Below are 144179 nucleotides of genomic sequence, written 5' to 3'. Positions count from 1 at the left end.
TATTTTTCTTTTTGAAAGGAGACCTTATTTTTTTTCTTTTAAATGTAGAGCTACTGCACTTCTCTGTCTCTCTGCTTTCTCAAGGAGAGACTACTGTAAAAGGTTTTCTATGAGCGGTGCAGTCCAGACATTTGGTGAGAGCAGCAGTTTACAAATGGAAGAGCTTATCCTTTGATAACCTGAAATACACCAGGGCAAGTGTAAAAGTTCTGCATTTCTTCTCATAGAGTCCTAATAGGAATGTCCTGATCTTTGACCTTTCTCCCCCAGTTATGTAGCAGCAGAGGAGGTTCTCTGAGGCATGTGAGTCAAGAGGCTGTTGCTGAACTTTAATTTGTTCAGGTACCGCCAGAGTATTTTGAGATGCATGCATCTTTCCAAGCTGTTTTGTAGAAACACGAATGGGGAAGACTGTCTTGGGTAAAGAGAGGTAATTGAGGTCTGAAGGTGTCTTTACCTTTGTCAGGTTGGGCTGTTGTCTTATGTTGTCATTTACAAGGAAGTGCTCAGAAGAGTCATCCACATGAGAAAAAATAAAAATACTACATTTTAAGTAAAAGATAATGTCAGTCCGTGGTGCTCAACACAGTTCAGTTTGAATCAGTGTTTATAAGGTCATTTGGAAATGAGTACCTTTCCTCAATTCTTCTTGGCCTGGACAGCAGAACCACTAGCCTCTTGCTTTTCATCTTTATGGCTAGGTGGCTTTCTGCAGACCATCACTTATGTGAATTAAGTGCTTCTTGCAGACACTTTCCTTCAGCTCTTGTACTGGAGTGGGAAAAAAATTACTCTTGGTCAGTACAAACTTTTGTGAAACCTCTGGCCCTAAGGTGAGGCTGGCACTAAGCCTAATAAGAAGAAATACATGGCAGACCTGAAGTGTTCTATTAGCACCTCTTGTAGTAGGCTTTCCACTGGCAGAGAGCACACTTCAATTTTAAAGAATGTAAATGCTAACAAAAGATCAGGCAGTGTATTACTCAAGTTGGGCAGGGCAAGACATATCAGAATAAAGGGTCACTAAGTCATTTTCAAAATAAGGATGTGACTCTCATTGTTATTGCAGCAGGCAAAATTGCTTTTGTGTTTCAATAGAGATAAAGAAATCTTATAAAAAAAACCCAGAGAATCTCACTGAAAGTATGTTCTTTAGATGTATTCTTTTTTCAGATGGTTCATTTGTATGGGAGGCTAAAGTCTACAGTAAAATCAACATACGGATTTTAGTTGTGTGAAATCATGACCAAGAAAACCCGGTAAAAATAAAATGTATTGAATTTCCCATTAAGCTGCTGCCCTATAATCAGTTTATAGAAGTTATTCAGTGGGAGAAATGTATTTTGCTTTATTAAACTTCTGTAAAACCCTTTTACAGTACAATTGAATGTTCTTGGAGTGCTGATCTGATGCAATTAAACTGTCAGAAATATTAATTTCAATGCAGATGAGAATCTGGGGTTCTACTGATTTATGCAGCTAGTCAGAACAGTGCTAACACGAATCCAGCACTGTTAGAAAGCTGCTCAGTAGCTGCACTCAAAACAGCAATTTCTTTTTCCATTAATAGAATAAGAGAAGCTGAAACAACAAGTGTCATTTACGGAGCTAAATGTTCCTAGCAGACATTTTACCCCACTTCTTTTTCCAGAGTAGGTTATTTCCTAAGTCCCTTTTTAATGAATTAAATCATTTTTAATGTATTAAAGTCGGTGTTAATTGTTTAAAATTCATTGTTGAATTTCACTTAGATCTTAAAAAGAGAGAGAAATATAACAGTCAACAAAATTCACCATTAAAATTTTTTATTGTATTCAAAGCAGAAAATGTGTTTAAGTGAAGACAAGACCTTGGCTTCACGAGGGACACACTCAATAGCAAACTGTTAGGAAATGGTTTTATGGTGTCTCTGATGCAGTGCTGTGGATTTGCTTTCCAGGCGAGGATGAGCTGCTCAGCCCTCCCCAGGACACAAGCACAGGTTTGGAGGAAGTGATGGAGCAGCTGAACAACTCCTTCCCCAGCTCCAGAGGTGAGCGTTACTGCCTGCGGCAGATGAGAGAAAAGAAGATGAAAGTGCTTTCTGTTCCTTGATGTTTTCAGGGGCTTGTGTTTTGGTTTCACGGTTTTTTCTGCTCTTCGTTTTTGGTTCAACAATAGCTGTAGAGAAGCCTGTCTTATTTAGAGCAGAGAAGCAGCCTGCTCTTCCTTTACCTTAAGCTACCTCAACAGGTAGCCCTTGCAAGATACGTGGATTAAACAAGGTCTGTCTGAGACTCTATTCCTGAGCATTTTCTTCTCCCTTTTGCCACGTTCCTTTTCTCACAGCTTCTCTCCTTTTCAGTCAGTCCCCTTGCTGATTTCTTTTTAATACATCTTAGCTCATTTTTCTTCTGTCCTTACCTTCTGTCCCAAGAAGAATATGTTTTGAAATAATATTAAATTTCTGAGTCAAAGTTCTTGACCTTGTAGCACTTGGATCCAGAGAGAGAAAAAAAAAGTGGGCTGCTTGTTTGTGCAGCATAGGCTGCACTCTTGTGTACAGCCACAGCTGGGTTTTTTTCAGTGTTTCCATTTTGCTCAGTCCTGTTGTTTGCTAAACGTAAGCATTTATATTATTGAGGTTTATTTTTGCAACCTTTTTTCATTTAAGAAGGTCTTTTCTGAGCCCAAAGAAAATACTGTCAAGAAAAATGGCTCAGATTCCTAGCAGGAAATGGGAAGTTTGGGCTGTTAGGCGTTGCTGTGAAAGAAGGTTCAGATATAAACCTCTTGGCAAAAGAAAGTCCCAGTATCTATTGACAGCCTGTTAAGTGGATTTCAGTAGGGGCATAGGCTTACTTCAAGGCCCCTTGCATAGGTTTCACACCAGGGGTTCTTCTTTAGTAGATAAATGCTTTAACCGTCATGCTAGATTTTCAGTGGAGTCAGGTTTTCTCCATCCTTTGACTGCAAAGCAAGCTCGGTGCTTCCCATCATCTTTGAGCTGTGGGAAGACAGAAGGCAGAATAAACTGCATAAGATCTCCTGGTATAGATCAAAAGATGAAATTTTTAAAAAATATTATTGTTGAAAATCTAATAAAATATATTGTTAACTACATTCATCTCCACCTCAACATCATCTGACAAGTCCCATGTCCAGCCCTCATATGGCCTAGATATTAATTATCAGAGGCAACAGATGAAAAATCTTTCAAATACTGGTATGTAGATAAGAACTGACTTATTTTTAAAATAACTTACTGTGTACACAAGGTTGCAACAGACAGTGCTTCCTTATCAGCAACCATCATTTGGGTAAATATGATGTATTTAACGGGTCTTGCATAATCATATATGTCTAGATATAGATACCCTTTGTGTTAAAATATTAATCAAATGTGGTATCTAATTTTCAGTAATAGCTGATGACACTAATTGAGTGTTTCTTTTTAAAAACAAGCTTAAATAAAATAGGAGCAATTTACAAAACAACAGTTAGAGATACTTGAAATAGTGGTTCATTTCCTGTGTATAAATAGGTAGAGATCAGTCTATTAGATATCACTCCCTACTGACTGAGGATAGAAAAGGGTTTTAATTCTATTTTCTCAGTGAAAATTACAAAGCTTCATGAATCAAACTGACAGAATATAATGTTTAGTGGGAAGAAAAAAAACACATTTGAAATGGGCACTATTTTAATTCTGTAAATTAAGCTGTAACTTCACATTTTTCATTCAGTTGATGCAAAACTTGGTCATTTAAATGCAGAGAGAGAACATGTTCCCTTATTTTGTTTCTCCATTCAGTAGCTATGCTAAAAGGGTAGTATGAGATCACAAGCCATCCCTAAAACAGATTGCAGCTTATTTACTTTCCTCCCTGACCACCAGCCCTAGAGGACAAAAATACTGTTGAGTTGCATGGAGAGCTGTGAGCAAGGAGGAGCCACAGTCTTTGTTTTGACATGTCTTCTCTGTCCTCCTCAGGTAAGCTGGGAGAGGAGCTCCTGGTGCAGCAGAGCAGCCAGAAGCAAGCACCTGCCTTCAGGCAGAGTCAGCTCATTTGCCACAGCCTCATGTAGAGCTTCATTATGAGATGAAGGGTGCTGTGGTCAGTCAGATTCCGCAGGCATCAGGGTTATGGCTTATGACTTGTGAGGAAGGAGAAGAGGAAGCAGGCTTGAACTGATCTCAACAAACCACTGAACTGAGAGCCTTTTTGCTGTGGAGAGGTGCAAATTTGTATCTCAGACTTCTAATCTATAACAAAAGATCAATGTGTAATTGCAAAGCTGTGAAAGCGATTTGGCAAAGAAGCCAGGGGGCATAGTGCAAGGATCCAGATCTGGTGCAGGTCAGATTTTATTTCTTTGCATTACAGGTTGCATTGAATCTCAAGCTATTTGTAGGTATTCAGGGAAGAAGCCATGAGGACAGATTTGCAAAGAATACGTTTTCTTATATTAATTCTTATTAAGTAGAATTTTAAAACTGTGAGATGCTAGAATCTTGGTCATCCCACTCTGGCATGCAGAAATGTGTTATGATACAGGAGCTTATGAAGTATTATTTGAAAGGTGAATTCAAACTACTGGGGTACAGTGGCACTGCATGTGATGCATACTGTCTTTAGGAATTAGAGCTAAAAGGAAGATGGATTAAATATCCAAGATGGACTAATACTAGCAGTAGCTTAGTTCAGTTCTATACTAATTCATAGTTATACAACTTCAGAAGACACAGGGCACTCATCAAAACCTACCTAGATTAAAAGGGAGAACAGCAAAATTAAATCCAGGAAGGCACAAACATCCACAAAGATAACCTGAAATTTATACATGGAATTGTTTGAGGACATCTAGGGATATATTAAAATGCCTGGGAAGTTACTGTCAGGACACTAAATGTGTGTTTGCTTTGTGGCCTGTAAAAATAAGCATGTTAAGTTTCAAGCTGAATGTCCAGCACAGGGAGCAATATGCCTTTTGAATTAAAGACATAATTCTAGCTATCCTATTGCCTTTAGGATAATGACAACTTGGAGGAATGCAGAACAGTATGACAGGCGCAAGCTAGACTCGAGTTCAATGCTCAATAAACAATGAAGAAAGAAAAGGACTGAATTTCTGTGCTTGAGTACACAGATGTATAGTTGAACATCACAGGATATAAATTAAAACCAAAACATTTAGTCTAAATACCATCAAAAGCATCAGAAGAGTAACATTTGCTCATCTTGGGAAATAGTTTCCTAAAGCAAGTAGTAGCTCTTATTTTGGATTTGTGAAACAAAGCAGAAAAATGTAGTTGTAATTAATTACCACTCACCTGGAGATAGATTTGTTTTGATTGTCGTATTTTCAAAGCTTTTGCTGCATAAAGTTGTTTTTAAAAGGGCATCAAGGCTTCATAACACCATTTTTAATGTATTTAAGAGAAGCATGTGTGCTAAATCTTCTCATAGACTTTCATAAGCAGATCTCAGATGCAACAACTGGTGTTACCATACACCCTTTATAAGTTATTTTTGTTTCTTCAGTTTAATGTTTTAGCAGTTCTTGGCACTTCCTGAGGAGCAGAGGACCTCCATGCTCCTTGCACAGCTGACTGTTGGTGCCGAAAGCTGTTTCATTTCAGGAGAGGGAAATTCTGCTGAATACCTGATGATTGCTGTCCTTAAGGAATTTTTCTTTCTTTTTAATCTACAAGGTTTCCCATCCATGCCTCTTTTACTTTGCTGCTTCCAGCAAATTCACAACTGCTACAGCTGCTGCAAGCAGCTGCTGTGCTAACTCAAAACAGATGTCAAAGCCAGAGGTCTGACATTTAGTAGAAATCTACCATTAAATACCACCTCAGCGGTTTATTTGACCCTACTTGATAATAGGCCACAAAGGAAAACATTTTCACGCTGTATTTGTGCCCAAGCTACTAAATCTCCAGGGAATTGGTTCACGGTTAGGAAATAAGATTGGCAGGCCAGTATTTAGAGCCAGCATCTTCTCCAACACTGAAGACAATTAAGTTGCACCGCTTCAGGTGGATCTCATGGTGCAGCAGGCTGTGTTTTGTGGTTATGGTTTTGTGCAAAATGCTATGTATGAATGAAGCTCAGAGAGCAATTTAAGGGCAGAGCTAACCAAATATGGTGAGAGAGTTTTCTAGGCTTTCAATGCAGAGCCCTTGCTGGTGAATAATGAGGAAGAGGGAGCCAAGAAGTGGTTAGAAATGAGATCGTGGTGGTTTAAAAGACCTAAGAGGCCATGACATCAGGTGAAAACATTTGGAAAGGGGTCAGTACTCACTGTTACTACTTAACATAGTGTTGCTCAATACAGATGTTGACTTGTGCAGTGAAACAGCAATAAACAAAAGGCACTAAGAATAGCACCATCTTTTGCAAGTTTTGTTTTATTTTTATCTCAGCCAGGTAAAAACAGGCCAGATGCGTTCTCTTCTCTCACTTTTGCATCAGCCAGGCTCTGTCATGAATGGGACTAATGTCCTAAGTGGAACTAGCAACTTTGAGTGCTGCAAATGCAGTTTCTTTTTTTCTGACAGCAAAACACCTTACGATGCACACTTTTCTTACCAGACTTCACTGAATCAGTGGAGTAGTACCCTGGAGTTGCTATACTATAGGGTATTCTGGAAATACTCTTCCAGTTGAGCTACCCTGGCCTCTTCTGGACTGTATCTCCTTCTCTGTGCTGTGGAGAGTAAGCTGAATGAAAACTCTTAACACTCCTCTGTTACACAGCAGCAGTGAAGTGATTAAGCTGTTCTGCAGCTCTCTGCTGAGACAGTGATGGGGAGGATTAGATCTTCTCTGATTTATAGTGCTCAACCCTGATGTAAACTGAGAGTACATTAATGAATAAAATTTCAATGAACTTTTTTAGAGGAAAAAAACCCTCTTTGGAGATCCAAATCTCTCCCTTCTGCAGTCTGTCCCTCTCCTGAGTGCAGTGAGAGAGGCAGTGCAGCAGGTGCTTTGTGCTCTCTGCTTCAATCTGAATGTACATAGATGCATGAAGTTTTTATTGATGTGTCTGCTTTCAGGTTTGATTTGATCACTCTCTGTGTACCTGTACCTGTGATATAATGTCATAGGTTTCCAAAAAAATGGCAGAGAAAGAGCACTCTTGTACTTTGTAAGAACAGGAAGTCTTGGTTTGAGCAGGCATAATAGATAATTAGGCACCCATAGATGGTGTATTTTGATGCCTTCTAGAATACAATTTTTCAGAACTCCATCAATAGAGACAGTCTTCTTCCTCTGCAATTTATGCCAAATGGTACTCCTTGCCTTAAAACTTGGAGGTACACATTAATTCATATGCAAAGAAGAAAAGAAAGTAAAACCCTTCAAATCCTTTTTAATCTTCCTCCAAAAGAAATTAGCTGTGCTGTAGTAGTGCTACCCTCTGTTGCATTTAAATTCTAGGGCTGATTATTCACCACAGACTTTCCTCACCAGCTGTTTTGTGTGATGCAGAGCTATCCCAGTTACCGTTAAATGCATTTATTTTCAAGCAGATTCCAATCTGTCTCATGTAGTTATTTAAATTAGACATATGTAGGTGCAATTTTAGGTTCCTGTGCAGATGGGTATTATCTTAAGACCCTCAAAAGGCTACAGTACTTTACACGTAGGCAGTTCCTTTCTTTCCTCTTGACCCAGCTAAACTGTGTTCTGCTGGATCTCACTCATGCCCCAGGACCCTTACACACCCAACTATCCCAACTGTACCATGCTGAAGTTTCTAGAGGCCTTAGATTGACCACTTACTCACCTAAATATAGGATCTCTTCCTCAGAAGACCAAAGTAGGCAGTGGATTTGGTATCTTTGTTGCCAAGGATTTTCTGTTTCGTGATTTATATTGGTGAAAGGTTCTCATTCTCCCACCTGGGATACATTATTTAGGGAATTCATGACTCCTGATAAAAGCAGTGCTCATATAAATCCTAGAGAGTTAGGTGGGCCTGCATGGTGAAATCCTTAGGGCTGAAGTGACATCTCTTCTGGCCATCAGGCTCACTCTGGTACCTCTGTGCACCACCAGCACATGTGGTACCGATGTAACCTGAGTCAGGGCTACTCTTGGGTGCAGAATGAAAACCCACATGCAGAGCATGACTTCAGACCTATTATTATGATAATTTCCAATAGTAGGTATGCTGTTGGGGAGAGGGAGAAGGGAAGGAAGGGAATGAAACTTCCTCTGGTCAATAAATGGTTATCTTTGCTTCCCCAGCCATTCCCATTGCCTGGAGTTTGTAGCCGAGCAGTAGCTCTGACCTGCAGTGGTCAGGGATGTCATTCACTTCCCCAGCCCTCTCCTCCTCTCATTTACCACCTCTGCTCAGCTTTTGGTCTGCTGCTGGCACTTGTTCTAATCCTTGTAAAATACCTGCCAAGCTGTTTATTGCCTTCCTTCCCTTCTCCTGCAGGCTGCCATACCTAGAAAAGAACTCTACAACAATTAGCTTACTGTTAACGCTGACTGGTGCATTCTCCCGTTTATGCCCATCTCTCTCCCTATTGTCCCATACATCATTTACAATTAACATCATTTACAGCAGCTCTGGGGCAAAGATCATCTTTCTTGAAGAGCACATATCACACTGATGTCCTCTCCTGAGACTACCAGTCTGGCGGTACCAGTGCCGGCAGCAGTCTGTTGGTGGGATACTGCCTCTGGAGACAACCAGCTTCTTGTTGTCACCAGCAGCAGGAGGGCAAGGGGGGCGAAAGGGTGTTTCTGATGTTGATTGACACCTGGCTTTCCTTTTTAAAAAACAAGTATGCTGTGATAAGTGTTTGAGAAGAATCAGGATGATCAAAGTGTGGTTTCTGTGAAAGTCTGTCAGGAGCATCTTTTCAGCTAAAACCCATTACCGACTCCTCCATTTTGGCAGTACAACTCGAAAGTAACAAGATACTTATTTTTTTCCCATTTTTCTCTCTTTCTCCTTCTGCCCCCTCAGTTTTAGCACGCTTGCAGATCAGCTTGTCGGAAACATCTTTCGGAACGTATTTATTTTGAGTGTTAGGCTCTTCAGCTTGGAGGAGACTGAGGGGTGATCTCATTAATGTTTACAAATATGTAAAGGGTGGGTGTCAGGAGGATAAGTATAAGCTGGAACATAAGAGGCTCCAAAGAAATACAAGGAAGAATTTCTTCACTGTGAGGGTGACGGAGCACTGGAACAGGCTGCCCAGATGCATTGTGGAATCTCCTTCTCTGGAGACATTCAAAACCCACCTGGACCAGTTCCTGTGTGACCTACTCTAGGTGGTCCTGCTCTGGCAGGGGGTTGGACTAGATGATCTTTCAAGGTCCCTTTCAACCCTTAAGATTTTGTGATTCTGTGATTATATTCCAGTGTACAACTCTAGATGGAAAATATGTGTGTATGTGTGTACACATACATGTGTATATAGATGTACACCTGTATATAACTATGTGGCCTGTAATAAAATGTAAATGGTCTGGATTAATTAATTCAACGTTGGGGAAACACAACTTTGCCACTAACAGTGATTAATAGGATACTCAGAAAGTGAATTCAGATCTTCTCTGCCATCTTTACCCTCAACTGAAGGGCCCATAAGTTGGTTTCAGTGGTCTTCTCGAGTGTTTTTGATAGGTTAAAATGAAAAGGCAAGTTACAGAACTGTTCTTTAATAACTGAGCTCAGAATCATCAGTGGATTTCAGTGCACCTTCAGTCTTTCTTTAAAGTGGAAACACTGTTGTTTTATATTAAAATTCCTAAATGAAAATTGAAGTGTCTCTTACAATGTGAAATATATATTCATGTGTGGTTTTTTTCCCTTTCTTTTCTGATCTTTCTTCCACTTCCTCTCTCTGTTCCTAAAGGAAGAAATGCCCCTGGAAAGCCAGTGAGAGAGGTTAGTGAGATGCAGGCTCACTGCCATGGCTTCTGTTTGTCACAGCTTGCTTCCTGTGCCCAGCATGCGAGTGACAGCAGCACGGGTTTGCTTGGGGTTGAGGAGGGGTGGGGAGGGTGTAAGGTGTTACTTTGCTTTGGGTTTTGTTTGATTTTGCTGAGTGCATTCCCCGTGTGTGCTCTTAACAGTGGCGTACCTCTCAACTTTCAATGGAGCCAACGTCACCTCAGGGATCTGTATTTTATTACATCCTCCCATGTGGAAACTGAGAAATGGGGAGGAGAAGATAATACATTGAAATTAAGCCTCTGTATGATAAATGTGACCAGCAAATATGCTGCAGTCATTGACTTGTGTTCTGTTACTCTTATATGTAAGCACAACAGAGAGGTCCATGTTTCTTGCTGTTCTGCTTACGTGCTCACAATTGTATTTGCATCTCTGCGCCAATGTACCAACTATCATCTCCAGTAATTAAATAGGGGGTTTTTTTCTTTTTCTTTAGAACAGTGAGAGTTGAGAGGTATAAGAGATTCTGGTGGTTTAATTTCCTGATGTACCATTGCAGAATGAAGAGTGCTACTAACATTCACCAGCTCCACAGTGTTGTGTTCAGCAATGCAAATGGGTGATCTTTTTCACTGTGCACCTTGAACTTGGTTGGTTGGATGCAAAACTGATTTTAGAGTTTTTAAGTCACAGCTTGTTAATGGAAGAAAACATTTTGCTCTATGTTGTCATAGCACCTTTGAAAGTATTTCCAGAGAGCCTTGATTTTTTCCTCTGTGAAGCTGCTCTTCACTCGCCAACCAGATATAACATTTGAAAGATGAATTCCTAGCAAAAATTGTTATTAAAGATAAAATATTCAGAGACTGCCTGAGTGCAATTGCAAGTAGCTGTGAAATGACCTTCCCTGCACAGAAGATGTTCGGTATGGCTGAGGCAGAAATTGGAGGGTAACTCGGTTTGCAAACTTCTGCTGGTGCAGAGAGAGGGTGCTCATGGAAACACTACGCTGGGGGTTTTTGCAGAGCTGTTGTGAGCCCCCAGTCGCAGACAGGCTCCCATGGGTAAGCCAGGATTCGTTCTGAAGTACAGTACACATCGGCTGTAGGAGCTGGCACAGCTCCAGTTGCTTTGAAGTGGAAGATCCTGGGTGCAGGTTAAAAGTCTGTCCTCAAATGCCAGGTCTTCTCATAGGGATGAAAAAAGGGTGCTTAGGATGTTATCAACAGACTTCACCAGGCAAGAAATTTTATGGCAATTATTTCAAATTCAATCCTTCATGTTCTTGGCTCACACAGTCTGAGAATTGCTCTGCAGTCCAGCAAAACAGGTTGTTGATTTCCAGTATCCTCATTCATATTTATTCATATTATTCAGGAAAAGTTTCTGCTGCTGAGGGCGTATTTGATACAATTAATACAATAAAGTGAATATTAGAAAAATGGGTATGTCCTACCTGATCAGATTCCAGCAGCTTAGCCATAAAAAAGTTTACTTCAATGAAAAAACTATTTTACTGTGAGGGTGAGGGAGCCCTGGCACAAGCTGCCCAGGGAGGGTGTGGAGTCTCCTCCCTTGGAGGTCTTCAAGACCCGCCTGGACATGTTCCTATGCAACCTGATCTAGATGAACCTGCTTCTACAGGGGGGTTGGACTAGATGATCTCTAAAGGTCCCTTCCAACCCCTACCATTCTATGATTCTGTGAATCATTCATGGCTCTCCAGTTATGTTTCTGGTCGATGGCAGTTCCAGAGGGACCTTGGTAACTTGCAGAGCTGAATATAAACCACAATTCTCCACCAGCTTATGAAGAGTGAAGAGTTCAAATCCATTTGCACCAAGGCAGATCATGTGGTTTTAAACCCTCCCAGCTAGGTTTTGATCCCATTACTCATGTTAAGTATTGTCTTTGTGTGTAATCCCATGGATTTTGTGGCATTACTCAATATTAATAAGGGTATCAAAATCCAAGCCACAACAGGAAGGATTTTTCTTTTGCTGGGGAAGGGTTAGAAATCTGTGCTGCTAAAAAAAGCACTGCATTGTGTTGGGGTTTCTTAATTTACTTTCTATCCTCTCTTTCAAGTCTTGAGTGCGCCACATTTATTTCTCTGACAAGCCGTAGTATAAGATTGGCGTTCAGTTACTGTGCGCTCACCCAAGGGTATTAATTCCAGTAGAGCCTCTGAAACAAATTTAGCAGATGTGAAACATGTCGTTCTATATGTGACCAGAAGTGATGTAGTTAGTGTCTGCAGATAGAGGTGTCTTCTACTTTCAAAGCAAATGCACCTGTGTTAATATTCCTTCCATTTTTTAAGTCTATGTTAACACTCTTCATGTCCATTTTGAGCTTTATTGATATATTTCAAAGTGTGTGTTACTTTTTTTCTTAAACAGTAGCATCGTTCAACCTTTCAGTGCCTCAAGCATGGAGAAGACTTCCAGTTTTAATTTCTTTTTTTTAAAAAAAAAAGGAATGAATGGAATTAATGTCTTCTTTGGTGGTGTAACTTAAAAAATAGGAATAAAAATGAGTGGACAGCTATGATTACTGTTTTTATAAGTACTTTTGAGACAGTATTTTTCTCACTGGCTTCTTAATTAAAAATGTCAGTGTGCTGCATTTCAGTCTTAGGGCAAGGAAGCACATACTCAGTAGAAGCAGCAGAGCTGTATGGAAACAGTCAGTGAATTTGAGCACTTATTTAGGTAACAGACATTATAGTACAGGGTGCATTCATCCCACACACAGTACCAGGAAATTATTGCTTGTGTTGTTCTCGAACTATTTGCTGTCTTGATTGCTCCAGCTGTCACATGCAAAAGAGGCAAAAAACCTGATGGCCATGAAGTGACATCCAGCTGAGGGTTCACCAGTGCTCCAGAGTGGCTGGAGCACAACTATATTGCCTGCTCTTCTGGCCCGTCCTCCCATCTCCTGACTGTCCTGGAGACTGCAGTCCGCAAGCTGTTGCACTTTACAGCTCAGCTATTAACATAAACTGCAATCAGTGGTTTATGGACGTGCTCTAAGCTGTAAACTCAGGTGGCTTGGGAGGAGACACACTGGTGCTCATTTAGTTTCTGCAGAGGAAATTAAGACCTGTGCTAGAGAGAGAGGTGGTGTGGATGCTGTGGGTGAGAGGGAGTTATAGCTCCTTAATCGCCCCAGCACACCTCTGTGTAGCTTTTGTGGAGGAAGATCTGATTGGAAGCATGATTATTTAAAAAATGTGACAGCAATTAACAGAGAAAAGATAGAGACTAGCAGACGTTCCTGTAATTTTTATGCATTAAAAGGATGCCTAGGCATCCCTGGATGCATAAGGTCTTCCTGGCCCGTGTTTTAGTTGCCTGAACAATTTAGCAGTTTGTACTTATTGTGGCATACTTCTGAAAGTCTTTTTTCCTGTATTTTAGATTGAAATTATTCTTTCTAGACCTAGCCTCTTTCTGTAAAGCCAGCTTGCCTTTCTTACCTTTATAGCTCTGTATCTGACAGAACAAAATAATATTAACAACATTAATAACGTTTTTTCTGAAGGTGGGGTTTAGTTTGAGTTGCTGTATGTCCACGGAAGGACAATCACTCTTCCCAAGCTGGGAGTGAGTGGTGTTGGAGTCCCCAAAGAGCCCTGAAGTCCCATCGTTGTTTCTAGAAACAACAGATGACAAGGAATGTGAAGGAGAGGCCACGACTCCACAGGCCTTAGCAGTGCCTCTGATGGCTGCTGGCCAGTTACTGTGCTCACCACCACCCTGACTCCTCTCTCTAGGGTGCTGCAGGTGAGGAAGAAGAGGAGCATTTAAAGCATAGAGGTTTTTGGAAAGTAGTGTGCAGGGTCAGGATGTTTGTAGGGTTGGACTAGATGATCTTTCAAGGTCTCTTCCAACCCTGAAGATTCTGTGATTCTATGATGATGCAGGTAATCATCTGGTTATTCCCAGAATGATTCTGGTAAAGCCTTGATAGCACAGGCCCCAAACACAGCTCAGCCACGCCAGAGTTTCAGCTATGCAGAGCACACCAGGGGCAGTTACCTTTCCCTCTGCTTAAACATCTCCCATCTAAAATTCATTCTTGCTTTCAGAAGGCTCTGTCAAATTGTCACATTCCATGGTGTAGTTTGCTGGATTGATCTCAGCTTGCGTGGTGCCAGTAAGAGACAGTATCCCTTTAATCTGAAATAAACGTAGCATACATTTGCCTTAAGCCATGTTTTGTCCAAAACTCGGCACGAGTTTTTCAGGCGCCGTTACTTGATGTGCTGACGAGCAAATTACAAGTGTTTTACTTAGGATGAATAGGACAGCTATACATTAAGGATGTAAGGATGAAATTGCTCTTTGATGCAACCGTTTCTCTGTGCATTAGTGCAGTTAGAAGAGTCACACCGGGTTAGAGCCAGGTACTTTGTATCCATAGGTGACTAACTGCCACGCACAGCAGAGCTCACTACCCAATGGGCAGCTTGTTGAGTGGCTGTCATTTAGATACAGCCCAGTTTTTTGTATTGGATGACACATAAAAACAACTTCTAAAAACTAATATTTGAATGTAAAACGTGGTAGTAGTTCTCCAGAGAAGCAAATTTCTCTGGATATTTCTCGAGTCATTTTCTTCCATTCCGTAAATGCTGATGAATATTAACTGGTGTCACTCCAAGTCCCTCTGTACTGTAGAAATGTCATGAGTGCACAACTGCAGCGATATTTGAACATTTGGAAGAGGGCAGCGAGTTTGATTTGCCTCACAGGGCAGGTTCATTCCTCTTGTTAAAAGACAGTTGTGCTGGGATGGACACCCACTATGTAGGTGTGCAATGGAAGCAGTCAGGCTCCAGCACATTACTGGCAAGGACTGCATAAAAGGTATATCCTGTATACCCTGGCCATGTCCTTTCTTCGTTCGAGTGCTCCTTTCTCAAGGGCCATGTCAAGGACTCAGTATCCGGGCTAATGCAAGGTGTTCCTGGGGAGCAGGAGCTATCTGTTGTGGGCAGATAGCATTGCACCTCTCATATTTTTCCAGGCAAATCTATCACAGGTACTCTCAGGTAGTAAATCAAGTCTCTCAGGCCATAGCAACACTCAGTGTTACAGAGTAATGCATCCCCTGTTACGTACTTCCAGTTGCCAGCACTCTGGGGAGTTCTTCCGTTGGGGGTCATGTGCACTTTGCATCTAAATAAATCTTTTTTCAGTGATTATTTTCTAACCCCTTTTTTAACTCATTTATGTGTTTGGCCTCAACATCGGCCTGTGGTGAGGAGTTCAGTAATACAATTATGTGCTGTGTGGAGTATAATTTCCTTCTGCTTAAGACCTTCTGTCTGCTCGTTCCTCCGTGTCCTTGCAAGAAATCTTGAACACTCAGTCCTTGGATGTTCATCTTTTAGGATGCCTAGATCTCTGTCACATTCCCTCTTCAGTCATATTTTTTTTCAGGAGACAGATTCCAGATGGGATTCAGCTGTTTAAACTCTGATGTCTCTGTTGTTTTTCATGCCAGGGGGTGTTTGAGACAGTCATAGAGAGCTACCAGTCTGACACAGGACTTGCAGGAGATGCACCCTGTCCTATACAGCAGCTGGAGACCAGGCAGGGTATGCCAAGGGCCTAGAATAGCAACTTTTGACAATTTTATCCCTCTTGTCTTCAAGGCTGTTTAGTCTCTAATTATGATGAAATCATTTTATACTGCTGATCAGCGTGCTAGCTTTCCTTTCCACTTGCAGCAGTGGTAAAATGAGCGTGAGAAGTGACAGGTTTCATCTCCAGAACTGTACTCTGTGTTATCACTTTTGTATAGGAGGACACACATGTTGTGGGTTATACCCTCATAGGTCTTTACAGTGGTTATGGAGGAAGAGAAACACGCAAGTGAACCACTGTTGTAGTAGTTACTTGATAATGGTGACATCTCTGTTTTTTGCTGGATTGCTGTCTGAAAAGCAAAAGATCTTTTAAAAACAACTGAATAAACTATAGCCGTTTAGTCTGATCGTCCTTTTAGCTATCTGTGCAGGTATCCTGCTGGGACCTCTTGTGTTTAATGATTTAGTTAATTACTACTGATCTGTTTGTTTCTGGTTTTCTCCTTGATAGAACACTGAATGGTCAAACACTTGCAGCACCAGTCAGAAACTTTTCTGTGATGCCAATGGATCTAACCGTTGCTCTTGGTGAACACCTGTAACAGTGAAGCTTCGTCTTCTTGGAACACACACACACAGACACACATGCCTGGCTTATTGTCAGCATCATTTACCCTAACTATCCAAGCCAGTATTGCTGCTAAGTGTTCTGCAAAACTGGCAGCTTTTGCTGACAATGACGTATTAGACTCATCCAGGAGACTTTTGGAAAGAGGGCTCTCTCTCCAGTGCACGCCACCCAGGGAAGGTGGAGAGTGGGACCTGGAGAGCGATGGATCTGTGTTCCTCCGGTTCCCCAGGATGCATGTTCCCGCCAACGTGCTGCCACGCCACCCCTGTTTAATTTCCTCTTCTTTGACTTTCTTTTTCAGGCCACAATGTAGGGAGCCTTTTCCACATGGCAGATGACTTGGGAAGAGCGATGGAGACCTTAGTGACGGTGATGACTGACGACAAGGTGTTAGAATAGCAAGATGTGTTTTGCAACTTCAGGCGTCCCCGCATGGTTTTTATAATATTCATACTACAAAGAGGATTAGACTGTAAGAGTTTACAAGAAAACAAATCTATATTTTTGTGAAGGGTAGTGGTACTATACTGTAGATTTCAGTAGTTTCCTAAGTCTGTTACCGTTTTGTTAACAATGGCAGGTTTTACACGTCTATGCAATTGTACAAAAATTATAAGAAAACTACATGTAAAATCTTGATAGCTAAATAACTTGCCATTTCTTTATATGGAACGCATTTTGGGTTGTTTAAAAAAAATTTATAACAGTTACAATGAAAGATTGTAAACTAAAGTGTGCTTTATAAAAATAATTGTTTATAGAAACCCCCTTAAAAAAAACCCACACAAAAAAATACTGAGGCAGTGCATTTGTTTAGTTTCATTTCAGCTCTGTAACTGCATCAGAGAGATTCATGTCCTGTGTTCTTTTCCTTGCCTATTGAACAGAAAAAGAAAAACAAAAAAAAAAGGGTATTTCCTGCAGCAACACCAAAATGGCCAACTTCACATTTGTGATTGGTTTTGTCTGACTAGGGCTGGCTGGGAAAAAAAAATGACAACATCTGAACTTCCAACAAAGGCAGTTATGTCACTTCTTTCCAATAGTATTAAGAGTTAACGTGAATCACGCAGCTAGTTTGCAATAATTAAATGGAAGAGCACATTGCATGACAGAGCCTGCAAAAAAGTTAATTAAGAAAAGAAAAGAAAAACCTCACAAGAAAGGGAAGAATTTAATGACCGTCCTATGTGCCAGCATTTCCTCTGCTGACTGAATTCCTGAATGCTGTTAGTAAAGGAAGGTAGCATTTGCCTTACCAGATTGAACCTTTGGACCTTAGCGTCCTGGGTGGCCACGGCCAGGGGCCAGTGCTTCAGCAGGAGCTGGGTACAGCTTTCCCCCACCCGCAGCCACAACTCACCTCACCTTTGCTGCAGAGGAGAAAGGGAGAATTTCCCTCCTGACCTGCTGTGGGATCAGCTTCTGGCCTGAAGCACAAGTAGGTTACTCACAGAGGATCTTCGCTTGTCCAGCCCCTGCTGCTGTTCACGAGCACGAAGCTCCTTGGTGCTCTGGAAAAAGACACCAGAGCTTTCCCCAACAACCCATGTCTTAGCCTGCTGTGGCAGCCGGCCCCAAGGAGCTGCAACGCTGTGAGCGACCTTTGGGAAAGGCTGTGGAAGAGTTACTGCTGTTCTCATGCACGTACGGTGATCAGGTGAAGGTAGCCACACTGCTCCCTGGGATATTTATCACCAAAACAAAGGCCCTGATCCTTTCTCCCTCCCCACTTCTCCCCAAGTAATCCCGCACAGTTAAGAGTAACATGAGGGAGAGAGGAACTGAGAGCGAACCAGATTAGCCATCATGGCTGCAGCTCACGAGAGGGAGGTTTGGCTATGAGGTGCTGTCAACAAAAGCTTTGCCACTTCATTTTCTTAACCAGCTTTTAATTTTACCTTAGAATAAGTAGAAACACACCACCTGACTTTATATTGCAAAAGTAAAAAAAAAAGAAAAAATCTGTTACCTCTTCTTGTATGAAGTGTAATTAAACTTGGGAAAGATTTTATTTTGAATGCTAGTTAACATTGAACATGGCTAGTCATGCTATTTCTACCTCACTTTGGTTTTTGTGGTGTTCCTGACAATTACGTACAGATAATGTTACATCACCACCACGTGTCCATCGTGTGACCAGGTCTCATCGTTGAAATAATACCGACAATGACAAATCATTTACAAAAGTAGGTACAATTCCCCCTAACCTCCGCTTTCCTAAGAAAGAGCTTTTGTAACACTTTATTACAACAGGAACCCTTGGTATTTCTCACGGTCTTTTTTTTTTATCAGAAGGTTTAAACTGAGACCCGAGAGAAAGATGGGTTTCTTTTTGTTTTTTTCTCCCTTTATACCATTAAACCTTTTCTTCAGAAGAAAAAAAAAAGGAAGAAATAGGGATTGCACGGTTGTTTTCATCAGGGTTTTGTTTTGTTTGCATTACTTTCTAGATCTTAGTTTTGGAGTGAGTCTGTCTGAAAAATATTTAAAAAGTTGAAAGCTTTATCGCTGCTTTTTTAAGCATAATTTGGGATTTATTTCATGTTCCTTATAATGACAAAAGTATTAAACTGTAAAACATAATCAGTGTAGCTGAATCACTTAAATACCATATGGCATGTTATTTCATTGTTACTCAGTACCGGTTTATTACTTGAGTATCATAATATATTGTGTTTTAACACCAACACTGTAACATTTACTAATTATTTTTATAAACTTCTGTTTTACTGCATTTTTTTTTCACAACATACCAAATTTCACCAAATATATGCCTTACTATTGTATTATATACTGCTTTACTGTGTATATCAATAAAGCACGCAGTTATGTTATAAGCAGTGCTGTATTTGCTACAGTGGTTCTGGAGCTGCCCGCTGCCTCTCCCTTCCCACAGCCCTCACCTTAGGAGCATGCCCAGCACCCCGTGCTGCCCATCGCCTGGCCCCCTTGTTAAACGGACACGTCTTGGTGCCTCATCTGCCTCCCCAGTTGCTCCCCAAACTTTTTGGAAATTGCCAGCCCCATGCTTTCTGCCTCATTGCAGAAATGAGCCTCAGAGCAGATCAGTCTTCATTGACATTCACAGGGTCCTTCACAGGCCAGCCAGCCAGCCCTGCACTAGCCACTCCAGTGTGCATTCATCCCAAGGACTGCAGCTCTTCTTTGCCTCCTCTGGCATGAGATCCACAATGCTCACCCCCGCTGGCACAGGATCCACAACAATCACACCCTTGGGCACACGATCGTCCTCGAGCTGCTGGTGGCTCTCAGTCCTGCCATTGCTCTCCATAGGTTGCAGGGGTACAGCCTGCGTTCTCACCACGGCTTGCAGAGAGGTCTCCAGTCTGGTGCTCCTCCTCCCTCCCTTGCTAACTGTGGGTTCTGCATGGTTGCCTCCATCTTGCCCTGTTCTCCTTCCACACTACAAATTTGAGTTGTTATATAGTCATCACAGAGGTGCCAGATTGTCTCAGCTGGGTCAGAGGTGGGTTCAACTCAAAGCTGGGAGACATTTCGTGACCTGCTAGTGAATGGTAGTACTAAATACCAGAATTAACAGGAGTGGCACAAAAAGGCATGTGAGCAGGTCAGGGAAGCAGTAGCATGCTGCCACATCCCTTCAGTGTGCTGAAAGGGGCAGAGAAGGGAAAAACCACATACACATGCTCCAGCCCGACTCCACGAAGCCAGAGCTGTGACAGGCAAATCCACCCTGGTCATGCAGGTAATGAGTTACAGGCTGCCCATCATCTCACAAAAGCTTTGCACCAGTGCTAATAGGCTGACACGCCAGCTTCACATATTTCCCCACTCCTGCAGCCCCATTGTTTACAGCTCCTAACATCCCATCAGTAATATCTGATATTTCTGTCTGGCTCTTAAAAATGTTTTCCTTATGTGTGTTGAGGGTAAATATCCTCCTTATTTTAAGGACAAGGCTATTAACTGCTCAGTGTGTTTACTTTGCTCACTGGGCAGAGAGGAAGAGTTCTCTTTAATTGACTTCTGTGGTTTAACGTGCTGCCATTTACCCATAGACTTCACAGTCTTTACCTGAGAGAGAGGGAGAGATGGATGGATGGAAAAACTGAGTCCCTACTAGCCAAATCAGCAGTACTGGGGGGATGGGAGGCTCCCTCAAATTTCCCCTTTGAGCCACATGTCTCCTGCAGTGGTTCATGCTGACTGTCACAGTGGCAGACATTCATGACTGATGGTGGCATGTGCTAATTATCATCTACCACACAGCCCTCTCTGCTCGCTTCCTCTCAGCCCAGAACGTGCCACCCAGCTCAGGGCTCACTTAGCACCATTTAAGAGCCCAGCATGCCCACCGCCTGCCCTGTGTGACTGTGTGGGCAGCAACACCTGCTCTGCTGTAGTGATAGGGCAGGAGAAATTGGGAAGGGAAGCAGCTAACAATCACATATAGACATGCACACATACCCTCCCATCTTTTTAGATCGCATAAAGAAAAAGAAGGAAAGCAGTGACATGCAAGATGCTCTGCAGCTGCAATTATATGTAGCTCACATAGCGGCTGTGCTTGCTGCAGAGCAGCCCTAGCTCCACTTGGCCTGGCTCAGCAGAGGCAGTGCTGCAGCGTGCAGCACGGAGTACACATTTCCAGGCCTTCCTGCGTGCAGCCAGTAGTACTTGCTTGCAGTTCCTTCCCAGTAGCAGCTTTGAAGTAAACTGTGACTTTACACACAATGTCACTGTTATGTCGGGGTGCCCTGCAATTACAAACAAGTACCAGCTTTGCATGAATCAGGCTGAGGAGGCTGAGCAGAGACATGATCATGCTCTGCAACTACCTGACAGGAGGCTGTGGTGAGGTGGAGGTTGGTCTCTTCTCCCACATAACAAGTGATAGGACAAGAGGAAATGGGCTCAAGTAATGGCAGGGAGGTTTAGACTGGAGATTAGGAAGGACGTTTTTCACTGGCACAGGCTGCTCAGGGAGGGAGTGGTGTCACCATCTATGAAGATACTTGAAAGTTGTGTAGATGTGTTGAGAGACATGGTTTAGTGGTGGGCTTGGCTGTGTTAGGCTAGTGGTTAGACTCAACAATCTTAAAGGTCTTTTCCAACCAAACATTTCTATGGATCTGTGAATCTAGGGACTGCAGTATCAACCCCCCTGCATAGACATGTTTTATTCCTCCTTGCAAATGCACGAAGCAGCAGGCCCATGCTGCTAAGTTAGCAGGGCCTTTGTTTCATGCAAGGAAGAACTGTGCTTCTTGCTTTCCTCCAATGTGGTGCTCACCTCAGCAAGACTAAAGCTCTTGCTCTTCAGGCTGTGAAGCAGATAACAAACTGATGAGCAGTTGAGCTGTGAGGCAGTGTGATACAGCTGGAGAGTGCAGCAGTGGCAAAAGCTCTGTGCAAGGCTAAGGACCATAACAGACCAGGCCTTATCTGGTCATGAGGGGTACAAGAGAGGCACAGATGAATCCCCAAAGCATTTTATGGGAACAGAAGTCAAGTGCTGAGTACGCAGGAAGGTTTGCACAGGTGTGTATTTATACACTGGCAGTCTAATGACATACCAGGAGGTCAGAGCAACCTCAGAACACATAGTATGTCCCAAAATAAGATTAAAACTGCTCAATATCTAAAATACCTTCCTGTTAAGTTTGCACTACTTTGAGATGCCCTGTTTGATGATCTATGGCAGGGATAGTAGATAATTAAAAAATACCATCATGAGAAGATTTGTACTTCTGCGGCAGGCTAATTTTTAGTTGTGCCTCATTCACCAGACAAATGGTTTTATTCCAACACTGATGGAGGAGATACTTCTTTTGCACAGAAGATTAATGGCAGATGCCAGTATAATTCCCCACTGCATCCCACGGCAAGTGTTTAGATAAAGGCTGCAACCAGCTGCAGTTGATAAGACCTGAGACTACTGTGGTTTTTTTTCCTACCAACCACACACAAATATGCATATACACACACACACACACAGGCATTAAACACCCTGGTCTTCCCATCATGTGTGAATGCTTGCATGCACATTCATGCATGTCCACACACGTGCACACAGAAGCCCTGTGCTGTGCTCAGCTTGTTAACCATTCAGTTAAAAAAAAAGAACTGGAATCAGTTGTGTCAAAATATATAAAGCCTGACAACCTGCATGAATTCATCTTTGTTTTAAATTGTAACAGCCCATGCATTGCAGCACCAGAGCAGTATTTTATTCAGCAGTTTTTGAAGTTTCTTCAGGAATTTTGATTCCTAAGGAAAGTGGCCTTAAGCATGTTCTCTCCAAAAAAAGCACACCCATTTTTGTTGTTCCTCCAAAACACCTGGCAGAGCTGGCATGGTCTTCCAGCCTTGGCAGAAAGTAATAAAGACTTCAAGCCTATAACTTAGCTTCTTTCATCTTTTTTTTCCCCCTCCTTCTTCATTTTAATCTCATTGGCAAGCTCAAAGCTTTCCTTCAGCAAGATCTTGCGGGCAGACAGATGCTGCTAAGCTTTTCAATGACTTGTATTTTATTCTACCTGTTATTGCTGACTTTGTCTTCTGCGGTAAAGAAATTTTTAAGACAAAACAATGCATGAAGGGAAAAGACTAGTTGCATCTTTAAGTCTTAAAATGGCAGGTACCCACATCAAGCCCAAGAGTTTTCTTACTGCAAAGTCCCAATACTGTTAACATCTGCATACTTTTATCAGTTGTACGTAGGAGTCTCTATCCTCCCCTTTTTCAGGATGTAAAGATTTCTTAAAAGTTCGTTAATACTTAGGATGGTCTTCCTCTCTCAGCAAAAAGTCCAGTTTAAAATCCACTTGGTGGTCCATCACCAGTGTTGTTCCCCAGGGCTCAGTGTTTATCAATGATCTGGATGGGCGGATCGAGTGCACTCAGTAAATTCACAGATGACATCAAGCTGGTCAGGTGCATAGACCTGCTTGAGGACAGGAAGGCTCTTCAGAGGGATCTGGACAGGTTGGAACAATGGACTGAGGCCAATTGTATGATGTTCAACAAGGCCAAGGAGCAGGTCCTGCATTTGAGCCACAACAACCCCAGGCAATGCTACAGGCTTGGGGCAGAGTGGCTGGAAAGCTGTCCTGCAGAAAAGGACCTAGGTGTGTTGGTCGACAGCAGGCTGAATATGAACTAGCGGTGTGACCAGGTGGCCAAGAAGGCCAATGACATCTGGCCTGTATCAGAAATAGTGTGGCCAGCAGGAACAAGGAAGTGACTGTCCCCCTGTACTTGGTGCTGCTGAGGCCACACCTTGAATACTATGTTGAGTTCTGGGCCCCTTACTACAGGAACGACTTTGAGGTGCTGGAGTGTGTCCTGGAGTGTGTCCAGAGATAGAAAACGAAGCTGGTGAAGGGTCTTGAGCACAAGTCTAATGAGGAGCAGTTGAGGGAGCTGGGATTATTTAGCCTGGAGAAGAGGAGATTTGACCTGAAAGGAGGTTGTGGCAAAGTGGGGATTGGTCTCTTCTCCTGTGTAAGAAGCCATAGGACAAGAGGAAGTGACATCAAGTTGTTCCAGGGGAGGTTTAGGCTGGACATTAAGAAGAAATGTTTCACTGAGAGGGCTATTAAGCACTGGAACAGGCTGCCCAGGGAGGTGGTGGAATCACCAGAACTGGAGATACTTAAAAGATGTCTAGATGAGGTGCTGAGGGATATGGTTTAGTGGTGGGCTTGGGCAGTGTGAGATTAGTGGTTGGACTTGATGATTTTAAAGGTCTTTTCCAAATGAAACTATCTTATGAGTCTATGAAAATATCTTGATGTCCTGGCCTCATTCCTCATAGTGTCCACCAGCAGGGATGGTCCATTCCCAATCTGCCCCTGCATAGGCTGCTGCCAAAATCACCTGTTCCTGAAGCCAGCCTGAGTACCCCGTCATGCAGCCAGCAGGGTGGAGCTGCACACACCACAGCTTCACTACCTCTCTTTCCCTTGTGCTGAGGTCTTTCACAGAAAAACCACTGGCCGCAAACCCTGTCTGCGGAGTGCTCCCTGCCAGCACAAGGCATGTACTTAATACTGTTGTCTTTCCTTCAATGTGCTCCGAGTTTTTTCCCCTTCCACTAATTTCCCTACTGAGCCTCATTTTTTCGTGCTTCATTAACATCTTCCTTTGTGCCATTTCTAATGCATATCTTTACTTACAGAGCAGGCTCTCACCCCACAGCCCCTCACTTCCATTCCTATTGATCTCTCTGCTTGTTCTCTTTATGCTTAGGAATGTACCTGTGGACATGTCATTTAAGTCTGGAGTCCCATGTATGTTCTTCTTTGTTCCTTAGCATCTCAAACTGGAGTTTCTGACTTTTCGTATTCTAAATGTCTCCAGCCCTAAGGGAATCAAAGTTTTCCCTTTCATGAATGAGAGATTCCCTTCTTTTAAAGCACTGATGCAGAAGAGGATTAAAATCCCTGTAGGCATACTAGTTATCTTGTTTGTTTAGGCGAGGAGTTTTTTGCCTTGTTTTGAAGGAATTGTGTGGGTTTTTTAAGAACAGAGTTTGCCACCTTGCTTACTGCTGGAATTTGTGGTGAGGATGGAGGTTAGTCCATATGTCTACCAAGACCTCCATGGTCTGTGACTGCCAAAGGCAGTCCAAGGGACTCTGCTTTCAAAGGGTTCTGCAGACATCTGGGCTTATATCCTATGAAGGCAATTCACTAAAGTGGGCTATTTTTTAATACACTTTTAAAGAGATAATGTCATGGTTTGACATGACAGACTTTTCTGGTAAGGGGGAAGGGGCTGTAAAGATGGCTCCTGTAAGAAGTTGCAACTCTCCCCAGCTCTGAGCCAGACCCACTTCTGGGGCTGAGCCAATTAGATGCCTCCACGATCACTTTTTAAGAAGAAGCTGAAAGAGGAGGTTTCTTCCTCCATCTTCTTCCTTCTTCTGCCCCTTCTTCTTCTTCTTCTGGCCAGTGGTGGTGCAAGGAGTAGGAACAGTGAGAGAAACAACCATGCGGACTCCAAAGTCAGTGATGAAAGAGAGGAGGAGGTGTGCTGGAGCAGAGACTCCCCTGCATTCTGTGGAGAGAACTGGTGAAGCTGAGATTTATTTTCATTTCTTTAAAGACCCTGCATCAGCGGTGGAGACTCATTTTGATAATGAGCCCGTATCAGGGGCAGAGACTCATTTTGCTAAAGCTGACCCCAGACCAGGGGCAGCGATTCACTTCATTAAAGGCCCTGAGCCAGGGACAGTGACTATGGCCGGAGGAGGCCGTGTCCCATGGGGGGGACCCAATCACTTCACTGCAGACCCCAAGCTGGGGGCAGTGATTTTCTTCTTTAAAACTATGTCTGGAAGAGGCTGTGTCCGGAGGAAGGGACCCGATATCCACAGCTGTAACTGTGGGGAGGAACCCACGACAAAGCAGCTCATTAAACTTATGCCCAGAAGAGGCCTTGTCCTGAGAGAGGGACCCTGTAACTGCAGAAACTGCAACTGTGGCAAAGAATCCACGCCAGAGATATTCACCAAGGACTGTGTCCCGTGTGAGGAACCCTGTATTGCCAGAAGCTGCAGCTGCTGGGAACAACCCACACCAGAGAAGTTCGTTAAGGACTGTGTCCTGGGGGAGGAACCCCATGTTGGAGCAGGGGAAGAATGCCAGGAGTCGTCCTCATCTGAGAAGACAGAAGCGGCAGAGCCCATCCGTGAGAGACTGACCACATTCCCCACTCCCTGCCCCCCTGAGCCATTGAGGGGGGAGGAGGTAGAGACATCTGGAGCAGTGAGCTGGGCCCGGGAAGAAAGGAGGGATGGGGGAGGGAGATCTTAAAGTGCTGGTTGTAATTTTCTCATCATCCTACTCCCTTTTTGCTTTTATTCTGTTCTGTTTCTTGTAGAATAAACTTTCCTACTTTCCTCTCTAAGTCGAGTACTGGCGTCTGTTTTGCCCAGAACTGTAATTGGCAGCGAGCCCTCCCTGCCCTTGTCTCAATCCACAACAACCTTGCTTATCTTTTTGCTCCCATTTTGCTGGGGCCTCTGCCATCCTAACGTGGGTGGGGGTGAATGGGGGCACTGAGCAAGAGACTGTTGTGGTGCTACTGTGCTAGCTGGGCCAAACCACGACAGATAAACACTCAAAGTCATTATCCAGTGTGCTTATGGATATCTGCACCTCACAGAATAAGACCTCCAATACTTATGTGACTTACTGTGGATCTAGCAAACAAACTTCAAGCATGTTACTTAGGAAACTGGGCACTAAATGCACTCCTTTTTTGCTGCTCGCTTATATCTACCCCTCAGCACTGAGGAAGCCAGGGAGGCTGTGATCCCCCAGCAGGCAAAGCCTGCAGTGAGAAGCCCAAGCTGGCTAAATGTCAGGCATTAGCAGCACTGGCTGTCTCACTGTCTCAGAGCCGGACGGCAGCAACTGTTGCTATGGGCACCAGAGCTGCAAACGGTAATAATATCAAGGCAGACTAAGAGGGAAAGGGTAAAATAGGATATTTCCATTTCACTTTGAATATGGCATAAAATTAACTGTGGTGAGTAATTACCTATGAAAATGCAATAGTGATGATTCCTTAGTTTAGGAGGAAATCCCTTTATCAGTGGGCTGTGAGAGGCAGCTTTGATTTTGCCTCCCCTAAAAGGGCATTTTTTCTTTTGTACAAGATCATGGCCATGAAGTAACTCACATCAGTTATTGCTAAGGCAACTGTTTCATTGTGGTGTGCACTACATGGTATTACTGTTTTTCAGACTGTTGCTGTAGTGCACGAGTGGCCTTCCCACTCGTTTCCCCAACCCCAGCGGAAGATTTCCATTTGCATGGGTCTGGAGACTTTTGCTCAGCTCCACTGCACATAGTTTTTCTCCTGCTTGCCTCTGTGCATGATCCCAGCACTTTGATCCTTGCCTTGCATCCGCAGGATCACTTTCCTGACTTCCATCTGATTTATATAAATTATTTGACCTTTTTTCTTTTGCCTTCAGCCACAAAGCACTCAGTGGCCGCAAAACAAGCTGAGTGTGGCACGGGCTGCCAGCATCCCACGGAAGCAAAAGAGCATTAGTTTGGCTGTTGAGGCAGGGTTTGCATTAACAAAGACATTCATTGCCCTACTGCTTGCTGGCCGCAAATGAGTGATGATAGTATTGCTGGTTGGGATCTTGCCCTTCTTTCACTTTCCTACAGCTTTTTTTCTGCCCAGGGAGTTACGACTGTGACCTGGCTGCAGATGCCACTCACACAGCAAGGGCCACAATTGTGCTTTACCCCTCAGGAGCCTGTATACCAGACAAGCCCTCTCCTGTCGGGTCAGGGTTGTTCAAGAGCCAGAGTCTTTTTCCTCACCTCTTTTGCACTGCTTCGAGTTATTTTAAAAAAAGAACAGCATGTAAGTGAGTCATCCCAAAAGGCCCTGCAGGCTAGTGGAGGCTCAGTGAAAGGCCCCTTGCTTCTTTCACTGAGCCTGGTAATGTATCCTGGAGACAAGGCTTTGTACCTGCCCTGGGCTCTCCTGCTCTCTCCTGTAACACTTTAAAGGGTAGTCTGTGTAGGACTGTACAGAGAATGACGGTGGGAACTATAGTCTTCGTTAAGTGTGAGGCCTCTGGCATTAAGAAGCTTTGGTCCTTCTTTCTGGGGAAGGAGTTTTAACCTAACTTGTTACCGAAATTTGTCATTTCCTAAGTCTGGCCATCTAACAGTCTCACTTACATAAAGAAGGCTATTCAAGTTAAGGCTTCTGGTTTTACTCCTTTCTCCTTTTCCTTCCCTTCCCCCATTACCCCCTTCACTTCTCCCTGGAGCTGTAAGAACGGTGGTCCTGAGCTGGCAACAGAGCCAGCATCACACACCACATCCCTGATCACTCTCCCTGGCTTTCTTGGCACTGACAGAACAAGCATGTGACACTGAGACAGCTCAGCTTCATCAAATTTGTAGTGTGTGCACAAAGTGCTGCTGTGAGAAAGCTGTGCCTCTACCAGGTAGCAGAGCAAAGGGCACCAGAGCACACAGACAGCCACAGTCTCAAATAGAGTGCAGAGAAGCAGTGTCTGTATGTCTGTCCTGATATTCTGCAGCTCCCATTTATGATTCAACGTGGCTCTGCTCAGCACTGTAATGGACCATCTGGGTGTAACAAACACTTAGGGAAGTGCTGGATGCCATAAACTAGACAGTCACTTAAAAAGCCCTAAGATCCTGAAAGACAGAGAGTTGTGTGGTGTGCTTTTCTGCATTTTTACCACACAAGAAATTGAGAAATCCTGCGGGTGGGATTCATTATGTGCAGTACATTATCCTGTGACATGGAGAAGAGACACGGGATCCTTCCCAAAATATCCTTCCCCCTTGATAAATTGCAGGAAGCAGGACTGAAGCTGCACAGCATGAAGGATAACCTACTTAAGATGAACACGTGCACGATGCTATCAGCAATATTGATGCAGTTACCAGACCTCACGACGTGTTTGAGGAAAGGGTACAGAAGCACATGAGAGCCAGTAGCTTCAATGCAAAACCACCTCACATTTCCCCCAGGCTGGGTTTTTCCCTCAGCTCCAGGATGTTTGCTTACTGCAGCATTACTCCTCCCACGTAGTGTGAATACAAATGTAGGAAACAGAAAACGGGGGGAATATTTTGTGTGCAAATGGGTGCCAGAGGACGCCTGGTGTGTACATGTGCTAGCACACACTCAACTTTGGATAGCCCCACAAAGGTGCTTCCAGGTAATCAGCTGCCTTGCAGGGAGATGGCACAGCAAGGTTGGGGCTGCTTCTTGGGGGATGAGACTTGGAGCCTCTCTGGAGACAGATGGGGGACTGACCTCCAGCCAGGCCAGGCCTTTGCAGGGTGGAATTCAAATCCATTCATCTCACCAGTGGCAGGCACAGGTAGGGGGAGAGGAGGATGCACAGAGGGATAGCAAAACAGCAAGAGGGCAGCTCGTCAGATGGGGTGGTTTGATTTACACGTCGTGCAGGTGCTTCAGAAGATAATTTGGTGGCCAGGCACCTTATTCAGCAGTGAACTTGCAGCAGTGGCTTCTTATTTCTTAAGGCAGAAATAGTTTAATTTATGAAAGGCTCATGTGGGTCTTTCCTGGCTGAGGCAGGAGCACCAGCGGACTGATGTTCTCCAAGGCAGTCATCCGTTAACGGGCAATTTCCCCATCCTTCCCTGAACTCCACGGCCTTCTGCTAAGCTTTGGTATGCATCGTTTCTGTAAGCATAAACCAGCATTCAAATTTTAAGTGCTTGTCAGAGTCATGGGTTTCACTTCAGTTGTTCTTACAAGCTACAAAACCCCAGGTTGTACACTGCACTCAGATAAAGGCAGAAAACAGTGCAAGGAGCAAACCACTTGATGATTGAAATTTCTCCTGAGGAAGGAAGGAAGGAAGGAAGGAAGGAAGGAAGGAAGGAAGGAAGGAAGGAAGAAAAATAGAGAAAGAAAGAAAGAAAGAAAGAAAGAAAGAAGGAAAAAAAGAAAGAGGGAAAGAAAGAAAGAAAAAAAGAAAGAGGGAAAGAAAGAGGGAAAGAAAGAAAGAAAGAAAGAGGGAAAGAAAGAAAGAAAGAAAGAAAGAAAGAAAGAAAGAAAGAAAGAAAGAAAGAAAGAAAGAAAAGAAAGAAAGAAAGAAAGAAAGAAAAAGCCCTAAAACTGCAGGAGCTAAGAAAATAGCTGTAAAACATGTCTGCTCCTTCTCCCTCAGGAAATACTTAATATGATGTGTAGTTACTATGCCATACTGGTCTAGTGTGTGAATCCACATCTGATCACACTAAATACAGCCATACACAAGAACCAAACCTACCTGCACATTGGGAATATTCTCTTCAGTCATAGCTAAGCAAACAACAAATCTTTCTCCTTTGCAGCCAGCCCAATGCCTTTACCACTCTTTGGTGATTGCACTGCAGTCTGCAAAGCGGTTGGTGGCACATATGTGTGTGGAAGCAGCAGGGGTTATATAGAAATATATATAGCTAATCAATGTTTTATTAACCCATGGCCTCCCAGCTCTAAAGGACGCAGCCAAACCAGTGATTATTTATAATGGCTGCAGTCTCCTGTCTGAGTTAGAAAATTATTTGCAAACTGCTTCTGATTTTCTGTGAGGGTTTTCATGACGTGCCAGTGTTTGACAGGAGCCCTTGGGCAGCTTTGCAGCCTGTGCTGAGCACACAGCCATTTGCGGTTGGCTGCCCAGAGGAGATGCCCAGGGGTGATAATGGGACTGGGTGCTTGGGGCACCTTCACTACCCACACATGGGCTCATGCTGCCTGGGGAGGAGAGTGCCTCTCACGAAGAGTGGCAGAGGTGATACCAGCTGGGAAGTCCTCATTTTGGGTTGCTTGGGAGGCTTTTTGTTACATATTGGCATGGCGAGGAATCAGGCAGTGGGGTGGATGACCTCAAACACCTTGCTGTCCACAGTACTTTCACGCTGGCTTGTAATGGGAATGTCCTCTGAAAGCGAGGCTTAGTGCTCCTGCTGCCAGGCTGGATTGCTGGAACACACATCACAGTGGAGAGAAGAGCATTAGAAAAGCCTTTTATTTCTTCAACAAGCAAGTAACAAGTAACTCTGTGTCCCAAATATTAGTCAGCTGTACAAAAATCCTGAGACATTCAGATTTCCAAAGTGTTTCTATTCCTTATTTAACAGTTCAGAATCAAGAGCTATCCCAAGTGCTTTGTCTAACATTTGCAAACAATTCCTCATTAACCCTGTCCCCGCCCAGTCTCACCTGCCTGAGGGGCTGCTTCTTATTCAGCCCCCAGCCCACCTTCTCCTGGGATTTCCAGGGCATTTCCCCCACTCCATCACTCCATTCCTGTCTGCCAGCACCACAGGGCAGCAGCCTCCTCATCCTCTCCTGGGGTGCATACACAGCAGGTCTGCTGCTGGAGGAGTGATGGCTTCTGGAACTGGCAGCTGCCCGCAGTGTCTATGGCGCAAGGGTAGAGCCAGAACCAAGCTGCCACAGCCATGGTAGAAGGTCGTGGAGGACCTGAGGACCAGGAGGACCACAGGGAGGTTTCTTCCAAGGAGGTAGGAGCAGAGGGAAAGACCAAGCACCTGGAGGCGTGAAGACCTCCTCAGCTGTCCTGGTCATAGCAGCAACAAGCCTCGTTATCTGTGAAGTAGCAAAACCAGAATGGGGCAGGAAGGAAAAATGAAAGCTTTGCTTGATTTTAACCTTGCATAGAGGCAAGCATGACACTAAGAACCACATGGTCTCACACTTTTGCCTCAAGTGGTGGCTCACACAGGTGCAGAAAGTTTTCTGCTGCAGACATTGTTTTAGCTACAGCCCAGCACCTTCAGTCACTGTTGATTGCCACAATTTCTGTCACGCTCCTTCTGACTACGTGACTTTCTCACAAAGCTTTTATCTTTCTCTCTGGTTGCCTTATTCCCTCTCCATCTGTTTTGTCAGCAGCCCCTTTCCTCTTTTTCGTCTTCATAAAGGTGCTAGAGACTCTGCCTCCTGCCTGCCCACCTCCTCCTGTCCCCACACACCTTTCACTGGCACACACTGTACTTGGAAAAGAGAAATTTCCCTGCCAAGCCCTGCCAGCTCTCAGCCATTCTCTCCCCAACACCTATTGCTGTCAATTCAATAGGAAAGTAGCTCTTGTTCTGTTTTCCACCCCATAAACTTCACACGATGTGACTTGGCAGTGTGCTCCAGTGGACAGTGCTGGCAAAGAGCTAACACAGCTTGGACGTGAAACCCAAGCCCCTTGACCCATCTGCCAGTGGAGTGCAGCACAAGGTCCCACAGGCCCTGGTGCAGTGCTTGCACTACCTGGGTTTCCCAGCAAGTGACTCCTGTGGACATACATGGAGTTGGATGAACTGATTACAGCCTCTGCAGTTCAAAAAAGGAATGGGCAGAAATGTCAGCCAGATTTCACCTTCTTCAGGAAGGCAGAGCTGAGGCTGTTGGTGCACGGCAGGTGGATGTATCAAACACGAATGCTTTTCTATTACTGCTGGATGAAGGTAAGTGCAAACAATCAAATGTCCTTTCCTATTTTCTATGTCTCCCTCTGCGACGCTGATAGAGGGAATCCAAATGTTTCCAAGCAGGCAGTGCCTATCTGCAGCAGGCAGGCAATTTCTAAATGTATTAGCAGCACAGAGTCAATAGAGAAATACCAGTCCAGCATATCATCCAATTTTCAAATGTAAATAACTAGTCCACTTTTAATTTGAAGGACTCCAGCAGGGAATAAAACCAACCCTGGAAAATACACACAGCAATGACCGGTGGTCATAACACATTACTTTCAGGCGTGCCTGTTATTCTTCTCCACTGCTGCTGCTGTGACACAATGCAGGGACAAACGAATGGTCCCATGAGTGAAAAGATTGCTGAGCTCCCCTTCCCTCTGACAGCCCTGCCAGGTGATGAGAGGGCAGCAATGCCCCTGCCTGCTTGCAGGGTGCTCCCAGGGTCTCGTCTCACTGCTCCTGCTCCGGCACTGCTGGAGGTGAGAGGACCGTGCAGAGAGGTGTTGGCAGAGCAGCACGTCACTGGCAGCAATGCTTTATCTGTCTTCAGATACCCTTTTTGCTCTATAGCTTTGGCCTCAGAAGCAGCAATACCTCAATGTCCCAGCCCATAGCCAGCACTGGTAGGGCAGTCATGGGCAGTGTAAGATACAGGATGAAGCATCCACCTCCTTTCACAGTGACTGTGGAAGCAAGGAACCTCAAGGAGATCCTGGAGAGGAGGGTTAGGAACAATGTTTTCAGGAAAAACCCTCTTGGAGTTTGCTGGTGTATCCAAGAGAAAAATTGTTCCCATATCTACGCCGCTGTTGTACGACTGCTGAAGGGAGGCCTCTTGCAGCTTTACCTCAAATGGAAGCTGCTGGCTAACAACAAAGTCTCGAGAGGAGAGGATGTGCCGCAGCTGCAGCCCAGCCATGGCAGAAGGCTGGGCTGTGAAGCCATCTTCACCCTCACTGGGCACTGTGCTGCTCCTGCCAGCCATGGGTCCCGAGGGAATTGCCGATGGCTCTCCTGCCAAGATGGAAAGATGCGTCTTACACAGAGACAGGCACTGACAAAATCAGTCTGTTCAAAGCAGACCAACCGGGCAGATTGTATCTTGTGTAAATCTGCCGGTCTCCACTGAACAGTGGGAACTGGCAGGTTTAGCCCAGCTGAGCAAGTTCATCCCAGGGCTCCTCATCCTACTTTACGCTTTCCTCACTCCCCTTCTGAACCATCACTGGATGTTTGCACATGAGGGAGGATATGCTGGAGTTGCTAAGTCTGCCAGATTGGAAAGGTCACCTTCTCAACACTCATCAGCCCACTAAAAATATAACAGCTTTGGATATGCAAGATTAACATCTGCTTTAAAGCCCACCATTTATCGAGGTGAATCTCATGAGTTGGTGTAGGTGGAATATTGCTGGTGAGGAGATGCTGCTTTGAGAAGCCACTGGTGATGTCATGAGGGCTGGCTGAGATCCTCCCAAATGTGAACCTCTGCAGCTGGGCTGTGGGAAAAGGCTGGGTTTGCTTTCTCTAAGAACCACGTCACAGTAGGTTATATGGAGCAAGAGAGGGCGCAGGCCTAGCAGGGAGCTGTGAAAGCCCGCAGTGGTGACATTACTTGTGGACTGACAGGAGTGATGTTGTAGAAAAGATGATCCAAGCATGTGAACAAGGCAAGGTTTGTAATAATTACCATTAGAGGGGATCACAGCATCACAGAATCTTAAGGGTTGGAAGGATCATCTTGAAAGATCATCTAGTCCAACCCCCCTGCCAGAGCAGGACCACCTAGAGTAGGTCACACAGGAACTCATCCAGGTGGGGTTTGAATGTCCCCAGAGAAGGACACTCCACAACCCATCTGGAGGATGACCTAGTTGCAAAAAAAATGCACAAGATTTCAGGCACACATAACTTTCAGGTTTGTTTACCTAAAAGCTAGTCTCTGCTTGTTGTCAAGTTTTATTCCCCAGACTCAGGTAAAACACACTGGAGATAAAAAGTGAAATGTCAGACAGAAATGACAGACATCTAAGAGTTTCATATACTTGATGTTGGTGTGAAAAGGAGGTCCTCTGTTCTTATGGGGGAACCCAAGTCTTCTGATGCTATTTCAGTAGTGCCGGGGCCCTTTGATAGCTGCTGCATGGTGTTGCGGTGCAAAACCATGACAAAGCTGCAGCTCTGGCACTGGAACATGGGAAAGATGGGGGGGAGGACCCCAGGCTGGCACTCACTTGTGAAGTGGATGTTTTCTTAGTTGAGAAAAATAGAAAAAAAGCAGCATCCAGAGCTGGAAACTGTTAAAAGATTTTTATTTCCCATCTAGACGAGTGGATGTTTGGCCCCACATGATTTGGCGTGGTCTCGATGGCCTATGCTGAGGTCCAGCCAAGACTGGCTTTTTTGTATAGTGTTGTACTACCTTGCAGATACTGAGTCACTGCAGAGGAAATGATAGATGTTTTATAGGAGGAAGAGAAGAGGGGAAAGAAATTTATGAAGCCCACCGGTACTTAAAACAGTGGATGTGCTCCATCTACTGGCTAGCAACAGCCAAGTGAGCCGTGACAAAAGGCAGCATCCTCACAAAGAGCCAAACCAGCGCTTGATGTTGCCGTCCTCTTGACTTTTTACATTTGGAGGGGAGCCAGGGGAAAGAAAAAAGAAAAGAAGGATGTGAAGAAGAAAGGAAAGTCAGAGAAGATGAGGGCTGCATGTCAGGAGAAAAAGAAATAAAAAGAAAAGAAGACACAGCTCTTTTGATTTAAAAAAAGAGATGCTTCAAGCATACGTAAGCTTGCAGCAACCTTGGCTATGTAAAGCCATTTTGATTTATTTCAAGACTCCCAAAGGAGAGTTCTTTGAATGCTACGTCCTGTTTTTGATTGATGACAACAGACTTTATAGCTAAGGCAGCCAAGGACACATCCTGGGTTTCCGCCTGCTTCCTTCAGCTGCAGCTGCCTTCCTCTCCAAGGCTTTGGGGCTGGGCAGGACAGAGGGAGAAACTTCCCAGGGCTCTTGTCTCCCCTGCATCCTCTGCACCTTCTGTCTCAGTAAGCATAGCTTCTTCCACTACCATTACAATGTGGAGTGGTAATATGTTTGTCTCCCACTCCTGGTCCTTGACAGCAAACCAAACCTTGTTTTTGAACATCCTCCTTTCCCAGTCCAGGACTCTTTTTCCATTCAGGTCAATGGAGATCGTGAGCAGTCCCTGTCTACGTAGGATGTAGCTCATCTCAGATGATCTTCAGTCCTCACAATGTCTCCTGTGAAAAACAAACATTTTTTCATCGTTTGCCAGAAAGGAGGCAGTGACACAAAGCAGACTGAAGGTAATGTTCAAAAGAACACAGTGTCGGAGTCTCTGTGATGACTTAAAAGTAGACCTAACTTAGACTTTTAAGTGTCATTAGGCTGTTTGAAAATGGAACTTGATATGATCATCTGGGAACTTCTTGCATTAACCAGTGCAAGGACCAGGTCTAGCAGTTTGTCAAGTCCAGGCTGGAGTTGATGTTCAGATTTGGACAGGGAGCCAAGATATTGCTAGTCCCTGCATCAGCTAAAATGTTTGTGCTTAGGACACAAGGGAGGAGAAAAAGGGTGAGCTGTGATCATCACTCTAAATCTAAACCAGTATCTAAAACATTTGCAAAATAACATTTCTACAGTGGTCTGAGGTGTGAAAGGGACATTTTACTCATGGGTTCCTTTTTCTTAAGAAAAAAACAACCAAAAAATCCTCAATCTTTAGAAGGGCTGCCCTGGACTAGAATTTTTTTAACGTTTGAATTTATGAGGGTTTTTTTACATATTTCATACGTGTGTCTATATATACACACATATATTTTGAACTTATATCTATGCATACACATACACATCCCCCGAGATATATATACTCACATATATATACACAGATGCCCTCACAAAGGGGTCTGGAAGTTCATTTCTGCCAAGATCTATTTATAAAATGTTTAGGCACACGGCTGCATACACGTAGTCAGATATTCCTGGACTTACGCTGTTCAGTTCTTATTCCCTCTGCTATAATGTCATCCTAATGAGGATACACAGCCCTGGACTTGCTGTTGTTCTGCCCAAACAACACTGAATATGGCCAGAACGAGCACAGGTTGATCTATATCCAGTCATATAGATCTGTCTGAAGTTGTTCAGATCCCCACCATTGCTGAAAGCCTCGTGCAAAGCAGTTGTTCAAGACAATGCAGTGCTCTTGAGACACGGCAGTAGCTAACCATAGGTTAATGTAATAACAATGCCATTTAATATCTCATGGGACAGCATCTGGGGATATTTCAGACCTGTCCTGAATACAGATATTACCAGTGGGTTTCAATTTATCTGTTCCTTTGCCTGCACCTGCTCCTTTCTATTATTCTAGTAAATACTGCAGAAATGCATAAAGCTGAGGAAGAATGGTAGGTTTATGAAGTGCACTCCTGCTACCATTTCCTTGTCCTTCTCATTAATCTACTCTATTTTTTCACCATGCTGTATGAAGACTGTCTCCTACTTAAAAAAAAAAAAGATGCTTCCTTTTTCACTTTGCAATTCAGCCCTGTCTGCTGGCTTTGTCAGAGCTATGCTAATTTGTAGCCGTGCTGAGGCTATGGACACTGTTCAAGTGCCGTAAAATATGAAGGGTATAGGGGAAAGAAAGAAGAGGGGAGAAAGAGGGAAAGGGTATATAAGCAAAGCTGCTGTTTCTGATGTTACATTTTACTTCGTGCATTAATGCACAAAGGGACACAGGGAAAGATATTTGCTTGGGGAGACACCGGTTTCCAGCCAAACTGCTCTGCTATACCTCAGTGTATTGCCACAGTAGTGCAGGTAGAGGGGAGAAAGAGATGACAAGGTCAGACAGGGAATGAAAGTAGAGCTAGCAGGGACCAAGGGCACAGCTGATGGCAGAGAGACAGATGATGGAGGTGCTGGCTGCAGCTGCAGCTTAGGTAGGCAGGAGGCAGCGCTGGGAACACTTGCCATCCCCAAAGTGTGCCCAGGACCAGGAGCTACCCAAAATGAAGCTGCAGCACCCTGAGCTCCTTCCTTGTCCTGTAATCTGGCAGAACCTGAGTAAAAATAGATAAAGTTTTTGCTTTTGCTATAGCACTACTCTGCTAAAACCACCTCATCCTTCTTCTTGGAAGCTGGGGATATCCCAGTCCCCCTCCTCCTCACTTCTTCTATGTAGGAGGACTTCTTACTGGTGTCTATCCCAACAGTTTCTAACATACCCTTTGCTACACAGGGATTATTTTATATGCATTTCGTTTTATTCTCTCCTCTCTTTATCGAAGTTGCAAACTCTGGTGGCCTTTTTTGCATGACAAATCTCCAAGACTACCACATGATGTCTATTTTCTTTCAACTCCCTTGAGGGGAAATACCTCCCTGTTCTGCTGTGCATGTGAAACAGCTGATTACACATGAGTTAGTATGCCCAGCACCCAGGCATACTGTACTCAAATTGTAATCCAAGGGCACAGAGATTGAGCGTTACAGACTATTAATGACTTTTTCTCATGGTCTGTATCCAAAAATGTGATCTTTATTATTTGTCACGTAAAGGGACTTAAAGGCAGAAATAGAATTCAAAGCTATTGATTGCAAACGCTTTTTTTTCTACAAAGAAAGACAATATGAAACACTGAGCAATAGCAGGCTGACTTATGTTATGACTTCTTCCCTTTTTTCTCCCTTGCAAGAGGTTTCAACAGGGATTACAGCTTTACACTGCAGAGCTATGTTTTTCCAGGTGAGCTGAGGCAGGATTTATTTGAGGTTTGACAGTCTGTATCAAAGTCTTCCTCTGGTTTAGACAGCATGTGCAGAGATTTGAGATCTCTCAGCATCAGCTCAGCTCTGCTCCCTTCACATGGATGTTCAAAGGAAGAGTCACAATGGTGCTCAGCCTTTGCACAGCCCCTACCTGTAAGGGGTTGTTGCACACCCCTGGATCCAAACACATGGGTGCTGCTGGCATGTGCACACACACAAACCAGCCTCTCAGGTGATCTCCAGAATCTACCATCACCTTTGTCATTGTCTTGGATCTCCTGGCCCTTACAGTAGCCAACTGTTAGACTCTCTGGTCCCTCCCTTTGACCGGTCCAGCCTTATGCTTTCTAGTGACAAGTGCTGACATGTGCACCTTTACACGCTCCAGCAGTGGTCCACAGGCACGTGGGCACTCAGACCTGGGGGGCTACTCCAGCTGCTGTCACTTAGATGTGCTCACATCCACATGTATGAAGGAGATTTGTCAGAAATGGAGTTTAAGGAGAAAGTAAGGATGCACTGCAGTGACCACATGCAGGGCAAGGCCAGACAAGTGTGTATATATGCAATATATGTATACAACTGTTCTCTTTTATCCCTTTTACCTTCTGTTTTCTCACACTTGTTCCTCCCTAAACTGATCCTCCTCCTTCCCTATCTCACATTCCTTCTGCACTCTAAAACAGCCTGTAAGTCACCTACAGTTCCAAAATGCTCTACCCTGCATCCCATAAAGAATCCTGTCCCCTCTACTGGGCTGATGGGAGGGAAGTCAAAGGTGTCAGCGTTTTGCTGACTTCATCTCAATGGAGGTTGCCCCTGGCCATGGGACTGGTCACCTCCTGTGGCAATCTGGAGAGAGGCAGAAGCAGAGTGAGGTCATGTCCCCACCATGCGCCTCTATCTTCTTTCATGTATGGGGATACCAGTCCTTCATCTAACACTACCAAGCTGTTGACCTTCATTCAACATAACCCAACGCTACCCAACTGGTCTGGAGTTTGCAGATTTTTGAACTGTTATAAGTGATAAGAAAAATGGTGCTCTAATGGAAGGAGAGGTGATATATTGAGACGAGATGGCAACACTTTCAGCAGCTGCCACTATGTTCCATCAGTGTGTCATGCAGGCAGACACACACACAGCTCAGAAAAGGGCAAGTAAAGATTTCTAAAGCAAAAGACGAAGGATGCAAGAGGTGTGAGGAGAGAGAATATAAGCAGAAGGCAGAGGCAAGCTGAGAGGCAGCCCCGTCTTTACCTGCTGCTTTCAGAAAGGAGGTAGAGAATGAGGAAGAGGCAGAGAAAAGACAGAGAAGCAAACAGGAGCAGAATAAATCTTCTGACAAGGAGAGTGACATAGTCTGCAGGGCTAATTTTTCATCTGCTGATACCTGAAAACACACGATGAAGAATGTAAAAAATATATAAGTGGAAAAAGAAGTTCATAGAATCATAGAATGGTAGGGGTTGGAAGGGACCTTTAGAGATCATCTAGTCCAACCTCCCTGCAGAAGCAGGTTCACCTAGATCAGGTCGCATAGGAACATGTCCAGGTGGGTCTTGAAGACCTCCAAGGAAGGAGACTCCACAACCCCTCTGGGCAGCCTGTGCCACTGCTCCGTCACCCTCACAGTGAAATAGGCTTTTCTTATGTTTAAGTGGAACTTTTTGTGTTCCAGCTTCATCACATTACTCCTTGTCCTGTTGCTAGCTACTATACAAAAAAGGGATGTCCCAACCTCCTTACACACAACCTTTAGATATTTGTAAATGTTAATAAGATCACCCCACAATCTCCTCCAGACTAAACAGCCCCAGTTCCCGCAGCCTTTCCTCATATGAAAGATGCTCCAGTCCCCTGATCATCTTGGTGGCCCTGCACTGGACTCTCTCCAGCACTTCCCTGTCCCTCTTGAGCTGAGGAGCCCAGAACTGGACACAGGACTCCAGATGAGGCCTCACCAGGGCAGAGTAGAGGGGGAGAAGAACCTCCCTTGGCCACACTCTTGATGCATCCCAGGATGCCATTGGCCTTATTGGCCACCAGGGCACATTGCTGGCTCATATTTAGCTTATTATGAATCAGGACTCCCAGGTCTCTCTCTGCAGAGCTGCTCTTCAGCAGTTTGACCCCCAGCCTGTACTGGTGCATGGGGTTGTTCCTTCCCAGATGCAGGACTCTGCACTTGTCCTTGTTGAACCTCATGAGGTTCCTCTCTGCCCAACTCTCCAGCCGGTTGAGATCCCGCTGAATGGCAGCACAGCCTTCTGGGGAATCAGCCAGTCCTCTCAGTTTGGTGTCACCAGCCAACTTGCTGAGAGAACACTCTGTCCCCTCATCCAGGTCATTGATGAAGATGTTGAACAAGACTGGCCCCAGAAACGATCCCTGTGGAACCCCACTGGCCACAGGCCTCCAACTCGATTTTGTGCCATTGATCACCACCCTCTGGGCTCTGTCATTCAGCCAGCTCTCGATCCACCTCACTGTCCACTCATCCACACCACACTGCTTGAGCTTTCTGATGAGGATGTTATGGGAGACAGTGTCAAAAGCCTTGCTGAAATCAAGGTAGATGACATCCACTGCTCTCATTCATATTAAATGAGGCAGTGCATTCAGGTGTGGAAATACATCAGCACAGAACTGAGGGGACCTGTGTCAAATAATCTGATTACACTTAAGTAAATTTTCCACGAATTCAGAGACAGAGAGAACTGTACCTAAAAAGGCACAATTTACAAAAAACTCAGTGTGACTCTAGTTTGCTGAGTGTGAAGTGAAAAGTAGCCTTCTTTTGATAAGCCCTGTAGTTGGAAAATTTTCCACTAGAGGTACAGTATTACAGCCACACTGCAGGGTTTGGTAGAAATACCTGCAGAAATATCCATGCTAGCGCAGCCAGGAGCTCTGCCACTGCTCAGCAGGGACAATTACTTTCCCAAGGCTCTGCTCCCATTTCAAAGAAGTGCAGGGGGTGACCAGTATGGAAAGAGAGACAAGTGGCCAGAGGAATCAGGTGAGAAAGCCTGTGTCCTTTCTGCCTGCTCTGCCACAGCAGTATCAGTGAGGCACCTTCAGCTCCCACTAAGGTCACTTAAATACTAGTATGAAATATGTTCATGAGACTCCTGTAATCACCAGGAGTCACAGGATGGTTTGGATCAGAAGGGACCTTTGGTGTCTGGTGAGCCCAACCCCTCTGCCATGGGCAGGGACATCTTCCAACAGATCAGGTTGCTCAAGCACCATCCAACGTGACTTTTAACACTTTCAGGGGCAGGATATTGCTCTTTCTGCTCTGAAACATTATTTCTTTATCCACTTTAATCTTTGACAGCTATTAAAATGAAGAGCTGGTAAATAACCATTCTCTTCATTTCTTACCCTGGATTCCAGCATTTCAATTTTTTCGTAAATAGCATGATTTTTTTACCTTTTTTATATTTTCATTCTTCCAGCTCCACTCTTGCAAATAATTCTCTCATCTTCTCCTTCATGTATCACTAGAAAAAGGAGAGAAGCTCTACTTATAACTGAATAATTTTCACAACAAACAGACTTTGAGAGGGAAAAAGCAGAGCATGATAGACTAGAAGATAATACTCCTGCTGCGAGAGAATCTAGGAGACCTATTAGAGAAATACTAACAGTTGCGTTATAAGAATACGTTTTTAGGATAGACAATAAGAGTTAGATGATAAAGGATCCACATGAGAAATTTATATAAGTAACGTTAAAACAGTTGAAATTCATAGAGTGGTGCAATTACATATGGGACTGATTTATGTTAATTTCTCCCTTAGAAATGCAGAACACTATAAAAATGAATTATTAGTGTTTATAGGCCGCACACTTTTTTCACGCAAAACATCCCTGTGACTAAGCAAAACTGTTTGAAAACACTAAGATTGCACTGAAGGCTGATGGAAGAATAATTTACTTTCTTTAGAGTAAGCAAAGAACTGCACTGCAATTGATCCTTTAAAAACACTCTATGAAATGCTGTCTTAATGGTTTCAGTTCCCACACTTCATTTCTTTCTGGCTAGCTACCTGCAGCCACGTCTTATTCGGTGTGACTTAAAGGCTCTCCTTGTATACTTCGTACACAGCTCCATCTGTGCCCAGGTGTCCTGGTTTTGGCCCATCAGGGAACAAAGGCCACGATTAGCCTCAAGTACCAAAGAGGCTGAGAATTGCTCAAGGGCAGGGAGAGCTTAATTGCCGGTTAAGGTTCAGGACAAAACAGACCAGGCCACTCGGTTTGGGGAAGAAAACAGAAAATAATTTAATGCAACATCAACTAAAACATACCCCCAAAACCCAAAACATAACCAAAACGAAACAACACAGAGTAATACATCAATGAAGAGTCCAACCAGCCTTTTTAAGAACACCTTCTTGCCACACCTCCCCTCTTCCCGGGCTCAGAGCCCCGATCCCGGTGGTTTTACCTCCTCCCTCCTTGAACGGCTCGGGGTGGGGTGGGGGGGGGGCGGTGCCGGGAGTGGGAGTTTCAGTCAGTCTATTCCTGATAGCTTCTGCCGTTTGTCCCTCCTCAGGACGGGTGAACTCCACACCCGTCCTCCCTGCAAGTCCGTGGGGTAACTCACACACACGGCAGCCCTGCACGGGCTGCTCCGACGTGCATTTATCCCGAAGGCTGCAGCTCCTCTCTGCCTCTCTGCTCACTCACACGGAGCTGCTGGTAACTCTCAGTCCTGCCATGGCCCTGCATGGATTGCAGAGGTACTGCCTGCACTCTCGCTACGGCTTGCAGAGGGGTCTCTGGTCTATTGCTTCTTCTTCCTTCCTTCTCTGGCTGAAGGGTCCGCATGGCCGCCTCCATCTTGTATCACTCTTACACCTTCTGCCAGCACTTCGAATTCCCGTCCCCTAAATAGTGATGGCAGAGGCGCCAGATTGGCCCAGCCGGGCCGGAGGTGGGTGTGAACCCAGGAGCCAAGGGAGAGTCCAAAAACTCTTTACTAGGTCTTCACTGCAACCCGCTCCCCCTGTTACCAAGCAAAAGCTGCTCGTTGCTAAACTAGGACACCAGGTCTTTGCAACACCAGCCCTCCATGAGTCTGTCTACATCCAGAGTCACAATCACTGCTTCTCTAATCCTTGCTTTTGCCTGCTTTCTCTGGCACCTTTGTACATTTTTCAGCAGCTTTAGCTCATTTTCTTTGGCTGGCTTTGTCCTAAAACTTGTAAACACTGCCTGCTCTGGTATTAGCTCATCAGTTTATCTGCAACAAAACCATATGGAAAGCATTGTCTTTTTATCTTTGTCGAGTGCTACCTCAATGACCTTACAGTCTGACTCCCTCAAGTGCTTCCAGAGAGCTTTTGAAATCACCAATGTATTTTGTCTTAGTAATATCCTAGAAGTAAATCCAGAGCTCCTGTGAATTAATGAAAGGTTTAGAGAAAGAGCACGCTAACTATATTCGTACTCACACACACACATACAGAAATGCTCTTGATAATAGAGTAAAAATAAGAGAGGTAAATGGGGGGAGACTGGAAAGATGCTAGGAGGTCAGGAGGGATAAAGCAGCTTAGGGAAAGAGTGAGGTTTGGAATTAAATTGGAGAGGCTTTTGAAAAGAAAATGATACTTGAGGAGAGGTTAGGGCTTACTGGAGAAAATTTCTGAGGTGAGAATATAGCAGAACAATTAGGATCAAGTGAAGGGGAACATAATGAGTTTGGACGGTGAGAAATGCCGTTTCCTTGCTGTGACTGAAGGAGTTAGTGTTATAGAAAGTTCCTTGCTATGGACAAGCCAGCCTCATAGATAAATTATCCCCCTTCCTCCTCAGCACAGAGATGTGCTAACACAATTTTGTGGTTCAACAACAACAGTTTCAGATGGGCTGTAAAGAAAATCCACAACTTAAGAAAAAGCAATTCACAAACACCTTTCAGCACCCTCTGAAGACAGGCATATCTGTGGCTTGATTTTGCTGATTGTGTTGCTTTGGACAGTATGACCTTGAGCATCTCTAGCAGATAGTTCCTTCACTTCCTTGATAGTGCCTTTTTTTTTTCCATTCAAAAACTTTATCCCAGCATTAAAGAGGATGCAGTCATCCAGGGTTTCAGGCCATCTGAAAGCTCGCCTGGGGCAGCAGTTCTTGCCCAAAAACCGATAGACCCCAAGACATAGTACGTGCTGTGTATGGAAGGAGCATTGACTCCCATATGCTCAGCATCAGGTTGGACTCTGCATGCTGAGTAGTGTTTCAAGAAGACTGGCAAAGCTGTGGGTGTTCAGAACACACTGAATTTTATTGTATAGGCACTGCATAAGCATGCAGACATACATCTCCTAGGATTTCCCTGTGGAAAATACGGAAATCCTCCTACTGAAAGTAATTTTTCTTGCACAAGCTGTTATGGTCTGGTTTTCTGTATATTAATTACATTTTAACTGCATTTGCTGAAGCCTTGCTTTGCTGTGCTTACTAAGTTATTGCCAAGAAGATACTCGTTACAGGCAATGGAGTGTAAAAATTATTGAGGTCCAGAATATGGTTTTGTTCATTTGAAGCATATGTATTGGCTAGATAATACAAACCCCCAAGGTTTCAGCAATTGCAGAGCTAATGCTTCACAGGAACAGCACAATCTCTTTGTGAAACTACTGCAGATGTGGAACAGTACTTTTTGCCTTTAGCGCTTATTTAGCACCTTAAAAATGCAGACACCATTGCCTGATTTCCCTTGTGTGCCGATTTGATCCCCACCTGGGATAGTGCTCATCTAGTGACTGCAAGCAGATCTTTAACCCCTACTATCATTGCCAGAGCTGTGATGGCCCAAGTGCTGCAGTATGGGCCACCCTCTGCCACCTACTCTGTGCTCTTTGGTTAGCACTCAGCCATAAGAAAAGGGCACTGCTGGAGAGGTTGAAAGTATGGGACTCCTTCCAAGACCTTGCTCATGTCAGCTTGTGAAACACACATCCAGAAATAAGCGGAGCCTTCTTACTGTGACATGTCATAGTCAAGACTAATTAATGGCTAATTGCATTTCCTAATACTTTCCAGATGTATGTCAGCTGTAGAAACAGAGACTGCTATCATGAATTTGCTTGGAGAAAGATTGAATATGACAAGAAGGCAACGTCAGAACTGGTGTATTTGCATTTCCTAGTTCCCACTACTCAAGCTCACTACGTTTCCTTCTACCATCAGACCATGAGACACGTGCTGTCTGCAGCACTGATTTACTACACTCGCTCTCCAGAAGGCACAGGGCATGGCAGGTATTTCCAAGTTCCCAAGTGTGCTGATTTGAGATCAAATAGGCCAGTGTTAATAGAAGCTGAATCCAGAAAAGAAAAGCATTGTTCACTCTGCCACACATTTTTATATGCCTTGGTAACGTGTCACGCACATATGTATAGATTTTGATGCCGCCTGGTAGTCTTCAGTATTTCCTAAGCAAGAATAGACAGTGTCATTTTGTTGCTGGCAAATAATATTGCAAATAAGATTAACATTTAATACTAACAAGGCTACTAATACTAGAGCCAGGATGTTAGTGTAGGCAGCTCACTGGAAATATTTGCTCAAGTGAGGGAAAATGCAAACAGTTTCAGACACACAAGAGCATTTTTCTTGTAATAACACTGGTTTGCCTCCTGTATCTCCTTGAGCCTTTGCTTTCTACTGGCATCTCTGAATGGGGCCAAATATCACTTACCCAGACTTGCAGCATGCTGCTTAGCTGACCTGTTAAACATGTTGTAATGTCACCACCTGTCAATTTGCATCGCCCTTGTCAGACTTCTAACGTGGTAATTTAATAAAGGAAGGTGATATGAATCATCAACAAACAATTTGAATTATCATCTGTATATAATTTATTATGCACACATTTCTTGTGAGATCCTTAAATCAGCAGGGCATCTCAATCAGAGCCTTTAAAATTTGGCCTGAAACAGCTAGAGACTTGACCCATAAATCAGCAGCCAGGCCAGCAAGTCCAATTCACGCTTCACATTCTTTCCCCGTGAGAACAAGACATTTCATTACCACCGAGGTCACAGAAAAGGGGAAAATCCCTGTAACGTAGAGTTAGTTTTGACAGTGTCAGTTCTGGCAGTGCTTTCTGAAAGCCGAGGGGTTTGCAAGCAGAAGACAAAATCATGGCCTGCAACACTGCTGCAATATGGCTGTCTTAACAGGATGATCCAAATGAGTGCTGATACCTTTAGAGTCAACACAATTTTGCTTCCTCTGTCAATGGTAGATAGCATTTGCCCAAAAGACACAGCCATACTGTCAGAATTTATTAGCAAAAATAATTAGTTATTCTGAAACAGTCTCATTTCTCATTCTTCAGTGAAGAAAACATATTTTGCATGCTTTCCTTTGGGGGAGAGGAAGTGATTTATGCAATTTGCAGGAAGAATCAGATCATGACTGACATCACACCACCATGATGCATGGTGACCCAGGGCTGGGCTAGAAGCCAAGTGCTCACCAATGGCTTCCTGGGATACATCAAGACGAGTGTGGGCAGCAGGTCGAGGGAGGGTCTCCTTCCCCTCTACTCTGCCCTGGTGAGGCCTCATCTGGAGTACTGTGTCCAGTTCTGGGCTCCTCAGCTCAAGAGGGACAGGGAACTGCTGGAGAGTCCAGCACAGGGCCACCAAGAAGATCAGGGGACTGGAACATCTTTTGTATGAGGAAAGGCTGCAGAAACTGGGGATGTTCATCCTGGAGAAGAGGAGACTGAGGGGGAACCTCATTAATACTTACAAGTATTTAAATGATGAATGTCAAGAGGATGTGGCAACACTTTTTCCTGTAGTGTCCAGTGATAGGGGTAATGGACAAAAGATGGTACACAAGAAGTTCCACTGAAACTTAAGGTAAAATCTTTACTGTGAGAGTGAGGGAGCCCTGGCACAGGCTGCCCGGGGAGGGTGTGGAGTCTCCTTCTCTGGAGATTTTCAAAATCTGCCTGGATGTGTTCCTGTGTGACCTGATCTAGGTGGACCTACTTTGGCAGGGGTATTGGACTAGATGATCTTTAGAGGTCTGTTCCAACTCCTACCATTCTGTGATTCTATGATTCTCTGATGTTAAGGACAGCTCTCTAAAGTGCACTAGCCTACTTGATGATTTCAGTCACTTAATTTCATGAAATGATGTGGATTTAGTCGTCATACAAACCCCTGCAATTTGAAAAGGAAATAGAGGTTTATCAATTCCCACTTATCCAGATAAATAAATGTCCTGAATTTCAAAAGTCCTTAGCTGCTACCAGATTACCCTGAGGTGAACAGCAGTGACTATTGAGTGCCTCTGAAAGCCAGGTGATAAATTTCTGAGTTTTGCAAACTCTGGGCCTAGGGTTTTGCTAATCAATAGACATCGCTCAGATATAATGAGCTGTCTAATAGCACCTAGTTCTGATGATGGATGCTTCTCTGATCCTGGAACAAAGATATTAAACAGCTTGACACATTTATTTGATTGAATTCAGAAAATCAGAAACAACTAATGAGTTCTGTTAGTACTAATGTGAAATAGAGTTAGTAGTTTGTGAAGGGCTGTTTTTCCTTTGTTTTTCTTTTTTCTGCCTCTGTTAGTGTGGGTTATACTGTTCATTAGGGTTGGGAAGTGCCTGAATTCTGGTTCAACTTTTGGAATGAATGGCTAATCAGAGCAAAGCCCCAAGGAGAGAGGAGGGAATCGGCTCTGCCTTCCAGGAAAAGAATATTTCAGTGAAAAGTGACCCCACTGAGACATCTTGGTGACCACCACATACACTAGGAGTAGGTGTCCAAAACTTTCAAGGGTTTGGCAGGTTTGAGTCCTCTTGAACTTGCACTGGAGGAGATGGTGTGTCCTTTTTTGTTTTATACAACAAAGAACATACTTCTGTTTGTCTACAAGTAAGAATACTAGTGATTATTTGTATTGATAGGAATCATCAACTAAATTACTAATATATGGCCGGATTTCAAACATGATTAGTTAAATATATTTTCACTGGTGGCAAAGCCATCTCCAAAAAAACATTTGGGCTGTTGAATATATGTAAGGTCAGCCTATCCATGTAACTAACACCATTTTCACTCTGGAATTTGTTGCAGGTAGTTCTCCAAGGTATCCTTGGGTAAAAGATTTTTACTTACATTAAGGGTACACCATAGAAAAGGAGATTGTAAACTGGCTGTGCTCCAGCTCCAGAATGAGACAGGACCGTCTTGCTATTTTAGTTTTTTTTCTGGTTGCTATATGGTAATTTTATCATGTTATTTTATCTCAGCGTGCAATTCTGCCTATTCTTCCCAAACTCCAACATGGGAGATGTAAAGAGATGAGAGATTTATTTTGGGGTTCAGTCAGTTTTGAACATGACATGCTCAGTAAATGAGTGCATTCTCTGCCAGAAAGCAGATAGGATTCATCTCCCTGTCAGATAATGGAGAAAAGAGGTTTGGTATTTTCCAAGATAAGCTCAGATTGCTCCAGCATTCACAGACTCAAGAAGACACAAACCTATCATGTGTCTTCCTTACCTCTATGGCTGTGGTCAGCTAGAAGCCTCTTACCCAAAAGCAAGGGCTTGAAAGATTACATGAAGCACCATAAACTGATGATACCTCGATCTGAGCTCTTCCAGCTTAAGTAGCTATTTTTTACTAGCAAAGATACATTTTTTAAAACACTGCTTTATCTGCTTTTATTAGCTGCCAGGAGATCGTGTCAAATGCTCTACAGCGTCTCCACATCAGGTAAAACAGAAAAACAAGTACTAAGTTGATTGATGTAATTATTTCTAGGTATCTTTGAAGGGTAAAACCAGGCTGGCTTTGTTTGTTTGTGTTATTACTACTGACAGGTGTTGCTCTTCAGGCAAGACGCTGGCAAAAAGGAGCCCTTACCTGGAAGCCCTGCTGTACAGCACAACAGCACTTGAAGCCCACAAAGGCCCAGTGTGAGACTCTGGATTTGCCCAAAGCAGTATGGCATGTCTCTCACTCTCAGCCCCTGGGGAGGGGGGATGTTAATCTGCTCCTTGTCTGCTGCAGGGAATGTTTCCCACACTCCTCCTTCTCTGGTCCTTTGCAGTAAATCTGGAAATTTTCCAGTCACAATGCCTCTGAACACTTCCCAAAAATGCCCCGGAGACATCTGCCAGCCCCGGGTATCTGGACAAAGTCTACCATCTTTGCTCATTTTAACTTGTTTATGGACGTTTTCAGTTCTAGGGAGGCACAACAGTAAAACAAAGCAGAGTGCAAGGTGACCTATTTTTTTGATGAGGCTTTTCAAACAAACAAACATTTGAAGAAAAATCACATGAAATGGAATTTTAAGGGTACAAATCTGATGCTTTTCTGATTGCTTAACTTACCTGAATGAGAGGACTGTGAAATTAACAGCCCCAAGTGAGTCTGACCAAGGGCTCTGGAGCTGGCATGGGGCCATATGAGCAATTCCAGGATAGAAGGGACTCATTCTCCTCTCACTGCTGTGTATACACCTGGAATTATTCCTTTTCCTTTCAAAAACCCTGCCTTTCTGGGGTAAATAGCATTTGTTATTACCAGAAGTAGATGCTGACACTCCTTTTTTGCTTACAGCTGGCATCACTCATGTATGTGCAGTTGGACTATCAGACCGAGCAGACGGGCTAGCTTGCAGAAGTAGTATCAGCACATTTGACAGGATAACACATTTTTTATCATTAAATAAGTAAGCCTCCTAAAAAATCCTGCTTCAGCAAAATACTTTACCTACTTACAAACAATCACACATTGCTGCTGTACAGCATTCAGAAAGCATTAGGTCAGACCATTAGAATTCATTAAATTTTCTTTAAGATCACAATGGTCATATTATCACATAGGCACACACACTTATACACACACACACACACACACATTGTTCTCTGCCTAGGGAACGCTGCCTGCCACCTTTCTCAGCAATCACGCACACCAGGAGTGTCTTTGATTTTAATGAACTCAAGATTTTCCCATAACTACCCGTCTCCAGGGCTCTGAGAAAACAAACACTCAGGAACGGAGGCTACATTGTCACAGGCTGTATCGGCTACTACAAGCCCGGTTCTTAACAATACACACTTAATAGCACTGGGGAGCTTTGCTGCTATGTCATGCATAGATCAAAAGAGGTTCAAAAGCCTTCCACAAGTTTTAAGGCTTAGTCCTACTGGTAATAACATCAATGTTGAAATTGCAGTTATATTTGATGGGAGCCACAGCGGGCACCTTGGATCTTATTCTGGCAAATGCTGAGCTGCTGCAGCCCCAGTAAATCCAAGGAGAGTAGTTCAGCACCAATCAAAAGCACATCCTTATTTATTAACAATATGTTTACCACATAGTCCAATTAAACTTGACAGCCTGTTTATAGAGGCTTTCTGCCCAGTAGCAGCTATCCAGGTATCAGTCAACAAACTGTAACACAGCATAAAAGTGGGCAAAAGATGCTGGTGCTGGTCTCTTCATCATTTGAGCTGTACATTGCTCACAAACGTTGATATGAGTCCAATAGAGGTTGAAGCACATTTATATCTAGCTTTAGGTGAAAGAAAACCAAAGCCTTTTTATGCTGACAATGCTTACCAAAATTTATTGTGACCTTCAAGAACCTGAAAATATTCTGCACCATCATCATCTCAGGGTCAGTATACATTCAATATTCATTAAAAAAAAAAGGAACTGCAGGGGAGACAGGAATCTGATGGTATAGATTAGCTGCTGAGATTTCTGAATTCCCAAATCATCTGACGGGGAAGCATCCAGGGGAGAGGAGAAGGGGGAGCAGAGCACTTTGGCAATTATTTTGTCTGTTATGCCTCCAGTTACAGTACACACACAACCACAGGAACTTCAATAAGCTATTAGATCTCATTTTATCTGTTCCCTCCTCCCCAGCACCATGTTTTTGAAATCAAAACCAGACTAGAAAATCTTCACTGTCTCATGTCCTTAGACCATTCATTACTTCACTTAAGCTTCACTCCTGTCTCCTCTTTGATACCTGAAAGCCCCCTATAGAGTTTGACCTGGTGAAATGCTGAGCAACTCCAGTATGATGCTCAGCAGAGCTGGAGATGAAGCTTCCCCATATGGAGAGGACTCTACACCTCCAGAGTGGTGACCTGAAGCTGAATTATTTAAAGCTATTCTTTTCTATCTTCTTTTTTTTTGTTCCATCACCCTTCAAACAGTACTGTGTTCTGGTTCCCATCATTTCCCTTCCAGTCATTTCTCCAGTGTATTTTATGTCTAGCCATTTGATTTTTAAGGTCAATAACTTGCCAATTACATTATCTGCGTGGCATGATTTAGATCCTACCTACTTTATTATTTCACTAAAGATGGAGATCATGACTACTGGTGCTAATTATATCAAAGTAAGTCACTTGTTCATATTAATGTATAATGTTCTTAGTTGTTTAATTGGAGGGAGTGGTGTTTTTAACATACATTTAGAAAACATGCTTAGGTTAAATCTATTTAAATCAAACAAATACTGATGTGAGACAAATCTAGAGGTTTCTAGGCTGAGTCAGAATGATCTAGGATTGAGCTGCTTCCGTAATAGCACAAAAGCACACCCAAATTTTCCTAGTCTGTGTATTTTTTGTGCATTTTTTCATAGAATCATGGAATGGTAGGGGTTGGAAAGGAACTTTAGAGATTAACTAGTCCAACCCCTCTGCCAAAGCAGATCCACCTAAATCAGGTTGCACAGGAACATGTCCAGGCAGGTTTAGAAGACCTCCAAGGAAGGAGACTCCACACCCTCCCAGGGCAGCCTGTGCCAGGGCTCCCTCACCCTCACGGTGAAATAGGCTTTTCTTATGCTTAAATGGAGCTTTTTGTGTTCCAACTTCATCCCATTACCCTTTGTCCTGTAGCTAGATACCATCGAAAAAAGAGATGCCTCAACCTCCTGATATCCACCATTTATATACTTATAAATATTAATGAGATCCCCCCTCAGTCTTCTCTTTTCTAAACAGCCCCAGTTCCCACAGCCTTTCCTCATACAAAAGATGCTCCAGTCCCCTGATCATCTTGGTGACTCTGCACTGGACTCTCTCTGGATGTTCTCTGTCCCTCTTGAGCTGAGGAGCCCAGAACTGGACACAGGACTCCAGATGAGGCCTCATCAGGGCAGAGTAGAGGGGGAGCAGAACCTCCCTTGACCTGTTGGCCACACTCTTCTTGATGCATCCCAGGATGCCATTGGCCTTCTTGGCCACGAGGGCACATTGCTGGCTCATCATTAGTTTATTGTCAACCAGGACTCCCAGGTCTCTCTCCACAAAGCTGCTCTCCCCAGGTCAATATATTGGTCCTATTAGTCTGAGTTCTTATTTTGCACTTTTATATGAGAGAAACTCTATCACTTTGTTAAATGCATTTATCACTAGAACTTTTTATTTTAAAATACGTGAAGTCTATCCACTTATTTGTGGATAATAAACAAAACATCAACCAGGGTTGTATAGAGAGTACAAACAGGTAAATCACACTGCTGGAAAGGTAAACAGAGACAAGTACAGAAAAAAGAACAACAACAATAGTGTAGTAGCATGTTTTAAGAGAAGTAAAGTAGCTAGTAAATGAATGAAGTCTAGTTATCACACACTTTCTTTACTCTCTGTGTGACATTTTCTTCATAGCACACTGCATGGTTCATTCTGCACTGCTCTTTTTCAGTGAATTGAGTGTCATTTCAAAAGCCTTAATTTTGAGAAGATGACACTTCTTTTTAGTTGATTTGCATATTGCTTTCTGGACTAAATACTTATCTGTCTGTTACAGTTCCTGAATTCTGATGTTGCTTTGTCTTGGAATCAGCAAGATACCACTAAGAATTTACAATGTGAGAACATGCAGGCTAAGGAGAAGAATTTAACCCTTCACCATATTTTGCTATAACTTAGAGATGGCTTCTTGAATCTTATTGAATATAAACCTAAATTCAGCTCTCAAAAACTATAAAATAGAGTTCACCGTAGCTGTAGCTTTAAGCATTTTCTATCCTTTTCCAGATAGAATTTCAAGAAATCTCTGGACCTGATTTATATACCACAGCCCAATTATCTTTCAGTAGAATCTAGAAACTAGGGGCAAAAGCCTTAAGATGTTGCATAAGGCTTAATTCAAGTGGCCTAGAGACAGATAATGAAGAATGGACTTTGCCAGGCTCTCAAGCATGCAACGTCTTCTCCCGCCTTCCCAAGGAAAGCCTGTGTCTCTTAGTGCTGTCACTAACCTCACTTGTGGCTGATGGCTGGCAGTAGTCAACAGGCTCTGTCAAGGCTCCCTGAACCAGGAACCTGGTCCTACTGGATGTAAATGGACCTTGGTGAAAACTGAATTGAGTAGTCCTGTGAAGCACCCTGTGTTTGCAGCCAGATTTTCAAAAACGCTCAGGAAAAGCCAGTAAGCAAAAGCAAATATACAGTAACAAAACATTGTCTAACAAATTAGTGGGCAGCTTGCACATGTTTTAACACATAAGGTACTAATGAAAATGATATCTGTAGTCCATGAGAGAGTTAACAAACATCTGTACAAGAGTATTCTGGTATTTTATGATGCGGACATGCAGACTAGGACATTTACAAATACAGAACTCAAGGGTACACCATGTACCCTCAGCCAATAGCACAGCTCTGTGTGGGGTTAACAGCCTTAGCTTGTCAAATAGCTTCCTGATGGATCTCAAAAGTGCTGTTTGACTACTGCTTCTTATACCCGCCTTATGAAGACTTGTCTCCATCAGAAAGACAAATTTTGTGCCCAAGGCTGGGTAAAATAAACTTGATCTCAAACAGATAGAATTACAGACAAATCAGAGCGGTCACATTAAGTCAGCAGTAATCAACCTCATCCTGGAGTGGCAATATTGGGTCAGGGTCCCTGGACAGAATGGCTACTGTTGTCATTCCTATGTCAGTTCTGATTGATGTGAAAAATGACACTGGGACAGGCAGTTCCTGGAAGAAGTTTCCAAGATGACCTGTATTTGGTAAGACTGAATTTGATGGGATCTTTGCTTGGTAATGATGCTCAAACTGACGTGACTCAGTGACTGGCTTTTGTTAACATGTCTTTGAAGATTTACAGATTCAAAACAACAAATAAAGCAGCCGATGAACATTCTGGACACAGTTTTGACCTTACCCAAACTATTTTATATCCTGGCATATTTCTAACTCATATTACATTAAAAATGTTTACTCTTATGTTCATCACCATGTCATTCATTGGAATTACTGTTTGAGATATGGAGAGATGATCCACGTAAACATTTTTTTCCATCATGTGCCACATTATTTAGTCCATTATTGTATTTTAATGGAAGATACTATAGCACATTCAGTACTTTGATGTGAGTTAGAGATAGCTTGTTAGTAACACTGTTACTAAAAAACTAAAAGCTGTGTTTCTATTCCGATTGATGTTGAAGCTTTCAAACCTGTGCTCATTCTGTCACGTAGCTAGGGATCACAAATCTTGCATTATCCTACTGTCTTGTACAGTGCTACCGACTTCTCTAATAATCTGCTATTTCAACAATGCCCCAATGTATCACAGAACCAGAGGTGACACAGAACAATACATCATGTTTGATTACAGTCATTGTCTGTGTCAAACAAAATTTTACCCTACCCAGAAAGTCTGAATGACTTCAGCTTTGATATTTAAATGAGTATCAACAGAATAGCTCTCAAGATATTTATAAAACTTACTCTTAGGAAATTGTGAAGCTTATTTACAGTCTGTTCTGTTTGGGGTTTTTTTTACAATATTTGTTTCAAATGCCTTTGTGGCTCCTACATCCTCAGCAGAACTGTGAACACCTTTATCATTACCAAACTTTTTGTGCAACACCACTCTGCATGAATTGACAGATTTAATTTGTCAGCCACAATATTTCTTTCTAATCATGGACAAATTTGCGGTTTTCTATTCTGTGTCACATTCCAGATTAAACAGAATTAAAGAATATAAAACCCCACATGTACATTCTCTTGTTGAAAAACAAAGCAAGTTGGCTTACAGTGAAATATAGTAAATGGGAAGCCTCTGATTAATACGTGGGCTAGGCTTTGTTTCAAGAGAGGATTTTACTCCAAAAAAGCTAAGGTAAAACATCTAGCAAGAGTTTCCATCAGTATAAGGTAAAAAAAGGGATCATCTAAGCTGGTATTCAATACTTATGCTTGAGTCTCAAACAGACAGAGGTTATATCGTAGAATCATAGTTGTTTGGTTGGAAAAGACCTTTAAGATCAAAAGATGTTTAAGATCATTGAGTCCAACCACTAACCTAACACTGCCAAGCCCATTGCTAAACTTGACCATATCCTTCAGCACCTCATCTATGTATCTTTTGAATATCTCTAGGGGTGGTGACTCCACCACCTTCCTGAGCAGCCGGTGTCAGTGTCTAACAACTCTCTCGGTGAAAAAGTTCTTCCTAATCTCCATTTTAAACATCTCTTTGAAAAAACTTTAGGTTATTTCCTCTTGTCCTATTGCTTCTTACTTGGGAGAAGAGATCAACCTCCAGCTCACCACGACCCTATTTCAGGTAGATGTAGAGAGTGATCATTGTCTCCTCTCAGCCTTCTTTTCTGTAGACTAAACATCCCCAGCTCCCTCAGCCACTCCTTTTCAGACTTGTGCTCCAAGTCCTTCACCAGCTTTGTTGTCCAGCTCTGGACACACTCCAGCACCAAAATGTCCTTCTTGTAGTGAGGGACCCAAAACCAAGCACAGTATTTGCAGTGTGGCCTCACCAGCGCCAAGTACAGGGGCACAATCACTTTTCTGGTCGTTCTGGCTACACTATTTCTGATACAAGCCAGGATGCCATTGGCTTTCTTGGCCACCTGAGCACACTGCTGGCTCATGTTCCGGTGGCTGTCAATCAATATCTATACTGTTTAACAGCATAAGACATTCCTGTGCTTTGCAAGGTAATCAGATCTGCTTTAAAATTATTACAGCATTCTCTAGGACAGTTTTGGCCTAGGGTAACTCATACTCTCTGTAGTCTGTATCCTCAGCCTATAACTTGGAACAGGTCAGAGACCATTCCCACAGTTTGTGTATAACTACCATGCTTGGGAGATTAAGACCAACAATGTGGATGTAGACTCTTGTTTGCTGATTTCACTGCCAGAATGTGGTCCTCATCATATTTAATAAGCTAACAGAGATACAGCCAGATAGTCCTGTTGAGATGATGAACACGTTAGCAAGTATATAATCTTCTAATATATAATCTTCTAATGTTTTCTAAAGAAGCCCAAGTCAAGAAATGAATGAGACTGTTTTCCAAACAGAAAGTGGAAAGATCATTCCCATCAGTTTCGGTGAGAGATCAATCAGGTCTTCCTGCAACAGACAAGTAAAGCATCAAGGAAAACTAATATTTTTTCTCTATGAGACTGCCAATCCAAGCATGTGATTCATGAAACTCAAACAGTTCACAAATACTTCAGAAGGTTTGGCAGGAGGCTATCTGAACTGGACTATTTGACACTTAACAGCTGTCACCGAAAACAGTAAAAATCAGACCAGAGCAACTCATTGCGAGTTCTTGAGTCACAGCCTGGTCAAATGCGGCCCACATACTTAGGGATGATGTTTTGTGACCAGTGGTGTGGTAGTGCAGACACCAGGATTGCTCTTGCCTTGGGAGAAAGTAAGCCAGTGATGAAAGTTCATTTCAACCTGTTTTTCCAGGATCCAGATGAAAACTCAAGCCTTTCCCAGTCATGATGGAAGTCTAATTCACACTGTGCTGGGAGTTCTTTCATTTTTTCAAGGCATGTGGTGTATTTTCATAGCACACTGTCATGTGGCAGTTTCAATGTGCAGTGAGGCACTGTGTCATTAACTGGTGTGAAGAGCTTAAATATGCCAAAAATCTACTCTGTTGTTTGTGCACAGGATTGTTAAAGAGGTGATGTGTTCAACTAGATGGATATCTCTGGCTGCATGGCTCTTGAGGTAATTTCTATCTTCTTACCTCACTTCACACTGTCCCCACAAAAAAATACAATAACCTTTTATACCGGTGAGAGAAATTAAGGCTACAGGACTGTTCATCACAGTTAAATGAGCTTCAACCAGCACTGCAAAAAGGGATTTTCTTACAGATTTCTACCAAACTGACAATGACCAGTGTAATTTGTACCTGCAGTACAACTGTGTATTGACTATGACTTTTTTTTCAAGGGGATAAATGTCACTCTACTACACATTCCCACCTAACATCTCTAGAAGTGTGGGGCAGAGATTAGGTACAAATTGCTATTTGTTCTAGAATTTATTTGTAGATTACAGTGTATAGATAAGTCCTTACCTGTACAAAATAGATGAATTAAACTTATCATTTGTAGATAAAGTAAGTCAACAGCTATCTGGTTGCACATTTTTTATGGACTCTCTCTCACATACTTTTAAGGTGTGTGTATTTCATCTAACTCTGTAACGTAAATCTGACTCTCTCAAGCTTTTATCTTTTCTGAAAGGTGTTTCTCCTGTTCTCCCGTGTGAGGAATTTTACTCCTTCTCAGAAAATTTACTGATTCCATGGAAGACTGAGAGGTGTCAAGGTGGCAGTCACTGTGACTAGTGATGGCAGTCCTGGAGCAGTGCATGAGCTCCCAGATGAATTATCAGATTCTTTGAGCTTCTCTGTAGGTTTGTTTCTTTGGTTGGTTAGTTTTTTAAACACAAAACTGACTGCAATGGACTCTTAAAAATCCTTTCTCAGCAATATGGTGTACAGTAGTCTACAGACTACATCTGCATTGATGGACATTGTAGGCATTTATGGACAGCAAGAAGTCCTTCCTTCTTCATCCAAGTCTCATGCTATTTTTGTGTAAATGAGTCGTTCTGTCTTCTGGATAAATTCAACACTGGGAATGGAAGTATTTTACCAATTTATCTGCTTTCAAATCCCTGCAGAAATCTTTTTGGGATCATCCTGATGACCTTGTCATAACCTTCAGTCTTTTTTTTTCATATTGCAGTGCTGGACTCCAAGAGCTTATCGGTTTTAATCCTTATTCTGGTAGAGGAGTCCTCTTCATTATTAGGAAGTCAGTTAATAATCCACTGCTCCATTTCCCCACAAACATTGAGAAATATTGTGGTAATAATTGGAAGTTTTTGACAGAGCTCTCATTAGCAAACATCCAATGGATCAAACACAGGACAGAGGAGTTGGAGGGGCAGATTACTAATGCCCCGTCCCATGCAGCATGTGCTGACCATAAACCAGATAAACCGCTTGCAAAAAGCTGAAAGGGACTGAAATCATAGGAACTGTGTTCTTTCTAGTCTTTTTCAGCTGCTTCAGTAGTGCTAAGCATAGCGATAGGACATAGCAAGTCCCTGGGCAGAAATTAAAAATGTTGACGAATCCATGTCATGTCTGTGATGTTTTTTAATATCCAAATTAACATCTGGGAAGCATGTCTTGTTAGACAGCTGTTTAAAAACTGTCTTTCCCCAAAGAGGCATTCTGCCTCCTATATGCTCTAATCCATTTCTGCTAATGGATTTGGCAAATGGGTCTTCATTTGTGCCCCGAAAGAGCACTTTCATAGTCCTTGTAAAGGCCCTGAAACTTGGTGTAACTTTCACACATTCACTTGCATTCAGAGTTTTCAGGGCTAGGGCCCCTCAGACACATAGTGTGAAAAGAGACTAGTTTAAGGGAAGATGAGTCAAGTAAGATGTCCTAACCAAACTACTTCTTGCATGGCTTAAGTCTGCACATTTCCTAAGGGTTATGAATGGGGTTTTTTTGTTTGTTAATTACCACCTTGGATTGTGGTACTCTGGTACATTTATATAGAAAGCCTCTTTCCCCAAACAGTGGGATTTTGAGAGTTTCCTTGAAGCTGAGGTGTAAAATCCTTTCTCTTTCACTGTTTAAAGACCTCTTTTACTATTTAAAGAATAACAACTTTGGGTTCAACAACCCCTTGCAAAAAGCAAAGGGCAGTTATCTCATAAATCCTGTAAGAAACAAGAGGGACATCATACAAGTAGTGTAACAGCTGGGTCTGACTTCATTATGAGGAGTACAATAAGGCTTTTTAGAAGATAGCTGAGGACTTGTCTCCAACCTAACTCTGTTAACATGCTGCCCCAGGAACAACGGCACACAGGCTTTTCTTCCCTGAACTGCATGAGGTACAACTCCATGCTCACTGTCCTCTCCATGCATTCCCAGTGTCGGTGCTGCTGGTTCCCAGACACGACAGAGATGGGCATCCCCAGAGCAATGCCCAGGTTGTTTGGGTGGATTGTAAAGAGCTGTAAATATGCCGTGCTTGCAAAACAGTGCTCACTGCAACAAGAAGGCTTTTCTTTTCTCTTCTCTCCCTCATCCACTTGTTTATTATTAATTTCTCTTTCTTCAGCAGTGGGTAGAACAGCCCCCTCAAGCAAGGGCATGCTGCCTTGGGTGTATGGCTGATTGAAGAAGGAACAACGAGCAGCAGCTGCATCAAAGGCAGCCTCACCACTGCCAGGTTTTCAAACTCGCAGTACGACATTCTTTGAATTGAAAGAGGAGACCTTAACAGGCCCAGGGAATTGCATAAGGCCTGCTCCTAAAAGGTACCGAATGGTCATCCAAGGCCACCAAGTATTTTCTCATTCCCTGGGTTTTGTCTTGAGGAAACTGTGCTTCTCAGGGGCTGCTTGGATTTTACCAGCTCAGATTTCAAGGCACCATGTCCTGACAAAAGACAACATGGCAGCCAAGTGCTAAGAGGCATAAAGAATGCTGTAATGCTTTGCAGTCAGCTACTAGATTTTGCTTCTCACAGTCAATCATCAGCAGGGGTCTTGTTCTGAGCATTTTAAAGTGTTACCTGCACTCCTTGCTGACCAGCATGCTCTTCTTCAGCACTGTATACGCACTGGGGCATCTACAAAGAAAAGCTGTTATTTTTCTGCACAGCAGGAAAATATATCAGAGTGTTGGGTGGTATTGGAGTGTTGGATTCTTCAAATGAATGCAAAAAGAGGAAAGTGCCATAAATATTATATTTTCATGTGTTTAAAAGTATTCTTAATTTGACAACTCGCAGAGAAACAGCAGGAGTAAACTCTAATATTTCTGATTTCAGTGTTGATCAGTTTTGACATGCTCAAACAGACAAGCTTTTCTGGCATCTGATCAGGAATGGTCTTTATTCCCTTTCCTGTTTTGAAAGGGCTCCTCCTTTCTCCTCTTCCTTCCCCTGCTCCTTCCTCATGTGGAAAATAACTTAAAGGCAAAATGGCCAGAATGTCCTTTTACTTTAACTGTATGTGGACTTATTTCAAAACTGCCTTTAAAGCTCATGGTTAAATAAAATCTTTTGTTCAGAGGAACCAATTTCTGAGGTCACGTTGCCCTGACTTGTTTAGTATACACCCAGCTAAAGAAAGGGTAAAGCAAATTCCAATGCAGCTGTGGTACCTGTAGCAAATCCCTCAAAAGGATGAAAAAATTACTGAGCAACGTGTATGCCATTCTAGCTTCTTGCTGTGTTCAAAAACTTAATGACAGTTGATAAATATCCTCTGACTGTAGCTGCTGAGGAATACTGCAGTAAATTATGCATATCTGAACTGTTGCAGTTTTCTGTAGGACTGTTTTCTATTGTGAAAAAGTATTTTTTCCTAAAAGCAGCATTGCATAATTCACAATTAAAGGAACAAAGGGTGTAATTGTACAGTTATGCCATGTTTGTGCTTTTATCCAGTAGGTTCTGGCCTGATGCAGACTTGCAAGTGGCAAATGCTATAAATGGCCCATGAGGGATATTTATGTTTCCTGGGTCTGGTGGGTGAGACACGCTGTCGTGTACCTGGACTCTCCTTGCTGCCCAGCTTCAATGGATTGGTATGTTGAGGTGGTCTTTTGAGAAATTACAAGGCTGACAGTGAGATCAAATATGGCCAATATTTGACAGCACAGACTCTGAAGGCATTGCTTTGGAATATCAGCATGAATAAATGTTGTGGGCAAGTGGGGAAAATACAACATAATGTTTAAGATAGTCTGTTCCTGGAGATATGCAATGGCCTGTTTTAGAGCAGTCACTTCTCAAAATCAACTTGTAATTGCAATTATCACATTTAGCTTTTGCTTTATTTGAACCTTGTCCTGGAAAAGAGTAATAGAATTTAATGTTTATTTGACTTTTTTAGCATATTTTACATATAAATTTATTTTGTGTAGGGAAGCTAAGTTTACATTAATTTTCTATCTCAGTTGCATTTATTGCTAAATCAGGATGAAGTGGTCCGTAGATTTGGACTGCCTTTCACTGGTCACAGGTTCTATAGCATTCACCCTGAAGCACAAGTTATTGATGACATTTGATTTCTCTAAAGCATTTCCCAACAGAAGTCACTCCTGCCCTAAAAATAAGGGCAGTATAATTATTCTTACTACCTTGGCTGTTTGTTGAATGCGTTCCTTGCTTACACACACAGTGAAGATGAGGCGAGGCAGGGCATATGCCTGATGATGGTCCCTGTTGCAGTGGGAAGTCAAACAAGCTAGGACCTTTGGGGAATGGACAGAAGAACAGGAATATACTGAACAAAAGGAATAACCCTTGGTACACGCTCCACTAAACTTCCTGGGAGCAAGCAACCATTTGGTTTTAAGTTCCTAGTCTAGTTGCTTAGAGCAAGCACAGCATCATATGCATCCTTTGATTCCCTGTCACCATTTGCAGCAATGGAAGCACTCAAAGTGCTCTGCAGCACCTTGCTATCACCTTGATTAAGAAATGTCTCTCTCCTTAGAGGGAATGTCTCTAGCTCACTCAGTGACATATCACAAATTCATTGTCACAGAAATTTTAGTTTAGTTTAGGTTAGATTTGGGGTTTTCTCTTTCCTTTCCTTTCCTTTCCTTTCCTTTCCTTTCCTTTCCTTTCCTTTCCTTTCCTTTCCTTTCCTTTCCTTTCCTTTCCTTTCCTTTCCTTTCCTTTCCTTTCCTTTCCTTTCCTTTCCTTTCCTTTCCTTTCCTTTCCTTTTTCTTTTTTTTTTCTTTTTCCTTCCCTTTTTTTCTGCTTCCTGAGGTGGTGAACATTTTCAAAACTACGGCTTGGGAAACAAACCCATAATATTTTTAAATGGTTTTGTTGTGTCTACTGAAAATCATAGAGAAATGGGCTGCCAGGCCTGTTACTGCACCAGTTCTGCAGACATTACTGTCTGTTCACACACTGATAGCCTACAGGTCTGCTGCATAGATACTGGCAACCAGCTAATGCTGTTGTCATCAAAAAGTTTGAGAAGCTGCAGTTTTTTCTCCCTGCATCAAAGGAAACTCAGATGAACAGTGGTAAATCCCAAAAGAGGACTTTGTCTTAACATATCAGAGCAACTCCCGTGCTAACAGTGAATACCTAATGGAGACACTTAATTCCCAGATAAGCTCAGATCAATGAGGCCAGGATGAAGCTTGTGACTATTGACAAGTCTCCTTCCTCTAGTGGCTGCAGAGCAGGATGGGGCAGGAGGGGAGTGCTGCATGGGACTGGGACGGGATATGCTTCCTAACTTTTGTCCTTGCCCACATCTTCCACTGCAGTAGTGACACTCATCTCACTGACCAGCTGAAACAGAAAGTACAGAGAAAATAACACAGTCGTTTCCAAAGCAGTGTGCCTGCACCCTCCCTCCCCACCACAGGGTATCCCCTAGCTGACTACAGCCTTCGGGCTCAAGTACTGCTGGGATGGGGTTGAGTACAAAACCCTGGCCGAGAGACAACAGATTGAAGAGTAACTAGCAAAAAACTTGCTCTTTAAAACCAAACAGCCCCGTGCCTCTCAGAGGACAGAGATAATTAGAATAGGCATCTGGATGAAGGTGAGGAGAGGAGTGGAGAGGAGAGGAGAGGAGAGGAGAGGAGAGGAGAGGAGAGGAGAGGAGAGGAGAGGAGATCACTATGCAAGCAAAAACGAGATCACATGCAGGAAGTCCCCGTTTAGTTTATCAGGCTATGGCTATTGTGGGGACTGTGTCAAGTTTTTCTCTAGAAACAATTTTTTTACAGAGTCGACATTGGAAAAATGTGGACGATATTTGGTTTTCCATAACACCTCCATTAACTTCTGTGGTCCAAATTCAACAAAATGCCTATGTATGCTCTTAATTTTGGCCTATTCTGTACCCTGGTAAAACAAATAGACAGAGAATATTTGTGCCCCACTGTAATCAAACCTTTCCTTACTGTCACAGCAGAGACCAGCTTCAGCCTTGCCCTGCATCAGACTGTGTTTGTGGGCAATTTGTTTGCCCAGAGATGGAACATGAGGAAAGCACAGAGCATACCTATCTGGAAGGGCAAAATGGAGCCAGCAGCTGAGTAACATAGGAGTAGATGATGGAGTGCTGAAAAATATATGCTGAAAGAAGAACAGAAGTACAGTATTAGATGCTCAGCATTTATTTTTTTAAGTCTTTTAGAAAAGCAAACAAAGAATGTAAAAAAGATCTAGAGAAATAAAGTAGTCGCATTTTTATGTCCACATCACTAGAAGCATTTCTTAGGCTACTTATAATTACGTTTAAGATTAAAAATCTTTGACATTACTTCAAATAAGCAGGCAGGCTAATCAAACTGACAACAGAAGCTGTAGCAGCAGTTTTGTAGGGAAAAGCAATCACTATATGTCTTTGTATGAACACAATTCAGTTAAACTAACTTGATGTAGGGACAAAATCTTTATTTAGAAAGAAACATTTAAACCTGAAAAGCAATCACATGTCAAGTAAGTCCCACTTCCAAACAACTAAAGGGGCTCTTTTGTACACGATTCATCATTTTCAAAGATCTTTAGTACCGTTTGATTTGTTCCGCATCCAGCTGACTGAGACGGCACCAGCAGAAATCAGCCGAGGATCTTACCACTTACAAATGACAGTAGTTTTGATATGGTTCAGTACAATTTCATTTAACAATGTTTTTTTCTGATAAGGGTCCTTCCTGTACGTGACCACAGTAAGCAGAACTAGTGGCTCAGCATTAGGCATTTAAATGTTGACATCCACGCAACACTCACATGTTATTTTGACGACTCCCTTTTTGCAGGATGTGATGGCACACTAATTGAGTCAGGTATAACGTAAAAATATGTGAACTGTATCTCAAATTTTGATGATTAAACCAACAAGATCACAGTTTCTTTTTCAAGTGGAGATACCAAATATCTGATGATTAGTTGCAGCATTGTAGTAGGTAACAGCATGGCAGAGGCATCCACCTTTCCAGCATGGCAGCTGATCCACTCAAAGAAGCAGAGTTTTGAAATTATGGAGGAACTTGTGGAAGGAGATTTGAAAAGGGACTACAGTCATTTAGATTTCGTCTAATTCTTGCTACACAACAGTAGAATACCAATATGAAAGATTTTGTCCTAATACTTTTTCCAAAATAAAGGAAAGTTGCCTTGGTTACCCTTTTTTTCCAGTCAGACTCTTCACTGTAAGAGGCTGACTTGACTCTTTGTGAACTGAAAATTATCTATGTATGTATGTATCTGACCAGTCACTAATCCAAGTGAGCCACGTGACAGCTTCCCCGCAGCCTCAGAGAGTATAACAGAGCTGACATCACCTCAAGGAGGCACAGCATTGAATTCACAGGTGATTCCATTGTGGCAGACACAGCTTTCTAAGCAGCAACACTATTGACATTGGTAGGGTAACCTGGGAATAAAATTACTTGGCAATTACGACTTGTCCTTGGTTGTTGTGATCAATCAAACCTAAATCAAGTTTCAGATCAGAAAAAATGTGCCAAATGCTGTTACTTTTGTAATTTAATGCATTGTGACTTTAAAATGTTGAAAAATCCCCAAAGCACATGTTATGCCAATTAGCTTGCTTTCAATAGTTGAATACTGAATCTGAAAAATAAATTCAATTACAGCCTCTGTATATGTTATGGAAATAGGATGACATGAGGCCATACTGGTGTTTATTTAGCTGCCTGAGGATGATACACTTAACATGAGAAAAAAATTATAAATGATTATCATTTCCAATGCTGAGTGAAGTTAAATCCTGCCCTTAGGAGCTCTGACTATAGTGGTGGAGCCATGAAGGCCTGATGAGAAAGAGGTCAGCGTGACTGGCCAAGGGTTCCTCATTAGCTTCCACAGGCGGTAGCTCAGTACTGATAACATCCTTGTTGAATGCAGAGGAAATAGGACCAGTAAGAAAAATTTTTTGCGAGGCAGCAGCATATATCTCCTGAAAGATTAATCTGCTGGCTGGTTCAAGAGAGAGGAACAAAACCTCCAAACTCTCTTTTTTCACTAAATGAAAGGTTTCATACCAAGAGTTCCATCTGGCAAGGTCCACCAATATTTATTTCTTGCACAGGCCTGAAGGAATTGGAAGTTTTGTTAGAGAGCTCAGATGTTTTGTAAAAATCCTTGTTCAAAACTCTGAGGAAGAAAAAAAACCAAACACAAGTTATGTCTAAACTGTCTAAACTAACCTACACTCCTTTAAATTTTTGGTTTCTACTCTCCTTGTTTTACCTGAACTGCTAAAGGAAAATCAAAGGACCAGTCTTAAATAAAACTTGTGATAATTTGTCATTTACATGCTATCAATATCTTCCTTTTTGTTGAAATCACTTTCTCTGCAAATAAATGCAGAATAAATAAAGATTCTCAGGGGACAATATAAAATTAATTACACATGTATACACTGTGAAAACATGAACATTTGCTTACTTGGTTTCACCCACAATTACCTACTCTGAAGGCATGAAAATATGACTTTCAACCTTAGTCTCAAGGACTAAATAAACAGAGCATAAGGGAAATCTTGCATCCCTTATGATTTTTGTGTTACAGCTCCTCTTTCATCACTCTTTATCATGACCTTAACTATGAGCTGAATAATTAATCAGTATTAATCATTATATTTTGCACTAAATACAGCATAAACTTCATGTTCATCGATTTAGGACATTAGAAGCAACTCCTATTGAACCCCTATTTATTGAAGTTAACATAAGTATAAAAAGAGGACAATTTCTGGTGCTGAGTGAATTTCAGGAAGCCTGAAGGTAATGTTTTGTTTAAGCAGTGTTGCTTTTCAGCTATCCATGCAGCTCGGCTGTTATATGCCAGCTCTGAAGTGTCCTCTGGTGGTTGTAACATTAACAGGGCCAGCCATTAACTGGCCAAAGTTTTCTGGAGGAATTAGATCAAATGTCTCAAAATCCAGACAATGGATCGGATTAGATGTAGGTAAAATGTAAGAGATTTTAATTGAAAAAAAACCCCAACCAAAGAAGCTGAAAAAGGTTCATGTGCTAAGGTTTTTTTTCTTTCTTTGTAGCATGGGGACTCACCCACCTCTTTGGGGTTTCCAGTGTCATCTAACCCATCCCTTGCTCTGACAGGGATCTGTGGGATACCCTGCTCTTTTTTTGAGCCACATTACACTTGCTTTGGTCATATTTTGCTTCTTACTCTATCATAAAGTGCTGGCAAATATTTTGTGCCCTACAATTCCTAAGCATTTAAAGCACAATGGAAAAGCCATTCTCATCATTGAACAATTAGCAGCCCATGGAACAGTTTGCAGGGGTGAGAATCTGCATTCCCAATCTGCATTCCCAAAAATATTTCCTTAAGGAAGCTAAACTGTATGATCTTGCCTTTTGACACATCCTGTGCAAAGCTATGCTTATTCGAACATTCACTTTTTACTACATTATTGCTGTTCCACATGGTAAAAACAAACCTAATATAACCCATTGTGCAGCAGAGGAATTGCAGGTCAGAGATGTGAAGCCCCATCTCATGGATACTTATTACGGAGAATCTCTGTAGGGTAAACATTGTCCAGGCTAAAAGCAGAAAAGGAATATGGACAGAAAGAGAGAATATATCAGCAGCTTAAGAATACTTAACAATGTGACCCTTGCTCCTCTTATACTACTGATACTTAGTTTCTCACCTTTAACTGAAAATATGTATCCAAGGCTTGCGGGGATAGTAGGGTATAAAGATTTTATTGGAGCTCACTTGGTATGGCACAGCAAGAGAAATACGGCATGCAGGTCATATCAGATTAGTGCTGATAAAACTTTTATGTACTCTTTCCAAGTGCTTTCATAATGCTTTCATCTCAGTGCTAGCCAAGTGCCACGTAGCATCAAAGTACCTTGCTACATCACAGTGCCACAGTTCTGTATCAGTTTCAGAGGTTTTTGGAACTACCATCCAGAAAACCACAAAAACATGTGTACCAAATCAAAATGAATGGAGCCAAGAATGTTTTAAAATTACTATTTTTTAATCTCTCTGCCTAGAGGGAAATTCTTTTCTTTGTCCTGGGCCATGCTGTGCTAACCATGGAAATGCCAAAGGAAGGTTTCCCACAGATGAAACTCAGTGATGGAAAACAAAACATCCACTGGTGCCTTTACTATACTTTTATGAGTTGCACTAAGCCAGATTGATAATGGGGAACAATCTTACCTCAGTCCACTTGCAAACCCATGGTGCCATCTCTGTCCTACTGTTTTTAAATGTCTGACCAGGAGCAAGGAGTTTGAGGAGGCCAGAGCACACAGGCAGCAGTGTCCCTCTGACACTGGATATTCAAGACATAACCCTGACTACCCTTTACTTTCTGAATCTAAAATTAAGGGGCTACTGGGAACTAAAAGTAAACAGAAATGGTTTTTTCATGTGTAAGAATGTGTTGACATTAAGATGTAAAGTGATATACTTAGAGATAGAAATAAATGCTATATATTACAGAGGGACATTGAGGACATCCCTGTTTTGGTGGTATTGCAAGGAATTGGATTTTAAACATTTGAATGGTGACAAACTGAATATCACCTTTTAAAATGCAAAGGGGCTGATATGAAAGAAAGAGAGGAAAAACAGAATAGTAATGAAGAGAGATTGCTTCAACATGCTGAGCCCTTGGAAATTAGAGTTAATCCCAGAGAAAAGGATTTACGGGTAAAGAAAAGGCAGGTGCATAAATCATTAGTTCATAATGCATAATTTCATATTTATTGTAGCTGCCTGAGGAAGATTAATTAATTCTCCCTGTGCCCAGATAATAACAATAGTTTTGGTCAGAAGTCTTTCTAATCACCTATCTGCATCTGGTTTAACTTGCATATCCAGGAACACACTCCCTGATACAAAATGGCTAAGCACATTTCTCAAAGTTTAATACATTTTTTTCAATGGAAACTCTTTGCTGTGAAAAGATCACCCAGCAGGGATCCAAAAACCAAGAAATAGTACTGAGTTGTCAGGCTTAACAGCCTCCTTTGGTCTTACTCATTTAATTCTGTCCCAGCTGCTTTCCCAAGTATTCTAATGAAGAGGCCAATTGATTTCTTTTTTAGTACAAGGTCACTGCAATTTCCATTTTTAAGTACCTATTAGGCACTGAAACCCAATGTCATCGTTGTGCCTGTTAGTCCTTCCAGCAGCTAATATTGCCAGGCTTAAATGTCTTGTTTTCAGATGCTCATAATTTAGTAAGCTTTAACATTCGCAGCAGAATTTTCCAGGCTGGAGGCTTTCTTTGAGTTGTGTCTTCTTGTTGACTTTAAATCATAGTGATTCAGCTGTTTCATAGAATTAAGGGAAAGTGTTGGTAGTGAAAAAATGAAGTATGACACAGAGGGTCACACTGTTGTCAGCAGCATGTCCTGATCACTGCCAGGAATATTTATCCACTCAAGTGTCCTAAGTGAGGAGCGTTTAAAAAGCAGAGTTTGTTTATAGTTAGTAAAGAGTTATTAGGAGTAAACAGGGACTTTTCCAAACATTATAAGTGAATATTGCACAGCTTTGCTGTTTACATACGCAGAGACCTCAGAGAAGAATTGACCATGCTTTCCCACTGAGCAACAGGCACTAAACCATTTTTACTGCTTGGTTGCTGCCTCTGGATATCCCAGGTCAGAGAGGTACAAGAAACACTCCAACGTTCATCCTTCCTCTGACTGCTGAGTGGTGCCCTTGGTGCTTTTGCTGCCACTCAGTGATTAAGGTCACTCACAGGTAACAGGAGTGATGAGGACCCAGACCTGCAGAAAGCCAGGGAGAAAGACAAGGACAAAATGTCCAACAGTGAAAGGGTACTTGAAAGAAGGGTGCTTGAAACTGTTGAGCAATTTTACTTATTGACATGACCATCTCTACTCCTGAAATCCTACTGACCTCTGCTAATGCGAAATTTACTCACTTTTGTCAAGAGGCCCTCTTGAGTCAATTGTGGACATGCATTTCTTTAAATCTGACCTGCTGGCAAACGGGGGAACTCGGATTCTCTGCAGGTGAGTGGGAGTTGAAAAGGTACATGTCGTTTGGAAGCCAGTATTCTGCAAGCATTTGTTGGAGATGGTGGAAAGCAGCTTTATGATTCTCATTCTAGCTGAACAGATGGGCAGTAGGAGATGAAGTATTAATCATTGGTGGAGATACTCTTATGAAGGGGAAAGCCACCATTGTTCTGATAGGGTGATTATTATAGACAAAAAAACAAAGGATTTTCATCTCTCTCTAAATACAACTAAGATTCCTGTGCTAGTAAAGACACAGGTTTGCTTATGCAGCATTAAGTCTCTGTGTCTCAGAACTGACAACCTGCCTCAGCAGTACTCGTAATCTGCCTTGTAATTAACAATGAGCTCCAAAGAGCCTGGATCAGCCATCCAGGTTGCCAGCTGCAAATTAGGACACAGTGAGGCTTAAGACCTTGATATGTCAAGGTAAAATGCTTTTGTACTTAAATTTGTGATGTTTCATTCTTGTACAGCACTTAACATTGCTAGATCAAAGTACTTCATAACTGAGGTCAGTATCATCATCCCCTCTTTCCATTAAAGAAGTGACAGCACAAGGAGGCAAAGTAGCATATCCAAGATCGCCCAGTGGCACTTGCAGAAACCTAAGTGGAAACTCCTGAGTTTCAATCCACTGCTGCAGCTACCAGATTTTCTTTTATTAGAGAGAAACTCTTTTTCACATACAGTCAGAATCGGCATTTAAACGTGACAGGAAAATTAACACAGAAGTTGGGTAACATACAGACTGTATAAATGTTTGCTGAGGGATTAGGCTGTGCCTTGCATGGTTGTTTAGTCGGTGGGAAACTGTGCTACAGCACAGACCTGTAAATTGAACCTCAGGGTGTCAGAGGAAATGGAAGGAAGTCTGCAACTTCTTGTATGAGCCTGATAAAAAGAAAAAATCCTGTTCCAGAAGCCAATCCAGCCTACTGATGTGGCTGAGCAGGACAAGACAGCTGGACAGCACTGGTTTAAAAAGCTTTTCAGTCTGACACTCTGGCTTCTGTCAAGAGACTGCTTAAACTATAGATGAACCAACATGAAGTGTTTCAGAGGTGCACATCAGACCCTGTGTAGCACAAAAGGCATTACCAGCATTTCTTCATAGAAAAGCATACACAATGCATTAGGACAAGAGAGCAATTCTCCTGTTTGGCTCAGGAAACCCAGACTGTACTCTCACTGGCCTGTCTCTGCCCTGTCTGGCTTCGCATATATAAAACTGGCAATACGTGCTTTTGGCAAAGTACTTTCAATGTGAAACTGCTCTGAGAGAGCAAATTATTTCTTGCTATTCACAGCTGGTATATTTGCACTGGAGAATTTGAGAAACAAACACACAGATGCATGATGAGGGAGAGAATTAGAGTGCACCCCAGTCTGGACCTCCACTCCTGATATGGGGTTCAGTAGACATGGCCAAGCATGCTTATCCTACAGCTCAGAGTCAGTGTAGCAATGTGCCTCAGCCTTAATCACTGTTACTTTAGTGAAACATTTTTCAGAAATTAATTTTCACAAATGAGATAAAAAACTGGTCCAAAAGTACTACTCTGCCTTCAAATGGTCAGATTGGGATCTACGGTAGGAAGTTAAGTTGTGTTTAGTTTCAGCTGTTAATGTGCATGAACCAGAAGCTTGCACTAAAAATGTTGTCCTATGTTAGGGTTTTTTCCTGAATCTTTTTCTCAAAGAAAAGATACACAAAGAGGTTTACACATCTTTATTAAAAGTGTCTGAAAAATGCCAAGAGTTTTGAACACATTCTGTCAGAAGCATGTGGCAGAATGAAGGATGTATGTGACACTGTATCACTCTATTGACAGATATTGCAAAATAAGCAGCAAATCTAAGAAACCGTTTCTTTAAACATTGCACAAAAGCTATACAAGGAGCTAAAGCAGTCAGCTGAACTGTTTTCACATCTGCAGCACAAACCTAGAACAACGCAGCCGGTGCTGAGAGTCACTGTAGCCACTGCAGCTGAAAGGAGTACATGGTCCTCAGACAGCTGGACAGTTCAAATGCCTTTCAGCTCATGACTCTTTTCACTAAAATGAACTTTCTAAAGATAGGGTGAGGATATTCTTTCCCAAGATCTGACATTTACTATTTTCCTTTTTCCAAGACACTGAAGCAATTTCCCAGTAGAGAACACAACAATACATGACAGGATAACTTGATGCCTCCTGCCTTGTTCTTCATTTTCTAGTTTGTTTTTGCACACACCTGAACTCAAAAAGGTAATTTTATGAACATTGCACATCACTTCTGTTCAGCAGAGCTACACAGGTTTTGAGCACTGAATACAAGTTAAAAGTGGGGAAACATGCAAGGAGTTACCAATAAAGCCTCCACCACACTATTGAGGTTATACCTGTGTGTCTTCTCCTCTACCCTGACTGTTGCTACAAGGCTGGGGCATCCTCAAAGTTGTCTTTAACACAGGAGCATGCCTGAGGGACTGTTCTTTTATTTCTTTGTTTTAATCTATGATTCCTCACTTTTATGAGGTCAACATATGCCAAACAAATACCATATCATTACTCTGATTTTACTCTGTGTGACTTTGAGAGCAGCCTGCATCCTGATTCCATATCAAGCCCCAAATCACTGCAAATGGTGTACTTTCCACTAGCTTCCCATTAACTGTACTAACTTCTCATTAACTGTATACATACATAGCAATTACTGTGGTAGACCCCAGAGAACTACAAGGCCTTTGCCTCGGTGTTTCCAACATCTGAACAGCCCTAATGTAGATAGTGCTCTCTCTTGTCTTTGAAAATAACCTCCACCCTGACTATCACCATCAGAGTGGTGCTCTGCTTTCACCTGTTTAAATCACATGCATTCTCATTCACCTAAAAGAGAGTTGTTAGACTTGCCAAAATCAAAACTGTGATGCATTAATGGTGACATTCTTAAGGCTGTATATGACATACACTTTATATTTGTTCTGAGACTGCCAGACTGAGCAACAGTGTGAGATTACTTTTCCTAGCTGTTCTTACTTTCTATCCTATGATCTACTAAACTTTCACAACTTAATTGCAGCTATATGTAATTCGTTCACTCAACCTGGTTCCATCCATGCTGAAATATATATCATATACTTATCTTCTATTGCATCAAATTTGCAATTTGTTAAGAAATAAAAAAGCATAATTATGTGCTAAATTTGCATTAAAAAAAAAGTTTGATTATCATAAATTGTTTCTGAGGTGCCAATATACTGACGTATCCATTGAAATTCAGGCTTTGGGTCTGACTGCAATACAAAACTTAAAAGATGCTTGATCCCTGCAAATTTCATGTTAAACCTGAGATTAGAGAGAGAAGCAGTCACTAGAGGGAGACAATGTAATTTCATAGAAGAACACCTTCAGAAAACTTTTGAATTCGAGAATTCATAATAAAGCTGCAAAATCCATGCCCGTAAGTCCCATGAGTTAACTCCCTGTTATTACCTTGTCTAGTGAACTCAGAACTACAGGGTCAATGCCAATATTTGCCTATGTTGGAAGGAGAGAAGATATTATAGGGAAAAAAAAAAAGAGAACTAACCTGCTCATTTTTCTGTCATGAACAGTATTCACCTTTAAAATGCTTTTTCTGAGACCCTGAGACAAAAGACTGTCATAGTCTTTGCACATGTGTATCTATTACATGACCAAAACCATTCCACCTGAAGTCTCAACTCCTTGTATTTTGCACTTTCAGCCTCTGAATGATCTGAAGTGTCCTGACATTACCGTTCATTTAACCATGAAGAAATTAAAGGACCTAGTACACATTTTCCTAACCACTACTGACTTTTTTCTTATGAAGTACTTAGTGTTTTACAAATCTGTTTTAAAGTGATTGACAAGTTTCTTCAGAAACAAAGCCTTAGGACCTACAAGAGAGTATGAAAACATGATGAGGCACTGATAGGAAAACATTTGGTACATATTGGACTCAGACAATCTTCAATTTTAAGACAGGAAAGTTAACAAATTCAGAAGCCCTGAAGTATTATCAGTTTTTTGCTTTTGGTACAAATGCTCATCTTAATACACCAAAATGAACTCACCTCATAAGGTATTGCTCTTCATTCTTACTTCTTTCCTTTATTTCTCTGTTTCACCTCTTTCTGCATTGTTCTTTGCCTTATGTTTCCTGTGTCAGTATGTTTGATGTCCTAGAGTTTAGCCTTCTCCACGTGTCTATGGTCTCATCAGATGGTTTTGACAAAAGATGCTAAGAGAGGGGCAGCTCAAATGTTTACCTTTTCACAACCAGCTTTATTATGACTAAGATCTGGATAAAGTGAATTGCATATTGGACTCTTTGCCAGGAGTACTTGGGTCAGTGAAGCCAACAGTTTTCATGGTAAATTGAGGAAATTCAGGAAAATCAGTGAGTGAGGATTGGCAGTAAAATAGTGGTCCCTGATAGGGACTGAAGAGGACTGAAAATGCTGCTGCCTCAGAGAACTCCTCAAACTTTCTCAAAAGTTTTTCTTCAATATAGGAAATTTGTATTAGTTTAGCTGTGCTGAATCAGCAACACTCTTACACGAGATAATTGTTTATGCTAATCTCATGACTATTATTCTTTTATAACAGTATTCACACTGGAGGCTACCTAGTACAACTATTTCAGTTTTAATAATAATAATAGTTAAAATTATACAAAACTTGTTTTAGATGGATCTAGAAGTAAGCAAAATCAGCATCCAACATAAAAGGCACTAGTATAATGTAAACTGATTGAAAAACAGATGCTTTACCAATACGCCACACTTGAGCCTCATCATCTGTAATTATGGAGCAAACGCTTCCTACCAAAGCCCAATTTCTGTTATTGTCCAGATCCTTCTTGAGAAAAACCAAAAGCTTAACTGAACTAATGTGTGTTTTCTGTCTTCAGGGAAAAAAAAAATAAGTCTACATTCTCCTATTTCTGACACTTGTGACAAAACTGAAGAAGTCCTGCTCACTAGGTCTGTTTGCAAACATCCAGTGACAAGTATGGTAGCAGCTGCCCTCAAGTGGGACAAAGAATGTTTGTAGTTTTCTTTTACCAAAATCGCTGTTTTAGTTTTACTTAAGAAAAAAAGAATCTGCTCCTGTCTTCAATCTTTTTATCTGTTTAAATAGTAAAGGTAATTACATAAATTAGAGAGAGTGAAAACTCTCTATTCATTCAGGGCTGAAAATGAAGGGAATGAATATTCAAAGCAGCGTGATGTACCAATGTGTAAGGCAAAAAGCCTTCACTCGAACTGAATGAGCTGTTTATCAGCAACATCTTTGAAGTGGATCTTGCTTGTATGAGCAACAAGGTCATTTGCCAACTACTTTTCACTAAAATCAGCAATCAGAAGAAACAGTGAACAACCAGCACCTGCTTCCTACCAGAAGGAAAATCCTGCACACAGAAATCTTTCTCCTCCTAAATTCAGGGGACCTGGACAGCTTCTGTAGGAAATAATGGCATTTCTTGTGAAAGACCAGTTTCTGATAAATTGAGTTTAGGTGCATTCCACTTCTACCTCCACCCTAGGAATTACACATTCTTAAAAGAAAAAGAAAACTTCTTCTTTAAAGAAAAGAAAATATAAAGAAAAAGCACAACTCAGAAACCCTATAGATGGGATGCCTTAGTGGTTTATTACCTAAATCCCTGCCTCACATCACAATACTCAGCATTTTTCTTAGTTTGGGACACAACATTTGATGGAAATATGAATTCACCTGCTTGATCCTACACAAAGAGCACCCAGGCTTTACGATAATGGATGTGGTGTTTGAATGAGGCAAGGTCAGCTAAGCCAGCAGTGAGCTGTATGTTCCTGAAACAGCATGAACTGGAAACCCTCCACAAATTCGTATTTTCCACCTCAGAGGAAAGGACTGTTGCTTTTTTCTCCTTGCACTCTGATTAGTGGTTTTGCTCCAGGGAAGAAGAGTAGGCTGCATGAATGATTTCAACTGACTTGCTTCTGTATCTTCAGAGCTGCTTTGAACAGGTTTCTGTGTCACTACCAGGATGCTGCCTGTATGTATTATAAACTGCAAACTCTCCTGATGGTAAAGTAGATGAGATTTGGGTGGGAACTTCCATGAATTTCCTACAACTGGCTAAAGCAGCTGTTCAAATTACTGTACAATTACTACTGTGCAGTCCCTCTCTGCAACAGTCCTTCTTTGACATGTTAACAAAGTTGTACTCACAGATATACTTTTCATCTTTATTTCAGGGTAACTATAATGGATTTCTTTACATTCTCACAATTTTATCAGGCACTTCAAAATACTTTTAATGACTCTGACAGTAGGAAGAAAAATGCAGAATTTATCTATATTCACTTTCTACTCCTAACTTGATTGAAAGTGTCACCTACAGATAAAAGTAGTTGCCACTGACTTAAATCCTTCTATATGACAGAGTAGATATTTATAGAGATCATTATGCTGACAATATTATCTGTATCCCATGTTAATTCTAGCTTTTTATTGAATCTGAATGTCATTCACTTATTATTGTGCACACAGTTTCTGAAAATGCATTAGTGTTGGATATGCCCATATTGTTTTAAATTAGGGAATAATCCTTTCATTTTAAATGAGGTTTTATTCAATCTAAGTATTACTAGAATCCTCTTTACCCCTATTGCAAAATGCAAAACAATTTTGTCCTTTTTATTTGAAAACTTTCATCTAAAATTCTAAGCTACCAAACATTAATCTCCCGAACAATCTGTTTTTCTTCCTACTGCAATGTTATGTTCACTGTCATTATAATGAATAATCATATTCTTGCCATAATTAGCATTATATTAACATCGTCTTATATCCTCACTGCTAATGCTCTGTGACATTCAGAATACTCCTATTCACTGACAGATAATTTGTGTCACACTGCTTTGTCGAAAATAGTTTTGCTCAGAGTTGTGCTAAACTACTTCAGGATTATTAAAATTAGGCACTAAATTGTCTTTTAACTCTTCTGCGTAGTAGACTGTGTAAAATCCAGGCTGCTTCTTTTCTGTCTAGGTTTTCCTTAGTATGAAACAAAAAGTACCAAACCAGTGTGTGCAGTCTTTTCTGCAGTTTCTCCTGCCCTCTGCTGGAACTGATGTTAGAACAGCTCCAGGAATCTGTTGCCTTCATGATTTTGTGCTTGACTGAAGAATTTATACCCCTCTTTCTGCCTTCCAAGCAAATATTACTATTTATGCCCTTTCTCTTGGGCAGTCACTTGCATTTGTGCAAAGGGAAGACCAAAAATATGCCTTTTTATTTAAAAGGAAATATAAGATAGATGAGGGGGATTAGGTTTCAGTTATTGGCACATTGCTCTGGCAGAGGGGTTGGACTAGATGATCTTTCGAGGTCCCTTCCAACCCTTAAGATTCTGTGATTCTTGCTTATACTTCAGCTTAACTAAGCGTGTGGGCTCTCTGAAATCAACTTCAATGTAGGAGTACTACCAAGTGAAACACTGTATGTTTGCTGTCCAATTAATTATACACTAACTTACATTGGATGGGCTCTACAGGTCACCTAGTGCAAGTCCCTGCTTGAAGTAAGTTCAAAAATGTTGTGCTCAGTGGTACTCCTCCTGGGATGGAGAACACACCATTCCTCTGGTCACTTCTTCTGGTGTTTGGCCATCCTGATGGTAAGAACATCCTCTAATCATTATCTATGAGCTCTCAATTGTCTCATCACCACACTACCCATTTGTCCAGAGCATAAGTCTTCCTCACCTCCTTCCTGGCTTGTCTTTCCTGAAGAGCCTAAACTCAGCTATGTACCACTCCAGTCACATAAGCTATCACACCATGTATGTCCAAATGAAGGCACAGCTCTGCACAGACTTCAATTTTCTCTTGTTTCCCCTGCAGTATGTGTTTATGTACAGGCACTTGAAAGAGACTCTCTCAATGCTGTGTTCATAGACAAGTACAAGACCCTCCCAAGGTGCCTTCACTTCCCTTTAGGTTACAATAAACTTTTCCCAGCTTACCCAATTTCAAGTTGTCCTCACTAGGTTTGAAGACTGCTGAAGACATTCTTGCCACACTGTGTCAGATGGATCCTGCTACTATTTGAAGTCCTTGCTCCTCCAAAACAATCACATGCATGTAGAAGTCAAACTCCTGCCTATGACACCAGCCATGCATCAGGTGTTGATCCACTGGAGGTACCTACTCCTGCCCAAAACTTCCTGCCCTCTCACTGGAAGGACTGAGAACACTACTCGTGCTTCCTCTGGTGCCATACTGCTCATTATGGCTGGTAAAAACCCACAGTTTTTCAAAAGCCCGTCATGCTGTATCCTTTATCAAGTCACGTATGTATACTCCCTTGTGAAGAGGCTGGGCTTTAAAAACAAACAAACAAAACAAGCTGTAACATTAGTGGCAAATTTCCTAAGTATCAGCAAAGACAACAGTATGTTAAATATGATCCTAATTTGTGACATGCCTTTGAAGCTATGCTACATGCTGAGAATGCTGACACCACCCAAATGGCATGTTCTATGCCCTTATCTGCACTGCTTTGCATACAAAATGAATCAACGATCGCTCTCAGATAGAGAATCCAAATAAAAAACACAGAAAAATATATCTAGTCATGCCACTATGTAAATTTTCATGGTAGAAAAGTTTTAGATGTCAAAGGGGAAAAATTTCCATGCCTTAGTTTTGACATGTTTTCAGTTACCTTGAAAGACTCCTAACTAGCATAGCCAGTGAAGTCTTGTGTTTACTCCCTTGTCACGCATAAGGTTGACAATATAAAGTCAAAATTTCTTTCTGTGACTCATTATTGTAGCCAAGTTTAACCAAAAGCATCTGTTCTAATTATGATAGGTATGGTCTTTGCTGCTGATATACCTTTTTTTGCATTCCTGTTGAAGCCACTGGTGAGGATGCTATATCTGTACTTACCCATGCAAATACAATTCCTTCATTTCAGACTAAGTATGCACCTACAAAATGTACTAAAACATTATTTGTCTGATGATTTTTCTTCACCATGATCAACTTCAGTCTGTAATCTGTATATCGTTCTTTAATGGGCTGTTACTTCTTTTCAATTTTGTTTATGCTTGGAAGCGTTTAAGGTTACAAAATAAAATGTTCTTGTCACTAAGGAACTTCTTTTCTAACTTGATACGTATATACAGAGAAGATAGGATAGGATGAGGACCAGACATAGGTATGATTCTGATCTCAGTGGACTAGCAAAAGGTTTTTTTCTTAGCAATTATTTTGGATTTCCAGATATAAAAGTAGAATTTGATCAAGAATATTAATACAGCCTGAGCAATCCTGTATGCTGGCCCACACTTCAGTGGCAAAAGATTCACTATATTCACAAAAGTGAAAAAAAAAGTGAAAGCTTTGATGTAAGATAAGAAACCTTACACTATCAGGAGATAAATGAAAAATGAAGAGAGCTACTTTCTATGTAGAAAGACGATGAAATGACACCAGATGTGGAAAAACTGTATCAGCAAGGAGTCCAGATGTATAGTCTAACATACTGGGGCAAACCACAGAAACTAACACAAAGCATCATTTTCAGGATTTCTAGAAAACTTCAGAATTCAAAACCATACAAACCAGGTCAAAGATTCTTCATACTCTTTTGAAAAGGAGGCAGCTACTGAAGGATCACAGTTACACAAACATAACCCTCTTTAAAAAGGCCCGGGGTGGAGCTAGGAAATTATAGACCAGTTTGACCTTGGTGGTAGGCAAGATCCTAAAGATATTAATAAGAGATGAGATCATAAGGAATATAGACTGTGAAAACTGATTAAATAACATAATCTACTTGGATTTCAAAAAGATATTTGACATAAAACTGCAAAGTAGATTAACGCACAATGGTAGTAAGCATAATATAGGAGGTGTCATCCTTGAATGAGAAACACAGATACATGGACACTATCTGCAACTGCATTCTCAGAGGAAGTATGCTAAAAAGTCAGATTCATTCGATACGTAGGCTGCAGATGTACTACTATCACACATTAAGACTAATTTCCTGTTCAAAGTCTGCTGGTCTCAAAGACACAGTGGATATACTTCGCTCTCAGCTACACTAGTGAAGCCAATTGAGTTGCTTAAGGAATATAATGGCAGAATAGACTGGAACCTATCCTAGGTCTCTTGCCTAGGCTTAGCAGGTGCATTTCCCATATTCTTCTGTTAGAACGAGGTTTTTTTGTTGTTCTTTCCCCTGTCCCCAGTACACTGCATCAGTTTTTAACTTTAGTATCTCATCTACACAGGTGGACTGTTTGCTAGCAGAGATTTACCACAGTGGGTGCTGAAGGCTATATACATTCTGTATCAGGTATCACATTTTCCCATCAAATTACATGATTTTGGCTTGTTGGTATTCCTTTGGATTTACAACAGTGTAGATAAGAGAAGTATTTAAACTTTCTTCTGCAGCACTAAGTCCTTTGATGGACACTTTCAGAAACCTGATTCTGTATACTTTGTATATTTTATATCAATATAAATCCAGGACAAACCAGAGAAAGCCATTTCACTATTAAAAATAAAACCAAAACAAAACAAGCATTGTGAGGATTAAATACATAGTTTGGTCCAGATCATCTGAAAAGCCAATTGCATCAATTACAATGTAGAAGAATTTGGCTTATATAGTTTCTTTACTGCTGATCCCTCGTAATGCCAAAAGGAACTTCCAACAATTTACCAGCGGATGTACATAAAACGTGAATCTACACATATGTTGTTGTAAGGGATGTTGTAAGTTGCCTTTGAAAACCTTGTCAACATCATCAGCTCAGCCTAATACCAGCAACTGCTGTGATAGTCATTCAGAACAGTCATTCCTTTCCCCACGTGTAAAGTTGAAATGGCAAGATAGAGTTGCTGCTAACACTCATGTTGTTACTTCAGCTGGTTATATTTATCTCATTACTACTGAAAAGCTTGGCAGTTTGCTGAAGCATCGTGATGAACCAAACTTAATGACAGCAGAGAAGCCAGCTTTGTTCCAAATTTGTCATGTGGACATGATGCCACGAGCAGTGGGCTGTGATATCAATGAAAGAATCAGAAAGGAGTCAGCTGACTAAGGCAGATTCAGTCACTAAAAACTACCTCACATCCACAACCTGAAGTCTCACTACAGCAAGAAGCAATGATACCACATACCTCTGGAACTAGGAGAGGTTGCTGGCAGAAGTGTCCACAAGTGTGTATACCAAAAGTGGTGACGAATCAGTTCAGCCGGGTAACTGAGAATGAAATTTGACTCGAATCTCTTGACAGCCATGCAAGTGCGAGTCACAATGCCATTCAGATGTGTCGGGCTGGGAGTTTGGTTTATTTTGGTGGGAGTGATATTGCAACAAAACATGTTCTGAATTTGGGTTTGGACTCTATAAAAATCATCATCAGCTCTTGACAGTAACAAAGATCCATTAAATCCTTTCTACATCCTACACCTCAGACAAACACAGTCCTTGAATTTAGCAAAGCCACACAACCTGGTTTGGGAAAGTGCAAATTTCAGCTATTTACATTTACCAATGTACTAAAGATGTTCCCCTTTTATTCGATCTCCATCAGCTGAGAATTTCATGCATCCCTCCCTAAAAAGAAGAGAAAGCCAAATAAATCACATACTGATCCTGCTTCTTATTCATGCCACAAGCTTCTTGTAAAACTCATTATAGGCAGCCTCAAGGCTTACAGTCTATGGCCAATTTCTTGTAGATGAAACACACAATAAAAAAGAACTTTACCTTTTAACTACATCTCTGGTGTTCTTCTTTGTCAGAATACTCACAAGCTGTTAGAAAGAGTGGAATCTAGTTGCCAAGAGACTCTTGGAGACGACAAATAAACAAAACTCAATCTTTCCTCCCTTCAAACATTTTAAATCTCCAAGACAGATCTCTCTCTCACAATGTACTGGAGGCTGGTTCAGCCTCTTCCTTTTCACTGGAAGCATGGCTAATTTCTTTGCTACAATTCCTTCTCAAGGCCTCCTTGACTGATACTTCAAGGTTTTGGTCATTCAGATATGGTGGTTTAGAAAGAACATGGAAAGCAACACACATGTATAGGAACTAATATGACAGAGGGAACTTGGAAAAGATGTAATTACAACACTTAAGAAGGAACCAGTTGCTGCACAACACAATTTAACGGAAGAGAAAACCAAAATCACAGATTTCCTAAAGCACAGAGAAAATTACCACTGCACAAAGAAATGGTACAATATTTATCTACTGTGATCTATCCTAAGACACAGAAATTGAGTAAAGCCAGGAAGAAGGCTTACTGAAATGATCCATGACTATCAAAGGCATGAGGAATCATCTCACAGACACAGAGTACAAGACATTTTTGGAGAGTCATGACTGAAACAATTTTGGTTTCTCAAGCAAGAATGGCCTTTTCTCCTCCTGGGGCAACACAGTTCACCTCTATGTGTTTTCTAAAATGTAATCAAAAGTGATTTTTGACCCTATCACAAAAGCATTTTATATTAGTGCCAAGCTATACTGAGGTTTTTCTTTTTTCTTTTCTTTTTTCTTACATGGATTCTGAATTTCATAGCTATGACTTTAAACCCTTGAGCTTTGTGGCCTGGAGCAAGCAGACCATTCAGATAGCACACAGACAGCATGAAATTGCTTTTGCTCATCTTATTCTCTGCTGGAGCCTCCTGCCAGCTAAATACAGAATATGGCCCATTGTTCCACATTACTTGAATCAGAATTGTAAACTAAGCTGATGTTCACTTAGGAAATATGTTCTTACTAAGAATATGTCTGTTAAAATGTTAAGATTGCAACAACATAAATATGTTAACATGCTAACTACTTTTTGTCTGTATTATTCTTAGCATTTTATCAGAAAATGGGCGCTAATCTTGAAATAGGTTACTTAAATAGCTTTAATTACTTAAATCACTATCATAACTTCTTAAAATTATCCAACTGCATGTTTTTCATGTCAAACATTAGAATACAGTGGGTGCTTATTAGTTAGAAGTGAATTCTGCTGACTAAACCTGCACTCTGTTTTAGATTCACGCAGCAACCTGGCAAAAAAACTACCATGGCTTACTAGGGATAGTGAGAGGCAGAGTTTTTTCACAGGACATCCAGAAGTCCCTGACAAGGAGAACACAAGTGTCAATAGTCTGTGCTTTCTGTAAAGCTGTGGAAAGACCCCTCTGTCCTCACAGGCACTTGTTTCTTTTTGCTAGGAAAGCAATAACCATGGAATTGCTCTCTCTTTGGTGTGCTGTGAATCAATTGAGGGCTGTGTTAGTACACTGGAGGTTCAGCCCTCAGGATAATGTGTTTTCTAAGTCCTATAAAGGGTTTCAGTGAGCAAAGGGTACTCAAAGCTTTGAAGCTGTCTGTTTAGCCTTGTGACTAATTGAGCACCTCACAAAATGAAGGCAACTGAGGGAAGGCAGTACCAATGAGGCATGCAAATTAAATTGTTACAAAGATATGTGTTGAACAACATTAGATAAAATGAATAGCATTATTATGAAAAACTATAGCCTGTACAATTACACAGACTAAAGATGCTTCTAATTATCCAGTGTTAATTATCCATTTAAAATACTTTTGGGAGGATAAGTGACTAGGAAATTTGTTAGGAACTACATTTCTGCTTTTTATTGTTCAGCAAGCAATGGCTGAGCTAAGCTGTATGTTTTGAAAGAAAACTTGGGAGAGCAAAACAAAGGTGTTTTAACTTAACTTGCAAAATAACAGAATCATAGAATAGTACAGGTTGGAAGGGACCTCTAAAAATCATCTAGTCCAACTCCTCTGCTAAAGCAGGTCTGCCTATATCAAGTCACACAGGAACACGTCCAGGCAGGTTTTGAAAACCTCCAGAGGAGACTCCACACCCTCCCTGGGCAGCCTGTGCCAGGGCTCCCTCACCCTCATAGTAAAGAGGTTTTTCCCTATGTGGAACTTTTTGTGTTCCAGCTTTTACCTATTACATTTAGTCCTGTCACTAGACACAAAAAAAAAAAAATGTTGCCCCATCCCTTTAACATCCACCTTTAAAATACTTGTAAGTATTAATGAGGTAACCCCTCAGTCTTCTCCAAGCTGAATGGCCCCAGATCCCACAGCCTTTCCTCATACAAAAGATGCTCCAGTCCCCTGATCATCTTGGTGGTCCTGCGCTCAACCCTCTTCAGAAGTTCCCTAGGGAACTTCTTGAGAGCTGAGGAGCCCAGAACTGGACACAGGACTCCAGATGAGGTCTCACCAGGGCAGAGTAGAGGGGGAGAAGAACCTTCCTTGATCTGCTGGCCACACTCTTCTTGATACATCCCAGGATGCCATTGGCCTTCTTGGCCACGAGGGCACATTGTTGGCTCCTGGTTAGTTTATTATCAACCAGGACACTCAGATCTCTCTCCGCAGAGCTGCTCTCCAGCAGGTCAATCCCCCAGCCTCTACTGGTGCATGGGGTTGTTCCATCCCATATGCAGGACTCTGCACTTGCATTTCTTGAACCTCATGAGGCTCCTCTCTGCCCAACTCTCAAGTTGGTCAAGATCCCACTGAATGACAGCATAGCCTTCTGGTAAATTAGCCAGTCCTCCCAGTTTGGTGTCATCAGTGAACTTGCTGATGGTACACTCTGTCCCCTCATCCATCTTACATCACATGTAAGAAAAACTTTAAACTGTTTCACGATTTCTAGGTGAAATTCAGGACATGGCAACATGTATTAGAAGTGCTCTGGTGCCATTAAAGATACAGAGATATAACTGAAGCAGGTACTCTTCACACTATCTAAAGAAAAAAAATATTCTGTGCAGTTCTTCTTGCCTATGTACAAAACACTACTATTCCAGCCCAGAGCATAGACTTTGACTCTTCTCTTCACTGTTGCAAATTATGAGACATGGTGGTGCAAGGTAGGTAGTAAGTGCTTACACATAACCACATATCAGTGCGGGGACACTTCCACACCTGGCAGACATCAATGTTAATAAACTGTTATATTTGTCTTAGAAATAGTTGCAGAACGAACAGAATTGGGATCTAACAGAACTCAGTAAGATGCTAAGGCCTCAAAGAAAGTGGCAAAAACTGTGTAGGAACAACAGTTTGCACAGGAATAAGGATTTCTATACTATGGCAGTAACCTAACACAGAAAACATAAAGATGAGATCAATGAAGATGTAAGTCAGGAAAAACCCAAGAGTTTGGAAAAAGTTATACATATAAGAAGACACTAGACTGGGATTACCATCTCAATTTTAATTACACTGCTCATCCTGTAAACATTTACTTAAACTGAGTTGACAAAGCCTTCATTTCAGCTGAGACTCCAGATTACCATACTGCATGCATGATGGCAAAAAGATGATCTAATTACAGACTTTTCCTGTTCTTTGGCTACATGGGATCGAACTTCAAGCAATTTAGCCTCTGGTAACCTTGACCTGGAAAACAAGTATATAGCTCTTGTAAGAGATTCTGGGTGGTCACTTGGTTTCAGGGGTATGTCTGCCATAATAAAATCTAGGTAAGACTTTCAGCTTACAATGGCAACAGACAGGACTGAAATGAAAATATAAATGGACAGTGTGAGTTTCTCTTATGTCTGAGGATCCTGCCATTAACAACTAAAAAACATGTCAATGAAAATTTGAACATTGCCATAACTGATGGAAAAAGAAAGCCCAGGGGAAAAAAATAGCTATAGGAAGAAAGATATGCATGTTTCATTGTCTTTCAACTGAGTATATGTTCCTATTCTCTTCTCAGATATTAAAGGTCTGAGCCTATGTACACCAACCCAGGGGGAAATCTTCCAATTATGTTAGATTTTAGTGTGCTCATTTAAAAAAATCACAAAATAAAACCAGATATGGTCGGTTTAAGAGTTAATTTTTATGTTATGTATTGTTACCCCAAAAAATAAAATTATTATTCTGATAACATTTGATTATTGTCCTAAAATCTGCATAATTCTTAAACAAAATCAAACCAAACAACAAATCACACAGCTTTTGCAAGTCCTTGCAAGCTTATTGAGTTCAGTAACGTTTCTGTCTGAGAAAAGCTGCAGGGCTGACAGAATTCAATAGCAGAAACTCACTCCTGTAACTACACCAGCTGCCTCTATGTCCACCTTGGCAGACACATCTTCTGGCTGAAAGGCTGCAATAAGATAGGAAATAGAAGAGAGAAAAATCAGCCTCAGCCTCCCATATGCTGATGGGTCCCAGAAGATTTATGGCATTGCTAAGAAAGGCACAGGGTCAGGAGTCCTTCAAACTCTCCTCGCCAGGGATACTAGTGGAGTTTTGTCTACGCTTTGAGTCTGGCTGCCTTCCCATGCAAACGATGCATAAGGACTAGCTTCTGTGCCAAAGTAAGTACAAATAATTTTGCCTTGACTTGAATGTTAACAAGTAGCAGACCCTCTGTAATTAAGGTTTGAAAGGCAACTTTAAAAAGCAGCTAAACTTCACTGCACTTTCTAATTACTGTAAAACTGGCTTTCACTTGAAATCAGACACAATAGAGCCTGGTAACCACAGGTGACAGTTTTGGAGTGGTGTTCTTGTTTCCAAGAATGAATAACATCATTTCAGCTACTATATTGGTTGAAGGTACATTTTCAAAGGCATATACAGACTCTGAAGCAAAATATTTTCCTGGGGACAAGGTAGACAGAACCATAACTTTCCATACTTGTGGACCATTTGAAGTTTAGTCCTCAATACTAGTGACACCAGCTACTGTCTAATATAAAAAATGTAAGTCACATCAAGAACATCTTTTTGTGTTTTACTGCAATAAAAGATCTTGTTTCTTCTACACAGCTATCTGTGTTTGGAAATGAGAAATCACTTTACATATAACTGAAAGTGTGTGAAAAGAATAACTCTAGGAAGAGACCGGAAAACATGACTGTTTATAATGACAAGTTTGTTCACTGTTTCATCTGGCTCCCTGATACTACTTCTTTGAAATACTGAGTATTCACTTTCTCTCCTCTATTAGTTTCAATGTAGTAATGAATGTTTTCAGTCTTTTAAACTCACATTCACTGTGTTTACTATTGTGTTGGCACAGACTTGGACATGAAGGAAAATATATTGCTTGGAAAGTATATTCCATTTCTCCCATAGAAAGCTGCATGTCAGATTAAAGGGTTATTTAAAAAAGGTATTAGTTCCCTGAGTTATTTCTCTCTGATATACAGCATTCATATTTTCATTTCTTTTTTTCCTTTCCTTATTGTGAACTTTGCTTAGCTTCTTGAACTACTGGCCTGAAGGAAACTATCCACCCTAAATTTGCCTGGTCATACAACTCAGGAGAATTGCTACAATTCTCTTTTCTTTCTTTTGCTTGCTCTTATTCCTGCAATACCTGACAGAAGGCTAGTCAGAACTTGTTTCTGTGCTCTGCTCACCTGTGTAAAGAAAAATACATCAGGCTGGACTACAACAGCCTTGAACAATACAGAACAAATGTATCTGAGCTATGTGTTTTAGAATAGTTGCCCAATTTATAAAACTCCAGTTTTATAAATAATACTAAAATTTTGTATCTAAACTGTTTAATAAACAGCAACAATTAAGTTCTTCCTTGGTTTTGGAGACTTTTTTTTTACATTAAGGAGAAAATGGTGGATTAAGTTTAAGGCATATTTAGTCTGAAAGAGTGTGGAAGGTAGTGAGTCTTTATTACGAGCATCTTAGTGAAAAGACTTTTCCATAGATAACCTTGGAATTTGCAAAAATGGTGAACATTCATCTAACTCTGCCTGGTGACAGCAGTGTTTATTTCCAGAGGCTGTATATTAGGGCCTGTAACTAGCTTTTGCCAACCAACCAGTGATCTGGATCAAAACAGAATTATAGATACTTGTTGTTGTGTGGTTTGATTCATTAATTGCTTTGAAATTATTGCCAAGGAATATTTAGCAGCTAGCAAAAGTATCTTGGTAGACAGACAAACATTAGGAGAAGTGATTTATTTTTTTTTTTTGCATCAGCTCTCTTCACATTTCATTTCAGATGGGGTAAACCACATTGGAAATGTTGGAAGCACCTGATACTATTCACCACAGAGACAACGCTTTTCAGCTAGCTGGAAGTGAAAGAAGTCCCACTTGGAAACTAATGCAACTCTGCAAGCAAGTTTACTAACATCTCAAACAGCACATATGACCTGTTATGACTTTGATAAACAGAAGCTGTATGCCCCCAGTCCTATGTAAGACGTGTTTGTAAGTTAACTCTGAAAAACCTCATTGCTGCATACAACAGTTTGTAGTGCCGAGGCTGCAAAAGGACACAATATTACAAGCACTGAGGTCATATTGTGCACTGTCCTCAAGAACCACCAATGCTATCTCGTGCTTGTGCACGTGCTTATATTATTATTAGAACTTTACAATATTCATGGATGTCACAGACTGCTGAGAGTTCAGTGCTTTAAAGATTACTGTCCTGAGGTGGGAGATTGGAACAGGGAACGTCGTCACAGATGTCTTCAGAGTTAAGTGTTAGTTTCTCAAGAACTGAGGGAACTGTTTCAATACAGTGTCGCAGCACAAGATTTAAAAAAAACGTTTTGGCCTCAATTCTTCCTGAACTATAAGTGTTCTTCAAGGATTTCACGATTTCACCCTTTCTCCAAAAGTTGTTCTGTTGACTTACAGAACTACTATGGCTGTAAAGTGTTTCGCACCTTAGTTCTGCAGTACTAGTAAGATAACCATAAACTGGAAATCAATGGTCAAGACATTTTAAACTTTTTAATTATGGGGATCTGCCTTAAAGCTTCCTTTTCAAGGTCCAAGAAGCTATAAGCTTTTTTCCAGAGACTTGAGAGAAAATCGTGCTTTACTACCTAGCAACGTGTGCATGTTATAAATTACGTTAATCTCTGGCTACTAACCCAGTCTATGTACCGTGGCATCCCTGCAGGTTCCATGCAGATGTGTCCACAACAGGAGCTGGCTGCAGTGTAGTTGGGCAAACTCACATCAACTTTCATCTAGCCAGAAAGAGCAACAGGAGTCGTACAGACTCAGCAGCACACACTTTTTCACCAACTATGCAAACCTGCAGAAAACTCTGCATACATATATTTAGAGACAGAGAGATATATACATGAAATTTGTGAACCTTGACTAAAACCTATAGTGCTGTGTTTTCATGACTATTAACTTGCATGCTAGCTGGATTAAACTTGGTCTGGTTATGTCCTATCATTCACTCAGTAAAGATACTGTTAAGCGCCAGCTCAATAGGCTGAATGTTAACAATGTCTTCCGCTCATCTTAAGAGTTTCTGAAGCAGTCTTACTGCTGCTACAGAATATTTCAGTAGGGCTGAAAGTAAACATGCCATAGGGGGCTACAAAATACAATCAAAACAATCACAGAATGAGATCTATTGTATTTTAGTAAGTGAGTAGGAAACTTCCCAAGCATCATATAAGTCTTTGGTTTTTATTTGTATTGTGCACAGTTGCAACTTTCTGTAACATTACAGAACATGGTTTGAAAACAATTCTCTGTTATACTTGTGTACCCTTCCAGGAATGTAACAATGGGTATTAAAAGGAAGTATTTGCATCACAATCGAAACATGCTACTCCTGCCCTCTGGAACAATCCACACAGCTCTAACATCCTTTATGTCTCTCTTGCTCAACAGATAAGAGCAGGAAAGCAAGCAAGCAAGCAACATTTGATCCCCAGGCAGTAGTTTTCTCTCTGTATGTTACACAGAACTCCTATGTACTTCCATAAGGATGAGCATTTTGTTTCTACAGATTGGATTTTTCTGACCCAACTATTCTGACTGCTCTTACTAGCAACCATGTAGTAATCTGCTAACTGCTCATATTCCTGTTAAAAGGATAAGCTGGCACAGAGCAATGACTAGGCCACTGACAGTATGTGATGATGAGTTTAGACAAGCGGTCAGTGCAATTCAAAAGTACTATCTCTTTCGAATGTCACACTTCAGTGTAAATCTGGCAATATCACCCTGATACTACTAGATCTAAATATAAGAATTGTGGCAAAAATTGTTACTGACATCTTGAATGGATTGCAAGCCACCAAATTATCCTAAGAAATGCACATGAGATCCTCTGTCTTCTATAACTTATAATATTTCATCCCAAACAATTTCAAATCCTTTACCAGCAATATTACAAATCACATACTCACCAACCTAGATATTTCTATATAACAAGCGTAGGTTGTAAACAGTAAAATGGATTTACACTATAGTCATTGTGTCCACTACGGAAGTACGGCCACACCTAAGATAACAAAGGACAGCTAATTTTATAGAATACAGTAGTCTCACACAATAGCATTGGCAGAAGGACCAAATGACATCATTAAATTCCTTCTACCAAAGGGAAACTTGAGCTATTTAGAAACTGGAATTATTGAGAGCACCAAAGTGCAAATTGCAATGAAAAAATACCCCCAAAGGAATCAATGATACACACCATCTAGAAGGTAAATAGTTTTCATGTCACTTTAGGAAAAAAAACTCAAGAAAAAAAGACAAATCCTCTTTGAACTGTACCATTAAGCTCTTTGAACCCTAACAACAAAAATGCATGCTCATAAAGACATACATTGAGCACATCTTTTCACTTCTCTCACACCACATATCCCATTCAAACATTCAGAAAACATTTATGCCATGACACTCCATATGTTATTACTAATTTGATTCACCAGTCTTTCAGCACCAAGCAGCTCTAGTTACAATGACGATGCCAGGACTACAGCAGTTAAGCAAGACTCTGCAAAGGAAAGCTAGAGATTTTTTCATGAGTTTTTAGGCATGCTTATGGAGAATCTGCTTTTCTGTGGAATCTAGCTCTTTCAAGTCACAGGTGAGAACTGTAAAGCGGCAAACAACTATAGCAATTGCAAGAAGAGAAAAATGGGCACTGCTCTATAGCTTTTCTGCAAGGAGACAGAAAGCCAACTAAAAGGTGTACATCGGCCCTACATCTACTGCTCTTCCCAGTGTCTGCGTTGTACTCTGTGCCAAATGACCACTCCCCAAACACCAGCAGAGTCCTGTCCCTGTGTGCTAGACCCACAGGATCTGAGGACTCAAGGCACACCTTGAAAAATATGTGGTGTATACACCGATGCTATTGTAGTGTCGTATATCTGAAGTGGAGACCACCAGACATCTAATACAAAATAAAATAATAAAAGGGAGAGATAATGGCTTCTCATTTACCAGACACAGATGCATACGGGTTAGGGGTGGATGTGGCACTGCTAGACTAACTGCTGGACTGGATGATCTTAAAGATCTTTTCCAACTTGAACAATTCTATAACTTATAGATCTACCAACAGGCTCCCCAAACTGCGTTAGGTAGCTCTTCAAAGGGTAATACTAACTGACTGTTGCTTAGATTTGCACTTTATAAGGCAGAAAAGATTCCACTTTGAGACAAAGTAGGAACACTCTTAGGAAACTTTTCCATTTTCTCAGAGGTTTACTTTGACTTCTCAGTTTCAGTATTGCTGTGTTTGCCCTTAAGTTTCAAGATATCTTCATTTTGAACTCAACTTCTTGATCCATGATCCACATTTAAACAATAAACATCTTACACTGTTGTCTACGAGCCACAAGGCTGACACCAATTTGAAAGGGAAAAATAGTAGAGCCAAATAGCTCTACCACAAAAGGAAAAGTACGAAGGGTGATGCATTAGGTCCAAAAAGTTTTCACTAAATTTGGAATCTAGTAGAATAATTGTGCTCTAGAAATTGTTTTTAGGCCACAGAATTCACCTGAAGATAAGGAAAGGCCAAGGATATGTTCCTTAAAATGTAATAAAAGACAGAGAAGCAAGGCAGTCTTTAGTAAATCCTGTGTCATTGCTTTATAAGAGTAGCTAGATGCTTTGATAAGTTTGAACTGATATATCAGAAGTTTTATTTAATTCTGTAAGCAGAATTAAAATTGCTATAGAAAGGCTGTCCTTCACTGTGAGCTCTGGTTCTACAGGCTTCCACCTGAATCACTCTGCTTAGACCTTTGAGTGTGAAACTTCTTGCATGCAAGAAAATGATCTCAGGAGCCAGCAGGATCTGACACTAACACTAGGTATTAACACAGATCTATAGATTAATCTGCTTAGACTTCATACCAAGATAATTTCCTTCCAAATGGAAAATTCTGTGAAAATAAAATGGTACCTCCTTAGTCTAGACACACATTCCTGGCTTTTTTATATAAGAAAAAACTATTTCACTGTGAGGCTGATGGAGCAGTGCCACAGGCTGCCCAGAGGGGTTGTGGAGGCTCCTTCCTTGGAGGTCTTCAAGACCCGCCTGGACGTGTTCCTCTGTGATCTGATCTAGGTGAAGCTGCTTCTGCAGGGGGGGTGGACTAGATGATCTCTAAAGGTCCCTTCCAACCCCTACCAATCTATGATTCTATGTTAATTACTTCAAGTAAATAAAGACCAAATAATGTTACTTCTTTTTGTAACTAAGACTAGGGCAAATGGATTGATATTGTATTCTACTTTATGTACCACCAAATAAAACCATTAAGTGTATTTCCATGAAAAAACACACATTAGTGACCACAAGGTAACAGGGAAAAAATAATTCAGTTTGGCTTTTTAGAGTCAAGACTCAGTTTACATCATTTACATTGAAAAATTACACTTTTGATTTGTAAATGGAACTAACTCTGCATAGGAACTATTCAGACAGAAAACAAATGTCATACTAGTGGGATATTTTATCAAGATACTTTTCTGGCTGCAATTCTTAGGCACAAACATGCAGAAAATTGCTTTCTTCCAAAATAGGAAAGTGGGTCTCTTAGATTGCTGTTCATAAAGAGAAAAGGCGAGCAGAAATAACTACATTTTTGTTCCGCTTAAAAATGAATGTACCATGGAATTTAAATCCTAACCTGAGGCCTTTCAGAGATGGGTAGTAATAACTGCCATAAGCATTACATTTAAAAATAAAAAAATAAATAAAAATCACACAAAACCTGAGGGCATTTTCATCTAGAAGTTATTACAAAACTGGATTTAGCAATGAATTTCATTCTACTTTGAGTTACCGTCCGAGCTGCAAGCATTGAGGTCTATTTTTCAAATTTCTCATTGCATATATTGCACTTTTTAAATAGAGTAGTCAGGCATCTCAGAGCCCTGTCTGATACACTGGTTCTCACACAGCTAAGAACTGCCCTGATTACTCAATGCCAGTTCTCCTTGTTTCCAGCTGCTAAACCCCATAAGGAGCAGCTAAAAATACATTAAATACTTTCCTAATATTACTTTTCCATATAATCAATTTTTGTGGTTGTCATATGGATAAAGGGAGACAGAAGAACTGGATCAGCAATAAAATGAATTCCTTTCAGAAATGTGTTCAGCAAAGTGAAAAACATGTGCAATCTCTGATTTCTGGGGTAATCAGGCACCTAATAACCCACAAGGAATTTCTCCCTCAATTCTTGGGCACCTCACTAGCTCTGCTATGATTAACTGTAAAGTTTCAAGACTTTAAAGATTAATTTGCCAGTAGCACCATTCTGCTCTCAAGACTAGCTAAGGGCAGATGAAAAAAATGCAAAGTCTCTACAATTTCTGTTGGGTCACACTCCTGCTTTGAAAGCAGGACAGGTACAGATAAATCAAGCAATTCCTAAGTGACAGCCTTCCACTACAGTCCATTACAGAGGAAAAGCATCATTTCCACACAAAAAGTAAAAGAACTAGCTGCTGCTTAAATTAAATAGAGCCAGGAAGCTTAGTTATTTGCTGCTACACTGGCTAGCTAAGACAGCCTGCAGTTTAGAGAGACAGTAAGACAGAGCAGAGAAAAAGTTTAACTCAGATGTTGATTTGAAAGATGTGGAAGCAACAAATGCCATGTTCGTAAGGAACAACAGCTACACAAAGGGCCTTTTCTCACATTTTAAGAGACACAATCTAGAGCTAACGAAGTTACCCATTGGGCCCCAAAGCACACATTTGTATTTAGAAATTACAGATTTTTACTGATGAATGTGTACTTGAGCATCTTGACATTAACTCCAATCACAGGATAATAATCAGCCTGTTAGGTAACAGTACTGTTGCACCAAGATCCTGTTTACTTCTGGTTTTGCATCTTGTCTCTCCAGAAATGCTAGTCAGGTCTGGCTTGTTTCTGATGTAGTGATCAGAATACAGGAATTCCTTAATTAACTTAAAAACAATATCTGACACAAGAGTCAAGGCCTGTGCATACAGCAGATGATGTGAAGAGTCAGTAATGGCAATACAAGATACAGAGTCCCTCCTTTCATGTATTCACCCAGTATATTCCAGATCTCTACCACAGAGTGACAGAAGGTTGCTACAGGAACTCAGCATCTGCTCCGATTAATTTCTTTGCAATGGTGTTTCTGTGACTCTGATAAACAGCACTAAGAAGAAAAAAAAATCTATGTAACACGGATGCTAGCTGAACAATGGAAAATATTTGAAGGCAGAAACGAGTAACCCAAATGATGGTCTTCATCATTTGGGAGGAGGGGCTTTAGATCAGGTCACACAGGCAAACAAAGCAGCCTAAAATATCAAACTGAGGTCCAGTCTGCCGATGAAAAATCAATGTACGCCCACTAAACCATCTGCAGGACTCTGCCTTAACAGGAAGATTTCAGCCTCTGTTGACGTCAACGAAGAGTCCACATCAGATCAATCTGTATTATCACAACTGCCTGCAGTCTGTCCTGCAAACAGAGGCACATAAAAACATTACTCTGAGTGACACAAGATAAACAGAGCTTAGGGTGGGAGCGGAGCACTGACTCACTTCTATGCCAATAGCCTAACCCCAGCTACACTAATACAAAGCATGAAGCATGCTGCAAACTTTGCAGCCGCACACCTTACTGCTGCTGGCAACATGCAGAAAACAATGCCCACAGGCTTCTGTAACTGCCACAACTTCCACAACTGCATGCTCATGAAGAGGCGTTTGTTGCTTTTTTTTTGTCACAGGGGAAGGCCTTATACTGGGACACTTGCTCCCACCTGCCGCCTTTTGCTTCAAGAGCGCGGGTGCCCAAGCCTGGCTCAGCCTGGGCCAGGCCGCAGGCTGCCGCACGCCGCGACGAGACAGGACAGACCGGGCCGGCGGCCAACCCGCGGCTCCCACTCGCGTGGGCTCAGCCACACGCACGGCTCTGCTCCGCTGCCTGTTCGTGCTCAACGGCCGGCCGGCTGCGCGCTGACGAACCCCCAAGCGCCCAGGAGCCCAGCCAGGCTCAACAGCCTCCAACGAACCGACACCCGCTCCGAGAAACCTGCTCATAAAAGAGCTACGAAAACGCCGCCGTGCGAAGCTGGGAGGCGGGAAGGAGGAACGCAACCTGCCGCCGCAGCTAACCACTCCGCCGCTCTGCCGTTCGCCACCCGGCGCGCCCCGAGCCCCGCCCCCGCCCCGCCGCCGAGTCTCGCGAGGGCGGGAATAGCCGGCGCGCGGGCCGCGCCATGTCGGAGCCTGGTCGGCTGGGGCCGGGCCCCGCCTCCTGCCGCGCGCCCGGCGGCCTCAGCGCCCCGCACTGAGCGTGCGGCGCAGCCCGCCCATCCCGGAAGCGTTTCCCGGCTGCTCGCCGCGCTCCAGGCCCCCCCTTCCCCCTCTCCCTCTCCGCTTCCCCCCCGCCCCTCCTCGCCGAGACCCGGTGCCGCCCGGACAGCGCCCCCCCGCCCCGCGCGCCCTCACCGGGGGGGGGCACGCACTTCTTCCCCCCCCCCCCCCCCCCAGCCCCGCTCCGCCGGCTCGCGCCCAGGAGGAGCAGGGGGGGCCTCGCGTGCCGCCCCCCTTTCCCCTCCGCCAGCGGTCGGAGGCCCGGGGCAGCAGAGCAGAGGGGCCGGGCGGGCAGGCGGGCATGCAGCCGCCGCCGGAGCCGAGCCCTCAGCGCAGCACGGTGAGGGGGCAGGCCCCGTGGCCGGGGTCGGGGCACGCAGGGGAGGTGTTTTGGGGCTGAATGTGGCAGCGGGCAGGGTTGCCTCGGTGCTGGGAGAGGGAGGTTCAAGACGGAGTCGGGGGGATGGTGGTGGTAGTGACACCTCCGTGACCCTCCCATGTTCCGTCGGGCGGTGGGGTGACCCTTACCCCACACACAGCCCCCCCGGCCAAGGGAGAGGCGTGGTGGGTGTGGGCTGGAGCTAGCAGGTCCTCGTCGGCGGTCCGCGGGGTGGACGGGCTGCCTCGGGGGAGAGGACCTCGGAGAGCCCGGCGGTGGGGGAGGTTGGCCACTGCGCTGCGGCGCGGGGGCAGGGGTGTGGTGATGGGAGAGGGCTGGTGTTGATCCCGGAGCTTGTTTTGCTGCCACACTCCCACGCACTGAGCAGAGAAAACTTTGGTCTTTGTGTTTTGGAGCCCTTTGGCTGGCAGGTTGGCTGCCCCGGGGGTCCTATGCGGATGCCCACTCAGATGGGGCTGTGGTGTGTACTGGGCCACAGATGCTGCTCATGCTGTGTAACTAAAAAGAAACCGAACCAAGAAAACAATTCACAGGTGAAAAAGCTGTCACTGCTTCTTTGACATGTTGACTGCAGTATGATGATGCTGCTATTGTGGTTTGGCTCTGGAGGGAGAAGGCCCCCATAGATAGCAAGGCCTTATTTATTCTCTGCACAGAGCCTTGTCTTCAGGTCAGATTTGACACTTTGTATTGACTGTTGGGAAGAACGTCTTGGCTTTTATTTTGGCTTGTTTTTTAATATAGGTGGATATGATGGAAAGATGTTGCTCTTATGTATGGCTTGATACTGTTCCAGTGTTAGCATTTGACTGTGCAGTTGGTGTGTTTTCTCCTTGTTCAAACATGACTTGTAATGTGATATGGGCTATTCTTTTCCTTGCTTTAGCAAGGAGAAAGTGAGGGGAATTGCTTAGGTAGCTTTGGAGTTTAGTAGAGAGTCCTTGTCACCCAAAAAATGGAATGGCCCAGGTGTGCCACACTGGAAGGTAACAGAAAAACTATGTTCGGGTAATTATGCATAAATTATCTTTGAGAATTTCAGTAGTAACTAATTTGAAGATGCTATTAGTAGTCTATTTATATATCTGTAGTTGATGAATACAGTAAATCTTAGCTAAAAAAAAAGCTAAGAAGATAGATGTTTCTAATGGTTTTATAATAACTGCATTTCAAGATTTTTTTCAGCTTGATGTTGTACAGTAGCTTTCATTTTCTTCTCTCCTTCTGTTCTAGATAAATATTGAGAGTGGATAGGCCAACCCGTCCTGCTGATATATTGATAGGCATCTGTTATTTTTAGTGCTGGTGTTCACTGTTACAGAATTGAGTGGTAATAATTTACAGGCCTACATTCTCTAACGGGTCCACTTGACCAGGTCTGTTTCCAGAGGACTTGATATGAAAGAACTCTTGAAACTTACAGGTAAAGCCTGCCTGGTCAAAGGTCAGTGTCTGTTCTGGTAGCTTTAATTTTGTTTTTCAGATCTGTGAGAAGAACAATACTTTCTTCTGCCCCTTTTCAAGTGTATTTTCAGTTGAACATATTTCATGTAAAAAGAAGAAATGTTAAATTCATTTCCTCTTAGTAGTGAGAGAGGAACAGGATTCTTAAAAATAAAGTATTTCACAACATTTGTTAAAGCCTGCTCTTTGTCCTGTCTTGTGAATGGTGTCAGTTGATAGCAGCAACCTGAAGAATGCCCTGACAGCCTTTATTATGTATAGATAGACTGTCCCAGTTCATCCATAAAATTGCTAATGTATCAAATTTTACACATATTAGTAAAGAATAATGAAATCCTTTACTAATGAAATCCTAATGAGGAAAGGCTGTGGGAACTAGGGCTGTTTAGTCTAGAAAAGAGGAGACTGAGGGGGTATCTTACTAATATTTACAAATATCTAAATGGTGGGTGTCAGGAGGTTGGGGCATCCCTTTTTTTGATGGTATCTAGCAACAGGACAGGGGGTAATGGGATGTAGCAGGAACATAAAAACTTCCATTTAAGTATAAGAAAAAACTATTTTACTGTGAGGGTGACAGAGCAGTGAAACAGGCTGCCCAGGGAGGATGTGGAGTCTCCTTACTTGGAGGTCTTCAAGACCCACCTGGACATACTCCCATGTGACCTGATCTAGGTTGACCTGCTTCTGCAGGGCGGTTGGACTAGATGATCTCTAAAGGTCCCTTCCAACCCTATCATTCTATGATTCTATGAATTCACCATTTAAGCCTGCCTTTAATCTTAAATCTTTTAGTGAATTGGGTGTGATGGATACTTATTATGAAAATATACTTTTATGATGTATTTTTATCTGGCTTAGGTTGTAACCTTTACTATAAGTGATTGCAGATAAATGTAAAGGACATATTGTGAGATCTGTCTCCATTCTTCTTTTTTCCTCAATCTCATTGAGGCTCCATTAGTCATGATCTTGAGGAAGGACAAGTTGAATAGGTGTTGTGAAAACCTGTCTTCTTTTCTACCCTGCTTTGGTAATACATCTTGCTGATGTCTATCCATTGAATTACAGAGGAGTATTGTTAAAGGGTAATCCTAATGGTAAAGGAGTCCTTTCAAGAGAATACATTAATATGATCCTTAACGTAATAGTGTCTTTCTGTCCCTTCTCAAAAGATATGTAGTGCTTAGGTAAAATTAAGTTTTGGGTTGCAGTGCTCTGCAGATGCTTTCTCTGGACCTTAAACCTGTGTTGATTCATTTTGTATGTATTTTTAAATAGCATTAGTAGCCTCAAAGTGTGACCTGCAAAAAGATTCTTGGTTAGAGTCAGTTACATGTTTCTTTGTGTACCCAAGTACATAATAAATATGAAAATTAAGATGATGCTTTACTGAGTTATTTTTTCAGAGAGATGTATCTAAAAGTGGGATGATTGTGGAGATCTTTACTTCTACAACACAGTGTTTTATCAGTGTCACCCAAAATACAGGCAAAAGCCTTTGATTTACTTCTTTGCCGTCAAAGATATAGAATCATAGAATCGTTTCAACTGGAAGAGGTTTTTAAGATCATCAAGTCCAGCCTTTTTCCTAGTCCTATCAACCACTAGACCATTTCCCTAAGTACAATATCCCCGTCTCTTAAACACCTCTAGGGAAATTTGGATATTGGGATATTTTAGTGATGATCCAAGCATAGAGTGATAAAATCTTGTACATTTTAGATAATGTGAAGTCCACCATGTATACTTAGTCATCCAATTCAACTATTGAATAATACTTTTTGCCTTAAGAGTGTCTGTAATGCTCTTCCTTCTGCTGCTGTGAGATAAAATAGGCACAGTGCCTTATACAAAGCCTCAAACTTTTTCATAAGCGTCTTTTGGACTACTTTTGACTGCAAATGTTTCAAGTTACAAGGTACAAATGTATGTGACTTCTGGTTTTGCAATAGTTTTTCCTGTCCTTGTTACTGTCTTTCCTCAGAGTAACAAAGGTGGAAATTGGTGGTGCTGCCTAGTGCACTAAACTGATACTAGGGAACTACTTTCAAGTCGCCACCAGACTTTTCTGGTATTGTCTCTTTTTTGCAAGCCAGAGCTATCCTTCAGTTATTTGTATAATGCAGGCTTTATGTAGACTTTTTTCTGCATAGGCATAAGAGACTAAATTATGATCTGAAAGGCAATATTAGCTGTCAACTTGTGAAAGACCAAGAATCATTTTGTTGCAATTGAATGTATGGTGATGTCATGGTACCAATTTGCATGTCTGAAGCTTTCTTTCTAAATGGAAAGGTGAGTTTTGAAATACCTGTTTTGCACTCATGTATGCAAATGCTGAAGGTGTTAGTTGAAAACATTTCTGGAATAGATTCTTGTGCTCTGCCAGTCCTTCAAATATCAGTCAAAGTTGGCCTTCGAAGGGCTTTCAAATTGTCAATATGATAGTAATACTTCAGTAGTGTCTCCACCTTCAGAGAAAGAGTGTAATTCTGAACCTGATAGTGTAGATGGTTCTGTGTCACTGCGTATCTATTCTGAGCATCTCTTTTGTGTGGAGTGGATAGTTGGTCAGCGACTTCTGTGCTGTGTCAGTGCTTAAAAGATGGCACTGTGCTGTGATGTTAGCGTCCAGGAGACTTGTGCACAACTACCAGCAAAAACATCACTAAAGCCTTTTTATTGATATGAGATGCTGAAATAAATCTGGCAAAATTCAATATGTAATAAGGAGGTAAGCCAAAGTCACAATGCTGCTAATCATAGAATTGGTTAGCTGGAAGAGACCTTTAAGGTTATTGAGTTCAGCCTTTATCCCAGCCCTATCAACCACTAGACCATTTCCTGAAGTGCAGCATCCAACCTTCTCTAAAACACCTCCAGGGCCGGTGACTCCACCACCTCCCTGGACAGCTGTTTAACCTTTTGCCTGACAACCCTTTCAGTAAAGAAATTCCTCCTCATATCTAGCATGAACCTCCCCTGATGCAACTTGAGGCCATTTCCTCTTGTTCTATTGCTTGTTACTAGGAGGAACAGACTGACCCCCGCATTGCTACAACTTCCCTTCAGGTAGTTGCAGGTAGGCAGAAAGGTCTTACTGTTTGTGGATTTTCTTGATCTTTTTCTCTTTTTGAAGATAAAGTATAAAAGATATGTCATCCTGCGTGTGTCTCAGTTGAATGTCAGAGTGGAACTAACATTTCAATATTCTTACATGCCATCAATTACTGCACTGAATGTTTCTTCCTCTTCAAGTACCATTTCATAATAGCCAGCATAGCACTATGGTATAAATGTAAAGAATGTCATCTCTGTTAAGGTTATATACAGCTTTGTGTTCTTAGGAAGCATTAGTTCTTGAATTCCAAGTGGACCTCATTTTATTCAGGGCCTGAATTTAAAGTAGTGGTATTTTAAAAACATCTTCAGGTTTCATCCTAACCTCACTCTGCTGTAAGGAAAGTTTCTTCTCCTTCTGGTCCTTCCAGAGGATTGTATGAAGTGGGATAGTTTTGTAAGTGAACAGTAAAGCTACAGAACTAAGATAAAGGTCATTCCACTATAGTAGTGTTCAATAACCTGATTATCACAGCTTAAGTATAGATGTTTTCATACCTGCATGTGGGCTTGCTGGTGGATAATTAAGAATATTTTCTTAAAAACACCTCTTGGCAGATGATGTTCAATCAATTGTGTTACACGTGCAGTATGCTTTAGTGGAATACTTACTTTCAAATGAAATTGAACATCCACTAAACTGTGTATTAATTCAAAAAGTGGATCAATTTCTGTGAAGTCATGGTTGATTTAGGGATACTTTTAGGAAAAAAAATCAAGTACTGTCAGAATGTGTCTTGGAAGTTGTGGCAGAAAAAAAAAGGGTACTTTTCACAAGTGTGTTTAGTGTTGCCTGTTTCTTATCAGTTTTGTTAGCATTGGTAGTATTTTAATCTTATTGCAGCTTTAAGTTTTCAGTTTTTCCCTTCCTTGGTTATGTTCAAATGTAATTTGCCCTGAAGTCTCATCTGTTTGAAGAATTCTTACTGATCTACAGTGTCTCAACATACTGAAAGTATCTGGCAAAAGGCTTGTTTTGTTCTATGTATCTCATAGCATTTGTCACACCAGTATAAATCCTCAAGTATATTTTTTTTGTTTGGGGAGTTTATGTACTTTGTCTTAACTCAAGCTGTGGACATTTATTCCTAGCACTTGAAAGAGTTATGTATTTGTTTTCTTCTTTGTTTTTTGTCATCGGACATGGGATCAATAATAGTTCAGAGCAAGCAGATGGGGGTGTTCTGTTAAATTTATTTTGGGGTTTTTTGCCTGGATATTGTGCAAGTTCAGAACGTGAAGTTTTTCTTTCATGTTGGTGATCTTGACAATCAGCTTGCAGTAGTAAGCTGGGCACTAGGTCTTCCATGGAGTCTTGCTGTTGAAATGTATCTGCCTTTCTATTTCTTAAGATTCTCTTGATGGAATAATAATTCTCACTGTAATTCTGCTAATGTCAGATGACAAATAACATGTCCAGATAAGGCAAAGTGTTATTTTGAAACAATTTCATTCAGGTGCTTTATATTTGCTCAAAAAATGTTAATAGGACAAATTTCTACTAGCAAACATTTCTACATTGAATATCACCGCTCTTCCCACTGCTGACTTGAAGGTGGTAAAAACTTTTTATTCTTTTCCGGGTAATTTCTACTGAAATGCCACTATGTCTCTTTTCCTGCTACAAATTAAGTTTTAGCTGCCAGGTGATCTGGTATGTTACAGATATGACTGTAGTAATCTTGGAATTGCCAAGTAAGTGTTGTAATTGAATTTGTAATGCTTATATGAAATTATATTTGAAAAAGAGATACTTTTTGTCAGTGCTTTTGTAGATCAGCATGAGTTTTGCAACTCATTACTTAAGTTTCAAATGGACGGCATGGGGTAACAGTTATTTTAGTCTGAGTCTCTGCTTCATTTCCTGCTGTTAGGACAGCATTGTGAAAATGTGGTTATAGAAGTTTGTCTTGCCGTTCCTTCTTCGTATGCACCAGTGTTTTATACAGGTATTTCAAAACAGATCTCACTGTTGGTCTGGGAACACTTTGTGTGTTGTGAGCTTATGAGCTTTTTGAATAACTATTCAGGATGATGCATGTATAAATGTCAAGTTTTGTAGTTGCTCTTGCTTCTGTACTGAAGATGTTGGGATTCGATGTCTTCTGATTCCAGTAGCAGGTAGTGACAGTGAGATAAGTTCCAGTTCACATGCAGCTTTCTTTGGTGTTGGTTTGAGCTTCTTAGCAGTTTCTGTAGCAAACATATTATTTCACTGTTGTTTTCTTGGAACAACCAGTTTAAAGGAAGAGGGGACAGAAAAGTAGAACAGTTTCTACTATATCTGTTGCAGTACAATTAAGTTTATAAATGGCTGAATGTAGACTCTCTGAAATGAAATCTGCCTCTTTGCTTATGAAGCCCTTTTTCTAGATACAGTGTATGCCTTTTCTACTTTCTTTAAAGTTGAAAGTCAAGTAAATGTTCTACCTGCCAATCCTTTTCCAGATTTGGGAGTTGAGGTAAATGAGACTGAAGGTAGCCTTAGGCCTAAGAGAGACCTAAGAAAGATCATTTTTTGTCTTCAAAAATGACCTTCTACTTTTTGGTGGGGTTTATTTTGGTTGGTTGGTTTGTTTGTTTTTGAAAAGTAAGAGAGTCAAAAAGTCACTGAAGTGTTGAAACAGAGTTCCTGCATCTAGGAGAAAAAGATCTGTGAGAGGGATATGAATTAGTAGCTTCTATAGAGGACAACTTCAAGTTTTCCAAAGACAAGAAAGAAACTTGCTCTCAGCAGCTCTGTACAGCAGGTCTTGATGGGTTTTTGTACCATTAACTGGTTGACATCTTCCTATAGTAATGTGGACATTGAGAGATCTTCACTGATCTTTCATGTTGTTACTCAGTATGGCAGCAAGACAGACATTGTGGGTGCTGTGACAAACAGTACTTCTATTTCTGAAGGAACAACCAGTCACTTGAAAGCTGCTTTTCCCTAACTGAGACCACTTTTTGTCAAAGTTGTTACAAAAATGTGTGGCAGGTCTCCTAAGAGCATATGTTACCCAAGATGTGATCAGAGCACAGAGGCTTGTGTTGTTTGGTTGTTATCTGTACAGTTCGGTTCTGGGCTTTTCATTTTCAGAAATCCTGGTGCAGTTTGTTCTCATGTACATCCATTAGCGAGAGGTCAAGGCACAGCATTATTCAATCTGATGAAGGATTCTCCTCATAGAATCAACAGAAAAGATGAGGGAAGAGCTTCTTCTCTGATGTTTTGAGGAATATGTATGTTCTCAAAGAGAAAGATTCTGCTTACTCTTCTGGTGTTTGAAGGAGGTGGAGAAAGCTTTTTATTGTCAATCTTGGACTCACTAAAGTGACCCCTGCAGGGATTGCTGTTCACGGACGTGATATCTGTAAGAAGTGAATGAAGGGGAAGTGATGTGAGGGAACTGGCAGGAAAGGATCAGAAGTTTGGTTCTGTTCTGTGAATTCAGCTGAAAAAACACCACCAAACCCAAACAACAAAACCCAGTCCTCGTATTTTTTGTTTCCCTCCCTCACACTATAGATCATAGTTTCATCCATCTACATCATAGATCATAGTTTAGTCCATTTTTCTGCAAAGAAATCTAAAGAATTAGCTTAATGTCTCATAAAAAAAAAAATCCAAAAGGTAAGGGTTTCATAGAATCATAGAAAGGTAGGGGTTGGAAGGCACCTCCAGACATCATCTAGTCCAACCGCCCCGCAGAAGCAGGTTCACCTAGATCGGGTCACATAGGAACATGTCCAGGCAGGTCTTGAAGACCTCCAAGGAGGGAGACTCCACAACCCCTCTGGGCAGCCTGTGCCACTGTTCCCTCACCCGCACAGTGAAATAGTTTTTTCTTATGTTTAAGTGGAACTTCCTGTGTTCCAGCTTCATCCCGTAAGTACTGAACAGTGCCAGAAGGGAGGAGGGGGAAAGTTAACTTTGATTCAGAAGGAGGGAAAAGAAGTATTTATGAGATGAATGAACATTTTAGTATCTTTCATTTGTATGTTTTTAGTACGTGATAGAAGACAGATTCCAGAAAGTACAGATGTGTCTTATGGGAAAAGTTGTGCTTTCATGACAGTGGCAAATTTCTGCTCTGGGTCTACTCTGAATAAATTCACTTGATCATAGTCATTGGTCTACTATATCCATTTGCCCATTCACTGAATATGTCAGTTTAAGCTTTCTTAATAGTAGTTTATAGTAAAGGCAAATGATATTTTGAATTAGGCCCTAAATGCTGCTTTCTAAACTGAGCATGTGTATATACATTTTTTTGATTGCTTTTGATTGTATTTCCATCATTAAAAATAGTTGATTGCCACATTCTTATGTAAGCTGCAGTCATTTTTAATTGAAACTATTTATGGTACAGGCTCTTTAGTCTATTCAGAAAATGAGAACTCAACATGCTTAGGGGGAATGCACTTAGACGTTTCTTTTGTCTACTTCCCAAAGCCTCTCTCTTTTTTTTTTTTCCCCCTTTTTTTTTTTTTAAAAAGAAAAGAAAATTTTTAACTGCAATTGGTTTTGATGTGTGTGAGTTGGTTGTGTTTTCCCAGCAAGTGTATGATGTAGTTGTAGGACAAGTTATTTCTGTGTCTAATAGATTTTGTCAATTATGTAAAAGTGATTTTGTGTAAATGGGCTTACAATGCATAATTGTACATCTTAATTTGTATTAAACTATAAGAAATGTCATGCAATCAGAAAAAAATGATATTTTGGATTATTTGTTCATGAGTAGTAATGATCCCTTGTTATGTAGTGTGGTCATCTTAGTTGCTTAGTTACCTGATAGTGTGTACAACATGACAAAATGGTACTAGAAGACTATCCAGTAAACAGATACTCTACCAAAAATTGCTAGACTTTTTTCAATATTCAGGAAATAGAAGGTAGTTATTTCAGAAATTCTTTCTTAAAAAGCAGTAAGATAGTTGTATTAAACAGTAATTAACTAGGGTTCCTTTAATGCAAAGCAATTTAAAAAAGAGAATGCTTAGACATTAAATGAGCTTACTAAAGGTTTAAACCTCAAAATAAGATTACGATAGATTATGCATATATTTGAATACATATAATTTGTGTTGGTTTTATGAGTAAGTTACACAGAGTCAAAGATTAAATTTTGTATGTGTTAATGCAATTGTAAAACTTTCTGTTCAGGAGGATTCTGTGAGGATTGCAAACACTTTTGAATATAATTGCTTTAGTTCTTTCATGATATTGGATTAAACTTGTATCATAAACTTGTTTTATACTAACATTTTTTTCAAGCACAATATAGATATTTTGCGTAGTTTGCCCAACTGTTTGTTGTTTGAGTTATTTTCCTTCACAACTACTCTGGACTGATAGCTTTGAATATCCTGTGGTCAAAGCTAAAAGCTCTTCCCGGTTCTTCAAAACAGAAAATGAAGACTTGGAAAGACAGGTTTCTGGGAAAGTTGGGTTTACATTCCTGGCTTGCTTGAATGTAAATCATTTAGATTTCACGGGCATACCGATTGTTCTATCATTTAACCTTGAAAATAAGGAGGCTTGAAAATAAGACTTCTAGAAATGTTACCTATTTTTCTTCATTGTCTAGAACACTAATTAAAGTATGACCAACCAGATATATGGCTTGCAACCAGAACTATTGGTTGCATAGTCGATTGCAATGAGGTGCTTTTGTGTCCCAGAAGGAAATTTGTTAAATGGAATCAGTTTTATGACCTGGACTGCTTTTGTAATGGGATAGTATAATTTCTAATAGTCTTTTTCTGCCTTATCTAAAGGGCTTTTGAAATCTTCCTGGTGAGATCTCATCTGTGGTATTTTGATCTAACACTTTTCTCTCTCGCTCCTGGCTGCTTGCTTCTGTCTCAGTGTTTTGTATCTGATCATGGCACAAGGTTTCTTGTGGTTTTGAGGTGAATCAGGGGGATGATCCAGACTGAGCTAGCATTTAGGGTTTGCAAATCAAAGTTTAGCTTTAATAATGTTCAATTTGCAGTTTGATCCCTAAACCTTGCTACTAAAGCATTGGAAGGAGCAAGCACTCAAAGAAAAGGAGAGGCAATTTTTTTTTTTTTTTTTTTTTTTTTCAGAATTATTGTATTTTTGGTGGTTTAAAGTGATTATGAAACAGCCAGATGAAACTTCCAGTGTGATAGTTTTCTCTTGTGGAAACATCTAGAGTTTGTGCTGTAGCTAAGCATTTTATGTCAAGAAATACTTCAATGGACAAAGACAGTTTTTTCTTCCAGACTTTGTTATCTGAAGTTAGAGGAGTTTTGTGCCTACTGCTCACTTGTTTCAATTTCTAGTGTTTTTCAGAGTTCAACAGCAGTAGCAAACCCTCTTCTTTTTTTCTAGGTTTGCTATTGTTTGTTTGGTGTTTTCAATTGTGACACTGTATCCTGGAGAAAAAAATGGATGGACTTGGATGTTTAGTATTTCTTTTCCCTTGTAACTGCATCTTTCTCTCTGCACAGAGGGAAGTGCTGCCCTATGCTCCCTTTCAAAAAGTTAATAAGAAGCTCGATATTTGGGTGATAGTTGCAATTTTTTATTTTGTAGGTTTTCTTTTTTTTTCCTTCTTTTATTTATTTTACACTCTTGGTGGTTTTTTTATTCTGGAAATAACATTCCATAGCAGAAGTTCTCATATATTAGAATATACTGTTAAGCCTTTCTACAGTCTCCCAGACTAGTCTAGCTTATGCTTATTCTGTCATATCGTCTTCTCTAAAGAGACATCTCTAATCTAGAATATTAATTTAAAAATTGACTTAAAACTTAGAATAAGTTTGAAAGTTCAATTTTATTTAGGTAAAGCAGTTGCATGAACAGTTCCATAAGTTCAGACCGTGTTATTTTGAATTCTACTAATGAGATTTCCTTTAATTTTGACTCTTATTTGAAAATAATAATTTGAATTTAAAAAGTTGCTTTTTATAATAAATTATGAACAATTCTCACTTTGTATACAATTTTAGCATTTTATTACAATTCTTTCATTATAATGTTCAATTGTTGATGAGTTTGGTGTGTGTAAATAATACTTAAACATGAATAAGCAGATAGTCAGTACTACAGTGTTTGAACTTGTTTGTTGCTTAAGTGTATGACTGTTTATCTGCAGTTTCTGTTTATTCTGAAGTCAGTTTGGTTGAATTGAGCGTGTATAGCTACATAAAGAATATCTTTACCCTTACACATACTTGACAATGTGTTTATTGTGAAGTCAGTGTCTGATTAGAAGAGAATTTTGTCTGTGTCCAGTTAATTTACTTTTCTAATACATAGAAAGTTGCTGCTATGATCAAAGTGAATGGTTGTTTGTGGAAACCTAACATTATCAGCATAATAAGAGATCCTGGATTTGAGAAAGTATGTACAGAATATTGAATGTACCTTTTTTTTTTACAAATGTTCAAATTTGTGCAAAATTTATTTTAATTAACTTGAAAATTAAGCAAAGTATGTAATTAGATAGTTGAATTAAGAGTTACTCTGTAGGTAACCGTTTACACAATAATGGAGAATTAGTGGGCTTAAAGTGTCCAAGGTCTTGTGTATAACCTGAATGGAGCTTAATAGTCCTTCTTGGCAGAAAAGTTTACTAAAATACTATACTATTATGTAAATCTGCCAACTGGGGATACTTTTGGTTGTGTTCTCAGGTAAATAATCATTTTTATAAAGAGTCACTCTATTTAGCCAAGAAAAAGCCCCAGACCTTTTAGAGAGGACTGATTTGGTTTACTCTAACAAAATTGATGATGTGAAATAGTTGTTAAGGTAAGAATTGGTGGCTTTTGTATTATAAGGGTTGTTAAAATGATAATTTATCTTTGTTTTTTAAATCTGATATGGAATGAAAGGAACAGGTACCTTACAGGGGTATCTAAATTCTTAATTTGCATATTTCTCCAGCTATTGGAAGGAACAGAGACTATGCAGATGATATGTAATCTAACTTAAGAAGGCTCTGCTCTTACAGTATTGCTTGGCTCATCTGTCCAGGTATTGAAACCCAAGTTTTAAATACACTGTCCTATTTAGCAGGGTTATTTAAATGTGCTTGTTCCTGGCAGTTTAGAAGTATGTTGATATCTGATTTTCAGATAGATTTGAATTCTGGTTGAAAATAGTGCTTAATTGCCTGAAAGTGTAGCACTGCTTTCTATCCTGCAGGGCGAGAACAACACAGAGAACAAAATAGTTACCCTTTAGAATAAGGCTTGTGCTTATGCAGCACTATAAATGTCAAAAGATTTTTCTGCTCCTTCCATCTCCTCCCTATTTTCTTAATACAGAGAAAGCCCAAAGCATACACTTGAGTTTGTGTCATGTAAATGCTTAGAGCTGTGGTTTCACTGCGTTTCATGCTTTTGACAATTCTGAAGAAGTCATTGGGCAGTTTGATTAAGCAGAGAATGTGACTACTTTTTGCTATGATTTCAGAATCAAGACATCAAATTACAACATTACTTTTACATATCTTTGCTTTCAACTGCTTTTCTGGTTCTGAAATGTACAAATCTGTCGCTTTGTGCTGCTTCTGTCTAGGGCAGACACTATCTGTCAGTTATTGGCTTCAGGGGAATACTCTGGTGGCTGCGTGTTTGGCTGGCAGGGGGGTGACTGCACATTATTTTAAACTTTAGATTTTTCAGCTGTCTAATCTCCTGTTTTGTATACAAGACCACATTTGATTTGTGGGAAGATACATGACCTTGAGTTTTTCGCCTCTGTTTTCTTGGCAAATGATACTCTTCTAAGACCCTAGGGAATTAGACCAAAATACCTATGTTTCAGATTGAAATCCTTTGTGTGTAAATTGAAGAGCTGGGCATCCTCCATATTGCTACTCTCTACAAAACATATCAACACTGCCATTTCTTAAGAGTAGAGAATTGGGATGTTGGTTAAAGAACTAACTGAACACCACATCTCCTTTGCTGCAGCATCTAAGCAAAAAACCCTCTGTAACACATCAGGTAAAAGAAAGACTTACATTCTTGTACTCTACAACCTCTCAGACTATTGGATGTATATCTGTTGCATTCTTGCAAAGGTGAATATCACTGAATAAAGCACTATACTAGACACTACTTAGTGTAGTGTCGAGAATGTTTCAAGCAGTTCTTTTGCTACTGCTTCAAACTACGCACAGGATGCCATATATCACATAAAACCAGAGAAGTTGGTTAAAAAAGGACAGCATTTTTGGAGGATGCACCAGGCTGCTGGACAGCATCTTCTTTAAGAGTAGGATGAATTAGTAACTATTTTAAGTCAAAACTATCTTTGAATGTGGGGTTTTTTTTCTCTCTTCTTCTAAAGCAGGATTATGAGGATAGATTCCTAAAAGGGAAATGAAATCGACACAGTTTATCCTACCAGCCTTAATGGAGTACAGTAGAAGCAGATCAGTGTGGAAATGGTCTGACTTTAGAGAGATACTGATTGCTTTAAGTGTTTAACATGCATATTTAACTTAAATTTGGAAGAATATTTGTCATATAGAGTGAAAACAAGGCATTTTAAAAACTGAAAGTGTGAGTACAGTGAAATGCTCTGAAAAGCCAAATACTGCTTATTCCTGAAAGTTTCAGAAAATGTACTTCATTCATATTTTCTCATTCAGATTTATGTCTTTTTTTTTTACTCTAGTTGAATCTGATGAAAGTGAAATTTATTTGTGACTTCACCATTAGACAACCATGCAATGTCAATTGTGGAAAGACTGGCTAGCAGTAAAGAACCTCTTTCCCTTTGATTTTTACACTGTAAGCCTGATTTTATAAAGCCATAGAGTTGTTCAACATGTTCATACTATAGCTTGTTATCACAAGCTCTGTGAGAGGTCTCTAGCTCATCGTCACAAAATTGGTCTTTATATACTGAGCTGTACGTAAAAAGTCATGCATGCTCCAGCCAGGAATTGCGTTAATCTCATCACTTGGATCTGAAATTTTCTGGCCTGGTACCAGACCAACAAAAATAAACAAACGTTATGACTGATGACCTGTATACTGACAACTTGCCTTTGCAGACCATGTCATTGAGTAACCAAAGTGCCGATCGGAACTTCAGTCGTGATTTTCCTTAACCTAGCAATGTCATGATTAAAAGTGGCTGAGAGAGAGGTAAAGCATGGTCTTTAGAATCAGTTTGTGCTGTAATATAGCTACGAGTGACCTGTAATTGTAATTCATAAGGCTCCTAATTTAATGTTGTTAGAAAAATAATTTTCCAATCCTGTCCTCTGCCCAGAGCACACAGAAAAGTGAAAAGGTTATTTTTCAATGAGAAGCAGAAATTAATACATTTTGTGGAAAAAATTGGTGTTGATGGCTACCCTTTTACTGCTGCTATTTGTAGTTTCTCAACCTGTCCTCTCTGGTGTTAAAACACGTGATTTGGTTCCAGACTCTCCCTAAGGAAGATAACTCTCTAAAGCTTTTATCGAGCAAAGCTATTTTCAGGAATATACCAGGGAATTTGAGAATGAGCAGTTGCATTTGTATTTTGGTCTTTCTGGTATCTGTTTTGGTTTGTCCTGTTTCTGGCCTAAGATTATCGAATAAGTGAATCTGAAACATCTAGACTTCCTCATGGAGACTTGTTATTGAAGCAATTTCACTGACAGGGCAGCTACAGCTTTGTCTGAGTCTGGGTTGTTTGAACATTAGCTTACACTACTAAGGGTCCTCATTGCACAGTTATAACGTAGATTTTGCTTATGGAAAGAGGGAAACTCCCAGCTTTCCTTCCACCAGTTTTTTTTTAGCCTACTAGTATTCTTTATACAGAATGCTGAAGCCAGTACACAATGAAAACATTTTTAAATGTCTGCATTGTATAGTACCCAAGGCACATCTCCCCAGAAAGTCAGTCTGGGGCTAAGCTGAGATAAAATTTTTAATCTTAAAGCAATGTTAATACGAGATGAATGTGGCTTTAAAAGAAAACAAATTATGTTCTAGAAACAAAAATCTAATTTTAAGGCACTGGTCACTCCCTGCCCCCAAAATCGAGAAGGGGAAAAAAAATAATAGGGAAAAAGCTTAATCTGGGACTTATGAGATCCATATATATACACATATACATATACATATATATACACATACAGTGTTATATGCTCACATGTGTGTGAACAGACATATTAATATTGTTGGCAAATTATGTTTTTATTTTGAAGTATCTTTTTTGTTTTGCTAGGAAATTAGGTACAGCAATTCCTCAACTATGACACACACTCAAGCATCTGTAGATGTACACATATGATTATAGATAATGGGTTAATATGTTATATTGGAATAAATGTATATAGATAAAATAAATGCAATTAATATGTTATATGTAACCTCTTAAAACGGCCTCTTTTTTTGATACCCTTATGGGTGGGTATTCATGTGAAGACTTGTCAGAAAGTTACATAAAATAGGCAAGGGTCATATCTTAGTTCCTTATCTTAACAAATTGTCCCGGAAAGATAGGAAAGACATGCGTGCTTCGTAGCTTATCCACTATATTTTATAGCAATTAGTCATGCAAAAGAATTTTATGCAATCAGGCCAATGAAGCTTAATTCAAAACTTAAAAATGGAAGTTGATGTTTTATAGTGTGTAAGGAGCATGTGGTTTGTATTTCTCTGTACTATTGGTAATGTTTGGCACTACTCTAGTGACTCCTGTCTCTTACGTGTTTCATCTGTATCTGCTCTCTCCTTTTTTGTCTTATTTTTTTGTTCCTGTTCATATGTGCTCGTCCACTTCCCTCCTCTATTTCCTCTATGTAGAGTCATATCCTCCATCAGTATGTGCTTTCTGGGAATCCTGAAATGAGGTTTTATCTTGCTTAACTTCACTTCTTTCTAATTTAGGGTTTTTTTTCTTCTAGTTTAAGGTGGCCAAAGTGAGAAGCTAGTAGTAGTCAGGCCAGAAACAGTGTTGCATAGGTGTTACTGCTTCCCAGTACCATTTTCTTTCTCAACTGATCACCTTGGGTATAAGACTTGTAGTTAAAGTTTATGTTGTCATATATCACTCATCCCTCTATTGCCAATTCATAGCATGGTTGACTAAAAGGAGTGACTTTAAATTTTGTACTTGCACATCTTCAAGTGACTCTGAGAGGACAACCAAGCTTTTGCTTCACTGTGAAATTGTTTGCTAAGTAAATCAAGTAACTGGTTAAAAATTCAAATGATATAGCTCTGAATGCATGAAGTGCAGTAATGTGCCTTTTATGGAAATAGCAGCAGGTTCAGATGACTAATGTGATTGTTACTTTTACTGTCAAAATGGACAACAATCTTTTTTGGATTTATTGGTAGAGCAAATATTTTTAATAGAGAAGCACAAACGAGAAGAAGTTAAAGAAAAATGAGGGAGCCGTTTAGGATAATCGTATGAATAGTTGTTTCAATGTGTTCATTTATGAGTGTGGTTAACTCAGGAAATTTACAGATTATATATGGGTAATATATATGGGTTATATATGACTATTTGGTTCTTTTTTTTTTTTTAAATCATGATTGTTGTCTTCAGACTTTTGAAATTTCAGGCTTCAGTGAGTACTTAACTACTATGAACTCCTGCAGAAGTGTAGGTACAGTGATTTATTCCGTGGAAGTCTTTCGGGGAGGAACTCATTGTATTTTGATGATTGTAAATATAACTTGCAACAAAGCCTGTTCTGAATGTCTTACAAGGAAATTCAAAGTGTAGCAATGAATTTGTGATGTAGGAGCAGGAGCTAACACTGAGAATCATTTACCTTGTGTAGGAGCTACTGGACATCTCATAGACTGGAACAGCATTTAATTCCTATTGAGTTGATTGAGATTGAGACTAATGACCTGCAAATAACTCGCTGTCCACAGCAACACTCAGAGGTGTTTCTTCTTTGAGAAATGTTGATCTCACACTCCTCAGAAGGGAGATCACTTTCTGGAACAATTTCTATATTAAACAATAGTCCAGTATTTTTTCAGTTTGTTAGCTCAATTTCCGTCAGCTCAGCTAATTGTTAAACCTGGAACTGTGAGTAGTGACTATACTTAAAGTAATGCTGAAGTTTATGATCCATGGATATTCAATAAACCTTTTCCCATGCTTTATAGTAAATACTCAGTTTTATGTTTTCTTCTTTTGATTCTGCAAATACAATGGACCAAAAAAAGTTATAAATTGTTATTATAAAACTACTTTTAACAGGGCCAACACTTAAGAGTTTATCAATTAGGAAATCTGACAGTATGCTGATTCACTGCAGTGTTTTTTCTAGCCACAGCCTATATCACAGTCAATAATTGTAGATCACATATCCTGGTAAGAAAACCAGTTCTTTGTCCTCATACCTTCTGGTTCTAATGTGATACTTGTGATAATCTCAGGTTGCTCTGTGGGGCATACAAACTCACTTGTGTTCACAACTTTTAGGTGCAACTAGTATTCTTTAGCATTCTTGTGGAAATTAGTATTTGTTGCATAATGGCATCACTCCTGAGCTATCTCACTGCCTTGAAAACACACTTCTCTTGTAACTTTGTTATGTAGCAGGAGCTGCTTTTAGTTACTTGGAGTGAGAGAACGCTAAATTCACGATGAAGTATTTACTAGTATCTGACATACCCTTTCAGTATATAAAAGAGGCTTCTAAGAAAGATGGAAAGACTTTTTGCTAAGGCCTCTAGTGACAGTACAAGAAGCAATAGTTTTGTACTGAAAAATAGTAGGTTTAGATTGAACATAAGGAAGAAATTTCTTATGGTGAAGTTGGTGAGATACAACAGGCTGCTCGGAGAACTGGATGCACCATCATTAGAAGTGTTTGAAGGCAGGTTGGACAGGACTTTGAGCAACCTGATCTAGTGGAAGATGTCCTTGCCCATGGCAGAGGGGTTGGACCAAATGATCTTTCATGACCCTTTAAACCCAAACCATTCCTTGATTCTGTGATCTGCTTGGTAGAGGAATTACTGTCCAAGAACCTCTTAGCTACTTGCTAAAATGAGTGTCATTGTTCCAGTTAAGTAGTCTCATTATCATTCAGTTTTTAATACCTCCTGATGTAGCTATTAAAAGTAAATTCTACTTTGTGGAGATTTGACTTGTATATAGAGATGATTTTCACTCCTTGCTTCTAAAGTGGTGGAATAAATAAGATCTCTTATTGTCAAATGCTAGTCCTACCTTAAATGACAGAAATTTAGTCATGACTAAGTCCATGGAACACTATAACTTTGTAGAACAGTACTTGTGACTCGTTTTTGTGCCTGGCAACTTGATGTCTCAGTGCCTAGTGGTTTGGGAGCTTTTTATAATCTGTGTAAACAAAACTGTTTCTATTGTTCCCGTGACTTTTATTTTATGTCTTCCATCACAGATTGAAGAGGAAAAACAGTGAGTAGGTGACACTAATCCATTTAGATGCCAATGATTCATGAGGATGACAGACTGTAATGAAAAGGAGAAAAGCAAAGCAAATGCTAAAGCAGACAAAATACATGTTTAAGTGGGAACAGTGATTGTTTATTATTTTTCTGAATTTTAGTAACAAATTGTATCATTAGATGCTTTCCCACAGATGAAACCTTATTATACTTGAGTCCTAATTTTTTTTCTAGACAGTGTCTCTGTTGTGCCAAAAACAGATTTCCTCCATCCAGTCTTGTAGTTCAGAACTGCGTATAGGTTTTGTGTAATGAAGACACACCACATTATATCATAGTATTCCTGATTTATAGAATCTGTGGAAATGATTTCAAACATGGATAAAACTGATCATTGCTGAAGTTTAAGCTAACAAAAAATCCCCGCAAAACAACAAAACCAAGCAAAGGAGTGTTTTCACTGCTTTACATTCCCATTTCATCAATGTGAGTTAATAGTATTCTCATCATGCTGGCTTTAACAAATTGCATGCCATTTCAGTACTGTGAAATGTTCTAGGCCATCAAATACACATCTGTGTAACTATTGTATGGTTGTATAACTATTGGATGCCTAAATGGACAGAGATATTGAACCAAGAATTGTCAGGCGAGCTTGTATAACTTTACCATAAGAGACCAATTGGTCATCAGTGATAGCTTGTCAGTTTTATTTTTAATTTTATTTTTCTGTATTTATTGTGCTTCACATTGCTTTACTACTATCCCAGAGCTTTATGAATCTGTTGAACTTCTTTTATACAAGTGAACATATTTTCTTTGTAAGACAGCTTGCCAAAGCATGAAGTTGTGTTTTCAATGACCTAGACAGTCATTCAGAGCAGCAACATCAACCTACCAAGCTCAGCTTTAAATATTTTTTTCTTCTGCTTTGTTGAACTTAGTATGTCTGTATGAACTGACAAAACACTTTCAAATTCTAATGTACCTGTCTTTCCTGCTCTGTGAGACAATACAGTCCTAAAGCTATGAGATGTATCACCCTGCAGATAAAAAATCTTCTGTTCACAAATGGTCATTGTGAGGTAGGAGAGTCATTCTTGGCTATATGTAATTCTAAAAACTGTTTTAGCTGGACTCTTGCAGAGAAAAGTCATCCTTGTTGGTTTTTTTGGTCATATTTTGTGTTTTAACAGAGTGAATGTGTGACTGAAAATGGTTGTGAGGAAAAATTGGCACTGTTGTAACAGCTGAGTTTCCTATAATTTTGAGATTTTAAGATCTTCCAGCTAGCAAATCTTTATAAAGATGTCACATTACTATAAATGTATTCGCTTTCCTTTTACTGCAAGAGCAATCCAGTCTTAGCTGGGTTGATGCAAGTGTTCTAATATCTGTGGGATGAGTTAATTATTTTTGTTTATTTAAATGGTTAAATAAATGAAAACTTAGTGTGCAAAATTGTTTTCTTTATTATTCCCAGTATCATTTTAGTGTGACAACTTTAAACTATTTTCAGTGAGTTTAATATTGTACTGCAAATGCCTTTGAGTTTAAGCCAACCATGGTTCCAGAGGCTGCTCATGGATTAGAGGTGAGATTTACGTGATTGCGTCTGCAGCCAGGTTACATGTCAGGCTTGTTTACAAGGCTGTAATTGGCTGCAGATGCCTATGTAGTAGGTATATATAGGATGGGGTGTTAAAAAACATCATCTTGGTCAGTTAATGCATTATGTGATGCAACTCAGTTTGAATTGTCATCATCAAGTTTCATGGTTTTATACGAGCTTATTTGCAAAAATGTTGCTATTTAACAACTCTTATGCAATGTGTTTGCAGTCATTGTAGGAAGCACCACAGTAATTATGCACCTTAATATCTGCTTGAATGTTGAATTACAGAAGTGGTTTTGGGATGTGATCATACAGTAATGTATGTTTTGGCCAAAATCGTATTTATTTGTTAAAACCGCAGTGTTACTAATACCTTGTCTGATAAAGTGCTTTCTAAATCTGTCAGATGAGCTAATTCCCTTCTTGTCTTCTCATGTTTTACTACTGGCATGCAGCGTATGGAGGGTATTCCAGTCCTTGGAAGCATGTAACCAATGCATCAACGGAGATGTGGAAGGTATAATCATATCAGTGATAAAGAGCTGGCTGCCTGTAATGACTTGGTCTGTCATAGATTTTGCATGGACTGTGGGGAAGTAATGTGGAGTTTAAAGTAGTTTCAGTTCTGACCTCTTGCTGATGCTGTACCTTCACAGCTCAGCTGACAGCTTTCTTGCAGTGCCACAACCACATTCTGTAACTACAGTATTGACAGCAGCACTTGGCAAAATTCCCATCCTGATTTAGTGCTCTTCATGCAAGAATGGTTTTGATTCTTTTGTTCTAAAAGTGCTTCAGGTGAAGATGCATTTTTGTTGTGGCTTTGATCAGTTGACTTAGCTGTGCTGAAAAGCGAGATGTTGTTCCTGGTCCTGTATCTCTTTTCCCTTTTCAACCTTTTTTTTTTTTTTAATACTTTTTCACAGTGGCATGATATTCAGTGGGCCATGCATTTTGTAGAGTAAGCTTATTAAACTAATAAGCTTATTATTAAACTAATAAGCTTTGGTTTGCCTTTTTTTAAATTGTTTTAGCAGGTTGAGTTAGTTCAGATGAGTTGGCTGGAGTGGGAAGAAAGGTGGAGAAAGCTGTTCATTTATAACTCATTACAACTGAACTCACTGCTTTTTCATGCTGCCTAACATGCAGTAAATCTTGTCATCCTTGGAGGACTGTAGCCAAATCTCTAGATGACTTTAGAGGCAGTGGAAGCTTGTCCACATTCTAGAAGCTAAATTGACATCTGCCCCCTAAGCAGTACTTGCTTATAGGGTAACTTAATTCAAGAAACTGTAACAAATGTGTAATTCACTGAATGGTTTTCAATTTATATACATGTATAAATTAAAAAAAAATCCCACCTTTTAAATCCTTTCCTTAGACAGTCTCTAGGGACTGAACTTGCCCGAATTTTTGTGGTTTGTGTTTTGATTTTTTTTTTATTGCCAAGTAATAATAAATGCTTTGAGCTAGTTGCTAAATTTGAGTGCTGAAGCTTTAATAAGGTGATATTTTATTTTTATGAGAAGTAGAATGTTTTCACCATCTTTCTCGGCCCATAGGGCTTAATAAAAATATTTATAGTGAGTAGGCTAATTTTTTAATGCAGTGTAAATCTTTGTGTTGTACAGTGAAACAGTTTTCACAGTTGGGAAAACAGTAGCCTGGTAGCTACTCAGCCTGGTAGAGATCAACACTGTAGTTTAATACCTGGATGACTTTTTGGTAGGATTATTTCCATACTATGAGACATCTTGAATTTATTAATTTAAAAGTAATTAGCCATGAAACACTGTGTATTCTGCTGTATACTTCAGTAATATTACTTTGTAGACCAATCTGGTATTGCTAGGTTTTCTTGTTCTTTGAACATGGATGGTCTGTGTTATAAATAAAAAGCTTTTCAAACTGGAACAGATATAATTTTTTTTTTTAGAAAAAGTTAAAATAACTTAATCTTGAGATCAGCTTCAACAAAATAAGTACGAAAAATGCAATAGGACAACTGAAAAAGTATTTTCAAGAACTGTAGGTAACGTGACCAAAGTGAGAGAAATATCTCATGGATTGAAATTACCTCAAGAAGGTATGTGATTCATAAGATGCACTCACAAGGTATTTCCATTTAATAAATAAATTTAGAACAAGAGATTTAAGTGTCACTCAAATTCAGAACTCATACTGTGTGGGCAGTTAGTCTGGCATGGCTGAAGACAAAATGGCTTGTCTTAGTAAAATTATTACAAATTAATGTTTAGGCTTTATTATTATTCTTCCGTTTAAAGAACATCTTATTTGTCTTTTGAACATCATCTCATTTTTACTTACCATGATATTTTTGCTGAAAATGAAATTCTCTACTGATGTAGAATAATGAAACTGAATTGTAAAATTTTGTATCATTTTCTTCCTCATTTCCTGTCCTCACTCTTCACAGTTCTCCCTTTATTCACTATCAGAGAAATAAGTAAAGTTCCGATTAAGGGAGAGTATTCAGATCGTTACTGCTCTTCTGTTTTGACTCAGAATAGGAGTAAAGTTTGAGTAGCACTGACAGTGCTACTCAGAAGTTTAATGTGTAAATGCCAGTAGCAAATATAAAAGGGAATGAACTGTTAGTATTGGCAAATTATACTTAAACAGATAACAATCGGGAATTACTGTCATGAGTTTGGATTATATAACTGTTTATTGGCTTTGCTACTTTGTATTTTCTGCAAATGAATTTAAATGTCTGTAAATTCGAAGTCACTTTTGCTTGGTGGAGATATTAAATATATTTATTTTTCTTTCAGCTTGCTGATTTCTTTAGATTTTGTTCTTTCTATTCAGAAGATTCCATAATTAAAATGTTGATGTTGTTCTGTTTGTCCACCTCAATTTCATAGCATCTTCATACTTCAGTTCCTGCAATGTTTGGACAGAATAGAGCATCCAGCTTTGCTATCTTTCCCTCTGTCCTTTTCTACCTCTTGGCTAAAAGCTTGTCAGCCCAGTGCAAGTGCCAGAAGGAATTGCCCCAAGTGCTCAAGCAAAAAAAAAAATATACTACATTTATGAATTTGAAAGCCAAAATTTATCTTTAACACTTTGATCAAAGATGAACAAGGAGGAAGGAAATAGAACAATTTACAAATGAGTTCAAATGAATGACATTCAATAAATCCTTTTTATCTATAGATGTCAGCATGTGTTTGATTATAAGTCAGGATGATAAAATTTAAGTATTGCATTTGTGTAGTATTCAGAGAAAAAATTGACATTCTTTACCTGACTATGTTTAAATCCATCTGTGTTTTCTAATCTTTGTAATTTAGAGATGTGAATAGTCTTTTAAGATGAAAGTATTTGTGTAAAACCTATAGAAGCAGAATATATTAGAGGTGTTGATTTTAGAAATTATTTTATTATTATGTTTTATCAGGTTCTTTTCCTCTTATCCATCAGGGCACAATTATTAACATCTGAACAATTAACTTTGAATTGATGAGGTCTGAGAAACTGTCTTCCAAATAACCTGTATTGTGGAAATTCTTTCAGGAATTTTTTTAGTACTGCATACACTATAATTGCGTAAGTGCCTACCAGTACATAATTTATAAACTTACAGATAGTATTTAGTATTCCTAATTTAGTATTTAGTATTTCCTAATTTATTTTTCAATTAGATCTCAGGAGTTGACGATTCAAGTATCTTCATTTTAGGTGATTTAGTGCTTCATAAATAACAGTAATGAAATGGATTTCTTTCTGTATATGTTTGAACATTATCTGTGAGGAGTACCAAGACAACAGTAATTCTTTTTTATTCACTCTTTCTGGAAAGAGGCATCGTTTGATTGATGGAACTATTGACTGTTTTCTTAACTTGCAAGGCACATGAATGGCTAAAGAAGATTAAATTTAAGATACTGTTTTCCTGTACATATAAGTGATGTGTAAGACTGATTAGTGTGCTTGTTTAAGACTTGAGTCATGGTTTGCATAATCCTCAAGATTCACTACTGGCTCCAGAGGTCATGTCTGTGTTTTAACACAGCAGGACCAATTATGCAACAATATCCTTTGTTTTTGCCGTTAGAACTGCCATGTATGTAGCAATATTAATTTATTCCATCCTCATGAAGTACTTTTCAACTGGAGTTTGGGTACATGCAATTCATTTTTGAAAGCTGCAGATGAAGTGGTTTGCTTTCATTGTGACTTTGGGTTGGTTTTTTTGGTCTGTTCTTTGAGCTTTCAGTAATTACAGGGGTGGTAGCCTAGTGCACCTCAGCATGTCTCTTAGCCAGTGCATGCTGTGAAAGAAAAGCTCTTTGAAAGATTATGTTCCTAGTCTCTTGTGGCTCAGCAGGAGTTCTTGTTGTCTGAGCATCTTAGCTGTGTAGTCTGTACTGTAGGCTTGTCTCTCTGAACAACTTGCTTTTCCACCTGACTGTGGAGCAAGGTGAGAAGCAAGTATTGTATTCTAGCCAGTTTGTGCCTGCTTGGAGTGGCATATATGCAGTAGACAAGGCAAGCAGAACAGACAGGACAGAATGCTGGGCGCCTAGATATGGCAGTAGTGAATTTTGCGGTGTTGGCTGAGAAATAATAAATTTCCACAGTAGTGTAGCCATAGAAACCATGGAGTTCTGAATGATTGTGTGTTCATACTTATCAAGACAATTATTTTGGTTTTCCTGTAGACTTTTCAAAGCTGTGTAGCTGTAAAGGCTAGATGCTTCAACCCTTGGGAGTGAGAATGGAAACTTTCATTATTCATTATTTTGTTTAAAAGAGAAGTCTGTGATAACATTCATAGTTGCTCACTAACTGCCAGTTACTTAGTGTAACTCACCATACATATTCAGGAAATGTTGGAAAAACATCAAATAAATTGATAATTTTATATTATTATGAAAGCATTGTCAAAAAACATTGTATTGATGATGGACTTCCAGTCTGCTCACCTATGTTACATTTAAACTTGCATTTTGAGAGAGGTGATGCAAAGGCTTTTGCTCATATGAATGCTTCTAAAAATTATCTTCCACTTCAGATTTTCAGATACTGACATTGTTACTCCAGAGAGTTTTTAACTGTAATTTACACTGTTAGAGTATTCCACCATTACTGCATTTCATCCCCTGCCTCCTGAAAAAAGGGAGTGTTGTCTAGAAACATATAGAGCTTGATAGCTGTCAGGTTTTCTTTAAATTCATATGGTGGTCTTCCTTTCAGAGTATGATGTTTGTCATTTACAGAAAACAAGTTTTATAAAAGATACCTTACTGTGAGTATAGATATGACATTTCAGCTGGTTCTCGTAGTCAGTGGAAACTCATTTCCTTTCTAAAGGAAGTCTGCAGCACTGCTCCAATGGAAACAACTACATGGTGGTTGTACAATGTAAATTTATTGTTGTGTTTCTTAAACTACAGCAGGGTAATTTACATATCTCACTGTTCTTTAAACATCTCATTGATTTTGAGAAAGAGTGTGATGTGACAGATGTAATGCTGGATATTAGAAAATATCAAGTATGACAGAGCAATCTTTCCTATAAGCATATGTGTTATTTAATGAATGCTAATGTTTGTTAAAGCAGCCAAATAGTGGAGTGGACTTGACTTCTGTTTTTGTTGTGATGGTCGTTTTGCCTCTTTTCAGAGAAAAGTAGTGCTATTCAGAAAGAGATTAAAAAAATGAAAGGATAGTTATTAAATATTAAAAATAATACCAAAACCCCCAACACCTACTAAATCTTTTTTACCCTAAACCTGACGTTTTCTATTTCCTTGAAGATCTATGTTCTATTGTATTTACTAAGAAAACTGAGAGACTGTCTCAGTAAAGATACAGGAAACTGTTGTAGTTTATTAGTGCATAAAAGTATGCATTAGTGCATTAGTACATAAAAGTATGTGTACATTTGTGCTGACCTCTTGCACTGCTCTAGACTATTATTAGAAGTTGAGCTAACAAGTGAAAAGCTGACTGGAATACCTGTACTATGTGCCACCCACAATTGCACTGAGATTAAGATAAGCATGATTTAAACTTGTTAGTTTAAGTAGCTAATATATTACTTGAATGCCAACTCTGCTGGTATCTGTCTTTCATTTCCATTTTTAAACACAGTACTTCATTCTCTTCAGTTAAGAGTTCAACTGAATAGTAGTGTTCGAGAGGTTTTTGAAGCTTACCGGTAGGAGATTTCTTGTGGAGAATCTGCCGTGCTTCGTCTTCACGCAGAGTCCTTGTGAACCTTTACTTAGATTTCAGTTACCTCTTGATCACTATTGTGATCGTGAGCCACAAGTGAGAAAAGAACCTGTTGACTCAGACTGTATTTGACTTATAATGGTCCGTGGGTATCGAAGTTCAGATTCTTGTTGAATTCAAGAATGCTGAAATGTAAACAAGTTTTGTCACTAATCATGTTGGTATGAATATAATAGGCACTTTATAAAAATCTTTAATAGATGCTTATTGTAATCTGAAAAAGGGCTCTCTAAATTCTGTTTAGAATCATAGAATGGTAGGGTTGGAAGGGACCTTTAGAGATCATCCAGTCCAAACCCCCTGCAGAAGCAGGTTCACCTAGATCAAGTCTCACAGGAACGTATCCAGGCAGGTCTTGAAGACCTCGAAGGAAGGAGACTCCACATCCTCTGTGGGCAGCCTGTTCCACTGCTCCGTCACCCTCACAGTGAAATAGTTTTTTCTTATGTTTAAGTGGAACTTTTTGTGTTCCAGCTTCATCCCATAAGTACTGAATAGTGCCAGAAAGGAGGAGGGGGAAAGTTAACTCTTGTTGTATTTCACAAAAAATTGTTTCAAACTTCTTGGATTTGTAGTGATGTAAAGAGGAAAGGGGAGTATTTTTGGGTAATTATTCAACTTGTTTTTCCAGCCTGTTACTTCTGGCATGTTGTAAATAATGAAGACATGCATGCGTTGTGATAACTTCAGACTTGAAGTTATCTACAGATTGTTCAGAAATTCTCTGGTAGTAATTGTGTAACAGCTCTGTTCTATGCAGATCAGATTGTTATGCCTACATGCTACTACAATGGGGTTGTGTAAAGACCTGAACTAGCACATTCCAGTGAACTATCATGCTAAGATACCTGTGATATGTAATTTGAGACATGATGATTCTTATTCTTGTGTTTAAGCTGTTGTCTTTCTTGATATCAAGATCTAAAAATGTAATACAGTGATTTCGTTATATCTGCAATGAGGGGAGGAGGAAAAGTTGCTGTGGTGGCTTAGAAGATAATTGACTGTGTTTGGTTTTGGTTTTTTTTTTTTTTTTTAATTACAGAAAATGCCAGAAGCCTCAGAAGACCATAATCATTGGAAGGCCTGTTGACTTCCATTTCTTGGTAATCTAGAACATCATCAATCTGGCATGGCGCAGGGCAGTCAACAACTCGACATGCAGGTACTCCATGATCTCCGACAACGTTTCCCTGAGATACCTGAAGGAGTGGTATCTCAGTGCATGCTTCAGGTATGGTAAAGAGTTTTTAAGAGTCCATGTATTTTATTTTTGTAACTTGAAGATTCTTTTCTGGAGCATAGATTTTTATCCTTTCGGGTTATTTCTGAATGACTGAATGACTCTGCTCCTTGCATTTTTGTTCTGTCTTTTATATACAAAGATTGTATCGTTCTTCACTTATGTTTGGGAAGGGGATTCCTTGTCTATGCAACCTGTGACTGTGCGTACAGAAAATAAGGAAAGTATTTATTGGAGGAGATTTTGGAGTCTTGATTGATAATAAACTAAATATGAGCCAGAAATATGCCCTCGTGGCCCAGAAGGCCAATGGCATCCTGGGATGCATCAAGAGGAGTGTAGCCAACAGGTCAAGGGAGGTTCTGCTCCCCCTTTACTCTGCTCTGGTGAGACCTCATCTGGAGTACTGCATCCAATTCTGGGGTCCCCAGCTCAAGAGGGACAGAGAACTTTTAGAGAGAGTCCATCACAGGGCCACCAAGATAATCAGGGGACTGGAGCATCTTTTGGATGAGGAAAGGCTGCAGGAACTGGAGCTGTGTAGTCTAGAAAAGAGAAGACTGAGGGGGGGATCTCATTAATATTTACAAATATCTAAATGGTAAGTGTCAGGAGGTTTAGGCAGCCCTTTTTTTCATGGTGTCTAGAACAGGACAAAGGGTAATGGATTGAAGCTGAAACACTATAAGTTCCATTTAAACATAAGAAAAAAACTATTTCACTGTGAGGGTGAGGGAGCCCTGGCACAGGCTGCCCACAGAGGATGTGGAGCCTCCTTCCTTGGAGGTCTTCAAAACCCGCCTGGACATGTTTCTATGTGACTTGATCTAGGTGGACCTGCTTCTGCAGGGGCGTTGGACTAGATCTCTAAAGGTCCCTTCCAACCCTCACCATTCTGTGATTCTGTGATTTTTAGCAAAGAATGACTCATTCGTCAAAGATAAGGAACTGGTCTTGGCTAGGAATCTAAAGATTTTCTATCTTCATGCCATCCTTTTGTGGTTTGTTTTTTTTTTTAATTTCCCTGCTTCCAAGTCAAGTGACAGATCTTTGGGGTTTTCTTTCCTTTCCATTTGTTCTTTTCACCTTCATCTGAAATCACAAATTGGAAGTGATAACAAGTGTCCACAAATAGTCATTTTTCAAAGTTGTGCTACTCTGGGAATACCTTCTGTTAAAGTTAATAATTCTGTTAATTCAGGACCTGTGAAAAATGGAGGGTCTTCTGAAATGAGAAATGTGTTCCATATCCTGAGAAATCAGATTGAGGCCTGTCTCTACCCTGATGAAGTGAACTAAGGAAGCTGAGGGCTGTCTTTATGAAGTCTTGTTTAGATGGCAAGTGGCTGATGGTAGTTAAATTTTTTGAGACTGCTGTCATGTCACTGTGGTGCTGGTTACTAATACAAGGTCTGATTCCCACATGTTCTGGTTTTAAATTTTTCTGTGGTATGTCTGGATATTCTCTTTGACCACTGTGGTCCAAAAGGGGAGCTTGACATGAAGGGGAAGTAGTCAGGGGGAAGTATTTAGAGTGAGAGCTATACATAATTAAGTGATGATTCTTCTGTCATGTTCCATAGTAAGTCTTCATCTGAGAAAATGGTGAACATATGTGTTTAACAGTGAAATTATATGAAATTGTAAGAAAGTGTTTTTCGATATTGAGACTGAGTAGTCCTTCAGAAAAGAAACCACAGAATCACAGAATGGAAGGGGTTAGAAGTGACCTCTAAAGATACCTAGTCCCAGCCCCTGCTAAAGCAGATCCACCTTGATCAAGTCATACAGGAACGCACCTAGGTGGATTTTGAAAACCTCCAGAGAAGGAGACTCCACACCCTCCCTGGGCAGCCTGTGCCAGGGCTCCCTCACCCTCACAGGAAAGAAGTTTTTCCTTAAGTGGAACTTTTTGTGTTCCAGCTTTTGTCCATTACCTCTAGTGTTGTCACTAGACACTACGTAAAAAAGTGTCACCTCATCTTGACATTTACCTTTGAAATACTTCTAAATATTAATGAGATCTCCCCTCAATCTCCTCCAGGCTGAACAGCCCCAGATCCTGCAACCTTTCCTCATAAGAAAAATGCTCCAAGAAAGGTGCTTATACTTATAATGTGATTAATAATTTGTTGTCTGTAGAGTTTCAGCTGCTGGCACCACAAAACAAACATTTTCTTCACTGATGTATGAATAAACCTTTTTTGGTTTTTTTTTGTTTTTTGCCTTGTGACTGAAATTCTTAAAGGCAGTTGCAATTATGTCATTGTTGTAGGTGCTTTATAGAGTTGCCAATACTTTTTCAAGCAATACTTATTCTGATTTAATTTTTAAGGCACTAAATTATTCTCTACCAAGAGAAGCAGGTTTAAAATGTTGGGCTTCTAAAGTTCAGGTAAAGAGAAGTACTCAGATATAAAGTAAAGTAAAGGTCAAAACAGTGAACACTCAGGTAAACATCAAAATGTCGTCAGTGGTTTTGTTTCAACTTCCTAGAGTTTGCAATTTCTGATCTAGTTTAATTTGATTTGTCTTGTCATTAGAAGTAGTTAATTGTACATACCTGTACTTTGCCAAAGATGCCAGGTGTTCTAACTTTTGATTTTTCCCAAAACTGAACTTGATTTTTTTAATGTCATACTGTAGCTATTCTTACCATAGCATTTGGCTAGATGCAATGTGAGCTGCGTACTACTTGCATACTATGACTTAGTAAGTATTACCTTTATTTTAGGATTCATGTCTGCAAAATGTTATCCCTTGTTATGTTCAAGATAGGCTTGATTGCAGCTTCAGTCGAATGCTTGTTGAACACTAAGCAATGACTTTATCTTTTGGTATTTGACAATAAAAAGTGTCTATTCTTACTTCTAGAACAATAACAATCTAGATGCCTGTTGCCGAGCCCTCGCACAGGAGAGCAACAAATACTTATATATGGAGTACCATAGCCCTGATGACACCAGAATGAATAGAAATAGCCTTTTGCACATTAATCTGGGTATTCATCCTCATACCAGCTATCATGCCGGGGATGGAGCTCAACTTAATGGTGGTCGTACACTGGTACACAGTTCAAGTGATGGACATATTGATCCACAACGCACGGCAGGTAAACAGCTGATATGCTTAGTTCAAGAACCACATTCTGCTCCCGCTGTTGTGGCAGCTTCTCCTAGTTACAATCCATTTTTCATGAATGACCAGAATAGAAATGCAGCTACTCCTCCTCCACAGCCACCTCCACAGCCATCTTCCATACAACCAGGAATGAACACGTCTGCTATGCAAGGCCCTCCTCCCACGTATATGCACATACCTCGGTACAGTACAAATCCCATTACTGTTACAGTATCACAAAACCTCCCCTCTGGACAGAGTGTACCCAGAGCTCTACAAATTCTTCCACAGATTCCAAGCAATCTTTATGGGACTCCTGGCTCTATTTATATAAGACAAACATCTCAAGGTTCTTCAGGACGACAGACTCCTCAGAATACACAGTGGCATTCATCGCCACAGGGCCCAGTTCCACATTATACTCCCCGTCCTCTACCTGTATATCCACACCAACAGAACTACCAACCTTCTCAGTATTCTCCAAAACAACCCCAGATCCCACAATCAGCTTTTCGATCACCACCGGCATCCCAGTGTCCCTCTCCCTTTGGCTCTCCTCAACACCAAGTTCAACCTCCTCAACTGGGTCATCAGAGCTCACATGTTTTCATGCCTCCTAGTCCTTCAACCGTCCCACCCCATCCATATCAGCAAGCATCCCAGACTTTTCAAAAACAAGGTGGTCACTCTGTATCGTATCTGCCTCCTTTTGCTGGACCTAGTTTATCCAAAGGTTCCATGAATAAAATAGAAATTACAGTTGAGCCACCACAAAGACCTGGGACTGCAATGAACAGAAGCCCTTCGCCAATAAGTAATCAACCATCTCAACGAAACCAGCACCAGCTGTATGCAGCCACTACTCCTCCTTCAAGCTCTCCATCAAGAGGTATGTCAGGTCAACCCAAACCTCCATTTAGTGTTAATCCAGTATATATTACCTACACGCAACCAACTGGACCTACAGGTGCACCAACACAGTCTCCTCGGGTAATGGTATCTCAGCCAAACCCAACCATTTTTAAAATCACAGTAGGTCGAGCACCGACTGAGAATCTTTTAAATTTAGTGGACCAAGAAGAGCGTTCTGCAGCACCAGAACCTATTCAGCCTATTTCTGTAATCCCAGGATCTGGAGGAGAAAAAGGAAGCCATAAGTATCAGAGAAGTTCCAGTTCTGGATCAGATGACTATGCTTACACTCAAGGTAAATGTTTCACCCTACAAATTCTCTTATGGTAAAATGCATTTTCAGCTTGATTTTACTGCTTACTGTGAAAGTTTTTGAACTCATACAGAGAAGAATAGAAATTGCACCAAAAATTATTTAATGAGAGAGCTTGTGCTGATTTTTAGGGGTGAGTTTTTTCCAAATTTCAGTCTAATACGTAAAGAATTTCAGAGGTTCTTAAACTTGCTAAGATTCTTAAAGATGTTAAGGGAATTTCTTAAAACACTACAGGTAACAAGAATAAGTGATTTATTGCTATACCATGTTTTTCAGATTTGTAAATTCTTTATTGTAGACTTGTGTCATAAACTTACATGTGGATTTTACTATTTTTTGTATTTGTTCCATAGCTGAGTGCTTTATAAAACCTGAAGCACTAACTTCTGCTGGGAATTTGAATACAATTTGTTTTGTTTAGATAGATGAATGTTAAGCAAAAGAGGAGAGTGAGGTAGGATTGCAGCTAAAATTACTTTAGGTGTCAATACAAATAATTTTTTTAGAAGACATGAAAGCAATTATTTTGAAGAACTTGATCAAAAGTTTGCTTCTTCCACTGAAAGTTTTTAAAAAGAAGGGACAGATTGTCAGTCAAATTTTAGGATGTGTATTCTGCTGTATAGGGGTAGAACGTCGTTAGTCTTAGTGCCACATATCAATGAAAAATTAAGTAATTGTATTTAAAAAATGACAAATAGTTAAAAATAGTGAAATCTAAGCTTTGGCTGAAAACTGCTTTTCTTGGAGTAATCTGCTGTGTAGACTTGAAACATTTAAAACTCTGCAAATCAATCAGTGTGCAGGCATTGAGATGAATCATTTGGGGTAATGACAAAATGATCATCATCAGCAATTATTTAAAGAATATGTATTGTTTCTAGGTTGGTGTTTGAAAAAGAGAGTCTATTCCTTCCATTACTCCTTCTAGTCTTCCTTTCACTTTAGAGAGCTGAAATGGTGGTTGTAATGCTGCCCTATAGTTCTTGTTTTCTTATTTAGCTTTGTGTCTTTTGAGCTATTCTAACTCCTCAACAAAGAGCTGTCCTCTACCTGGTAAACCAAATGTTATTTAGAGAGAACAAACACCGGTAGGTCTGTAACTCCTAGGCCATATGCTTTGTTTGGTATCACTCCTATTACAACTTCATTAAAGATTGACAGTTATATGAGAAAACTGCAAGTAGCTTCACATAACTGTGAAAAACATATTCTGAAACGTAGAAATCTGGTTCTGCCTTTAACTTCTACTAGATTTATGCATTCAGAAAACAGAACTCATAAAACTAGTTAGGATATACTTTTTTTGGGCATCAGCTTTTGTGGCAGTACCTACCATAGCTGGGACTTTATTACAGTCTTTGTTATTGTCGCACTCTGAACTCTTGACAGAAGTAAGTTACTGAAGAATTAACTGTTATATTTGTTACTATGAAAAGGTTTTTTTTAAAAAAAAAAGTAAATTTAACAGCTTAAGATAGAGAACAAGTTTATTTCATTTTTTTTCTTGAATATCCATCATTGTGAAAAGTGTTACCAAAAATCCATTCTGGTGTCTGTACTTCCACTGTTCCATTCAGCCTGGTATCTGTATGCTTTACTGTTTGGTATTTTTTTTAGTTTTGTGATCTCTTAAACTACTTGGAATGACTTATACTTCAAAAAGTAGAGCAGAGGTTTATTCAGTAATACTGGTGTCTGTGTTATAAAAACATCATAACATAATGTTATTCTTGGATGGGATTTTCAGTGTTTATTTTTTCGCCATGAACTGGTGAATCCATACAAAATCCAAAGGATAGTGCTGTACTTCTGCACAAAATACTAACATTGATAAAAAAACACTCATTTTTATGCTCTTGACTGTTCCAGGATTTTTGTCTTCCCTCAGTAAACTATGTCATATTGTTGCTTATTTTTCTCCTTTTTTTTTTTTTTTACCTAGTATGAAAATATTCTTGAGATATTATGTGGTTTGTCTTTGCCTTTGTTGGATGGGATGAAGAGAAGGGCAAGTGCTAGCAGAGCTTTGTATGCAATAGCATTTTGCAGATTCTACAACATCTTAATACATTTGAAGAGTCTGTAGGAACATTGTTGTGTGAGCAGCATGCTTGTTTAAATACCCACAGCAAATTTATCTTATTTTCTGTGTCCTAGGAGACTTTAATCGGGTAAAACCAGCCAGATCAGAAAGTGCTAAGCATCATGCTAATTAACTTGTCCAGTTTTTGCATGGTGAAATACTGAGAAACACTCTACCTGCAGAAACTTCATATTGTTTGCTAGCTATTTAAAATTCTTTCTTTGTTTGCTCTGAAAGCCCGACATCAGCTTGTGACTGAGTAATGAATTTCAGTACTGTCACAAAACCTTGAGAGAATGATTAATAGCAGAGAGAAGTTAGAGAACAGTGAATCAGCTCTGTTTGTGGCATTAAAGACTGAAGCACCTGAGCTGCCTCAACTTTTTATTTTCTGGATTCTCTGGTTTGTTTCATTGAGGTTCTACAGTTTTGCAGTTGAGCTCAGGGGAACTTACAAGTACTGAGAGTTACAGTACTCTCTGAGAAGCTAAGACTACTCAAAGTTATTGCATAATCTGTAATAGCAATTAAAAAAACAATTCAGGACTGACATTTGGCTAAACTCTCAAGGCTCATATGTCAGCTGCTATTAAGCAGCAGACACAAAGTGTGTGTTATCTTACCTCTGGTATTTTTTTTTTGTTTTATCAGTACAGTATTAATTTAACTAGGTTGCTGTTTCATCCTGAGAAGCTGTCTCCTTGTACAGGTGCCTTGTATTTTTGAGATGAGAAAGACCAAATGCAAAAAAGAAGCTTTGACCAAAAGGGTAATACCAACTTCAAGTTACTGTCTAAAATGTGTCTTTACTCTGGAAAAACTTTGTTCTAAAGTTGTAGTTCATTTGGCATGGAAGCATCTTCACACTGATATTTGAGTGCATGTTTATGATCACTTTTTTCCAGAAAGGTCACTCATGAGTATTATACGTAAGTTAAGAGTTTGATTTTTCTAGGGTTTTTGTGTGTTACTAACTACTTCTTCCATGTAAACTATTAGCCTTGCTGTTACATCAACGAGCAAGGATGGAGAGATTAGCAAAGGAACTGAAGGTTGAAAAAGAGGAGCTCGAACGCCTGAAAGCCGAAGTGAATGGTATGGAGCATGATCTCATGCAGAGGCGGCTTCGAAGAGTTAGTTGCACGACTGCAATTCCAACAGTAAGCAATTTGTTAGTATTTTTAATTCCAGATACAAATTTAGTTTTTATGTTTTCATGAACTAAAATATTATTAAAAAGATATTTGGGGGTATGAAATCTTATCTCTTTGGAGATGTTTTTTCATAAGTTCTCAGCTTGTCATAAGCCAGTTCTTGCAATTTAAGAAACAAGTGTGTGTGCAGCTTTCTTAGTGTTCACAAGAGAATTTCTGAAACTCGCATAGATGTGCTTTTCTGGACCACAGAACTGAATAGGTAGCCACTTTCCTAACAACCTATGAAAAGCATATGTTCAAGTCTGTTTAAAGATCCTGGGCCGTATACAGCTTGATGTTTGCACAGCAAGGTTTCAGTTTTATTTTAAAAAGTATTTTGTTGTATTGAGGTGTTTTTGAGCAGTTGCATATCATAGACAGTTTACTTCAGGTTTGGTATTTGCAGGGTTGCCAAATGACTTTTCACTGGCAGTGTTGACTCAAACACTTGGCACGTCTCTACTCTTTCCCTTGTTGATTTTTTTCCTATTTATGTGACTTCCACCTGCAAGGGATTCTAGCTCAAACATCTGTATGGATCTGATAAGAGAATTCATCTGACTGAAAAATAACTTCTGCTTTGTGCAGTTGTTAGCCAAATCAGTTCAGACGTACTCACTGTGTTGAGATAAACAATACACATAGGTGTAGGCTGCAAGGCTTAGTAGGGGCTGTTAGCTGCTTAAATAGCATGGCTGCTATATGTCTCACATGTCTCAGGGCAGCATTTTGCACATATGTTCCCATGAGGAATACAGAAGCACTGTGTGGATGTGTAAAGATGAGATTAGGAAAGCCAAAGCCCTATAGGAGTTAAGATTGACACGGGGAGACAAAAAGAAGGGCTTCTGTTAGTATGTAGATGTAAAAAAGAATACTACTGAAAATGTAGGCCTGTTACTTATGAAATGGAGGGAACTGATTACACAGGAAATGGAAAAAGCTGAGATACTGAATGCTACCTTTACCTCAGCCTTTACAGGCTTTCAGGAATCCTGAGCCTCAGAGACTATAAGAAAGGAGGAGCAAGGAAGGTATGATGATCTTTGAATATGATATTTGGGAGAAGTGCCCAGAAGTGCCTCTAGAAGACTAGAGGAGGATGCAATGAAGTACAAGCTGGTCAGACTCACCTTGACCGCTGAGAAAGTGATGGAGCAGCTAGTCCTGGAGACTGTTTCCAGGCTCATGAAGGATAAGAAAGTGATCAGCAGTAGTCAGCATAGATTCACCAAGGGGAAATCAAGCTTAACCAGTTTGATAGCATTAAAAGACTGGCCTGGTAGATGAGGAAAGAGCAGTGGTTATTGTCTACCTAGACTTCAGTAAGGCTTTCCACATTGTTTCCTGTAAGATCTTCACAGAGAAGCTGGTGAAATATGGGCTGGGTAAACAGACAATGAGATGGATTGAAAACTGACTGAACAGACAAGCCAAGAGTGTGTAATCAGTGGCACAAGGCCTGGTTGGAGGCCAGTAACTGTTTGTGTACCATAGGGGTCAATACGGGGTCTGATCCCATTTGACTTCTTCCTCAATGATCTGGATGGTGAGGCAGTGTACCCTTATCAAGTTTGCTGATGATACAAAACTGAGAGAGTTGTGCTGCCATTCAGAGGGATCTCAGCAATCTGGAGAAATGAGCTGGCAAGAACCTCATGCCATTCAGCAAGAGGAAGTACTAAGTCCTACTCTTGGAGAGGAACAATGCCATGCAGCAGTATAAGCTGGGGGCCAACTAGCTGGAATGCAGTTTTGCAGAAGAGGTCTGGTGGTCATAGTGGAGATTAGGCTGAAAATGGGCCAGCAATGTGTCAAAGATAAGTCTAATGATATCCTGGGCAAGGGGAGAAAGTTTACCCTTCCCCTTTACCCTTCCCCTTTATTCATCACAGGATAGGCCACACTTTTGGAGTATTGTGTCCAGGAGTGGGCTCCCGAGTATGAGAGAGAGAGACATGGTCATACTGGAGAGTCCTGTGAAGGACCACAAAGATGATTAAACATCTCTCTTCTGAGAACTAGGACTGTTCAGCCTGGAGAAGAGAAGGCTCAGAGGGAATGCTAGTGAATAAATGCTCGGAGGGTGCAAAGAGAACGGAGCCAGGCTCTTTACACTGATGCCCAGTGACAGGACCAGAGGTGATGGCTACAAACTGAAACACGAGACAGTCCCTTTGAACATCAGGAAGCACTTTTTTACCATATGGTTGACCAAGGACTGGCACAGATTGCTCAGGCAGGTTATGGAGTCCTCATCTTCAGAGAGATTCAAAAGCTTTCTGCCATCTGGGCAGAGGGATTGGAACAGATAACCTCCAGAGGTCCCTTGCAACCTCAAACACTAAATGATTTTATGACCCTGTGATGCTTGAATGTGTCCTAGGATAAGTTATTTATTCCTACATACGTAGTAATCACTGTTGCTAGCATTAAGAACGTGTTGTAATCTAGTGGCTTAGGCTTTCTTAATTATATGTAAATGTATGGACTTAAATAACTGATTATTCTGTTAAGAATAATTCCTGCCTCACAGTACTGAATGATTTAAATATATTGAGCTAGCAGATTTGGCATGTTGGAACTCCTTGGGGTGGTGCAAATAAATAAATAAACTTCTGACCTTACTTGGTTATAATCAAGTAATAATTAATGTGTGCTACAGCTTGTATTCACTTTCTTGATCACCTTTAATTCATGTAGGAAGTCACCAATTTGTATCATTTTTTTTACAGTGTATGGTTTCATAAAGTTAAGCTCAGCTATGTTTTTCTTCCTAATCAATTTTCATATTAAATAAGTTGTTCATTTTTGTTGGTCTGGTTAGTTTTCCTCCTCAATTGCCAATAGGTTTTTTTAACAGAATAAATTGGAAAGGGGGACAGGACAAATAGTGGAATCTTGGCTGTTTTTTTTAGTGCCTTGTCTCCCTCTACTCTCATTTGTGACCAAACTGTTAACGAAATAGAACAATGTTATTCTGTGTCAAATAAGGTGTTGACTTTCCCACAATTACTATTCTGGGTTGTTTCTTTCTAGCCTGAGGAAATGACCAGATTGAGAAGCCTCAACAGACAGCTCCAGATAAATGTTGACTGTACACTGAAAGAAGTTGACCTCCTTCAATCTAGAGGTATAGAACTGATAGTTTTGTAGAAATGTAATTTAGATATGGGCGGGAGTATTGATCTGCTGGAGTGTAGGAAGGCTCCACAGATCAATCGCTGAGGCACACAACAACCCCAGGCAACACTACAGGCTTGGGGCAGAGTGGCTGAAAAGCTGTCCTGCAGAAAAGGTCCTGGGGATGTTAATCAACATCCATCTGAACATGATCCAGCAGTGTGCCCAGGTGGCCAAGAAGACCAGTGGCATCCTGGCGTGTTTCAGCAATAGTGTGACAAACAGAACCAAAGAGTTGATTGTCCCGGAGTACTTGACACTGGTGAGGCCACACCTCATGAAATACTGTGTCTAGTTCTGAGTCCCTCACTACAAGAGGGACATTGAGGTGCTGGAACATATCCAGAGATGGGCAACAAAGCTGATGAAGGGTCTAGAGAACAAGTCTTATGAGCAGTGGCTGAGGAAGCTGGGGATGTTTAGCCTAGAGAAGAGGAGGCTGAGAGGAGACGTGATCACTCTCTACAACTACCTGAAAGAAGGCTGTAGTGAAGGGGAGTTCATCTCCCATGTAACAAGCAATAGGACAAGAGGAAATGGCCTCAAATTGCACAAATGGAGGTTTAGGTTGGATATTAGGAAACATTCTTCACCAAGAGGGTTGGAACAGGCTGTCCAGGGAGGTGGTGGAGTCACCATCCCTGGAGATACTGAAAAGATGTGTAGATGTGATGCTGAGGGACATGATTTATTTAGTAGTGGGCTTGGCAGTGTCAGGCTAGTGGTTGAACTCGATGATCTCAGAAATCTTTTCCAACCTAAATGGTTCTGTGATTCTAATATAGGATGTGTTTAAATGTGGATACTGTGGAAAATGGTGACATAAAAATGACTTCGTCAAGAGCAAAGAAAAAACAAACAACTTCTTAGTGAAGGTTCTTTACTTAAAAATTAAACTTTTTACTGACAAAGGCTCTGAGCAAGTAACACAAAACATGACTACCAATTGCAACCAAGAAGCTGTCAAACAGAAATTTATTTAGCTCTTTAAAAATCCTCTTTCTGCAGTAGTAACTTGACAATCAAAAATGTTAGAATATGCATAGTCTTCCAAAGTGGACTGTCTTATAAAGATTTACGTTTTCACATATTTTTAAAGAAATACAGAATGTTGAGCCTAGAGTTGATTCTTCAATATTGGGTTAGCCTTCTAAAAACTGCTACAATCAACACAAAACTGAAAATATGTGACAGAAGGCTGCTTCGGGAAAAGCTAATACATTGTCATAATAAAAACATGTATAAAATATGAAGCTTCTAGATGTTTGTATCTCTGGCATAAGTGTGTAAATAACCTCTGAGTTATGCTTTCTTTTCTTTTCTAACAGGAAATTTTGATCCAAAAGCCACATGTAACTTCTATGATAACATAGAGCCTGGTCCTGTTGTGCCGCCAAAGCCATATAAAAAGGGTAGGTCAACAAACTAACATCAAGTTAACTAATCTGCATTGAGAAAGCTTTGGGTTTTTTCCCCCCTTGTTTTTCTAAACCCCTCCTATGATGACAGGAAGCAATTGTCATTACCATAACTTCTCTCTATTAACCTAACCAGTATGTTTCTATGTAAATGCAGTAATCCTGACTACAACTTGTTTTCCTCAGGCAGGTTGTTGCAAATTAATGTTCTGTTAATATGATGTTTGTAAATACTGTTATTCATTATTAGAAAATGAGTTGAAAGTATACAAACTTTTATATATTAGCTTGAGCTTCCTAATTATGTTTTTCTAAAATATTTCTGGCTTAAAAGCTCTTTGTCAGTTGGTTTAGTTGTCTTCTAATATGTGTTGTTAGGATTTTATAGTTTAGTTGAGATCTTTTATGCAAGTGTGATTGGTCACAGCAACTTTTTTTTGTTAATTTATTCTAACTTGACTAGTCACACTTTACTTGATTTTTTTTTTTTGCACAGATTATGAATTTCACAGCAGCCCTGAAGTTTTAGCATAGCAAAAGCCTCAAGGCGTTTTAAGGATCAAGACAGATTTCCTCACTTTGATCTAAAGAGATAGCAGTGTCTCACTTGCACAAGTTCATTGCTCGTTTCTAAAATTTCCTTTGCTAATTGTCTAGCATGGAGGACTCATGTCCAGCTGAGGACACTGTAGCTTTATGTGAGCAAAGGAACATTTAGTCTCACTTTTTTGCCCGGCAGAGCTGTAGTCCGTGCATCCCAGCGTGATTCTTGCTCGCCCAAAGCAGACACCTAGTGGCCATGCGGCTCGTAGCTCTCTCAACTTCACTACCTTTAGCGGTGCTTTTGGAGCAGAATCCTACCTTTTGTCTCGGGTCTTTTGGGACTTTTCTTCTTCGTCCTGAAATCTTTTAAAAGAAAGATGTCAAATATTAGTGGAAGTTTTTAAACGCTTTGTATCTTTCTGATGGAATAGCCAGTCTGACATCCTGTGCTATGATGTAGAGAAAAAAAGTAGTCTTTTCCCTGAAAATGTTACATGTCGAGAGGTTCATAATACCTTGTCCCTTCTTACTGTAACTAGCATATATATGCTAAAATTGTTAGTGGAAGATATGTCGCTCTACTGAATCAGTAACCATGGTCTACTTGAAAATCTAAATTCTGTGCAAAAGTTCTAGTTGTCAATAAGCACTTCACAGAAGTTCTTGCAGTTGAATTTTTTGATTCATTTTGAATTCGTAAGGAAATTTTACTCCCTTTTGTCAAGCAAATGCTTCACCCTTTAGTGTAATAAAGTACTTCGTATGTGTAAATTTAAAAGAAAGAGAAGGCCCAAAACTACTGTTTGTGGTTCAAAAAAACCATGACAATACTGGGATAAGTACCCTGCATAGGTGGTAGTGTCCAGGGAAGACAGTAGCAGCAGGTGAGCAGTGACATGAAGGCAGTTGTCTGGATTTGTCTTAAATTGCAGTGGCTGTGTGATTAAGACACTGCTACCTCGTGATGTTTGGAGAGATTCTCTTAATCACACAGGCCTGCTTGATTTATTATTTCAAAGCAAAATAACATGCCAAATTTGCGAAAAATGAGAGATTTTATTTGGCTGTTGGAAAGGTAGCGTCTTGTAAGGATTTGTACAGCTTTTATGTCTAGCTTTGCAGTATTGTCCGTCATTAGAGATCAGTTTTAGGGCTGCTGTACTGTCTTCTGAGCTGGGCTTTTACCGTGGGGTATTCAATTTCAGGGTGTTTTTTAATTCTTAAGAAATTCCATATCCTGAATATTCAGCTGTTGAAGGCATGGGCAGACAGACAGGTACGAGCAGACAAGAGTTTGTGCTGGGCTGCGCTCTGACTAGTCAACGCGAACGCAGTGCACATGCTACTTCCTTGCTTAGGAGGAATGTATTGAGGTCAAGCATTGATACTGTGACTACACAACTTCTGGACTGCAGAGGGGTTGCATCTAAGCAAGGAGATTGCTTTTGTTTTCTTTACCTCTCTGAAGACAAACTTAATTGCTATTTGCACTGACTTTGTAATGAGCCATCTGCTGTACTTCTTGGCAGATGACAGCAATGAATGAACTTTGAATTACAGATTGCAGTCTTTCTTGACAACATAAGTTCTCTTTTAATTAAGATGTTGCACAGGTGTTTGTTTAGGAGAACCTTACCTTCTAGGTATGTGTGCTAATGTTTTAAATGTTAACATTTTGTAAAATGTTGTGTTTCCACATCCTACGGGTACTTGTCACTTTTACTAGATAGCCTGAGATGATAGGAGACTCCTGAAATGTATTAGTACCTAATGTATGATTTGCATGCATACTGATTTCATAGAACCATCATCAAATCATAGAATGGTAAGAGTTGGGAGGGACCTTTGCAGATCATCTAGTCCAACCCCCCTTGCGGAAGCAGGATGACCTAGATCAGGTCACCCAAGGAGCGTGTCCAAGAGGGTTTTGAAGACCTCCAAGGAAGGAGACTCCACACCCCTTCCTGGGCAGCCTGTGCCAGGGCACCCTCACAGTAAAATAGTTTTTTCTTATGTTTATTTTATGAATTGAAACATACTTAAGTATTACTTCACACACAAGCATCTCTGCTGCAAAGCCATGAGGAAGAAAAAGAATCATCTTGTTTTGAAATGGTTCTACCGTTTTATTTTTCTATTGTATTTTCTTCAGCTTGGATAGATGCAAGAATAAAATACAGAAAATATCCTCTGTCAGACTGTTTGAAGGAACCAAGTTAGAAGTAGTCTTCAGGTAAAGCAGGGTTATTGAATTTCAGAATTTGGTAATAGACTGCTGTACAGAAACCTATGAAGTAATTGCTTGACAGGATAGTGTTGTGGTGCCACTATCAAACTTTTAAGTGTGTTTTAAACTGATAAACCTTTTAAACCTTTAGCAATATCAGTGATCTAACAATGGTGACTGTTCATTTTGTTTTTACTGTAGAATGGTTGACTCTTTACAGAAGTGAAATACTTGAAATAGTCATACTTCACAGACAAAATTAGAATTGTTTTATCTAAAGACCTTCAGTGTTACTTAAAAGTAAAGCTTTCCACATTCATTTTAAAATGGAATATCTTACGAGGTGACAAACCAGCAGAATGATCTTGCCTGTCATCCCTCTCTTCTGAAATACCAAAAAAGTGTTTTCCTTTGGCTTTTTTTAGAGCATCAAAACAGTTCTAAACAGACTCCACGGACTCAGCCAAGAGATGAAGACTTTGAAGGGGCTCCATGGAATTGTGAAAGCTGTACCTTTCTAAATCACCCAGCACTGAATCGCTGTGAGCAGTGTGAAATGCCACGATATACCTGAAAATCAGGAAGGGGCCGCATTGGGTTGAAAACAGTCTCTCAAGCCAACGGCTGTAGGAGAAGGAAACATGGAGAACCTTTCAGTCCATCTGCCCGACCTTTGCCAGTCAACAATCTTCATATTGCAAGGGGTGGGAGTAATGTGTTAAGATGTTTCTGCTTGTGCTACAAATAAATAAATTAAGGGTTAAATTCTTTTTTATCCCATTACAATGAGCAAAGCAGAAAATGAAACCTGCACATGTAAAAGGATTAATTTTGGGAAGAATGTATACAGGAAAGCAAATAACTACTGGTGTTTAGTCCTGTGGTTATAGTTACTGCTTAGTGGCTCTAAAAAAAAAAAAAAAAACACAAAAACCAAACAAAAAACAAAACAAAACAGTTTTGTTTTGTTTGTTTTTTTAAAAAAGTGATTGATAGGACTCTTAGCAATGGTGTGAGATGTTACACTTAACCAGAAAAACTGAAGAGCCAGAGCTGACTTTAACCTGACCACAGCTAGCTGGAAAACAAAGGCTCCCTGTGCTTCTAGATTGTAAACTACTGAAAAGGAAGACAGGTAAATGCAACAATAAACTTTGCAATGTATAAAAAACAAAGAGAAGGGTATTTGTAATTGCTGCTTTTTTTCAGGGTAACTTATGTCTACAAAAAATTGCTATTTGAAATGGTAACCTAAGGTGACTAAATGAGATACCGTGTGAGTGTTACAGAGAGTTTAATCAGAGGTAATTTTTTTACAATTCCTTTTGCTTGTACAGTGCTCACCTGGCTGTGTCAACACTGGTAATAAATTAAGAATGAATTCTGCCATATTACAGATGAAAATACTGCTGCATGCTTTCAGTAGGCCATCATGTTTCAAAGCTAGTATGCTTTATGTACAACAACCTTCTAAGCCTGTGCTGTGCAGCACATATGCCAAACACAGACCACTCCAAATTCAGTTTGGGAGACTTGAGCTCAGCCATGGTTGTGTGTGCAAAGAGTTTGTACCCAGTTCCTTAGGCCTTTTCAGCTTCCAATTTGTGAAGAATTCATGATGTTTACAGCACAGAAGGTACTTTGTGCCCCAGTTCAAAGTTAGCTGAATATTAATGAATCAGCTCTTCAGTAAAGGTTTATTTGCACATTGTTAATAAACCAGCCTGTGTAAAACAGCAGATGTGAGATCTTGAAAATTTACACACTGCATTCTTTTTTGTTTTGGTCAGGAAACTTTTGCCATAGGTTGAAGAACACGAGACTTGCAACTGAAAATCATACTGGTACTTTTCTGCATATGATACACTGTATTATAAAGGTGATGTTCCATTTGTTTGAATGCTTCAGGTTGCTGTAATAAAGCACTCAATCCTTGTGAAATCAAACTTGGGTTTGGGCAGCTGAATGATTACATTACACAACTGAGCGACTGAGTAGGGTGTTCTTGTGTACTGGGCAGGAGCCGTTACGGTGCATTTGAATTTTTTTAGGGTATAACTTGATCAAGATTCAGAGACACAACCGAGCACGTCAGCTGAGCTGTAGTAATTGCCTTTGCAGCAGCTGCGAAGCGAAACACGCTAGCCAAACCTTACCAGAAGAGATTTTAAACTACGTTCTGCGTTGTTTTTAGCTCATGGCATCCACGTCCATATGGTGAAATTACCACAATTCACTTGATGTGTGATAACACGTTGAGCTGTGGTAGAACAATCATGTGTCTGAGTCCTCGTTTAAAATAAAGCAGCGTTTGTAAGGTGGGTGGAGGGGAAACTCGACTGCGTTGCTTAATCTGGTGTCTTCTCTCTCTGCAGTTTATAAAGATAACAGTAAAGGGCAAACTGTGATCTTAGATTTTTATCTGGCATTTTTCAGTATGTTCTTGCACTAATTAAGTTTTTGGCATAATTTTAAATAAGCTAAGAGATCTCCGGCTATCAGTGTGCACCGCTGATGAGCAAAACAAAGTCAAAGGTGTCAGAGCTACTTTTCCTTCCTTCATTCCTAATGGTTTATATTACTATATGAAGAGCTCATAACGTGTGGAAAGGGGCAAAAAAAAATACTGCCAAATGAAGTTTTAAGGTGAATATCAATTTTATTCATGTAAGAGAACAGTGTGACAAAACTGAGATAACTAGAAAACCGATGAGCAGAGGCATTTTAGAGAGGATAAGCAGCACTGTGTGCTGTTATCAGCTGTGTAATGAATTACTCAAAACAATGCCAGTAACTTCATGACTTTTCCATCGTGATGCCTTTGCCTTTGTATTATTTCAGTTTTCTATTCACTTGTACTTCTGTTGAAATTCTAGAAGCATTTGTTTTTGCTGGAATTACAAAATGACAGCTACTGAAATGACAGCAAACGAGAGTAGGTGTGTCACACATCAATACAGCTGTGCCATTTTCAGGCAGAATAGATGCCACTCTGGGGGGAGGGCGGTGGGCAGGGAGAGGAATGCATACCGTCCAGTAGTTCCCTGTACTGTAATAACCATAAATGGAGAGTTGCTAATCCTAGTCATAGCTTCACCAGAGGGAGAGAAGGAAGGCTGCTGTGACAGCAAAACACTTTTTGAAAGACTGAGTGCTGTTAAATTGAAAATGAATTCCCTCATGCCAATACTTTTATTCCAGTTTCTCAATTACTCTCATTTGGTTTTTGTACAAAAAGGAAAAAAGGGCAAACCTTTGTTGTATTCTTGTAAATGCCCGTTCTCAAACATTAGTAGCAAAGACTTTACATGGTGCTTGAGTATTTCTAGTTTGTTAGAATGTAAATTGTATTTTGAATATTGGAAGATCCCATTTCCTTCTGAAAGCAGGTGACACTGTTGACACCCCAACTGAATTGTAGTTTATGCCAAAAAGGTTTGGTTTATGTAATATTTATTGAATGCACATGAAACCCTCATGTCAGCTGGCATACAAAATGCACTGTATTGTATAAAACTTATGTGTGCGTGTGTGTGTGTGTGTGTGAATGGTGGGATGCTGATACCATTGTGCTGAGTTAATGCACTACTTGTGTTTTCTTTATCTCCTTAATGACTGAGCTTTCCCTCAATCATGCTACTAGATTGGTAGAGTTTGAAACTGACTTGGACATTCAGATATTCACAATGATTTCACTGTTCATTGAAATTTCATAAAGCTTATTTTATATTTACTGTGCTATCAAGATGAATTCCCTTTAATTATAGAATACTACTGTCGTTCTTTAAAAGTTTATTTAGAGTGGGGCTTGTGGAAAATTTTTCAGAACATAGTAAGCCAAAAGGAATCCTGAGCTTTGGATCTACTTTTAATTTGATGTAATTATCAGTCACGTTTGGGTGGAGAGGAAAGGGGTGGGAAGCCAAGCAAAAGGAAGTAATTTGTAAAATGTAGTCTTAGATTGAATTGTGTATCTGTGTGTCTGTGGTATGTGTGTGTTTCCCTTGAAAAACGGGAGGTGTGGTGAAAAGGTGTAATAATTCTTAAAAGAGCTGGTCTCAGTAGTTTCTGATTATGATATGCTACTAAATCACATTTTTTTAAAAAGAACCCTTTTCTTTCAGTTACTTTATTTGTCCCAGTTACACATCTCTCGTTTCGGTTTCTAAATACTTCAACGTTGATTGTAAAACCCCTTTAAACTGAAATAAAACTACTTGAGTTGAAATGGGGACAAAACAAAAACAATAAAGAATGTTTTTTTAAAAAGAATGTGACAATACTAAATATCTTAAAAACAAGCTTGTCATCAGGATGATAGTTTTCGTTTTAAAATTCACTGGTATACCCTAGAATGTGAACAAATGACTATCCTTACGAGAAGTGGGCAGTGGACATAAACAATCCGTCAGCTTGTTTGGTACCACAGAAGTGCTACCGTCGCTCTGAATCCCCTCAAGGGGAGAGACGTGCACAGATATCACATCTCATAGTCAGTACTGTCTCTATGTGCTGCTGCATTTGTTTCGTTTCTAAACGTCAATATTACGTGAAGCTGGACATGTCCTGAATTTTACCAGATTTCTTCAGTTTGGGGCTTTCATTGCTGTTTATGTCCATAATTATTAATGCAAACATTTTTTTTCCTGGGTTTTGAATAATCAGAAATCAATGGAGTTAATGCAATATTAGAATCCGGGACTTTCAGTACCTTTGAACTCAATTTTAAAAACCTGTGTTCTTGAAACTTATTTATTTATGGTGGCACCAGTGTATCTAATCCATATTTTCTGCTGTGTGAAACCCTGTTAAATTTTTTCATTAAAAAGAAAAAAGAAGACACGATCTTGTTTAATCCTGTATATATGGTGTCTACATTCTAGATTTGTGTATGCTGTGAATGACCTTATTACTAAGAGATGAAACTGTATAAAAGCATTCAGAGGCTATGCATGCATGGTACCTCCAGAAAGTGCATACTCCGAGTTGCAGATTCCTGCAAAAATAAATTAATAAAACTAAGCAAACATCACATCCTGCATTTGTTCTTCTATGTAGTAGGAAACATTTAAAACAATACAGCCTTTTTGCTTTCATAGTCCAATTGTTCATGGTCTTCCACTCAAACCCATACCTATAGCAAATTTGTTGCAGGGCTTTGGGGGTTTTTGTTTTTGGTGATCACTCTGATCCTCTTTAGGCAACTGCTGAATATTGATTCTGGGTCCAAATCCTGTTCCTGAGAACGGCGACAGCTTGTATCAGCAGGAGCCCCACTTAGATGGTGGGTATTCTGTGCAGCTTCTGGTGTAGAGGCAGGGCATGGAATGTCCGGAGTGTGAAGCTGAGCTCATGGCTTTTCTCTTATTTTTTGAATGGGAAGTTGTTACTAAAGGAGTGGCTTTGCCTCCTGTAGCAGATGACCAGCTTTGGATTTTACCCTTATTGCAGGCATTCCTGCTTATCCTCCGTGGTGTTGACTATCTGGATTACAAACGTCCATCTTCTGCTATAACCTCTTAAAAGCAGTCCTCAGGGGGAGAGTGTATGTCTTCTCAGTTCTCTTGTTTGTATCAAGTCACCATAATCTCAAATT

At 40.5% G+C, this 144179-nt stretch overlaps 2 protein-coding genes and 1 long non-coding RNA gene across 16 annotated transcripts in view; 2 read left to right on the top strand and 1 right to left on the bottom strand.

The window, feature by feature from the left end:
- DMD (dystrophin) overlaps positions 1–18892 on the top strand; it is a 1219670-nt gene extending 1200778 nt beyond the window's left edge. For 7 of the 13 annotated variants that reach the window (XM_061999893.1, XM_061999885.1, XM_061999868.1 and 4 more), the window contains 2 exons: positions 1940–2032; positions 16450–18892. In XM_061999893.1, coding sequence (XP_061855877.1) covers positions 1940–2032; positions 16450–16547 — 191 coding nt within the window. In that variant the 3' untranslated portion in view covers positions 16548–18892. Of the gene's footprint in view, positions 1–1939; positions 2033–9874; positions 9907–16449 lie in introns of all 13 variants that reach the window. The other 6 variants (XM_061999876.1, XM_061999845.1, XM_061999923.1 and 3 more) reach the window with 2 other exon arrangements.
- Positions 18893–34229: 15337 nt separating this feature from the next.
- On the bottom strand, positions 34230–42837 carry LOC133624672 (uncharacterized). Its single transcript, XR_009818034.1, has 3 exons — positions 42438–42837; positions 41418–41487; positions 34230–35439 (listed from the first exon to the last, which is right to left on the bottom strand). It is a non-coding gene; the product is annotated as an uncharacterized LOC133624672 (long non-coding RNA).
- A 52240-nt stretch (positions 42838–95077) lies between these two features.
- On the top strand, positions 95078–143615 carry TAB3 (TGF-beta activated kinase 1 (MAP3K7) binding protein 3). Of its 2 annotated transcripts, XM_061999815.1 has the most exons (8): positions 95078–95428; positions 123385–123573; positions 126457–127591; positions 127736–127909; positions 131016–131176; positions 134252–134345; positions 135724–135807; positions 139009–143615. In XM_061999815.1, exons 2-8 carry the CDS (start codon positions 123472–123474, stop codon positions 139155–139157), a joined length of 1899 nt encoding a protein of 632 aa, XP_061855799.1. In that variant the 5' UTR covers positions 95078–95428; positions 123385–123471; the 3' UTR covers positions 139158–143615. The 2 variants fall into 2 exon arrangements, with proteins under 2 accessions (XP_061855799.1, XP_061855788.1); XM_061999804.1 differs by having other exon boundaries at positions 126457–127909.
- Positions 143616–144179: the final 564 nt, after the last annotated feature.

Source organism: Colius striatus, chromosome 1 (genome assembly GCF_028858725.1).
Source record: "Colius striatus isolate bColStr4 chromosome 1, bColStr4.1.hap1, whole genome shotgun sequence".
Taxonomy (NCBI): Eukaryota; Metazoa; Chordata; class Aves; order Coliiformes; family Coliidae; genus Colius; species Colius striatus.
The sequence above is the reverse complement of the archived record's forward strand: the minus strand, read 5'-3'. Positions and strand labels throughout refer to the sequence as shown.

Coding starts and splice junctions, on each gene's coding strand:
- TAB3 (XM_061999804.1), top strand. CDS start 123,472: ATGGCGCAGGGCAGTCAACAACTCGACATGCAGGTACTCCATGATCTC. Junction 134,346..135,723: donor TGACCTCCTTCAATCTAGAG/GTATAGAACTGA, acceptor CTTTTCTAACAG/GAAATTTTGATCCAAAAGCC. Junction 135,808..139,008: donor GCCAAAGCCATATAAAAAGG/GTAGGTCAACAA, acceptor GGCTTTTTTTAG/AGCATCAAAACAGTTCTAAA.